Raw genomic sequence first — 129,741 nt, forward strand, 5'->3', positions numbered from 1 at the left:
GAATGAAAGAAGCTTGTATCTCATAACCTCAGCCAGCTAACTTTTAGACAAAAATTCTATATTCACCATAAATGCTCAGTTGTTTAAAAATACTTTAATAGCTTAAGCAGATGAAACTATTTAAAGGAGTCATTCAATCTTTCCAAGTTAAAAGTGTGTGATGCTTACTCAGCCACACTGAATTGTAAGTATCACTCTACAGAAGTACTGTTCCAGTAAAAATAAGATGTAAGACACATAAGTATCTTCAAATTTTTGGTACCCACATTAAGAAAAGAACAGTGAAATCATTTTAATATATAGTTTATTTAATTCAAAACAGCTAAAATATTATAACTTACATATCTATTCAATACAACATTTTTCAATGTTTTACAATTTTTAAACTGTCTTTGAAACTCAGTGCATTTTACAGTTGAGCATGTTGCAACTCAAAATCAAAATTTTGATCAAAACTAATTTTACCTACATTTAGATTTCATAACATTTATAGTTGTTTCATATTTAAGTTGAACCAAAGAAACTAATAAGTTTTCCAATAACTGAATCTAATTTCAGATTTAAAAATCCAAATTAAATTAAATTGAATTCCCCAATCACACTGATCATACTTGAAATGTTCAATAGCCACACATGGCTACTGACGGTTGTACTGGACAGCACTGCAGACACCAGCCCTTTAAGAATCTTTTGTATGCCCCATGACCATTTAAAAATTTATCACATAAATTAGAGCTTATTATCCCTGTTTTTAGATGAGGACATGAAGGCTACATTAGTCAGTGTTCTACTAGAGAAACAGACATAACACAAGATATACAAATGTATAAGAAATTATGAGATTGGATGAAATTACAATTTTGAGCCACAGAGTTGGGTGGGAAACACGCAAAGAACATTTGCACACTGGAGAAGCTTTCAATCCAAGGTCTGGTGCACACCACAGTCTCCGTGTGAGTCTGTATCAGGAAGCCAATGGGTCTGCAATGGAAGGCTGACGAGTCTACACCAGAAGGCTGAAGGATCTGAGAGGGAAGCTGAAGAATCCGCGATGGAAGACAGGAGATGATGTCCAAGTTGAAAGCAAAGAGTGGAGCTCCTCTGAAGAACTGAAGCAGATTTGCCCTTCCTCATTTCCTCTTTATATCCTCCAGGCAATGAGCTGCTCTAGAGTGGGTCTTCTACACCTAGGGTATAGAATTGCTGAGTCGATTTAGTTAAACTTCTAAACTTCACAAATTGGCACAATCAATCAATCAATCATTACAAAGGCACTGAGTTGTCATTCATATAAGATCACGTGGCTAAGAATCAGTTCAGACTCATATCTAAGCATCTGTACCCCAGAAATTGAATCCTTTCCCCACCCAACTTGCTGAGCAAATAACAAAATAGAACATCTGTGTTAGGTGTGCAAATATCTGGAACTTTCCTAGACACTTTGCTTTCATAGCATATGGTTATGGCTACTATGTTGCTCAAACTAAAAACATAGACACATGGCTTTCACAAAAGATTTTTGCACTTCCTTCAGGCGTTAAAAAACAGTGAGAGACATCGTTTAGAAACCAAAATGTTGGAATTTGAGGACATTTCAGTAGTTTATAACAGTAGCTCCCACCTTCTTTTGAGTAGAACTCTTTTGTCCATGAGATCATAGACAAAACCCCAAAATACAAAATCCATAAAGCAAATCTGTTTGTAGGAATTCTCAGATTGTTGCCACTTGGCAACCTCCTCTTCCATACTCTCCTCTCATCATAGCAGTCCCTGAAGTAACACCCCAGACCCCATGACATCATGAAGCATCATTTAAAAAATACCCTTAAGAAAGGGCTTCTGATTTCCAAAAAAATGGGGTTGACATCATTTCCCCTATTTCACTAAGTAAGCTAAAATTCTTGAACATTACATAAAAAACAAATATAAGAAGACCCAGAAAAGTGGAGAGGGGCTGCGGATATAGCTCAGGGATGCAGCACCTGCCTGGCAAGTGCAAGGTCCTAAAAAAGGAAGGAAGGGAGGGAGGAAGGAAAGAAGGAAAGAAGGAAAGAAGGAAAGAAAGAAAGAAAGAAAGAAAGAAAGAAAGAAAGAAAGAAAGAAAGAAAGAAAGAGTGATAGTGAGCCAGGAACCCTGGATCCTCAAGAACAATGCAGTGATGAATTCCTGGTTTTTGTTTTTGTTTGTGTTTTTTTTTTGCAGGGGGGAGCATTGTCTCAAAGATCTTAGGCCATGTTTTGCAGAAATCAGCACACTGGAAACCCTCCTGGATACAGAGAAAGCCCCTCCCCAACCATAAAAACTTACCCTCTTTAACTAAAGGACCAAGAAAGAGCCTCACAATACAGAAAAGTTTTAGACAATAATCACTCTACTCCAGCCTAACATTATAGAGAATTCTGCAGCCACTATCCCTACATCCATTAATAAAAGCTGAGTGGGAAGGTTATACTTCTTTATTCTTCGGGCTGTAGCATGGCAAAACAAGCTCCATCACCCCTTCATGATATTGTCAAAGAGGGCTGTGTAAAGAGCTTAGGACTCTCTCATCTTTGCTCATTTACCTCCTCGTGTCAGTGGAGACCATGTGGGTAACCTGGACTTGCAATCCCACCTGGCCATGACGAGGCATCCTTTCCCCTCAACACTGGGGTGGTATCAAACAAGGCCTACTGGAAAGTAAGGGCTTATACTGCTACTCAGTGGTGACAAGGCTTCCCACCCATGGTATCAGTGACAACTCTGTAGAGAGCAGTGAGGAAGCATGTGATCCTATTAGCTAGAGTGGTAACCGCAGAGGTTTAGAAAAGAAGGAACCTGAACTCCCACCTCAGGCCAGCAGGAATAAGAAACCTCTTCATCCCCAGTTGTCAATGGAGGACAAAGGAGAACTTAGATTCCTACTCCTTCCTAGCAGTAATGGGAAAGAAGCCCTCTTCTCCTTGTAAAAGAGGCCAGCCAAAACACGAAATTTAGGTAAGATCCAGCATAATGTTCTGAATATGTTCAAATTTCAACCAAAAATCACTTGCTGTACCAAGAATAAGGAAAATCTCAACTTGAACAAGGAAGATTATCAACAGACACCACCACTGAGATGGGCCAGATGTAAAAATTATCTGACAATCCTTTTAAAGCTACTGTCGTAAAAATATTTCTACCAGCAATGAAAAACTCACTTAACATAAACAAAACAATAGAGAATCTCAGCAAAGAAAGAAGTCATTAAGAAAACTGAGATTGAAATTTTAAAATTGAAAAACAATAATAAAAATAAAATATTCAGTGTGTGAGACTTGACATCAGAACATAGAAGATAGATGAATCAAAGTATTTGAAGACAGAATAGAAATTATCCAATAAGAACAACATACACTGCACTAGTATAGTTCTCAGTGCATGTAGAGGAAATATTTAAGACAATTATATTATAAAGAGAGAGGAAATAAAATAAAATGAAATTTCTACATTTAAAACTAGTAAATATTGATTCTAGTAGATTGTAGCAACTATTTAAAAAGTTATTCAAAGAAATAGTCAATAGCACAATAAATCAAATAAACACAAATATATCACAGAAACACAAATCAAAATGGAATTCTAAAAATGTTCAGTAACCCTCAGGAAGGTAGGGGAAATAAGGGAAATATTTTTTAAAGGAACAAACAAACAGAAAGCATAAAATAAAATAGTAGACTCAAGCTGTATCATATCAATATTTACACTAAATATAAAGAGTCTAAATATGTCAACTAAGAGACTGGCAGAATGGCCTAAAAAATGGGTCAGGACTGGGAGTGTAACTCAGTGGTAGAGAACTTGCTTAATATGCATGAAGACGGCGGTTCCATTTCTAGCATTTATAAAAATAATCCAACTATAACATATCTATTAAAAAAACTCACTTTAAGTCAAATCTTTCATGTAAATAAGGACCAAAATGTATAACAGATATTGCAAAACAGGAATAAAATATTCAAATGAGGAGGTGAACAAGAGAGTGGGGAGAAGGAAAGGAAAGAAGGGATAAGTTTTTAAAAACTAGAAAAGAAGGAAAACATGGAAACAAGGCTTTGTAAATGGGGAAGAGGGGTTGAATAGAAGGGAGGGGAATGGGAAACAAACAAGTTTTATCATGTACAGGTACCAGGTCTCTATCATGAATGTGATCATTATGTGCATCTAAACTATACCAATAAAATCTGATTGAAAAAAATCAAATCTTTTAAAGTATACATAGAAAATATACCAAGATAGATATGTCCTGGGCCATAAAAGAAACCTCAACAAATTCAGTAAATGCAAAAGTAATACAGATAGATTTTTCTCACTATAACAGTATCAAACTAGAATTCAATAATGGGAAAATCTCCAATGAAATGGAAACCAAGCAACATACTTCCAAATAGTCCAGTGGTCAAAAAGGATGTCTCAAGAGAAATTATAAAAAATAATTCATTAAATGAAATGAAAATAAAACATATTAAAATTTATACAACACAGATAAAATAGTGATGAAAAAGATACCTGTAACACATAATGCATACATTAGAAAAGAGAAAATGTTGGGGTTAGTCAGGGAGTGCTCCCGCAGTGTACTGACTCCCCTGTGCTGTGGTATGGGCCTCGTTAAAGTTCATGTTAATATTCCTGTAAACCTGCTTGTGATTTATTTCTCAGGAAATGTGGGCTCCATAAATCTTGTAAATCTACAGAGAGACAGACAGACAGACAGAAAGACAGACTGAGAGACTGAAAGACAGAGACAGAGAGAGAAAATGTAACAAATGAATGACTGAAATTCTTATCTTAAAAGCCTAGATATAAAAGTCCAAAAATCTAAAGCAAATGGATGAAAGTAAAGATAAAAAGCAGAAGTCAATGAAATTGAAAAGAGAAACACTAATCAGTAGCGAAATTACAATTTCAAAAGGACGCAGAACTTATGATCAATTTATGTCACATTCTCAAAGGGATCAAAGTATAACAATGGAGAACAAATCATGGACCACCAAGGGTTAAGGGAGAGTGGTAGGTATATACTGTACCACAGGTAGCATACAGGGAAACTTTGTGGTGAACAAATAATTAGATTGTGGTTCATTAAAAGTATAAGTGTTTAAAACTGAGAAGGTTTTGCTTGTTTATCTGTTGATGGTTTACTTTGTTTTGCTTTGTTTTGTGGTACTGGAGATTGAACCCTGGGTTAGTACTGAGCTACAGTCTGTTCCTTTTTTTAATACAGGATCTTGCTTAAGTCCCTAAATTGCCTATATAGTGCTCAAATTTATAACTCACCTGCCTCAGCCTCCCAGAGTGCTGGGATTATAGGCAAGCATATGCCTGGCTAGAAGTTTTGTTAAAGGCCAACCATATCAAATGTTCAGAAAGTATGTGGGGTAACTGCAATTTTCATACACTGCTTGTAGGAGTATAAATTGACACAGTATCTTTGGAAAATAATTTGCCTACTTCTACGAAGGGTATTTGTGTGTGTGTGTGTGTGTGTGTGTGTGCATACTTTTGCTTCATAATTCTACTTAATCAAGTGAAATGAAATCATTTGTCCACCAAAGATATGTAGAAGAATATTCATAGTGCTTCTACTTTTCCAAAAACTAAAAACAACTCAAATTTCCATGAATATTAAAATAGATGACTGAATTGAGATACACTTACACAATGGAAATGTGATAGCCAGGTATGGTGACACTATGGGAGGCTGAGGCTTAGAAGGATTCCAAGATGGAGCCTAGCCTAGCACTTTAATAACTTAGAGAGACTTCCCATCTCAAAATTTTAAACAGTTAAATTTTAAAAAGGCTGGAGATGTAACTCAGTGTGAAGACCCTGGATTAAATCTCTAGGGAAGGGAAGGGAAGGGAAGGGGAGGGGAGGGGAGGGGAGGGGAGGGGAGGGGAGGGGAGGGGAGCGAAGGGAAGGGAAGGGAAGGGAAGGGATGGAGTGAGAGTGGGATGGAGGGGGAGTGGGAGGGTCCAAGGGAGGGAGGAAAAACTTAAAAAGAATTGATACTGCTACACACAATCACTCAAAGGAGTTTTACATTTTGTTGAGCAAAACATACTAGAAACATAAGAATACATTTTGTATGATGCTTTTTTCTGTTAAATTCAAGAACTGCAGGGCTGTGGATTCAGCTCAGTGACGCACCTGCCTGGCAAGCATGAGGTCCTGAGTCTGATTCCTGGTACCTGCCCCCAAAATAGGTCAGGGATATAACTCAGCAGCGTAGAGACTGTTTGTCAAGTGTGAGGTCCTGAGTTTGATTCTACGTATCAAATAATAAATAAATAAAAAGAACTGGCCAAACTAGCCAATAGAAACTATAGATGGCAAAGCCTGAAGAAAACAATTTAAAGGAAGAAAGATCTTTTTTGGTTCATGATTTCAGAGACTTCAGTCCATGGTTATTCCACTCCATTTCTTTTAGCCCTGAAGTGATGCAGAAACATCATAGTAGAAGGAGATTTCAGAGGAAAACTGCTTACCTCATGGCATCCAGGAAGGCGGGGGGAGGGAGGAGGGGAGAGAGAGGGAGAGAGAGAGAGAGAGAGAGAGAGAGAGAGAGAGAGAGAGAGAGAATAAAATATATCCTTTAAAGGCATACTCCCAATGACGTACTTCCTCCAACTAGGCCCCACCTCCTCATAGTCCTGACAGTTCAGTTATGAACTCATCAATGGATTAATCCATTTATAAGGTTAGTATCTTTATGATGCAATCACCTCTCTAGGCCCCACCTCTGAACACTGCTGAATTGAAGACCAACCCCTCAACACATAAGTCTTTGGGGTCACTTCACATTTAAACCATAACAATGTGTACTGACAAGGAAGGGACATGAAGGAAATGTCTGGAGCTATGGAAATAATCTATCTTACCCTGGATGGTGTTTGCATGAGTGTATGTCTATGTAAAAAATTAATCAAGCTGCATACTTAAAATTAATGTACTTTATATACATGAAAATGAAAAGTAAAAAACAACAACAAAAAAAACCTAGAAACAAATAACCAGACCACTGGTTTTGGAACCCTCTCCTGCCATGTATGAGCTACTAGGTCACTATGAATATCAACATGGGAAACTGTGTATGACTGACGTAGATATGCCCTCCGACTCTTTGAGGCTTCCTGCATGTAATGCCTTTCCCATCTTTGCCACTTCCCTGGATGGTGGCATTTATGCCTTGAAGGTGATGTTTCTGACTTCTTGACCTGAATAATGGTGACACTGTGTACTTACTTGCTTCTATTAAACATGTTATTGCACCTGGGTGAATATCTGTTTATAGATATTTGCAGGAAAGGATATGGCACAGCAGTTAGGTGTGTAGACTGTGTGGATTCAGAATGACTAGTTTTGATGCCTACTCCGTCACCTGCTAATCCAACTTCAGGCTAAGATTTTAAACTCTGGAACTCTATAATTTCCACCTCACAATGGAATTTTGTCTGCTAAATTAAAGTTGGGTAAGATGGGCAGAATATTATATCAGCCTCTCACATTTAGGAACAAGGACAAATGTGATTTATTCTTGTGCCTTGGCATTTAGTTCCATGGCACACAGAAAGTGACAAGTATTACCTAATGATTAAAAATAAAATTTCTACAGCCCTAAAGTCCTGGGTTCAAAACTCAGTTGTACCATACCTTTCTGATACCAATCTCTTTGCTTATAAAATAAAAGGACAAAATGACAATTTATGAAAAGAGCTGAACATAATGTCTTGTACACAGAAGTTCAAAAATATTAACCAAAAAATAAATAACTATTTAACTGAATTGAACTGCCAAGGTACTGAAGCTGACCTTAAAAATTGCATGATGAGGGGCTGGGGATTTAGCTCAGTGGCATAAGTGCCTGCCTTGCAGGCAGGCGGTCGTGAGTTTGATCCCTGGTACCGACAAAAAAAAAAAAAAAAGGAAGAAAAAGACAAAAAAAATTGCGTGATGTGCTTCTCTGAGTTTTCTGAACCTCAGCTTTGCTTTGGGTTGAGAAGAAAATGAGCCAGGCACTGTGGTGCATGCTTATATTCCCAGCATGGCAGGAAGCTGAGGCTGGAGGATAGTGAGTTCAAGTCTGATCTGTGCAAATTAGCAACTTAGTAAAATAAAAAATCAGAAGGACTGGAAATGCAGCTCAGTGTGAAGGCCCTGTATTCAATTCCCAGTACCACACACACACACACTCCACAGTTGGTCCCCAGAGTGCCCATCACAGTTGAAATGTACTCAGTGCTGTTTGTGGATATGAGTTTCTTCCATCTCAGTCTTGGCCTCAGAGGTGAGAGATGGAACTGTTCTCACCAAGTCAAATGGTGGGGAGTCAGGAGAGGGGAAGGAAAAGCATTCTCCTGGACAAAGGCAAAGTACTTTGCGAAGGCTAGTGTGTGGTGCTAGGCTCATGAACGGGTATTGATTTGTTCTTTCCAGGAAGAAATGCACATTATTCATTTTTAAATAGGCTGTCTCATTCTGGAAGGTATGACTTTGAAATAATAAACTTGTGTGTTTTAGGTATTGGCTGCTTGGAGGGAAGGTGTGTTGTTTTGATTAAGTGAGTACACAAGAGAACTCTGTTCTTAGTGCTATGATTAATGAAAGAAATTTCCTTAGTCCTGCTCTCTGCTTGTTCCTTGCTCTACTCTTGTGCCATGTGATCTCCCGAGTTCATTATGACTAATAACTTGTCTGATGGTGCTCCCATCCGATCAAATGTTTTATTCTACACAGTGATTTTAAAAGTTCCTAGTCCAGGATCACTTCACGCAGCCCTTACCAACTTTCAAACATCTCTGCAGCACTGTATGACTTTTGTTCTCATCACAACAACACAATGAGGTAACACACTGACCTACTTCACAGCTGAGAAAGTGGCAGAAATAAAGGGCTGATGACATGGGAGTTAGACATCCTGGACATGGGGCTGCTGCAGTGGCATGCAGAACCTCATTAATCACTTAATTAATTAGTTAAGTAAATACACAGCAGATGGTGCTTTTGTCTACTAAGAAAAAGACAGGGAAAATAGATTTACTGGAATACTAGGAATTGAAATCAGATCCTTGGGACTACTTCCCGAAATTATACTCGACATACCCCACTTTATGGAACAGAGAATCCAAAAAGTTGTACCAAATACAATTTTTTCTATATTCATGAATGTGATATTATTTCTATAAATATCTATCATATATCTCTTAAATGTAAGACACACCAGAGATGTGGAAAATGAAGAAAAAATCATGTGCTCAAAGAGCTGCACATGAAACGGCATAAGGAAGTGCCCCCTGGATTTGCAAAGGAGGCAGAGGCCTGTGGGAGAAGCAAGCAATCAAGGAAGGGCTTTGGAAAAGGCACCTTTGAACCTTAAGGAGGTTTCATTTTCACAAACGGAGAGGGTGGGCAAACCTGCTGGAGACTGGGACTAGCGTAAACTGGCATATCAGAAGTCAAAAAGTACCAAACGTCTTCACAGAGCTCAAGTGACTGCATTTGGGCCTATTTCTACTGAGACCTCCTTTAGTGTTTGGGGAACAGGAATTCTCTAAACAACATGAATTAAATTCTTTCACCATGTGCACTCTTCCTCATTTTACAAATTTGAAGCAGTGTCTGTGTGCTTTCTGGTTATCAGTGATATGTTTCTTTCTGGCAAGGAGATGGTAGAATATCTCCATCCTAATTATATTCTGATGTTATTTTTAGTATAAATTAATCCCAGTGAAGGCTCAAAGATTGGCTGGATTGTACATTTGCACTTTGGGGCCTGGAGAGAATTGTCTAGAAAGCCACTTTGAAAAAGATCTGGACATTTGTGGAGCCTTTGGTTCAATTCCCAGCAATGCAAAAAACAAAAATACTGCTTTAGTTTAAAAATAAAAAAGACCTAGTATTATGGCAATTCCTCAAAAACTTAAACTATAAGTTCCATTTGACTCAGCTGTTTACCTTCTATGTATTTTCCCAAAAGAGTTACAATGACCATACCACAGCGATACATGCATACCCATGTTTATAGCAGCACAATCGATAATAGCTAAATCTTGGAAACAGCTCATATGCCCTTCAATAAATGACTGGATAAAGCAATGTGATGTTTACATACAATGGAGCACTTAGTACTCTGCTCTAAAGAAGGGTAAATTTGAGTCATTTGTAGGAAAATGGATGTACCTCAAGGCCATAATCTTAAGTGAAATAATTTGGACACACAAATTTAAATGTCACATTGCTTCTCTTATACGAGGAACCCAAAGGATAAATAAGGAACATAATGGAGGATAAATATTGGGAAGTAGGAAGAACATGTTCAAATGGGAAGGGGCACAAGGGAGTGAGGAAGGGGAAGGGAGGAAGGAAAAAAAATAATGAAAGAAAAAAGGGAAACAAAGTTAGTTTTTTAAGTGGGAGAAGAAAATGGTTGAAGGGAGGGGAGGGGGAATAGGAAAAAATGAAGAATTAAGATGTATTATGTACAGATACAAATGTCCTTGTTGAACACAATCAGTATGTAGATAAATACATATTAATTTTTTAAAGGTTAAAAAAATACCTACTATTTCTAGCTAAGCAGGTTTTATACCATCCCAGATTTGAGTGTCTTTGTTTGCTAAGCCCAAAAATATGTAGCTGTACAATCCTGGGCTCAGAACTCACCTATCCTGCATGAGTTGCAGACAGCTGTTCTGCTGGTTGTCATCACTAGATGACCTTTACCATCAATGCCCCTGCTCAAGGGATAAACCTAAAGATGCAGTGTAAACTCCTTTCCCAGCAGGCTGTAGTCAGAGGGATTAAGATGCCACCTGCTTTATACCCTCATGGAATTACTGACCTCAGAGGCCTGGAATGTCCTGTACAGTTATTTTTAAGTCAAGTAGTTGAGAATTAGTCATCACCTAGAATTTAATATGTGTGTTTCTTGGCCTCAAAGCAGAAAACTTTGCTCAGTACACATGCAATATATTTACCTTCAAATCATGTAACAATACAGGGCTGCTCTGTAATATTTGTTCTTATTATAGTCCAGGATGATGGATCATTTTGAGACCTTAGCTGCCCAATTTGGTCTCTAAAAGAGAACTGCATCAGAGATTTTTTCCTACAGACAAGCTCGGAACAGAATCTGACATTATCTTGATACCTTCCCTCACAAACCAAGAGCTATCAGGGGCTTTCTCCCTGGATCAGCAGGATGGATATAGCAGGTTTTCTAGTTTATGGAAACTTCCCTAAAATCAACAGTTTTTGATTGTAAGAGTCTTACTGCTTCTTGGATAGCTGGTTTGGCCCCTCACCCCTAGGTCTTCTCTGACACTCATTTCCTGGTTCCTCACTGCATGGTTGACATTTGACCAGCAAGTTGATCCTCCTGCCACATCCAATAGGCTCTCTAGGGCCTCATCCACTACCTATTGCCTTCCTGGTTGCTTGGTCTATCCGTCTCACCCTCCCTGGAGTATCTGAATTCTTTATACAAGGAGACAGTTCATTATGCTCCTGAACGTTCTATCTTCACCATGTGCCTCAATGAATCACAGCATTTTATAAGAAAACTATGTAGTTCATATTTTCCAGCCCTTTCTTCTCCTTGCACTTGGCTCTGATTCTTTTCTCAACCATTGCTTTAGCTCTTTGAACCTGGTTAAGTATCCCATCTTTGCAAATCCCTACTTCCTGTGTTGATATTACATGTATACCATGTCTGCAAGCAAAGCCATATGACCCAGGAGCTCCACTCCCAGGAATATAACCAAAAGAATTGGAAGTGGGGACTTGAATAGATCTCTGTATACTAATGTCCATAGCAGCACTATTCACAACAGCCAAAAGGTGGAAACAACCCAAATACCTGTCAACTGATAAGTAGATAAGCAAAATGTGGTATATATACACAGTAGAATATTATTTAGTATTTTTCAGTCATAAAAACGAATTAAATTCTGAAACATAGATGAACTATGAAGACATTTTGCTTAGTGAAATAAACCAGACACAAACAGGCAAATATACTATGAATACAAGATTTATACAGGACAAATGCTCATGTAAAATATCTAGAATACATAAATTCACAGAGACAAAAGGCAGAATAAAGGGTACTGGGAGGTGAGGAAGGGGGAGTGAGGAGTCATTTAATGGGAACAGAGTTTATGTTGGGGATGACAGAAACATTTTAGGTATAAATAGTGGTGATGCATGTTCAGCATTGTGAATATAACTAATGCAACTGTCTTGTACATTTATAAATGGTTAAAATGATAAATGTTACATGTTTTTTACTATAATTTAAAAAATGAACAGAAAAATATCTACTTCCAGCACAGTATGAGTCACTGTGAATAGACTTTCTTCTTCCACTGCCCTTCACCCACTTTGCCTCTCAGTACATCTGTGGACAGTAGTTGGCACCTAAAAATGATCAGATATGAAGAACAGATGAGCTCACATATGGAGACAAGTGACTTCGCTACTTTAAGCAGAGTTTATTCAACACTTGCCAGGAAGAGTCAAAGCCTAGGTTTTGTAAAAAGACTGAGAGAAGCATTTGAAAAGGTGGAAGGCACCTTCGTATGCCAAAAAGTGGGAACACTGAGCTCATGCCTCTGCCCTACATCTATTCCTCAAGCTTCTTTCTTGGATCAGCATGATTGTAAGAGAAACCTCAGCTTCAAGCAGCCATTCTGTCCCTGGCATACTTACATCCCCAAGAGGGCAGTGTCTCTGGAATTCGTCCAAGACTAAAATGGATTTTTAGGGATCAAAGACTTAATTCACATGGAAAGCAAGGTTTACAGCTGGGTAGAATTACTGTTTAGTGCTTTTTTCCTCCTTTCTGTAATTTATTTCTAACGTGTTAGAAAACTCTAGAGAAAAAAAAATGAATGTGGCTTTTTTTCAATTAGGACCTACTCTGGTGAAATTTTCATTATATTCCCCAAGCCTCAAAATTAAAAAGACACCATGAGTACTAATTGAAATATCCCTCAATTTTCTAAATAATTCCTTTAAGGTGTACTCTGCAATTTTTATTGTGTCACTAAGCTTAAAATTCATTTTCTAGAGAGGTAAATGGTAGTGTCAGACAAAGATTGACACTCCATCTTGTGCATGAAAAATAAAAGCACAGAAAGAACACTAGCACCCTGCTTTGGTTTGCTTGTGCAAGAGACAGGAATAGCTCCAATATCTCCTGCCTTTTGAAATCCAGGCTTCTTTTCCAAAAACCATTTTGAACACATGCAATGCAAGAATTAAGACCAGGTTTCCTAGTCAGAGTCAAAGTGACAAGTCAGCAGTATGAGTGGTTCTGAGAGGTAAGAGTTAAAGGACTTAGAAATCAGAATTTCCAGGTCTAGGAGAGCCATTTTTATGCCTTAATCTTTCAGGCTATGTATGTATGTCACCCACCAGCCTGAGCTGTGCTGAGATGTTATCTTGGGCAAAGGTCTGCTAGGCAATAAGGAGTCAAAACCTAAGACTAAGTGAGCTGCCTCTTGCCTTGAGTGGTTGGTAGTTCTAATGATGATGTCCAAAATAACACAGAAGCCTTGGATATGTAAGAATATCCACACAGAAGAAGTGCAACTCAGTGAATAGGGTACCATGGCCAGACATCCTGGCCAGATTTTACACTGTAGTGCAGGGAAGTGGTATCCTGGATATCGGCGTATATCTAAGGGTAGTCATCTCCAGTGTGGTGGAGAGAGACAAACACAATAGTTGAGAAAGCTATTCCAATGAGGGCCTAATTTAGGAGAAGAAACAGCAAACCAGATTAGATACACAAACTAGACACCCAGAGTGACAGTTTAGGTATCATTTGGGAACACTTCTGCTTACAAGTAACAGAAAACAAATAACAGTGCCTTAAACTTTAAGAATGTTTATTTGCCAAATAAAGTGTCTAGAGATAATCAGTCTTAGGATTCCTCAAGTAGCTAGACAATGTCATTGCTTTTTTTTTCATTCTTACACCCTGCCATTCTTCAGCATGTTGGCTTTTTATCTTGCACGTTATCTAATGACCCCAAAATGGTTGTCATAGTAGTATCATATCATCACATAACCCACAGGCAGAAAATGCGGAAAGTATTTCTCTGAAGAGTGCTTCTTATATCCCTCCAGCCAGAGCTATGTCACATGACTGCCCATAATAGCAAATAGTATTGACCTTTCCATTTCTCTAATGCACAGGAGGCCATAGTATGGCATGGAGGCTGAGGTTGATACGAAATCCAGGGTCCAGGGTATTCCATCAAGTATCACACACACCAAACTTGGACAACCACACGAATTCTAGTGGGGATGGGATTTGTAATACACTTATTTCCAAGTGGGGATGGGGTTTGTAAGACACTTATTTAGATAGCGCAGGGTTTGTGTGGGGCTAAGCATTTATTGAAGGTATTTAACAAAACAAATGTTTTTGGAAAAATCTTCATATCCTAACAAGTGTGTATGAAATGCTCTCTTCTTTGAGAAATAAACTTATCATTACACTTTTCTAGGAGCCTACCTGCCATTACCAACTGTCTAGCTTTGTATTGACATCAGAAACTTCCAGGGCTGTCTTGGCCCCGTTTATAGTAAAGTACCATAGGTCATGGAGGCATTTAGGGGAGGAGTGACAGTATCTTTCTGGGCTGTCCATTTCCCTCCCAGTGAAAAGAATGTTGAGTAAAATTACCCCTTCAGACTCTGGTCTCCTCAGATACACTATGGGATGTCAAGGCCTCAAACTGCTTCCTGATGGGCTTTCTTGGTCTCTTGGCAACTGAGCGTTCTGATAAAGCCAGAAAAAGCCTCTCCTGACAGATACAATTCCAAATCACAGCAGCTGTAACTGGAGGCAACAGTGATACCTAACATTTGTGTAGCTTTTCTTATGAGCCAGAAACATGTTCAATGCCTTTTCTAGGCCCAACTCATTCATTCCTCAGAAAAACCATGTGAGGAGTTGCTGTTAGCATCACCCCTCTTCCCAGATGAGGAAACCCAAGCACCAACAAGTTAATGAACTTGCTTAAGATCACATAACTAGTAAGTGGCAAAGCAAAGAATTGAAGCTGTGCCGCCTGGCCCCAGAAACTATGATCCTAACCACTAAACTCCCTCCAAGGAAATACTGCAGTGCTTTAACAAACATAAAAGGAAAAATACAGCTCACAAAGGCAGCCAAAAACATGTGGAAGAAGAAGAAAGGGTGGGTATTTCATTCATCCACTGGTACCCAGGTGTGGAGCCTTTACCCAGCACTGCCGGTAAAGTACTATAGGTCATAGAGGCATCTATTGGACTTTGAGAACCACAGAGTCTGGACAGCAGCATGCTACATTGATAAAAAGTACAAACAGAGGGTGTAAAATCTAAATATTTGTGAAAAAAGCAGTCGCCATAACTTTGCTACTCTGGGACAGGCAGTATCAGACATGGCATATTTTAGGATAGAGTTGTCACTTGGGTTACACTTAACTTTCCTACACAATGCAGTCTTTACCAACCTTTTAAAATATATAAACAACTCATTTCTTGCAGTTACTTTACAGAGATTTTATGGCTGCCTGCCTAATGCTGACATGAAATAGCTTTTGTCTTGACTGTTGGAGTCAATAGGCTTCAATATCTGAAACATAAAAGTTGATCCTATTGTTTTGACTGCTTTGTATTTTTTTTTTGTTTGTTTCTGAAGTGCCAAATATAGAAACCATTCTAAGAAGCCTTTTCATACATGCAGATTTCACTCAGAGATCCTTTTAAAGGTCGCTCGCTGCTTTGTAAGATACACTAATTCTGAGTTATGATATGAGAACTGTTCAATGAACCAGTGTTCTCAGGTTATAATGATGGAAGTGAATCTCCCCTTGGTTGTGGTAGATCTGACTCTGTCAAGGGGAATACAAAAACTTCAAAAGCTCAGAAGTAATATTTAGTCTCTGGGCTAGGGGCCAGAGGGTTTGAAAGTTTTGTGAGGCCTTGGGTTTGAAACCTAGCACCAAAAAATTTTAACCTAACTCAAACATTTAGTTTGAATGATGTGTGAATCACAGGGCAGGTATACAATATACTCAGCCAAAGAGTGACTCTCTAATCAATGACATAATCCAATTCTGGGACAACCATTACCTCATCTTCTGCTGACTCACTTTAGTGACATACAATGTGTGACATTAATGACATATGTGATAAAGAATCACTTATTGTCCTAGTTCAAACTCTGATCATTTTTAACACTTGCCTATAAAACTGAGCAATATAGAAGACTGTTTCGCTTTGCTAAAGCGGTAATTGAAATTTAGTATGTAGGATACCATCCAAAACAATTTTGAAGTTCCTTCTAGCACAGAGCAGAAGGATGGCCTGCTGTAAGAAGCTGGGTCACATAGAATGGTGCCAGTTAAGGAAGAACCTTCAAAGGTGCAGGTACAGAGCTAACTCTCAAAATTGATCCTACACAAAAGTACCATATAAAGTGAGAAGATTCTGTCTGTCACCAGTTCCTCACTTCCTTTTCTTGACCTGGATCTCTTCCTCTCACCCTCCCACCTCTTTCTCTTACCTCTTATCTAGTGGAGAAGTCTCCTCTCTGATGAATCAGGCTGATCAGATTCATTCAGATGCTGCTCATGCAAACTCATAGAAACTGAACTGGTAGCAGCATTCCAAATTAAGAGCTCACAGCCAGAATGCAGTTTCCAGGTAGACCAGTGGATAATATGTTCCCTCACCACGAAACAGCACACTTAATGTAGAGCAGAGGACAAGTGCAGCAGTTAGGATAGGGTAACTTAGCCTGTGGGGCAGCTTCAAAACTTCAGTGGCTTATAACCGGAACAGTATTTCTCCTTCACACCTCAAATCTACCCCACCTCTGCTCTTTGCCAAATTCACTTAGGCCATTGAGGGAAAAAAAAATCACGAACCAGGGGAGGGGCATTGGAGGAAAGAAAGAGGGCAGGAAAAATTTGGGGGACAGTGATACAATTTGCCACAAGTGTTGAAATCTCAGAAGAACCCTGGGCTTAGAGTCAAAAACCTGGGTTCCCCTTACAGTTTCGCTGCCTAACCAACTCTCAATCTTAGACAAACACTTCCATTTGCTGAGCTTTACTTTCCCAATCAAGAAAAGAGTGATTGGACTTCATCACTCTCAAGGTAACTTCCAGGTCAAAGAATGTAGAGCAGAGAACCCCACCAGCTACAGTAAGGACCCTCTCACTAGCCAGAATCTGAAATACACTAAAAAGTTTTTCTCTAAAATCTCTTGACACACTGGGAGTGTAGCTCAGTCACAGAACTCTTGCCAGCATGTGTGAAGCCTGCATTCAATCCTCAGCACCAGAAAAACAAACAAACAACCCTTGTAATTCTATCAAAAGGTACTTAAATTGTGCTATAGGAAGCCTAGTGTAAGCTGGGCATACTGGCACATGTCTATAATCCCAACACTCAGGAGGCTGAGGCAGGAGGATTTCTGGGTATCTGAGGCCAATGTGAGCTACAAAATGGGTTCAAGGCTAGTCTGACCTATTTGGCAAGACCCTGTCTCTCAACCTCCTCACCCCCACCAAAAATCAGCTTGGTGCCTCAATTTAGGTTCTACATCTTCTATAGCACAAAACAATTTTAGTGACTCTGTTCTCAATTCTCCCATGGAAAGTTGATAATAAATACCATTCTAGAAATGAAATGGAAGTTGCAGGAAAGAATTTCATTTGTCACATACAATGGGTGCCTGTAGTGCACTGAGGTCTCATTCTGTCGTGGGGCCCACTCGAGAAAGACTGTAATTGCCCCTATGCCTTTTCTTTGGATTTGGAGGAACTCAACTCAAGTCTCCCGAAACCTAATCTAATCTATCACTTCCAGTGCAACCCAGGGTAAGAATAATGAGACAAACACTTATCTGCAGTTGTGGGGAGTCAAAAGGGTCCTAAGTCCAGTCAGAACAATGGCTAATCAGAACAAAGGCCTCGACTCAGGACTGAAGCTGCATTTTACTAATTTGTGAACAGGGGAGTGGCTCAGGGTTGAGTGACTGTGAGAATGGCGAGCAATATGTTGAATATTGTGAGCTGGGGCAGGTAGGAGGCACAATAGCAGCTCTGCAATATGCAGAGAGGTATGCAGAAAGGGCTGGGTTTCACTAACAGGTAGCCTCTAAGTTTGGAGGCATCTGCATAATAACATAGTTTGAGGAAGCATCTTGTGTTTTGGTCAGTTGCCTCAGCTATAATGTCTAGTCCTCATGCCACAAGACATCAGGGCCTCATTCTCGAGGTTCAGTCCTAGTCAACAGCAACAGCACAGAGTCTCTCAACCTAGTTCAAGCTTAGTAAGGAGCTATAGCGGAGCATCACTGGCCTGTCCCATTGCTTCAAAGGCTGTAGCTTAGGCTAGATCCATTTGTATTGCTTAAAGCCGATTGAGGGGGTAGAGTGCTATTTTAGCCAACTCTGTACATATCAATACAGAAGCAGGGCAAGGTTTAGCCAAAATGGAAACAAATGGTCTTCTTTCAAGGACTGCCATTCCAGTGGTCCTCCACAGAACTAATTAAACTGATGTGTTAAGAACTGAGACAAAGCTTTGGTATAGTGGCACATGTCTATAATCTCAGCATTCTGGAAGGCTGAGGCAAGAAGATCACAAGTTTGAGCCTAGTTTGGGCAATCTGGTGACTTATCGAGAATCAGTCTCAAAATAAAAATAAAAATAAAAAGAGGTGGGGAGTGGAACTCTGTGAAAGACCTGGGTTTAATCCTCAGTACTGCAGGAAAAAAAAAGGAAAAAAGGAAGGAAGGAAGAAAGAAGAAAACAAAAGAATGAACTGACATTTGGTTCTGGCTTGTAGTTGCTCTCCTTTCTTCTCACATGATTTTTATTTAATGAGTGTCAAATGTTCTTCTGCAATTTTCTTTAGTCTGAGGGCTTATTTCTGTATCATTCTCAACAGAAGGCACTTCACAAAGGCGTGTAAGTTTATAATAAATACTATGGACAATCTTCTGCTAAAAGTCCCCGGTCCTCCTGCACTGGAAATTTCTCACAGGCCTTTCCTCACAGAAGTCAGTTTCTAGCCATGATGCCCATTCACATTTCTGGCTCTCATTCTCATCCTCGCACACCCAGTCCTTGCCCAGTCACCTGCTCACTCATTCTGTACTCCCCCCACTTCTATTTCCTTCATCTTCCCTCATCCTGGGAATTCCCACTTACTTCTTCATAGGCGAGTGCCATATCTTTGTTGTCTCCTTTCATTCAATGACCAAATGCTTCAGCTTCCACCTCACAAGCGGACCATCAAAGGTTTTTAGACTTTCCTTAAACTCTGATACTAGCATATGTGTTAATATTTTCACCTTGTTGTGCTAATTTAAAAGGAATCATTTCGTAGAGACATAAATAATCTTGCTAGGATGGTTTGACCAACATTAGGAACAATGTTGTCAATATTCCTACGAGTGCCCTTCGCCTTCCAGTATCAGGAAACTGCCTTTCTTTCTGTTTCAGTTCATCTTTGTTGCATACAAATCACTCCAAGCACAATGGCCTGCAACAACAACCATTTCATTCTCTATTATCAGTCCTTTGGTTAGCTAGGCTCAGGGAAGTGGTTCTGTTCTATATATTAACTGAGACTCGAGTCATCCTAGAGCCCACCTCATTTGGAACATACCAGATGGCTCATTTATATGTAGGGCAGTAAATGCTGGCTGTCTACTAGGATTTGAAATAGGGCTGTTGACTAGTGTACAAGGTTCTCTTTCATATGACCTGCCCATGTAACTTAGGCTTCCCATATTGTACTAACTTGGCTACAAGAGGGAGCATCTCAAGCATCTCAAGACGGGAAATTATAAGCTCCCAATTCTTTGTTTTTTTTTGTTTTTTTTTTTTTTGTTTGTTTTTTGTCTTTTTTATCGGTACCAGGGATCGAACTCATGACTGCCTGCTTGCAAGGCAGGAGCTTATGCCGCTGAGCTAAACCCCCAGCCCCTAAGCTCCCAATTCTTGTAATGAATGGGCTCATCAAACCCAGGATGTCAGCATAAAGCCAGTCACAAGGTCAGTTCAGATCCATATGGAAAGTACATTATTCCTGCCCTAGATATAGAATGCCATGTGTGTAAAGGGAGGAAAGGAACTGCTGGGTCTATTTTTTGGAGACCAGAAAGCATCCTACTTATAACTCCCAAATTCTCAGTGCTTGCATTCCTATACATCCCATCATGTCACTGTGATAATTTGGAAAAATCTTCTAAATATTCAAAACAGACTTGCACTAATGACATTTTGGATCTTTAGCTATCCAAAGACAGTGATATTTTAGTCTTCTTTGAAAACCAAACCTTTGGGTTGAAACTTTCAAATTTTTTAAAAGCTCCTAAAATTTTTTTTCAGTATTGAGACTGAACCTAGGGAGCACTGAGCTAAAGACCACATTCTTCTTTGTCTGGGATTTTTTCCTTTCTATCTTTTAATTTGTACAGGGTCTTGTTAAACTTGTGCAGGCTGGCATCAAACAAACTTGCTATCCTCTTGCCTCAGCCACCCTAGTAGCTGAGATTACAAATGTGTACCACCACACCTGGCTTCTGTTCTTATTTTTAAACACTGGTTATATGGCTTGGGATTCAGTCTGGAAAACAGAAACCATGTTAGTTGTCTAACAAAGAAAACTGAATATGAGAATACAGTAAACCAGCTGTTAGAGGGCTGGAAAAGCACAAAGAAAAATATTGTAATAATATGAACCTTGTCAACTGCAAGAAGCAGATATCAACCTTGTGGCTAGAAAAGCAAAGTGAATAAGCTAGAAGAGCCAAGAAGCTCAGAGCTGCAAATAGAAAGCTTCTTGGTTAACACTGGTGCCTCAGTTCATTAAATATGTTATTATGTTGGCTTATGTTTCTCTTTCAATTTAAGAAACCAGCTCCTAGAAAACATTTGCCTGAAATGAATCCAAATAGTTTAGGCCTCAGAAGCAAATCCATTTTAACTAATAAAAGACTAATTTTCTGGATAAAGCAAGATGGGTTTTTCTTAAATGAGAATCTAATTGTGCAATCCTATATCCTTAAATCTAGCAAATTACCAGCGCACACATTTCTGAGACTACGTAACTTGGATCAGATTTCTTATCATCAGAGAAAAAAATAATTTGTCCATCATCAGAATTTGAAATGAGCTGCAAGAACTTGGGCCTCAGCTGGCAATTACCTCTTGAAGTAAACAAATCCATATGCTGACGCCCTGGAAGACTTGGGTCTCTTCCATACTTCTCCCATGTTCCACCCTCCAACATCCCATCCCTACCCTGCACCACCTTTAAGTCTATCACTTTGCAATCCTTAATCAGCCTTCTTTTCTGTCCTTTATTAGGGACTAGGAATGCTTCCTGTCTTTAATGGCATTTTCTTCCAAAGGCAAAACATTATTGTTCACATTTTCATGCAGAGTAGCTAGTCAGGTGTGACTGATTTCTCTCCCAGCCCTCAAGCCAGAATTGCATAAATTGACACAGTCTAAAAAATAAAATTAGCGTAAAATTATCTGGGTCTCTTTTCACTCAAAAATGCCTCCATTAAGAATTAGTCTTCCGGTCATAAACAAATAATGTGGAGCATTGTATGCAACAAGGGCAGATTCCGCCACTCCTGCCTGGAAGTGATGCCCTTGTCCCTTGGCATCCAGTCAGCCATAAGAGCTGATCATTATTCAGGATACATCCTTTGAATTATTACAAATATTAGCAGTACAACTGACTTTTTATTATAGCCACAAGACATAGTCACTCTTCAAGGTACTAAGGTCTCCCCCACAGGCTATCTTACAATACAGTGTGTAGACAACAAAAGCTAACAAAGATTTGTGTAATGGAAATAAACAGCAGAGAACAAAGTAGACTTTGAAAAAAGCAAGAGCTCCACACATATTTCATTGCCATGAGACTTGAGGACATGTCTACACACTAGACTTCTCAAAATAAATCCCCTTGAGCAGATACTGAAATCAAATTGTACTCATGTTACAGTCATTAAATAAAAATAAAATGGGTGCTTCCTATATATAAAGGGCTAAATTAGGTGCTGGGAAGAAAATGATGAAGTAGTCACATTCACAACCTCTAGAAGGTCAGAGTCTAGCATTAGGAAAGTCTATTAAATAAGAAAAAAAAAACAATGCTAGCACGAAGGCTCTGATGAAATCAAGGGCTAGAGTGTTGGCAGTGCAGAGAAGGAGGGTCTCATTCATTCTTGCATTTACCCTGCTGACCAGGAATGGCAGATACTGTACAGTGATGGGGTGGGAAGAGAGGGAGGGAAGATAGGGGAAAGAGCAGCTTGGGACAAAGCATCAGTATAAAGACTTGAAAATGATAGCTAGCAGGCTTTATTATTGAAACTGCAAGATGACTGGGTGAATGGAGTAATGGGAGATGGCAGGGAGTGTGGCAAGCCACTGCAAGTGAAGAAAATGGAAAAAACAAGAGAAAAAGATCATGAGAGGGGTTTGGGCTTGACTCTAAGGTCAAAGAAAAATGGAGCTGTTGAATTACAGTAGTCTCTCACCCTTATCCTCAGTTTAGCTTTTAGAGATTTCAATTACCTACTGTCAACAATACTTTAGGAGACTACATTTATATAACTTTTATAAAGTATATTATTATACTTGATATGTTTTAATGTTAGTTATTGTTGGTAATCTCTTTCTGTGCCCACAAAATTAAATGTTATCATAGATATGTGTACAGGAAAAAATAGTACATATAGGGTTTGGTATTTGGTTTTTCCCTGGGAGTCCTGGAATGTACTCCCAACATTTAAGATGGAACTACTAGAATAGTTTGCAATTCTTCACTCTCTTTATACTGCAGAGTTGTCACTTTCTGTCTTTGCCATGGCTTCAGGTTGAACAGAGTGGACTTCCCTGCCCTTTGATTTTGGCTTAAGCAATATGGCTTTCTCTGGCCAATGGAATTTTAGCAGGGAAGGCCAGCAGAAGTTATGAATGAGTCTGCATGGTTGGCCTGCCCTCCCATTATCTTTACTCCCAGTATCTTCTATGAAAAGGATACATTTCAGTGAGCTGTTGTAACTTCAGCTGGGGCCCTAGAAAGGAGTTTCATGAACTAGACCTACACCCATCTGGAAGCCTGAGGTTGTGTCATACATAGGTAGCTGAGCCCAGCCTTGGTGAATCAAACTGCTATCAAACCACTGCTCTTGGAACATAAAAACAAATACTTGTTTTTGTAAATTCCTAAGACTGGTGGGAGGGGGTACATAGCAGAAACTGACTAAAATACAAAACCATGGTAAAAATTTCGAGAGGCATGTCATGTTCATACCTTTTTCCATAGCACTTCATGACTCCACTATGAAGAACAGATGCAGCAGAAGACCAGTTGGAGGTAGAGATTCATGGAGATTGCTGTTACCCCAGAGAAATAATGGTGATCTTACCTAGGCAACCAGGGGTAAGAGATGAAAGAAACACTTAGTATTCCCTTAGGACAGTATTCACTTGTATGACTTTCTTTTTAATATTAAAGCCTGCCTTCCTTAAGACCAAGATAAGCACAATCTGTCTAAACCATTAGAGCTAAACAGCTCCTTTAGCAGTTTAGTTCAGCTTCATATATTCATTCTACTGCCATTTACTGAATGCCTGCCATGTGTCAGAATAAGATAGGACATCCAGGCTATCCAAAGGCCTACAGTCCGAAAAAGAAAGATTATAAACAAGTAATTGTAACAATATGCTATAAGGACTGAAATGTACCGTAATAAAAGAGAGAATACAACCTACAGGAAGGTAAACATGATCCTTTATTAATTTTCCTGGAGATGTTTATATTCCATCATGTGGACAAAGGTCTTCCTCTGTTTTATTTACTGATACATTCCAGGTGCCTAAAAGAAAATGCCTAGCACCCAGTAGATGCTTGGTAAATATTTGGACTTTGTGCCTAGTTTCCTGAACTTTGGCTCAGTCTCACTCTTTTGTCTCTTTCCAGTCTGCAAAGTCTCAAACAGGATTCCCATGAACTGAAATGATGATAAATAGCTTTACACAAAAAAGAGAGTGTAGAATAAAGACTAAGACAGTGCCAAGCATGGTGGTGCACACCTGTAACCCTAGTACGTGGGAGGCTGAGGCAGGAGGATTGAGGCAAGTTCAAGGCCAGCCTGGGCTACACAGTAAGTTTAAGGCCAGTCTGAACTGCATTGTAAAATAACACAAACTGCATTGGATCATTAAGAATGTTGCTACTGACTTTTGAGGGCAGTTTTGATAGTGTTGGGTTAAGAAATCACACTATAGGCACAAACTTCCTCATCTTGCCTTTTAGGTTTAGATTGTGGATTACAATCTTTCACAAATGCACTGTGGATATGGAAAGGAAAGCATACAGCCACAAAGGCTAAAATGCTACTCCATGGCACTTATTTTGAAGAACTTACCCTGGTCTAAGTCTGGCCCTCGGTTGCTAAAGTTGATGCACTTTATTTATTTCAGAGACCCTGCTTTACACTAATCCACTAGGGAGTAAATGCTACCTACCAACAAGCTTTATTAAGATTAGTTTTTACTAAGGAAGGTAATGATCATGTGTACTTTTTTAATCTGTCTAACTGGTACACTGTTTTTCCTTTAGATACGTGAGAAAATAGCTTGAGATTTATGAAATTAAAGCACAGAAAGAGAACTCCAATGTTAAATGGAACCAGATTTTATTAGCCTGACAAAATTTCAAGATTTGAAGGGTCATACATTTTGGATATTTACCAAGATTCATAGGAGACCCTCTACAGGGTCTCCTAGCACATAGAAAGGCATAACTGATTTTTACATAGCTCCATCGATGGCCAATGCCGCCTTCTGATTGACCCTGGAATTCCAAGTAGGCTCTGCAGGCAATTCCCTGCATCAAGTCCTTGAGGCCATTGCATATCAGTGTATGTTTCACTACAGACAGACTAAACAGGCAAATGCAATTTGGTTTTTGGGGTTTTTTTGGTCTTTTTTCCTTTTCATAGGTACCAGGGATCGAACTCACGACTGCCTGCTTGCAAGGCAGGCGCTTATGCCACTGAGCTAAATTCCCAGCCCCTGGCAGATGCAATTTGTAAAGAATCAGAAAGTGAAATAATGCTAAGCAAATTAAAATATTGTTGACTCTTTTATAAGGCTCAGTGTAGTACTATAATGTTGGTATGCTGATTTTAATATGGGGTTATATCTCCATGAAAAAGGATTGAGGGGAATTTCACAACTGTTTGACCAGTTTTAGTATCCCAGTGAAACACAAAATAATAAATCATTGTGTCAGTGATGAATCTACTTTTATGCCTCCCCCAACTAACCCAGAGCTGACTAAAGTCTCAAGATAAAACTATACCATCCTGGATAAATCGTAAGCCCAAGCATGTCAACAAATCACTCACCATAGATTACCACTCTTGTCAAACCTAACCTGTATGCATCCACCCATGCATTCATTGCTACAGAAGTTACTAAAGCACAGTAGCAGTTTTGGATGGTGGGGGGAGTTCCTTTAGAGTCATCTCCTATAGTGAGGGTGAAAATCCTTTGCAACTTTCCACATCCTAAGCAGAAAGGGAAGTTTTTGCTAGTTACTTAAAATTCTTTGTCAGTAAATTTTGCAAGATTGGTGCATGGTTTCCAGTTTGTTGCTTTTGAGATTTCTGTTCTTTTCAGATACATGTTTATTTGGGTCTATGAACCCACATTCATCTGGGAGTAACAGACTACCTTGCCTCATAATAGCTCCATATAAGGCCTGCAAGCCAGCCCCTAACCTGGTGAACCCTAAAGTTCAAGGTGTACAGTGAAAAAAAAATTCTAGGACTGGAAACTTTAAATGCCAGAGTTAATCACTCTCGTTTGCTTTCATACAGTAAAGCAAATTCTCAGGTCAAGGGCACATCTTTGAACCTTCAGAGAGAGGCAACACTTGGAGACAGTAGCCCCCATATGCAGTACTCCAGCAGCTTGGAGGGTTTTGTGGGAGTGGATGATTGCCCAAGGCCAGGTGATCTACCCTTTATTCAGCCACTCTGCACTCCAGGAATACTTGAGTCCTATGTAACATCTTTGCAATGCCCCTAGTTGTAATACCAGTATGATACCAGTTTGCTCTGGCCTGAGTGTATCCCTCATAAGAAGCCCAAAGGGTTTCCCAGGTCAGCAGCATTGTTATACTAATTTTTTAGTTCAGCATTGCCCAATCACACAACTAATACAAATTCAGACTACAAATCACTTGAGGAAAGATGAAGGTCATTAATTCTCATAGATATACAACTCTACCATTCAAAACTCAGGCAGAGGGTATTCCCATGAGATTATAATGAAGCTGAAAAATTCCTATTGCCTAATGATGTCATAGTGGTCTTTACATCATAGTATAATGCATTACTCATGTGTTTGTGGTGATGCTGGTGTAAACAGATTGTGCTGCACATCCTAAAAAGTATTTTATATATATATACATACACACACACAAACTATGTGCAGTACATAATATTTGATAATGATACTAAACTATTACAATACTGGTATATGTATTTATTATACTATACCTTTTATCATTAGAGTATATTCCATTTATATTTTTTTAAAAAATTTTACTATAGAACAGTATGCTATGTTACTCCAGCAATGCATACTGGCAGCAACCTTAAATATCTCGTTTATCTGGTTCCTTGATTGTTTCATCTTATCTTGTGCTTAATTTAATCTCATGTCATTCTCTGCATTATAGCCCTAGAAGCAACAGGTTGTATCATATCACATAGCCTAGGTGTGTAAGTACTCTATGATGTTTGTAAAATAACAAAATCACCTAGACATATTTCTCAGATTTTGTCATCTATGCTAAGTAACACATCAGTATATTTTCCTTTGTACTACCTATACCTTCAGTTTAACTTTGCTATTGTTGCTTTTTTGGTGCTGAGGATTGAACCTGGGCCCTTACACATGCTAAGCAACTATGCTACCACTGTGCTACACCCCTAGTTAACCATGACTTTAAAAAGATACTTGACTTGGGGCTGGGGATTTAGCTCATCGGCATAAGCGCCTGCCTTGCAAGCAGGCAGTCATGAGTTTGATCCCTGGTACCGATAAAAAGGAAAAAGACAAAAAAAAACCAAAAAGATACTTGACTTATTCTATCTAGTACTTCCTGTGTATTCTAGAATGGAAAAGTTTTCAGATTATCCAAACTGCCATATGGTTCAAAGTACTGTTGAAGCCTAGTGAGTATGTAAACATGAATATTCCCACCCTGTAGCCTCAGAGCCCGAACCCTGCATGAACACTGGGGCCTGACCAGGTGTACTTTGAAGATGTGCCACCCCACATGATTCTGATGTGTGCTTCCACTTGAGAATCACTACAATTGAAAATAACAAGCCTAGGTTGTTACACTGTAAGAAAATTCTGTTTATATTTTGCTGGAAAGTAATCTTTTGAACACTGAGTTTTCAAAAGAAATGAAACCTTTACTTGCCTTTACAAAAATAAAATGCCTTTGCTACAGAGATTGTATTTGATGGGCAGTTCTTTTTATAATTAATTGAATACAGAAGATACTGTCTGAATTGTGTTATTTCATGGGGGACCATTCCATTTTGTCAAAGGGAAAGAAAATATAGAGGTATACATCACCTTTCTTTCATGAAAAATTTCCTTGGCTGCAATTTTGCTGAGCTCTGAAAACACTTTAAAACTCTTGCATCCACTTGATGTGGCCTGTCAATATGCTAAAGCCCAGTATAACCGCATTTGACCTTCGGCAGATTTTTAGCTGAATAGGTAATAATTCAGCAATTTTTAATGGTGTCACTGATAAGATAACTAAACAAGTAGACGAGAAATTGCAAGTGGAAGGTACAGCTATTACCTAGTTTGCAGTTCTTACCCAAACCCATTAAACCCAAATGTTTAGAAGGTCCATACATACAGTGGATTGTGCACAATCATCACTGAAGGAGTGCAGTGGTTTGAATGTTTTCTCCTCCAAAAGTTGTGTTGAAATTTGGTTGCCTTTATGGCAGTTGGGAGGTGGTACATTTTGGAGACGACTGGGCTATGAGGACTCAGTCCTTAGGGGTGGGATTGGGGCCATTTTAAAAAGGTGAGGTCCACCCTTCTTGCTCTCTTGTCCTGCTTTCAACCATGTGCTAATGCAGCAAAAACCTGCCCATCAGATGCTGACACCTTCATCTTGGACTTCCCGGCCACTAGCGCTGTGAGAAAATAAATTCATTCTTTATAAATTGCTCTGACTGAGACATCCTGTTATAGCAGCACAAAACGGACTTGGACAAGTATGAGCTAAATTTTTCAAATGATCTATCAAAACCATTGTTGAGATAATTTATGGTTTGTGAAGAATAAAAATTTAAAATGCTGAAAGTAGCTTTCTGTAAAATAAGTGCAAAAGTTATTTGTTTTGCAGTGCTGGAGGTCAAACCCAAGGCCTCGCACATGCTAAGTGCTTTACCTATGAGTTACATCCAAGCTCTTTAGTTTTTTGGGGTTTTTTTGGTTTTTTGGGGGGGGTTGTCTTTTGAGACAGGGTCTCCCTATGCATTTTAGGCTGGTCTTGAGCTCACTTTGTAACCCAGGCTAGCCTCAAACTTGCAAAAATCTTCCTGCCTCAGCCTCCTGAATGCTAGGATTATGGGCATGCGCTACCATGCTTGGCTTTTTTTTTTTAACAATGCTTATTATCTCATTTAACAGCATGCTCTTGCTCCAAACGGACCCAATTAAAAATCCATGTTCCATAAACCATGAGAAGTACTTTACAGTCAGTGTCTTATTTTTTCCTTGCAAAAACACTTGCTGACATTTTCCACGCTTCACAAATGAAAAATGAATTTGCAAAAATGCACAACTGATAAATAGTAGTAATCTGAACCCAGACTAGATATCTAACTCTACAGAATATATGTTTAGTAACAAAATTGTAGTGGCTTTTAAAAGTAAAAAACTAAAAAACAAGGTAGGTGTGGTGGCACATGCCTGTAATCCCAACACTTAGAAAATGAGGCAGGAGGATTGCTATGAGTTTGAGGCCAGCCTGAAGTACATGCCAAGACTATCTCAAAACAAAACTAAAGCAAAAATAAAAATATACACAGAGAAGAATGTCCAAGGAAAATTCTAGAAGCCTCCCTAGCAAGCAAGCAGAAGGTCCTAAATTCGACTCCTGGTACCAAAAACAAAAAAAGCCCTTATGATATAGTCACTTCCCAAAAAACCCATGAGCTGCCAATATTCTAGAATTTTAGTATTTAAGTTTTATTGACTCTACCCCTCCAAAAGTTATCCCAAATCCAGTTGTTATAGCTTCAATCTAGGTGCTGCCAAAGCCTCATGCAGTCTTGGGGGCGTAGGTTTTCAAACGTGGCTGGATCTAGTGTATGTGGTGCTAGGATTAAGGGTGTGTGATTACTAAATCAGTCCACTGCTTGGTTTCACATAGTTGTGGCTAGGATAGAGGGTATGAAGGCTACACTCACCCGAGGGCAGGTATCATGCATACAATATAAAGGACAGAAAGAGAGTTAACATGTTCTCTCCTGCCTGCTTGCCATGGAATGTTTCACCCCTGTGATGTTCCTCTGCCATGTCACCCTGCCTTGGATCCAGCTAACAATTGACTGAACCTCTACAACTGTGAGCCAAACACACCTTTCCTCCTTTAACCTTGGGTATCATGTATTTTGTCCCAGCAATGAGAAAATTGAGACTACTCACTTCTTTCAACACTGTCTCTTTCTGTGACTACTGAAATACATTCTGTAGCTCTTACACTGTGCTCCTGATATTATTTTGACATCATAAGGGTTGAACATCAGATAGTGTGTCACCACAACCTAGATCAAAATGTAGAACATGTCAGTGTTTCACATCTTCCCGATTCCCTTCTCAGTCCACAGTTCCTCTCTAACCCAAGAAATAACTAATCATTCTTCTGGTTTTTATCACCATATATTAGTTTTTGTCTTTCAGCTCCTTAAAACTGTAATTACAGTGTGGAACTCTTGAGTCTGATTTATTTCACTCAAGATTATAAAATTGAACAATGTTATTTTATATAGCAAAAGAAGTATTTTAAATCACTGTGTAGTATTTCACAAATTATTTATTTATTCTATAGCCAATGATCATTTGGCTATTCCTGTGTTTGGCTATTTTGATATAATGAGAGAGTTCTAGTTGTCATATATCCTTACCTAAGCTGGATATTTTCAATCCTTTCATTTTAATAACCTTTAATATTTTTGAGGGGCACAGGTAAAGATTAGAAATCCTTCTAAGGTAGTGTTTAAATTCTCATGCAGTATAAAGGATTCTATAGATAGAGTAGGCATGTGAAACCTTTGGAATTACTAAGGAAATACATAGGAGCCCTGAGGATTTAGGTACATGCAGACCCAGTTCATTTGTTGAAGCAAGCAGTAAACAGTATTTGAGAACTAAACTTTGATCCCTGTGTTCATTTGATTTTGTTTTACCTTTGAGATGGAGTTTCTGTATGTTGCTTGAGCTGGTCTTGAATTCCTGGATCTAAATGATCTCTCCTGAAATAGCTGAGACTATAGATATATGCCAATGTACTCAGCACAATCCTGTGTCCTTGAAGATGAAACTTTATTCCACAAAGATAGAAGAATAGCTCTTTGTGTTGGCAAAGATAGTTCAACAGAGACTGTCTAAAGTTACCAGTGCTACCAGAAGACTGAATGAATGCATCTTTTCAATAGCTGGTTGTTCAATTTAAGTGTGCATAAAAATCTACTGAAAAGTGTGTTAAACTGCCACCTGCAGGCCTCACCCTTTAGAGTTTCTAATCCAGAAGTTCGCAGGTGCAGGTGGGGCTAGAGAACCTGCATTTCCAAATTTAATGAAATCAACAAAGAACATTAAAGGCCATACAAATTATGATAGACAACAGTCATCCTGAAGTCAGCATTTCGGGATACTGGGGATTGAAACCAAGGTCTTTGTACTGAGCTATATCACCAGCCCTTTAAATGTTTTGTTTTTTTTTTTAAGACAGAGTCTTACTAAATTGTTCAATTTCAATCTCTTTCTCTCTCTCTCTTTCCTGTCTCTCTCTCTCTCTCTCTCTCTCTCTCTCTCACACACACACACACACACACACACATATGTCCATGATCTTATACAACTCAGAGCTACTATTTTAATGGGCTTTCATTAAATGCAGACATTAAAGCCCAGAGTCTTGGAAATTTACCTCTTTGTAGATGGAGAAGAGAAACGTCTCCCACAAAATCTTCTGATTATAAGACGGCCTCCAGTAGGTTTGAAGTCAATAGGCTGAGTAATTTCTACTGGTCTAGTTCAAGCTTCTTTTTTTCATCTTTTTAAAAATATGAAAATCATCATAGATCAATGTTTCAGGTATAATATACTTCATTCATTCATTCATTTGTTCTTCACATGACATATTTCCAAGATCTTGCCCAATAGCCTTCCTTTGTTCATTTTCTATATGATCCACATCCCCAGTCCTTTTTTTATTTTACATTTGAGATAAGCTTTCACTGAGTCACTAAATTGTCCAGGCTGAGATTCAGCTTGCAATCCTCCTGCTTCAGCCTCCTACAGTACTGGGATTACAGATGTGCAAGCGCATACCCAGCTAACACAGGAGTAAATTACACAAGACATGAACACTCTGAGGCAAAGACTGCTTCAAAGCAGTTACAACTGGACTGAAAACTGCCCATGTTCAGTATGCAAAGATGAAGATTGTTGAGATATGTGGTAGCTATGAGTCTTACTTAAATTCCTTCTAAACATGAATTACCAGGAACCTTTATTTGACTTGTATTTTGTTCTAATACTAAAGGCCATATTAAATGTACTACTTTATCTTGGACAGCAGACATTTGGATATATAGAAACAACTGCAAGTCATATTTACACTGGATGGCATGGTGGATTAATAATGAAATAAACTCTGCTTGAACTTGATTGCTGGCAGACCATTGAGCTATTAACGTAACACATTCTTACTGAAAAACTATACACGCAATGGAAAATCAGTAAAGAAGGGTGCCATGCAATTGTTACTGATAATACAAGAAACAGTGAGGTTTACAAGTGATTTAGGAACCACAAGCACACAATGTTTTGTTCATATATCCTTCCAAACTGAAACCAAAAACCAATTACAGTTATGTCTCAGTTCATGAACTTAATTCTTTACACAAATTGGACCAGAATTAACTCTCCATAAGGTCAACATTGAACCTAGCCACTAAATTTGGTTCAGCGCTCATCCAGTTTGATTTGTAACCAGAATCATGGAAAGAATTAAGTTTGTGAACCAAGGTACCACTGTATAACTGTCTATAAGCAAAAAGCTAGAGGGCCGTTTCTTCAAACCTCAGTACAAAATACGTAATGTACAAAGATTTTGGAATTGTTGTGTCATAATTTAACAGGTTATTTAAACAAAATAGAATAGCAGTTACATGATTAAATCTATGTTGAATAGCTACAATATGCTTAATAAGTGAAAATATATTTAAACTTACTAAGATGGCCTTCACAGAAAGTAGTCTACATTCTGGAACCTGTGGAAGAAGTGAAAAAAAAACAAAAACAAAGAAACAAACACCACCTCAATGTTTTCATACTGCAAATATTTCTTACATGATAGCTTGTGGAAATATTCTCTTAGTCTACTCTGATACTGAAATACATGCAATGAAACTGAAATGCAGATGGAGAGACCAACATGATTGGTTTCTTGAAAGCTAATTATACCATTCCATTACCACATTTGCAGAACCAAAGAATATATTTTATTCAAGTGATTGTGTACAGCACCAAGTTTAGGCAAAAAAATTAAAAATTAAAAATGTGATTTCAGCTGGGTGTGGTGGTGCACATCTATAATCCCAGCACTCGGGAGGCTGAGGCAGGAGGATCATTGAGGGTTCAAGACCAGCCTGGGCTACAAAGTGAGCCCAAGGTCAGCCTGAACTGCACAGTGAGCCCTGGCTCATAGAGACTAGACACAATTACTTGACTACTTTTGGCTAATGAAACCTAAGTGGATGTGACATTGCACATATGGGCTATTAGCATTTTATTGCCAGCAGTAGACCCTGTGGCCTACTTTTTTCCTGCCTTGGTGAACCCTAAGCCTCATGCTGAGCTGTAGATATGATAAAATGGTAGGGTCTCCATTGGCCTGCTGCCCTCCCACCACTTGATCATCCTGCAAGCTCGTCATGGACACACTGTGTACAACCCAAACATACATCTTTGTTGTTTAAAGCCGCTGAATTTTAGGCCTTGTTTCCACAGCATACCTTAGCTTATCCTGATTGGTGTTTTTCAGTGTCATAAACGTAGAGTATTAGCCCCAGAAGCAAAATATCAGCTTACAATGATGAGAAACAAATGCTCCTGAAGAAAATATCAAGCTTAAAAAATTTTAAATACTAGTATTTTAAATTGGCAAAGACAAATTACATGTATTTATTGTGCACCTGTTCTGGGTTTTTTTTTTTTTTTTGGTACTGGGGATCAAACTCATGACAGCATGCTTGCAAGGCAGGCACTTATGCCACTGAGCTAAATCCCCAGCCCCCACTTTGTTTTGAAATATAACCACATAATACAGTAGTTGTCTGAATACTAACATTTTTAATTACACAATTGTAATACACAAACTTAATTTAAAATTTTTATATTTTATGTATATTGTTTTAGCTCAGAAAGTTATTATAAGATGATATTCCACTTCAATCAAATACTGATTTTTAACATGCAGCTGCTTTGTATTTAGCCAAAATATACATTTGGTGCCTCTCTAAATATAATATACTAAATAAAAATGGTATGAATAAAAGCTTGGCTACATGTGTTTTAATTTAAAATAGTTATTTGATAGAAACCTGAAATAATGTGGAAATTAAGTCTCAAATTTATTCTTTGGAAAAATACCTTGATCGTTTAGAACGAGGCATTCTTTGTGCATCCTGTGCCAGCTGGCTTCCAGGACCGCTAAATTCCAGCAACCAGCAGGATTCAATTCAGTGCTTTGTTTTGACTGCTGGGTTCCTGATGAGAACACCAACTCAGCTGAGTAACTAAATTTTTAGGCTGGGAACAGAAAAGCACAATCAACTCATTTCCTACATATTTAGGTTATCAAATAGCCACACGGTAGCTGGCACTTGTCTCAGCAAGTGGTCCAAAACTTTAGGCTAACAAAAGAGAAACCATTTCAATACTTAAGTTAATACTATTCTCCTACGGGAAAAAAAAAAACTGCTAAAAACTACAGAATCATTATATAAGATCAAACAAAGGTCCATCCTAACACCACTGTATACCAATAGTCACAGTGCAGTTTGAAGCTTTAATAACTTCAGAAGTATACAGTTTGTGAATTTACACATAATATGTGAATATAAAACTATTTAAATTCTTTCATGCTTATCTGGTTTTGTGAATCTGTGAACAGTAAATGTATTTTAATTTTTTGTTTCAGTTAATATTTGGCACTTTCTGTTGGGGATTAAAAGATTTAGAATTCAAAATTATTTGAAATTCACAAAATTAAGTAAGTACAAAAAAGTCTAAATAAGATTTCAAGTGGTGGTTTTTGCAAGCTTGTCAAATTTATACTTCAGAAATTCTCATTTTAAAACAGTCACATAGTGCTTGAATATAAACTTTTATTACTTATACCTTATGTTCAATGAAAATTGAAAGAATTTGTAACAATACACACAGATATTTGCACAGGGATAGAAAACTGAGCCATAAGATTTTTGAAACTGGGTAAACATGCAACTACGTGATTGAAACTGCAGGAAAACTGATCAAATGAGGCAAACTGCCAGGAACATCGGTGATACAGGTTCCTGGTATTATACTACATTTTCACTTTAAAAAGGTTGGGATATTTGTTCTTAAAATAATACAATTTCGGTATTTGGTATTAATATTATCAAAGCTAATGATGCTTTTCCAGAAAAAGTCAAAACAAATAATTTTCAAAGATGTACATTGTGAGAATACAGCCAGGCGAAGGGGTGAAGCTCAATGGTATGGCACTTGTCTGGCGTGGTAGATGCCCTGGATTGCAGCACCACAAAACAAAACAAAACTCGAGAAACACCAGTGCAATGATTATAGTTTTCCTTTCCATTAGATTATCTAGTTCAGTCTTTCTCAACCTTGGCTGTACTGTGGAATGATCCAGGATTTTAAAAAGTATAGATGCTTAGGTTCCACCGATCTCTGATCTAATTGGTTTATGATAGGTTACAGAATTTTAAAGGACCTTGATGATCCCAATGTAGCCGAGGTTGAAAACCATTGCTGTAGTTCAATATATAATCAAGTATATGTCAACATAAAAATATGTGCGGGTGTTCATAACTTCAACTTTTAATAGTAGGACTAATCTCAAACGCTACAATGAAAGCGACTTTTATAAAGAACCTAACTTGCCAGGCATAGGGCACACACCTGTAATTCCAGGACCTGGGAGGCTGCGGCAGGAGGATCCTGTGAATTCGAGGTCAGCCTGGGCTATGGAGCGAGATCCTGTTTTAAAAAAAAAACCATTAACTTAAAAACATGGCTAACTCTCAAAATTATTAAGAAAATAAACCAGACCTAAGGTTAAGATTGTTTACATCAAGTTAAAAAAAATCAGGATGATTGGGGTGGGATTGATTGGGAAGGGAAATGACAAGGAAATTCCTGAGGTGGAAATGTTCTCCGTTTTGTTTAACACATCTGTCAAAAGTTTTAGTCTGTGTGTACAATTTCCATTAAAACAGGATGGGCCGGAGATACGGCGCCTGCCTGGCAAGCGCTAGGTCCCGAGTTCGATTGTCGACACATTTAAAAAAAAAAAAAGATGAACGTAGTTAAATATCGATACCTATGGCAGAAAAGGAAAAGCAGAGGCGATTAATTGTTTCACAAGACCTAAACTTGCTAGATTCCAAAGAACAGCAATCACGAAATCAAAACTAGTGAGAAGGCAGAGCAGACAGCAGGGAGAGCCAAAGTCTACGAAATCGTCGAAAGAATGGCAACTTAAACCCAACCGCACTTCTGACGGTGGCGCCGGAGTGCCACAAGAATATAAGCCCCTGCACCGCTTTTCCGGTACTCCCAACTCGGGCTATGTGTACGCAACAGAAGGGTCCGGAGCGCAACGTCGCCACCGCAGCAAAAGGACCGGACACAACTTAGTTCCTGCGCAGATGCTGGGGCTATAAGGCACCAGGACGACGGTTGGCCGTTTGCGGCTCGCAGTGAGGAGGACGTCAGTGCTCACCTTCTTTCCGCTGTCGCCATGATTCCGATGTCGCTGGTGGTCTTAGTGGTGGGTGGCTGGACTGCCGTCTACCTGACCGATTTGGTGCTGAAGGTGAGGGCCTAGAGCCTTAAACCCTGGCCGGCGTGTCCGGGGCCGGACCGCAAGGTCCTCTGTGGTCAAAGGCCTTTTCTCTTTCCCTGGCCAGCGCGTCCTGGGCTGGAAGCCACAGCGTCGGTGCTCACGTGCGGCCTTGCGCGTGGCTCAGCGGCCTGCGGAGCAAGCAAAGCGCGGCGGGTCGAGGGAGGGGTGTGGCTGCCCCCGCGGTTGCCGCACTGCTGGCCACAGTTTCCCGCAGCCGTTGGCTCCTGCCCGGAAGGCGCCAAGGGGAGTTTTGAGAGGGCTGGGCCTTGGTAGACCCCACGGCGGCAGTGTATCAGGGAGGAAAAGAAAACGTCCATTTAGGAAAGGCACGGTTTTCCATTATTGTTTCAAGGTTACAACTCTCTAGATACTTTGGTATTGGAACGAATGTAAATCAAGTTGTGATTAAAATCCTCAATCTCGAATTAAAAAGTGCGGCCGATCTTCTGAGATTCCAATTAAAATACAGGTTCTGTTTCAGAAGGTATAGGGCCTGGTGCTTCTAACTAGGTTTTAAGTGAAACTGAAGCTGCTGGCCCACAGACTGTTCTTCAAAGTAGCAGACTCAAGCAAAAAAAGATTTTAATAACCGGTTTCCTACTATTCGAATTCTGATTTGCACCCTTTACCTGCTTCACTAGTCACACACACCCTGGATACACCGTTTATTTTTCAGTTATTTGAGAATGTAGCAATAAATAAGTAACAGCTGTCTGGTTCACATCTTTTTGAACCAGTACTGGGGAGTGGATGTAACTTTATGTGTTGAATAAGATTGTATAAATTCTCAAAGTTTAATAGAAATGACAGGTATGGATAATAAAATTTTCATGTTAGGAATACTGTTTTAAGTAGAATGCTGTAGTATTGTGTGTTTTACATATAGCAAAGTGAAGTGGTATTTGTGCTTCTTAGTCATGTTTAAACTTGCTAAATGCAACAGTTTATACAATGTAAACCCGATGTGGTGGCACACACCTGTAATCTCAGCATGGGAGGCTGAGGCAGGAAGATCACTACCAGTTGGAGGCCAGCCTGGGCTACACAGTGAGTTCAAGGCCAGCATGAACTACAGAGTGAGACCCTGTCTCAATTAAAAAAAAAAAGTTTATGCAGTATAGTTCTTAAGGCTCCAATGGTGGAAAACCTATGATATGCATGCCACAGCGAGCCATTTGTATCATTCAAAGTTCTGAAAGGTTTGCCATTACTGGAACTTCTACCACTTCCCAGACATTGTGACCTTGGGTAAAATACTGCCTGTACCTTGCTTTCTCATCTTTAAATAGAGATAATAGTAGGAAGAATTTCCTGAGATTATAGAGAGGAATGCATTAGTGGCATCCACTAATGTAAAGGCCCGCTACCTGAGGTTCAAAGACCATTAGCATTCCCGTGATCTGGGAGCCTATTAGAAAAATTTGATGCCTTGCTGCCAATCTGTAGAATCAATCTACATTGTAACAAGAAGTGATGCCTCTGCACAGTGGTGTTTAAGAAACACTGATGTAAAGGACTTGCTGGAAGGATTAGCATGTTGTACGCAGTAGGGGCCACAATAATTTTGTTTGTGGTGGTAGAGAATTTTTGGGTTGTTTTTGCAGTGCTGAGAATTGAACCCAGGACTTCCCACATGCTAGGATGCTCTTCTATTAAGCTACACCCCTAGTGTGATTTCGTTTGAGAGGGGAGGAAAGAAGCCACATGATTTCTTCATGTTGCATATATGAAAAAATGAAAATAACCTGTGAAACTTGTATAGTCGCTGATCAAGTCTGTGAGGTGATCAAGATGTTACTTTAATTTCAGTGATGGCCCCTAGCTCCCTATGAGCACAATAATCCCGAAACAAAACATCTAATACTTATTTAGAGTATCTGCTTGGAAAGTGGAGAAACTCTGACTTTTATGAGCCTGCACCTTCAGAGTCTCTGCTTCTAGGTTGATCTGCTGTTCTATTTGGGATTTTCTGGGATTTCTACAATAGACATCTGCTGGAAGAATGTGTCGCACTTTTTTCAAATCTTAGAAAAACGAACAGATTTAAAAAGCTATCAAAGATTGAGAGCAGAAAGCATTACAGATCCAAAACAAAGAGATATTTAGACTCTGGCCATTTTGTAATTACTGATAGGCCTAGTGTAGCCTTCTAGGGAAAATAAGTTACATAGATGAACATTATTTATGACAATATTTACAGTACATATGTAAGCGTCAGGTATTTATCACAGCCTTTTGTGAACCATGATCCTGTATTAGTCAAGAACTTCATACTTCTCTAAAGATAAAACTCTCTGACTGTGTATAAGCAGCTACTCCCACAAGCCCTGGGAAGTTTATGAGATTTTTCCTAAAACCGAAATGGCTTTAGGTAAATTTTGTCCTTTTACTTGATCAAAGTTGATAACTTAAGACTTGCTCAGAAGAAGAAAAAACTGATTTCAACTAACTTGTCTCTTCTCTTGAATTGATTGGGAGTCTTTTAGAATAATAGCACATTACCTCTTTCCTTTCTGTGACAGCAAGGTCACCTATGCTGTCTAATTATGGTAGTTATTAACTACGTGTGTTTACTAAGCATTTGAAATGGAGCTAGTCTAAGTAAAGATGAGCTCTAAGTGTAAAGTTGACTCCAGATTTCAAAGTATACCAAAAAAGATATCTAAATAACTTTTTATGTTGCTTACATGTTGAAATGATATATTGGGTATTTGGGGTCAAAAATATATGAAACTAAGTCTTTAGTTTTGGTTTTTAAAATTTGGCTACAGGACAGTTTAATATATATATAGATAGATAGATAGATAGATACACACCCTGCTTTTGTGGCTCACATTTTTTTTATATTTCATTTGGACAACACTGTTATAGCAGAGGTCAACAAAATTCTTTTGTAAAAGACTAGATAGTATTTTAGACTTTGTGAATCACACAGGATTTCTGTTGCATATTCTTGGTTTTTCATTGTCTTTTGTTATAATCACATAAAAATTTAAAAACTATTTTTAGCTCACAGGTTTTTATCTGTGGACCCTGTTTGCCACATCCTAACCTGAGCAAAACAGCTATTTTGGGGGCTGGGGATTTAGCTCAGCGGCATAAGCGCCTGCCTTGCAAGCAGGCGGTCGTGAGTTCGATCCCCGGTACCGGTACCGATAAAAATGAAAAAGACAAAAAAAAAAAAAATTAAAACAGCTATTTTGAGACTTTTAATACTTTAAACGATAAGTGTAAAGCTTTAAGATTATAAGCATTTGCGTAATCAGCATCTTGATTTCTTATAGAAAATACTTTTTTATTTCCTGTGTACATTATAAATTGTTCTTCAAAATTGAATGATGTGAAATTTTTCTTTCTGTCTTAGTCATCCGTCTATTTTAAGCATTCTTATGAAGACTGGCTGGAAAACAATGGATTGAGCATCTCCCCTTTTCACATTAGATGGCAAACTGCAGTTTTCAACCGTGCCTTTTATACTTGGGGACGACGGAAAACGAGGATGCTTTACCAATGGTACTCTTTACTTCCCTTTTTGGTTTAAATTAGTTAGTTGTGAGAGCTTGTTACATTAACATTTCCATTATTTTTGGTATACTGAGTTTTAAAATAGTCACAGAAAAACTTTTTTTAGAAACATAGGATTCTGTCATTGTGCTTTTGCTAACATTAAAAGATTAGGCATTTATGATATTTTATGGTTTGAGATATATGATGATGTCTGGAACGCTTAAGATCCTGATAGTTTCTGTAGTGAGAAAATGTGGGGTTGGCCTAAATTCCATTTGTTAGAAGTGGATTAGAGCTAAATGTAAATAATCAAATTATCAAAGAGTTACCAGAAAATACAATTACAAATCAGAGGATGCAAAGCAGAAAGAAGAAAATAATACAGAACAGAAATTAGTAAAATAGAAAATATACAGTAAATTGGCAGAACCAAAAGCCAATTTTTTGAAAAGATGAATAAATCCTTACTATAACCAATCAAGAATGAAGGAAAGAGAGTAACTAAAAATCATAATTCTGCCAGGTTTGTGGCACACACTTGTAATGCCAACACCCAGGAGGCTGAGGCAGCAAGATTGCTCGCCTGCACTACATAGTGAGTTAAAGGCCAGCCTGAACAGCATAGCAAGACCCTGTCTCAAAAAACCAAAACAAAAAGAAATCACAATTCTGTTGGCATTAAATTAATAACAAACCAGACATGATTGTGCATCCCTGTGGTACCAGCACTTGGGAGGCTGAGGCAGGAGGATTGTCACAAGTTCAAGGCCAACATGAACTACATTATGAGACCCTGTCTCAATAAATACATCCATGCATGCATTCATATGTACTGTATTCATAATAAACAATTCAACTATAAACTTGACAATTTAAATAAAATTATTTCCTTGAAAAGCAATTTATCAGAAAAATAAGAAAATGTAACAAATTATTCCTAACTATAGAAAGGTATTTTTCTAATTATTAAAAGAGTGAAAGACAGGATCTACTATTAAGTTTTGCTGTATTAATATTTAAACTCATTTATCACATGGTAAAGCTAAAATACAATGCAGACAATAGAATGGGTAGATGATAAAAGATGAATATGTATAATGCCAAAAGTTTCCTAATTATTAGAGCAGGATCTAAACAGTGCTATGTAAATAATCAAATACATAAGAGGACACAATTTTTTTTCTTTTCTTTATTAGTAGTACCAGGAATCAAAGCCAGGGCCTTAAGCATGTTACACTACCACTGAGCTAGACCCCTAGCCCAAAATACACTTTTTAAATTAAGAATGCTATTCAGCCTCTTTAAGTATGAGAGAACTGTAATTTATTAAAACTGCTTAAAGAACCTAGTACCAAATTTCAAGTATTTGATGTTCAAATAGAAAGACAGTTACTAAAATTTTTACCCCTTATTTTAAAACTTTGGAAGTATGGCTGGTCACTGAATTTGTTACTCCATGGTTTGTGAAGAATCAAGCATTTACTTAAATTTTTTTTTCCTCTTGACAGGTTCAATTTTGGAATGGTGTTTGGCGTAATCGCCATGTTTAGCTCTTTTTTTCTCCTTGGAAAAACATTGATACAGACTTTGGCACAGATGATGGCTGACTCCCCTTCTTATTCTTCCTCCTCCTCCTCTTCCTCTTTTTCCTCCTCCTCTTCCTCTTCTTCATCATCTTCCTCTTCCTCCTCTCTTCACAGTGAACAGGTGCTACAAGTTGTGGTAAGTCCCTTCTTTGTGTTTTAAGTAAATTTGTTGATATATAGATGCAAGATTTTTTTCTGACTAATGTAACTACTATTCATAATATAAATATGAAAGTGGAAGTCCCACAGTTCTTCAAATTACCTGCTTCAACAAAAAACTTTAGATAGCCAGAATCATTGCAATAAATATTTGATTGTAGTATTGATAGTTGTAGCAGAGAACAAATGGACCACTGTCAAGACTGTTAGTAGTTATAAACTATTAAGTTTAATTCATGATGTTTTCTTAAGATTTGAAATGATTGCTACTTTGAAAGAATAAACAGGCTGATTTAAGATCTGTATAATGTGTAAATGAGTCGCATTTTAATCCTACACCAAGTATTCTCTCATTTTCATGGCTTTCAGAGGCTAACTAAAACAATAATACCATTTGTTGTTACTGAGTTTTGTTGGTTTATTTTTGAGACAGGGTCTTGCTGTGTAGTTCAGGCTGTCCTTGAACTCACTATGTAGCCCAGGCTGGTTTGAACTTGCAGCAGTCCTCCCGCCTCAGCCTCCCGAGTGCTGGGATTATAGGTGTGTGCCACTATGCCCGGATGATACTCTTTTAATTAAAGATATGAGACTGGGGCTAAAAGTGTAGCCTAGTGGTCCAATGATTGCTTTACATGCATAGATAAAGCCCTGGGTTCAGTCTCCAACACTGGGGGGAAAAGAAAAAAAGGTGTGAAACTTTTCTGAGTGGTCACTGTCATTTCTTGATGTAAAAAATAATGTTCTGAGTTGTGTTCCTTTGACTATAGGCTATTTATAATCATTTTCACATTAAGGTGCATATGTGGACCTGTATCCTGTCATTTCTTGTCTCCAGAATTTGGAAAGGGGTTTCACATTGGCTTACTTTTATTTTATATTTTTATATTCGTATTCCCATTCCATGGGATTGTTTTTAATCCTGTTCTTATTAAACAGAATAGATTATTCAAGAGTTAGTAACAGAAAAGAGCAGAATATAGTTATTGAGAGAAAGCAAGCTTCTGTCTGAGAGTGACAGACAGAAGGGGTCCCAAGGGACTTTTATAGAGTAAAATCACAAAGTGATGTTGGTCTAAAGTGCGGAAAACATAGAAACTCTCGATGTGGGTAGGAGGTGGGACAAAGCTGTGCTCAACCAATTAATTGTAGGTAAAAATGATTAAATCAGGGACAAACAGGGAAGCCAGTCACATAGCAATTGGGCATGAATACCAAACAGTGACTCTTCCTGTAGGCGGTTGGGAGGGTGACTCCTGGTTTCCTCAGGGTGATAGAGACCTATTTAGAATATTCACTCTCATTGCTTATCCTTAGGAAGCATGTAAACTCATTTAATTTGTCTTTTGTCTGAGGCCTGGCCCACAGCAGGAGGTGTGTGTCTTCCCCACAGCTGCAAGGTATCTAGTCTTCTGCACTGGCTCCTTTGAGGGCCCAGTCCTGTCTGACACCTGTAATATTTCTATCTATCTCAGCTGCCTATAACAGTCCCCCCTTAACCCAAACTGCCATGAGGGAGTAATGGTTGTGACCTATCTGGATCTGAAGTCTTCTGGCTGAAGGGAGTCTTAGTTGTTTATCGGCAGTCAGAGATACTCTGCAGAGGATCTCTCTGAAGGCCCTCAGTAGACACCAGGTGTTTTTATCTTGAGTAGGCATAACAATTTTAAGTCTGGAGGAGACAAAGGCAAAGTAACAAATATGCCAAGGCCAAATAATAGAATTATTAGGATAATTATGAGACAGTTAACAAAGATTTCCACCAAGAGAAGCTAATAAGGGCTACCAATAGGGAGGATAAGGATAAAGTCTAGGAAATTTTAGAGTCTAACATGTCATTGACTTTTTTTTGTCTTTTTGAGATGGGGTCTTGCTGTGCAGTTCAGGCTGGCCTTGAGCTCACTTTGTAGCCCAGGCTGGTCTCCAACTCAACAGTCTTCCTGCCTCAGCCTCCCGAGTCCTGGGATTACAGGCATGAGCCACTATTCCTGGCTGTCATTGACTTTTTAAAAAGGTGTCTATGGCCTCTTCTATGATGGGTTATTATGGGGAGATTTGGAAGAACTATAAAGAATCGTCCCAGGTCTTTCTAAGTTTCATCAGGTGAGGCTACAGGAGAGATGATTTATCTCTTAGACAAATGTTTACTGAGTATAGTCTGTTTACTAGCTGTGTGCAGGGTCCTGTTCATGTGGGGAGCAGAATCCAATCCTGGTATTCATGGTGCTTTCAGTTTGTAAGTAGAGCTGCTATGATTGTGCTACAAATGGGCATATACAAGGTGTTATGAGAAGAGAGAAGAGTACAAATTCTGCCTGGTGCTGGAAAAAAAAATTAACCTTTAACAGAAGGATGAGGAGAGTTCATGTAATGTAGAAAAGGAAGATGAAAATTGAGCACCCCAGTAACTGAGGGAATGATATACATTAACGTGGACATGCAGAGGGCACGATCATAGTACTAATAAAAGCTTGTTAACATGCAGTGCTTTGTGTGAGGTTGCCGCGCCTCCTTATTGTAATGTTTGTTTTTGTTAGTTTTATGAGTACATGTGTATAGCACATAATGTTTACATTTCTTATGGGGAATGTTTACATTCCTTATGGGGAGTTGGTACATATACATAACACATTTTAATTCCTTTTGTCATCTCCCTTCTCTTCCATTCCCCTCCACCCAGCTAATGATCCCCTTTTTTGTATGTTTGCATCACGTAATGTTTGTATTGCTTGTGTGGAGTTGGTACATCTCAATTCCTTTTTTTCCCAATCCCAACTCCAGTTCCTTTTTTTCACCCTCTACCCCTCCTATCTCTCCATCTCTTAAGCCCCTGCACCTTTGAGAAAGATCTATCCTCCTATTTCCTATTATCTATCTTTTATTTTACTCTTTATTTTTACTCTGGGTTTCTCATGTAAGAAAAAATGTGATATTTAAGTTTGTAGATCTAAGTTATTTCACTTAACATTATGATCTCGCGGTCATTATTTTATTCTTGTAACAATCTCAAGGTATTTGTATTCTTCTAGACTTACAGATGAGAAAGTCAAAGCACAGACAGATTAAGCCACTTGAGTGCCACAGCTGATTAACTGTGGATCTGTCGTCACTGGCCTTACAACCTACATGTTATTATGTTCTACTCTTCTTAAGAAAGACAAATAAGTTTCAAGGAAGTATAAGTAATTTTGACCTGTGTCCATGAAGTGTAGAATAGAAGGATGGGTCGGAGTATTGGAAAGAGAACAGGGCAGTGCACGAGGTAAGATTGGAGACTTCATGTAGGTAGAGCCTAGATTATGTCGGACCATGCTCAGAAGTTTCAGTTTTACTATAGATTAATAGTTTTTTACAAAATAGACCAAGGATGTCTAGTTTGAACATGGGGAGACCATTCAGGAGGGCCGCTGGAGTAATTTGTGTCAGAAGTGATATAGATTTAAACTAAATTAGTGGTGAGGAGAGTGAAGGGGTTGGATTCGAGTAATCTTATGGAACAGAGTTCTGAGACGTAGTGATTAATTAAATGAGGCTGGAGGGAGAAGGAAAACTTGAGGATGTTTCTCAGATGACAGGCAGGCCTGGTTATTGTTTACCAAGAAAGAAGATAGGAGGGAAGGAAATGTGTGGAAAAATATGATCATTGGTGTGTCTGTTAGAATTAGAGTGGTGACACTAGAATTAGAAATTATTTCTTCTCTTTACTTTTCAGTTTACTCATCATGCTCACAAAAATATTGACTGTACTAAGCCAACTGTGCTTTTGAACAGTTAAGTCAGCAGCCCTCTAGTCCATGTGCATATTTATGTATAATTATTTTTAATTTATTCGTACATGTGTATAGTATGTAATGTTTATATTCCTTGTGGGAAGTTGGTATATATACATGATACGTCTTAGTTCCATTTTTTATCCCCTTTCCCTTCCCTCCCCACTCACCCATCCTTTGAGCCCTTTATCTTCTTTTCTGGAAATGTTTGCAGTACATCATATTTACATTATTTGTGTGGAGTTAGTATACTTTAAGAATATTATATGTCCTGACTTCGTTATAAGCCCTTGTATCTTAAAGAATATACTTTTCTATTTACTCTGTAATTCTCTGCAACCTTGTTCAGTATTAATTCCCAAAATCCTGGCACTCTGTGTTGTTGAAAGTAGTTGTATTCAGTATTCTGGTACATCTAATACCCTGTGTGATCGTGGCAGAGACAGATGGGCGATCTTGTACTGTCGCCAGAAAATAAGACCTACCATCTGTTGGTATAGTCACACTCAAATTCTTTCCTCAGCTCACTGATTATTACATCTAGAAAATAATAAAGAAAAGAAACAAATATCCAAGTAGATAAAACTTACTTATTTGTTTGAAACAAAATACGGTAACCAGGATATTTAGTGAGATAAGCAGAATGCATGCGCATTAATCTCAGGGATATGAATCTAGAGAGGACTCAAAGAAAAGAATAATGAGCCAAACAGATGCCTGAAAACATGGGACTGGAACATGCACACAGAAAAAAAAGACACTGATATTGTGAAAAAGTTATCAGTAGGGTCTGAGTAATGTGAATTCCAGATGAGATATTGTGCATACATTAAGATTGATGTTTATGAAAATGAGTTTCATAGCCAAAGAATAGACCCTTGGAATCAATGGAATTTAGAAAATGATTCAAACAACATTCTGTGAATCTCCTCTTTAGAAGGAGGTTTAAAAAGTAAAATTCCTTTGCTGTGCAACACAAAAATGAATTCCAGTTGAGTTAGAATTAAAGCTTTAAATCATAAAAGACCTTGAAAGAAAAAAATCAAGTTGTTGGTTACATGAACACAATATAATGAGCAAACTTCTGGAATAGGAGGAATGAAGGGTATGTAATTCTTTCACACTGATTAGGTACTTCATTATATACTAGCCTTCATTACCAAATATCATAACTTGAGACTATTTCTCTCTATGTTGGTTGTGTATTTGCTTGAGAGAAACTACCTGGTTTTAAAAAACTAATGTTTTTTGCTTTTTGATTATGATAGAAATGTCTCAAGAAATGAATCATTAATAGTTATATTACTCTCAGTTTACAAAACATTTAGCTTGGCTGTTTAAACTTTAATACAAACTGAATACCATGTCTCTTGATGCCCATTTGGGGCACCCCTACACCCCCACTGATAATTGCTGCATATTGTGTCCATAAACAGGTTCCTGGTATAAATTTACCTGTCAATCAACTGACCTATTTCTTCGCTGCAGTCCTCATTAGTGGTGTTGTACATGAAATTGGACATGGGATAGCAGCTATTAGGTAATGATATTCACCTTTTTCATTTCTACTACATACAAAGATGTTATTAACAGGGTCTAGTATTGATATATCTGATAAGTATTTTTTCTTTCTGGGATATTTCCCAGTGCATATCATGTATTACTTTGAAACTTCTCTTTAATAGAAAAGCCTAATGCATTGATGAATAGGCTCAATTAACCATGTATACTTCTCTAATCTGAGTGTTTCACCAGTATACTTTTACCTTCATGGTGCTTCAACATTTGTCATCCAACCTTGAAAGCTAATTTTCTATTCAACATTGGATTGGAATAATATCCCCCATACTTAACCCCCTCTCCTTTGTAACTTATTACTTTTTTCAGTCTATCAGCTGAAATAATTTCCTCCTTTTGTTCATATTCCATACTGGCTAGAGCAAGAAAACTAAAGCACTAGACTTAACAAATATACTAGTACCAAAGAGAAGAGGATGAGACTTAGGACTTGTATTAAATATCATGTCCTGTTGGTGGTCTTGACAACCCAAATGCATCATTCTATACCTGAGTACTTAAAAGCCTATGAAATTTATAAAATCATAATGTAAAGGGAACATGTCACAACTCTTCCTGTCAATCCATTGACAAGTACTGCAATAATCAGAAGCATGCTCACAGAAATGTGTTTTATCCCACCGCTGTATGGGCCAGAGGAAAGGAGAACCACTGTTTTAGAGGACAGAATTTAATTGCATCATATTATTTTCTAGTTCTTACAAACAGGAGTCTATTGACTGGCAGTAAAACCTCATTTTGACTGAGCATATACTGTTGCATAGGCGTGCACAGTAGTGAATAAAAGGCTGCTTTTTTTCAAATTCCCTTCACCTTTGCATCTATATTTTTAGCTTTTAAGATTTTCCATCTAGCAGTACTGATAGTAACAGTTTAATAATTTATAATATATTCATGAAATAATAGGTAATTTTAATAAAATTCCTATTGCCAACAACAAACATATAGTTATCTTATAGACTTAATATCGATAGAACAGTATATTAAGGTGATGATTTTTTTTAGAGGAGCTGTTTGGTCTTATGATACTATTAAATATAATGTACATTTTTAGAAAATGAAATGATAAAATAGTTGTATTGAGGATAGTCTGAGCATTATACATTTTAAAATATACTTATCTTGACCGGGCGTGGAGCATATGCCTATAATCCCAGCACTTGGGAGGCTGAGGCAGGAGGATAGTTAAGAGTTCGAGACCAGCCTGGGCTACAAAGTGAGCTCAAGGCCACTCTAACTGCATGGTGAGACCCTGTCTCAAAAAAAGGCGAAAATATATGTATACACACACATATACAATGTTAGTTGAATAGGAATACCTTTAGCTAAATGCCCACTATTATTCATAATAGCTAAGACAAATAGAATTTAGATAATTTACTTAAATTATATATTCTCCTGTATCCTTCTCTGAAAATAGATCATTTTAGACCATAAAAATATTTATCATTGGGATTGGAGGTTTAGCTCAGTGGTGGTAAGTGCCTGCTTGGCAAGCTCAAGGTCATAGTTCTAATCCCTGATACCAAAAATAAATATATATATATATATATATATATATATATATATATATATATCATTTAGTTTCATATAGACTTATTAACAATTATTTTATGTATCTGACTAGTTTATTTGTTCAACATATTGACTTCTTAACTTTTGAAGTTATATTTTAGAATGGACTTAATCTTATTTTATAAAATTTAATTTCACAATAATCAAGTCTATACAACACTATTATAAAATTATAAACATATATTAATTATCCAGGGAAACTTATTTCTTAAGCAAGAATTTCAGTGACAATGAATTTTAACATTACCTACATTATTAATTTGACAAATGCAATAGCATGAGTAAATTCCTTTTTCTTGTGTGATTTCTTAGGGAACAAGTTCGATTTAATGGCTTTGGGATTTTTCTCTTCATTATATATCCTGGAGCATTTGTTGATCTGTTCACCACCCATTTACAACTTATATCACCAGTCCAGCAGCTAAGGATATTTTGTGCAGGTAACAGATTTTTTTTTAAAATGTTCATCTGTGGTTTTGGTTTTCTGGAAAGTACTTATATCAAAAAATTAAATTTTGATTAGTAGACTCCCTCATATTTTACTAGTATATATAAATAATTTACATACCAATTTCTTCTTTAAAACAAACTATAAAAACAACATAAAATATAAAAATAACAGAGAAGAAAAATCTTCATTCTTACTGAAGCAAAAAAACTACCAAAACCTGAAACAACAAACTATGGAGAACATCAGTTCAGCTGAAATATAAGGAAATTTGCTCAAATCAAGGAAAAATATTAAAAATCATCGGTAAAACATATCAATTCAGGAATGGAGAAGAGATGTTATGGAGTAAAGCCTCATGCTAGTGAACTAACCTAGTGAACTCCAGCATTGTCAGAGTTCACTCAGAAACAATTACTTGAAGATATATAACTTTGTACAGAAGAAATGCTGGGAAACACAAAACTATCTGACCTAATTGATAGAAGACAAATCCATCACAACCCTGCATCTCTTTCAATGGACTAACTTAGGGCAGTGGTGGCAAACTTAAGGCACACATGCCACAGCAGACTATTTGTATCACTGAAAATTCTCAAGGTTCACTATCACTGACTTGACCAAGGAAGCATGGAATTAGAATTCTTGAACACACTTGAGTATAAGACACTAACCAAAAAACTGGAGGTGGAAAATGTAAAACCAAGAGGTCTAAGTACTAATTTCTTCCACTTAATGAAAAGACTATCTTAAGTTGATAGATCAGAAATAGAGGCTTGAGTATATTATATATAAATACTACAAGATCTAAAAACTTATAAACTTCCCAAGTTATCAGAGTAAAATATGAAACAGACCAAAGAAACAGATTGTAAGGCAAAATAAAACAAGATAACCTAAAAAGCTTAAGAGATTTTATTTTATCAATATGTATACATGAGATAAGCTCTTCTATAAAAAAAAAAAAAATGCTAGGCTGGGGGTGTGGCTCAGTGGTAAAGTATTTGCCTAGCATTCCTGAGGCCCTGGGTCTGGTCCCCAGCACTGTACAACACACACACACACAAAAGAAAGAAAATTCCCCTTAGTTTGGATTTAAAACATCCTAAATTTGTGATGTCTAAAAGAAATTCATCTAAAAAATACTCAAAAAGATGGAAGTAAAATGATGAACCATGAAAAAAGGAACAATATGGGCTGGGGATTTAGCTCAGTGGCAGAGTGCCTTCCTAGCAAGCGTGAGGTCCTGAGTTGTTCGATTTCCAATACCAAAAAAAAAAAAAAAGAAAAGAAAATGGAACAATAATATAAACCTTTAAGTTACACCTGGGGAGTTATTTAATAAGGAATGTGAGCCATCATTAAAATATGATGGCTATGAATATTACTTGTATCAAGTAAAAAAGACATCAAAGCACAAAAGTGGAAAAAGTTCAAGCAGAAACAGTTAACAAAGGTACTTGTCTCTCAAAACATGGAAGATCACAAAAAGTCAGGAATGGAGAAGCTGTACTTAGTAAAGTCAAAATAGTTAAGTCAAACTATACAGTGAATACAGAAAACAGTTTCAAGGGCCCAAGAAACTCACAAAAAATGAACATGTATTAGTTCATAGAGAAAACCTCAATAAATTACCAAGGTAATAGTATGAACCTAAGTAGAAACTACCTAGATTTTAGAAATTTATCTTAATAACCCTTTGAATGAATTTAATACTGCCATTGCAGTATATAATAAAAAGATAAGAAAATCATTTTGCTGGAATAATTTACATAAAAAATTTTGCTAAGAGAAAAATTCACTGTCTTAGGCACTTACTGTGCAATTAGAAATGTAAATGTGAAGCTGGGGATTTAGCTCAGCGGCATAAGCGCCTGCCTTGCAAGCAGGCAGTCGTGAGTTCGATCCCTGGTACTGATAAAAACGAAAAAGACAAAAAAAAAAAAAAAAAAAAAGAAATGTAAATGAATTAGGTAAGCATTCAATTTAATAAATACGAAAAGAACTGTAAGATAGTTAAGTAGCTGGGCATGAAGGCACACCTGTAATCCCAGCACTCAGTAGGCTGAGGCAGGAGAATCACTGCGAATTTGAGGTCAGCCTGGGTTGCAGAGTAAGTTCAAGGCTAGCCTAAACTACATAGCAAAACCCTGTCTCAAAAATAATACAGTCAAGAAATAATGAAGTGATAAAGATGTAAGCAGAAAAACGATAAATTAGGGAAAAGCAAAGTAGATCTGTTAAATCCAAGTGTTCTTTGAAGGAAAAAAGATTAAACAGTGGGAAGAAGCACCTGTAGACAAAATTAGCTGTCAGATTGGGCAATAACAACTGTTAGAGAAAATTAAAACAGCTTTAGGTGTTTCTTAATCATCTCTGCAAAACAAAATTTCAAAAATCTCAGTACTAAAAAAAAAAAAATTAACTGCAGAGGCGATAGGAAAAAATTCTAAGTAGGTCAGTAATTACAATGGGAAAAATAAGAAAGAAGCTAACTAGGCCAATAATTACAATGGGGAAATTTTAAAAAAAAATTAGGCCAGTAATTTCAATGGAAAAATAAAGAAAATTGATGAAGAATTCCCCCACAGAATTCTTTCAAATCTTGAATGAAAATATGTTCTTTTAAATTCCAAATTAAGCCAGATGTGGTGGCACACACCTGTAGTGCCAGCACATGGGAGGCTGAGGCAAACAGATCACCATAAGTTTGAGACTAGCCTGAACTACACAGCAAGACTGTCTCAAAAAATATCCACTTTAGCATAACGTTCCAGATAGCATGGAGAAGGAAATTTAATATTTTTTTCAGTATTAGGAGTTGAATCCAGGGCCATCAAACTGAACTATACCCTGAGGCTTATTTTATTTTAATCAATTTTTTGAGAGAAGATCTTAGTAATTCTCTAGGATACCTAGGCAGAGCTCAAACTTTTGATCCTCCTTCCTTTGCCTCCCAGAGTGCTGAGATTACATAACTGTGGTATCGTGCCTACATAAGATTTTTTTTAAAGTCAGTATGACACTGATATATCCATCTTTCATTTTAAAGCACAAAAAACCTGCACATACATGGTATAGCTCAAAATAAGTATAGCTTAATATTGGGAAATACGTTTGAATGTGGTAAATGTTTGCCGTTAGGCGAACTGTTTTCAGTTATAGAAAAACAATCTCAGAATATGAGGCAGTATTTAACAAACTTAAAAATCCATTGATGGTTTTGAATAAATCATTAGGAGAGGTAGGGATACTCGGGTATTTCATAATGGTGTAACATTTAACAGATTTCTTATAAAGGTTAAGATAAAGAACTCCACTCTCAGCTACTAACGATATTAAATGTTGGTCTGTAAACATGGGTCAGTGCAATTAAATAAGAAAAAATAAAGACATGTAATTATTTAAAAGGTATAGGCCTTTTTTTTCAGATACTCATATAAGCTGGGTTGGAGGGTGAAATACAGAAAATTTGAGTCAAAATACCAGATGTGAAATCAATATTCAGTCGACAACCAGCTAGGTGGCGCATAGAGCGGGTTAGCTCAAGCACGGCAAGCACGAGGGCACGAGGGTATAGGCGTGAGTGAATACCTGTCCCTCACGCACTCCGCTGGGTGGCAGAAAGTGCTTGAGTGGGGTGCCGCAGCGCATGCGTGTGGTGCCCAGGCTCGTGCCTGAAGTATCCAGGCGCATGCGCTCAGTGCTCCCAGAAGCACGGGCTCTTGCGTCCCTTTCGCCCACAGCTTGGTAGAGCTCGAGCACTCGCGAAGCGCCGGCCTTCTGAAGCCGCCGCTTTTGTGTGGAGTTTGAGCTTTTCTTTCCTCAGCCTTTCTTCTCAAATGCCTTCTGACCACCTAAAGCTGCCGGAGGTCGAGACTCCTGCAGAGGTGTCAGTCATGGCCTCAGAGGACATTATTTACCTCACCACAGATCTGGAGTTGCCTGCAGAATTCGTGGAGCTTCAGCAGGTAGAAGTGGAGGCTACTCCTGCGAACGCCCGGGAGGTGCAAAGCATGTCGTTCCCAGATACCGCCAACAGCTGGGTCCATGGCGGTTACGACGACGCGCCTCTAATTGCGCTGCAGCCGGTCGTCACCAATAACACGAGCTGTGGTGACCATGACCAGGAATTCATCATGGTACAAACCCAAGAGGAGGTGGTGGACTATTTGGACTTAAACCACCAGCTAGTCAGCAGTGATTTCAAGCCCGAGGAAATGTTCTCATTCGACGCTGTGGAGGACTTTTTCCAGTCAACTCCCGCCTCTCTGCCATCTTCGGCCACATCATCGTCCTCAGATCGCGGCACAAAAGACAGCAACGGCGACGGCGACGGCGAGGTGAAGTTGGGAGACAAGGATAGCGGCAGCGAGGCCGCAGGGGGCGGCAGCAGCTCCGAGTTGAGCATCGAGAACTGGGAGCAGAGGCTGCTTCAGAGCCAACCCCTGGAGGACATGTTCCCCGGCATCTTGACCTCGAGTGAGGAAAGAGCCCTCGACGCGGAGCTTCTCGCCGAGAACGCGAACGAAAACTCGCCTCCGGATTATTCTGAATACATGACGGGGAAAAAAATTCCCCCTGAAGGAATTCCCGGCATTGACCTCTCCGATCCCAAACAGTTGGCCGAATTCACCAGAGTGAAGCGCAAAAGAGGCAAGGATGATGTTCCCAGGACTGTCGCTTGCCGCCAAGAAGGCTGCAAAAAGATGTTCAAGGACAGCTGCGCCATGAGGAAGCATCTGCACACCCATGGCCCCAGAGTCCACATCTGCTCCGAATGCGGCAAAGCTTTTCTGGAGAACTCAAAACTGAAACGACACCAGTTGGTTCACACCGGAGAGAGGCCCTTCCAGTGCAAGTTTGAAGGCTGCGGGAAATCCTTTTCCCTAGGTTTCAATTTGCGCACTCATATGCGAATTCACACTGGAGACCGACCTTTCGTGTGTCCTTTCACTGGCTGTAATAGAAGGTTTGCACAGTCAACTAACCTGAAGTCCCATATCTTAGCCCATGCTAAGAACAAGAACAGCCAGTAAAAAGGGAAGGCCCTTCTCAAACTCGAGAAGGATATTCCACTAGTGTGCCTGGGAATAATTATGCCTCTTGTTTGTATATTGTTTTGTTTACTAGTTCTTGTTTGTGATACATAATGATTCATAAGCGGTTTTTCATAAGTTTGTACATGTAAATAGTTCTTGTCACCATTCCTTCCCATCTCCATCTCGTTCCTCTTCCCATTTGAAAAAGATCTCTCTATGCAAACTTAATGCTTGCATATTGTTTCTAAGAAAAAATTTTAATGAATCTTATATTTCTAACGGTTGTGTTGTGCTAGAACAGTTAAAAAGAGTTTTAAAATAAGCCTTTGTGTAAGACAATAGTGTTAAGATGCCATTTCTTGTTGTATAATAGTGTTTTATGAATTTAGGTAGATAATGGGACTTTTTACATTCTTATAAATGTGAAGTTCACTTGTTTACCATTTTTAAAGCACTTGTATTTTCCCATTTGATCGCCAGCACTCCAAAAAATAGCCTTTTACAAATGTTCACATTTATAGTTTTAAACTTTTAGGAATATGCTTAGCAATTATATATGTGATCTTTTGGAAGTGGATTTGTTTTAAAAAGAACTGTTATACGCAAACATTTTCCTTCTGAAGAAAAGTTATATAGGCTTTATATAATGTTTAATTTTGGCTGTATTGTTTAATATTAACACATTTTACATAATTATCTGTTAGTTGTATTAAAGCATGCAGTATTGACCATTAGATTATTTAATCATCAGTTTAAACCTATTTTGGTCATTTTCTAAAAAATACTCCTAGAGGTTATTGAGTGTAATTTATTTGCCTATTAAGAGACTAGTTTCAGAATGTATTGCATATATATGACTGTTTCATACATTTTGTGTAGTGGATAAAGCAAAACAAGAGGCTGTTTTAAAGAAGTAGCTCTGAAGCTGGGGATATAATTTAGTGATACTGCAGTTGTGTGCATGTGCAGGTTTCTGGATTTGATCCTCAGCACAACTCCTAAAAGCTTACTTATATACATACACTAGTGATACAGGAAAGGAAGAGAGCATTACTGGCATCTGGTGAGTAAAGAAGAGTGCTAAACATCCCATAGTGCACAGGCCAGTCCTCTACAGTGCAGAATTATCTGGCCAAAATGCTGGTAATGTCAGTGTTAAGAAGGCCTCCTCTCGGGGGCTAGGGATTTAGCTCAGGGGCATAAGTGCCTGCCTTGCAAGCAGGCAGTCGTGAGTTCCATCCCCGGTACCAAGAAAAAAGAAAAAAGTCCTCCTCCTCTAGGCATGGTGATGCATGCCTGTAATCCCAGCACTTGGGAGGCTAAGGCTAGAGGATGGCTTGGAGTTCAAGGCCAGCCTGGACTATATAAGGAGTTCAAGGCCAGCCTGGACTGAGACTTTGTCTCAAAAAGAAAAAAAAGCCGGATGTGGTGGCGCACACCTGTAATCCCAGCACTTGGGAGGCTGAGGCAGGAGGATCACCACAAGTTCAAGGCCAGCTTGGGCTACATAGCTAGTTCAAGGCCAGCCTGAACTACTATATCGTGAAACCCTGTCTCCAAAGGAAAAAAAAAAGAAGAAGAAAAGTAAAAAAGGCCTCCTCTAGGGGAAGTAAAAACATCGCAGAGGTATATTTATAAATACATCGTAATGGACAGTAAGTTATTTAGATGAAGCTAATGTGGGAGCTCCACAATCCACATTACCACTTAACCTTCATGGTCAGGTTCACAGTGTAGGCCAGTGATCTGGTATCAGCTGTCTGCCTGGTGAGAAATAGGATACTGCTTAGAGAGCCAAGGAGCCAACACTCCTGTTTTCCCTCGCCTTTGTTCTCTTTGTTCTTTGTTCTTGCCTTGTTCTGTGATTAGCACCTGGGGGTGGGGGTGGGGGATAGAAATTAGGAAGTAGTCTTCTGAATTAGTTTCATAGAATATATCTTAATGCATGTTAAGTTGAGTGAGTGAAATTTTAGAATTTGAATTGTGTTAAACTGTGAAAACAATTTTGCATATAAATCTTTATCTTAAAATGAGAAAATCTTGCTACAAAAGAGTCATTTGACATGAAAATTTTAAATGCCATATAGGTAAAATAAGCCAAACAAATTTAGGGAAGAAAGTTATAATATTAGTTACAAAGGACCAAATACCTCAATGCATATAAATGAATAATATGTGCCAATTAGTTTTTGGTTTTTTTTTTTAAAGGATAGCCATGCTGGTGATGCATGCCTAATTCCAGCACTTAGGAGGCAGAAGCAGGAGGATGGCCACAAATTAGAGGCTGCATAATGATTTCAAGGCCAGCTGGTACTACGTAGAAAATTTAAAGGCTGCCAGGACTACGTGTGAGACTTTCTCTTGTGAGTTAGGTCAGGTTAGCTATATAGTGAGAAAGACTGTCTCAACATGGATTTGAGGCCATCCTGGAATACTTAATGAACTTAAGGGCAGCCTGAACTACATTGTTAAAAAAAAACAGGCTAGCCAAAAAATTACCAGATATAAAAAGGCAATTTGATAGAAATTAGTGACTTTTGGACGAGAAATACAAATAACCTTATAAAATGTGCAGACTAAGTAAATAACTAGAAGTCAAGACAATGGAATTTCACTTTTCACCCCCACAAACTGTCAAATTCAGTATTTTTTCGGAGAAAGGAAAACATGAATTACAAGAACACAATGTAAATTTATGGGAGATCAACATTAATGCACTTGCTTTTTCGACCCAATAATTCGATTTCTAGGTAAAATTCACTTTCAGATTCATAGTTAAATAGATCTATAACAGTAAAAGGAAATCTGTTTATTCCAAAGTAAACTAATTGATCATTAATAAGGAACCAAATCAACTGATATATTTATGTGATGGATTACGGTGTAGCAAATATATGAAATGGAATTGATATGACTGTACATATATGGAAAAATGTTTAAAATATGGCATAATAAATTAATTCCTTTGGTGTTTAAAAAAGATATATTTGTGTATAATAGAAAAGATTATTTTCCCACTAAGTCCTGAACCATTTTACTTTGGATATTTCTGTTATTTAACAACGTGGCATACTTTAAAAATTTTTTCTTAGAATGTGACATGGAAATTTTTCTTAGAACAGTACATGGAACATGTGTTAGCCAGGTATCTAACTAGTCTAATAACTAAACATAAAAGTGGCCTCAAAACATTTCAAATTTCAATGTTGATAATTCTGTGATTTGGGAGGTTTTGGGCACTCTGTTGTTAGTTTAGCTACTGCTAGCATGCAGCTTCTGTGATACATCTCAAGTCTAGCTCCATCATAATCACTGGGTTCCACACATAGGGCAGGGTGATCCATATTGTTTCCACTCAAATCTCATAGTGCTTCCACATGCAAAATCCTGCTATATAAAAAAGGAAAGACTAGGGATGGGAGGAGGGATTAGCTGGTGGCATCCTAGTGAAGGTTTCAGCACCTGGCTCTAGAAGGCATAGTGAGCAGGTACGTTACTAGCATTTTCTGGATCTAGTTTCTCTAGTATGAATATTCCCATTGTGACCAATTTCAAGCTGTAACCCACAGTTCGAGATATTAGGAGGAGACATACTATTTTGGCACTGGAAAGCTGATAGCAGGTTGCAGCACACCTCTGAATTCATATTACCAACTCTGCCACAGGATAGAATATAATTAAGAGGAAAAAATGTTCACCATCTAAAACAGGGTTTTGTGCATCTCAGTGGTAAAGTGTTTGCCTAACATGCACAAGGCCTTGATTTCCATTCCCACCTCCACACACACACACAAAAATATGTTTACTGGCTAGGGATATACCTCAGTGATCATAGAGCATGTTTGAGGCCCTGGTTGGATCCCTAGCAACACACATATATCAAAAAAAAAGTATGCACTTCTATCTTGAAAAGCCTTTTATTATGTGTTTCTGCATGCATTTCCAGATATGTGCATACATGAAACATACTATGCCTTTTCTTCAGTAACTGAATTTTTTAAAAGAACTAATTTAAGATAATCATGTTAAAAACCCTTTAAATCTGTTTTTAAATATCTTTAAAGATATTAGAAAACTTGCCATCTTGTACTCTAAAATAATGTAGATATACTTATTTTTGCTGCTGTGGGCAGAGAAAGTTTCTGGAGGGATAAACAAAAAATAACAGATTTAATATGAGTTGTGGGGCTGGTAGTTAAAAAGTGGTATTTAGGAAAGATCACTTTTACTTTTTATTACTCCTATATTGTGGATTTTTTTGTCAGTGTGTACTACTTAGTAATTTTTTTCAAGCTACTTAAATTTTTAAGATTTTCTCAAGTTTTGATTAAAAATGTAGTAAGTGGAGCTGGATGTGGTGGAACACATCTGTAATCCTATACTCTGCTGCAGGATAGAATATAATTGTTAAGAGGGAAAAAATGTTCTCCGTCTAAAACAGGGCTTTGTGCATCTCAGTGGACAAATTGCAAGTTAAAGCCCAGCATGGGAAAATTTAGTGAGATCCTGTCTCAAAATAAAAAAGAAAAATTAAAATGCCAGGGATGTAACTTAGTGTGAAGACTTCTGGTTCAATCCCCAGTATGTACGATCATCACCATCAAAATGTAGTGGGAATTTCTTCCTACTTTTATTGTTGGAATTAGCACTTAAGGTCTAAAATTAGTACCAAAGAAAGTTGTATGTCCCTACCAGTGATTGGGTCTACACATACCACCTAAGCACTGTTTAATTGGCATAGAATGAACTGCCCTAGTTCTATTTTCAGATCTCACCTAGCCCATCACCCCCTGCCCTGGTATGATCATCAGCCATACAGAGAAAATTTAGGAGTGTATCATTTCTACTTCTAAAATGTCCTCCCACTTCCACATTTAAAAGACCAGGGTATGGTGGCACATGCCCGAAATCCCAGCACTCAGGAGGCCAAGGCAGAAAGATCACCTTGAGTTTGAGGCCAGCCTGAACTGAGTAATGAGACCCCATCTCAAAAAACTTAAAAATAGCCAAGTGTGGTGGTGCAGGCCTGTAATCCCCTTGAAGGCTGAGACAGCAGGATCCTTGCAAGTTGGAGGTACATAGTGCCTGGGGTACATAGTGAGTTCAAGGCCAAGTCTATGCTACATAGTGAGACTCTGTCTGGGAAAAAAAAAAAGAGAAAAAAACCTGAAAAAAAGTACAGGAATTCATTTTTTAGTCTTTAAGGAATATAAAGAGTTATATATGTAATTGTTTGTTTTTTAAGCAATGAAATACATACTAATTTTGAAAAAGAAAATCCATTAGTCATTTATGTGACATTTGGTGAAGAAAAAAGATGAGTGATACTTCATGGTCATACTGTAAATGAAAGTACTTAAATTTTGAATGAAAGTATAAACAATTTTTAGAGGCTGAAGATATAGTTTAGAAGTATAGCACTTGCCCAGCATGTGTGAGGCCCAAAGATCCATTCCTATCACAGCAAAAAAAAAAAAAAAAAAAAGCATTTTGTTTTGTTTTGTTTTTTTGTCTTTAAAGAGACAGGCTTTTTGCAATGCAATGCAGGCTGCCTTGAACTCACATTGTAGCCCAGTCTGGCCACCACACCCAGCAATAAAATAAAGGATATTTATACACTCTCCCTCCATCCACTTGACTTTTTCATGTAACTGTGTAACTTAAAGATGGTTCTATGTCAGTACACATAGGTTGGGCTCATTACTTTCTATCTACATACTATTCGGCGGGTAGGAGGCATATCTTTCTTTTTCGTTTTCTTTTTTTTTTTTTTTTTTTTTTTTGGTGCAGGAATCGAACTCATGACCTCATATTTGCCAGGCAGGTGCTGTGCCCTAAGCTATATTGTCAGCCCTAAAATAATTTTTAAAAGGGAGATTACACTACCTGGTATGTAGTCCCAAGTGGAGTGTATATTCTCAGGTTGGAAGTCTCCCTCAATGAGAGAGTTCTTGCCTAGCGTGCATGAGGCTTGGATTTGATCCCCAAACAAAAATTTTTCTTTGTTTCTTGAAACAGGGACTCAAAGGCTGGCCTTCAGCATACTATGAAGTAAAGGCTGGCCACAGGCTCACAGTGATCTTCCTGCCTCAGCCTCCTGTATGCTGAAGTTATAGGGGTATGGCACTATGCCCAGCTCAAAAATACTTTTTAGAAGAGGAACTCAATAGTACGTGCTATCCAATCACAAGTAAAGTGTAAATTCTTCATTTAGGGATGTAATTCAGTGGTAGAGCAGTAGCCTTACATGTGTGCAGATGTGAGGCTCTGGGTTCTAGCCCCAGCGCGCTTGCACATGCACACACACACACACACACACACACACCACAAACCCACAAGCTATCCTTTATTGCCAAAAATCTCTAAATGGTGAAGGTAACATTCAACCATTCTGGCTCTATACTTAAGTTTTTGAAATCCTTCTTAAACATTGAAAACTCTTTTCTTACTTATATCACCTAGTTGCAAGTTTACTAAAGGGTAAAAAGCAAAAATATTAGTGACTAGAAATGATGCTAATGATGTAATTATAGTAAGCTATAGCCTTACCAAAATGATTATTTATATTCTTTCAGATATAATTACTGTGAGCCTAAAAATAATGTAATAAATTATTATTATACCTATTAAGTCAGCTGGTGACCAGAGTATTACTTCTGTGTGTTGAATCACACGTACTCACATTTTTCCACTCTTGCCCAAGTCATACTGCTCGAAATGTAAGCCAGAATAAAATTTGGACCTCAATTCCATCTAAGCCCTGCTGTTGTTTGGCTGATCTTTTATTAAAATTGTAAAGCAATAGATGTCATGCCATCACCACTATTAAACATTTGAAATTTCTAGCCACTGTAAGACCAAAAGGAGGAAGGGGAGGAGATATAAATTTTGGAGTTGACAAATGATCATTAGCAAATAATGGAAAATCCAAGGGAATCTAAAGTTTAAGAAATCCTAAATGAAAACTTCATTTGGCTGTTGATTGTGAAGTAAATGTACAAAAAATAAATGTAATATTCCTGTATATCTAAAATACCCAATAGTGTCATGGAAAGAAAAACAAATTACCATTCAGAAATAAGTGTGACATATAAAACATCAGAAGTTAACATTTTTTCAAGAAATATATGGGCCTATGTAGAGAAAACTACCAGTCTTTATTGATAGATGTAGAGATGCCATGATTCTATGTCAGAAATGTAAAATTATGGATTCACCCTTAGTTATTGTAGTGACATTAGAAATTTTACTTTGAATAATATTTGGTGGTTGTCAGAATGATTCACAAATTCCTTAGAAATAATGAAGGGGAAGTAACCAAAGTAAACAAAAGAAAAGTTTTTTCTTAACTAAATACTGAACTATTACTGCCAGTAATTACAGCTGCTTTACTTGTCACTGGAATAATATTACCAGTAAAAAACAAAGCAGAGCAAGCCATTATTAAATGTAGTACTGTTGTTTAAAAGGTAGTGTTGAATTTAGTGGGAAAAGAATGCAATGCTAAACATTTGAATAAAATTAGTTACATTTATAAATCACACCATACAGAAAAATAAATCCCAAACTGGAAATAAATGTAAAACTTTACGACCATCCTTCTCCATAGAAAAAATCATATAATTTTAGGAATAGGAGAGTCTTCCTAAGTATAGCTACAAAGGTTGAATATATGATGAAAAAGATCAGTGGATTTCACGGTGTCAATTTCTATCTTTTTCTAAAAGACCCAGTATCTGTATGGTTTCTTGCTTTATATTCTACAACATGCTACATAACTATTTGTTCTACCAGTACTACTATACGTAATAGTTTTGATTTGTAAAATTAAAGTGACTTCTTTTTTCAAGTGACATTTTGGATTCTATATCCCAGTTCAGCAAGAATTGATTTTTAATTTCATCTTAACTTTTATTTGAATATATTTAGCTCCATTGTATTTAACTACTTTTTTGCTTTCTTTTCAGGTATCTGGCACAATTTTGTCCTTGCCCTCTTGGGTGTTTTAGCTCTTATTCTCCTCCCAGTAATTCTCTTGCCATTTTATTACACCGGAGTGGGAGTACTTATCACTGAAGTTGCTGAGGTAAATAATGTATTACTTAGGGCATTTTTGACCTGATGTTTTGATGTAATACTTAGCATTTAATGTCAGGTACTTCCATTCAAGCTTTTCCCATACACAGAATGCTGTTACTTCTGAAGAAATTACTGTAATCTTTTTAAATCTAAATATAATGTCGCGCCAAACATGGTGGCGTATGCCTCTAATCCGAGCACTCAGAAGGCTGAGGCAAGAGGATCCCTGCAAGTTCAAGGCCAGCCTAAACTACATGGTGAGACCATGTTTTAAAAAAAGAAAAAGAAGATATCTTAGAAGTAAAATGAAACTTCACCTGTCCAGCTAGAACATTTCTTAAAGAGTTTAAGCTACTGTACTCAATTCTATTTCATTCCCTTAGACAATAACTATTATGATGGCATCAAATCTTCTATTCAGACATTCTGAAAAGGAATATTGCCTTTGTGAGAAATTGGCTTACATAGTTATTGCACTGAGGGTATGCCCTGCATATTTGGAACTTTTTTAATATAAGGACTGTCTTCTAATTAATTGTACCCACTGAAAGTTTCCTCCAAACTTTTAATTAAAAGTTTGAGAAAAAATTACCTTTTTTTTTTTTCTTTTTTGCTGCTGGGATTTAAAACCAGAGGCATACATATGCTAAGCATGTGCTACACCCCAGCAACAGTCAACAAGGAGATTGTTTTTGTTTTTGTTTTTTGTTTTTTTTGAGACAGTGTCTCACTATGTAGTGCAGGCTGGCCTTGAACTCACTTATGTAGTTCAGGCTGGCCTCAGACTCATGGTGATCCTCCTGCTTCAGCTTCCCAAGGGCTGTGATTATAGGGATGTGCCACCAGATATTTGTTTTTAATTGTGAAAAATAAAAAAAAAAAATCTTTGGAAAATTGGGGAAAGCAACTAAAATTGCTAAGTTTTAGCTTGCTAATTTTCTGGGACTATGGCTCTTAGATTAAAAGCTGAATTATTTTCCACATTATTCAGTATGTTCTACTCTACTGACTCTGTGTCTTTTACTATTATTTGTTCAGATTAATCTTAGCTTCTCTTCATGCCTTGTCTGATTTGATTTTGCCTTTTTTCTAAGGACTCACCTGCTGTTGGACCCAGAGGCCTTTTTGTGGGAGACCTTGTCACTCATCTACAGGATTGTCCCGTTACTAATGTACAAGATTGGAATGAATGTCTAGATGCCATTGCCTATGAGCCCCAGGTTGGCTACTGTATAAGTGCATCAACTTTACAACAGCTAAGCTTCCCAGTTAGAGGTATGTTATTTCTTCAGTATAATTTAATGCTTTAAGCATTAATACCTTCCATTCACTAATCCTTAGATCATATCTATGGCTTCATTTTGTTCGTCTCCTTTTTTGTGGTTTTTTGAGACAAGATCTTGCTATGCAGTTCTGTCTTGCCTTGAGCTCACTTTGTAGCCCAGGCTGGTCTCAAATTTGCAGTTATCCTCCTGCCTCAGCCTCCTGAGTGCTGCGATTACAGGCATGAGCCACCACGCCCGACTATGTTCCAGTCTTGTTAAAGAAATTCCAGTCCTTTTAAAGCAATTCAGTAAAAGGAATAAGCCCAAACAAATAGATAATCTTTTTGGCAAGTTAGATACTAAATATGTTTGTTTGCTCTATTGTATATAATCGTTGAACTTCTACCAACTTTTATAGTATCATATTTGACTCTCAGGATTCTATTGTGTAATTTTCTGCTTAAAAGAAAACTTTGTGTGGAATCAGCATTCAAACTCAACCTAATTAATTTTAATCAATACCCGCAATATGATATTTATTTTTATGTATGCATGTAATATAGAATAGTATCTTAATTTATATATCTGTGCAGTTTTATAAAATTAATGTGAATAACATTAAGTGCTTCTCCTTTGCATAAGCTTTTTGGTTTTTGATGCTGTGCATGAAACCTAGAGCATTGTGTATACAAGCCACACACTATACTGCTAAGCTAATCCCCCAGCTCCCTGCATAAGCATTTGTCAGCACAGACAAATAACTGATAGTTAAAACTGAATACAGAAAACCGAAGTATAAGCATTCTATATTAATATATTGTTAGCACAGGTATGTAGTAAGGAACAATTAAAAGAAATAAAAGAAAATTGGCAAACAGATAGAAGCTGACATTTAGAAAAGATTTTCTTCTGGCTGAAACATAGTAAATGTCAACAGTTCTGGTCATACCTATGTGTGCTTGATGGCATGTCTAAACCTATTTAGGGTAGAGTTTTCTATGCCTTTTATATGGCAGAAACCAAAGAAAGTTATCTTGGCTTCCAGAAATACCCTATAGAGGTAGATATGTTGCCCTGAGCAAGTGTCTGAAGCAAGTAGCTGAAGCAAGTGTCTTCTTAGAACCTGCTGAACATTTTGGGTTGTTTGAGCTTTGAAACATAAGCCTCTACATTATGGTAACCATTGTTGATAACCTTGTACTCTGTTTTTACATCATGTGCTATGTCTATGCTTGGTTTTGACTGACAGATTTGTTTTGCCATATTTGACTTTATTCTCTTCCAAAAAAAAAAAAAAAGTAATAAGAACTAAGGAGTAATAAAACCCAAAATGTGTAAATTGTGTTGTAAAAAAAGAGAGGGAAAAAAAGTGCTCTAAAGGATACAACTGCAAGTGTGTTTAGGGGTGTGAAATAGATGACCATATTAATGGTTTTGGTTGGATCATTGAACACAACTGTTTGCGGTCTTGCTGTTTTAATGTCCACTTTGCATGCTTTGATACTGTGACTTGAGCAACTATCTCTAAGATGATAATGTGTAATCTATTAACTGGTGATTTCTTACTGTGTTTTTTTTTTTTTTTTTGTAGTTCTGTATTACTTGTACCCTTACACTGTTTTGTTTTGTTTTGTTTTTTCTCTTTTTCCTCTTAAATAAAATTAAAAAAAAAAAAAAAAGAAAAAGAAGCCTCTCTACTGTTTGTACAAATCTGAAGACCCAAATTTTTGAAAGTGTTGGAAATACAAATTATCCTCACAGCCTATTTTGGTTTTTTTTTGTTTTTTTTTGTTTTTTTTGGTATCAGGAATTGAACTCAGGACCTTGCACTTGCCAGGCAAGCGCTTATGTCACTGAGCTATATCGCCAGACAACAGCACATATCTTTAAGTCAAGAAATGCCCTATACCCTTGTCTGCATCTACTGGTATAAGCATATTAATTAATCAGGAATGATTTTACTGCTGTGCACAGTGGTACACATTTGTAATTGCACCTACTTAGGCTGCTGAGGAAGAAGAATCACAAATTTAAGGCCAGCCTGTGCAACTTAGTGAGACTCAACCTCAAAATAAAAAGTAAAAGGGCTGGAGGATATAGCACAGGGGTAGAGTACCGGTAGGTTCAATCCCAAGATTGCAGCACAAAAAATTGTATTAAAGTACTGTGTTTCACAAAGGCAAGGCAGTAAGAACTGATTTTTGAAAACTTTTTCAAATTAGTTTTCTGCATAATCCATTTTAAGAACCTTTATACAAAATTCTCAAACTTTTTTGTTTTGAGACAGGGTCTCGCTGTGCATTTCAGGCTGGCCTTGAGCTCACTTTGTAGCCCAGGCTGGTCTCAAACTCGTAATGATCCTCCTGCCTCAGCCTTCCGAGTGCTGGGATTACAGGCCTGAGCCACCATGCCTGGCTAAAAATTCTCAAACATTTATAAAAGTTGAGAGTACTATAAACATTTCCTCTTATATTTTTCTCCAAGCTTTAGAAATTACGAATATTATGCTAGTTTTTCATTTAAGCAGCCTGCTTTTTGGGAAGTAATTTAAAGCACATCCTAGACATCCTATCATTTCATCCATAAAATTAAGTCTGTCTTAAGTAGATGACTCTTTAAATATGATCACAATACTTTTACCATACCCAACAAATTAGTGTCCAGTTGTCCATTTTTTTTCGGTGGGGGAGTGCTTTGAGACAAAGTCTCAGTCTGTAGTCCAGGCTGGCCTTGAACTACTTTGTAGCCCAGGTTGGTTTTGACCTTAAAGTGATCCTCCTCCCTTGACCTCCCGAGTGCTGGGATTACAGGCATGCACCACCACTCACAGCCTAATTTTTTTAATATTTAGTTTAAATCAGATAGTACAATATGTCTTCTAAAGTCTTTTTTTTCTAAGTCTTGATTTATAACAGTTCCTATGTTTTTTAAAATGTCTTTTTTTTGATAAAACTAGGGAATTTGTTTTATCGAAGTTTACACATTCTGAATTTTTCTGGTTATGTTATCTTGTGATATTACTAACATGTTCAGATGCCCATAGTTTCCTATAATCTAGTAATTAGACCTGCAGCGTTAATTTTATACAGGAGCCCTCTCCCTTTTTTCCTTTTGACAAAAAACTTCATAGGTTGCACTTGGGACTCCCTCTTGTACCATGTCAGAACCATGCCCGGCTAAGTGCTGCTTTTTGACTTCAAATTGGGTGAATCTGTTTTTATAATATAAAATCAAACTGCAGCAAGTAGCCGGCAAGCTGAATAGGGAATTACATGACTGTTTCCAGATTCATATGCAGTTTTAACTTTTTCTCTTAAAAAGGAAAATTTTCATTACAAATATACCTTTAGATAGCAGATTCTAATAAGCACTGTATTTCTCTTTAGCATACAAACGGCTAGATGGTTCCACTGAATGCTGCAGCAATCACAGTCTCACAGATGTGTGCTTTTCCTACAGAAATAATTTTAATAAGCGTTTGGTAAGTTGTCCCAAGGCAATTTTGCTTGTCTGATGTAATTATTACAAAATCAGAAAAGGCTAACATAGAACCTATGAAAACCTCTCTCTTTTGTTCTGTTTACTTTTTTATCATTTTATTAAAACCACTACATTTCAGATGTCACATTTCATCTGAGAATCTTTAAAAATTTATAGTGTAACAATATCTGATACAGCCACAGTGGGGTATTTCAAGTTAGTTTATAGTAGGTGCACATAAATACCATTTCTTTTATATGAACTTAATTCCTAATATTCTAGGTGACACAAAACTATTGAGAGAATTTAAGTTAGATTTTTCTTGTTAATAGATCATTTTTAATATTGAATAATTAATATTTTATTCATAGCATACATGTCTACCTGCCCGGAAAGCAGTTGAAGCCACTCAAGTTTGTAGAACCAATAAAGATTGTAAAAAAAGCTCAAGTTCAAGTTTTTGTATAATACCTTCTTTGGAAACTCACACTCGCTTAATAAAAGTGAAACACCCACCTCAAATTGATATGTTGTATGTAGGTCATCCACTGCATCTTCACTACACAGGTTGGTATTATTGGTAGACCCTCAGGTGGGTATTACTATGGTAGAGCCTTAGAAAATCATTAAGATCGTGCATATTCTCAGTGGTAGAAACTCAGTACAAATCCTTACATTAATTTCATGTATTATAAATTTGATCACTTATCAAAGTCTTACTATCTTTTTCTTAAGCATTGAATGAAGCATAGACTTTAGGAAGATAATTTGAATTTATGAAGCAAGAGGAAAAAACTTGCCCGAGATTTCCTTCCCCATTGTTTATTCCCAAATTAAATAGATAATCTCTCAAGTGTTCTCTTAGAGTTCATCAGATTTATCCAAGCTCCCCAAAGCAATAGCAAGAGTTGCAGACCCTAAGGAATACCAAGATACAAAGAGATATGACTAAAATTTATGCATGACCAATGAATTATATATGAATATAATTTCAAAATTTGACCAGTATCGTCATTTTGCCAGGGGCCACATGATTGGCCTAAATATATGGCTTCTGCATATTGACTGGATATCATATAGTCTAACTCATTTTATTGTACCAAATTCCTTTATGTTACATTTTTAATAAATTTACCATGCAATTTTCCCACTCAACATATTCAATTGAATAGTTTTCTCGTATATCCAGAGGTGAGCAACTGTCACCACAATGTACTTGCAAAACATTTTCATCGCCCCAATAAGAAAGCTACTCATTAAGCAGCCACCTGCTGTCTCCTTACCCCCTAGTCCTTAGCAACCACAAATGCACTTTGTGTTTCTGCAAATGTACTTGTTCTGGACATTTCATATAAATGTAATATTTGGTGACTGGTTTATTTCATGTGACACAATTTTTTTTAAGGTTCATCTGTGTTGCAGCATGAATCAGCACTTCATAACTTATATAGCCAAATAGCATTCCATTTTATGGGCAGACCAAAATTGTCTTTATTCATTTACATATAGGATATATAGGATATTTATATATAGGATATATGGATATATAGGTTTTATGGTACTCTTTAAAAGGCTTTCATATTATATTTTATCCTGAGAGAAAACCTGGGTTATATTTCTTACCTATTGGTTTGACACTAAATGACTCTTCCAAACATTAAATACACTATCAATAATTAAAGAAATATACATACTTCAGGTAATTCATAAATGTCTACTATGAGTTCTCCCTAGTTACAAGATAAGTTTTAATGTTTTGAACAAAAACAAGATTATGAAACTACTTGTTTTAATCCGTTTTTTAGCACTGAAGTAAAGAACTAAGACCAAAAAATGTGAAGTGCTATATAGTTGGAGTAAATGTGAAAAGATAAGAACTCTATTGATACAAATTATAGAATATTTTAAGTCAGCCTCTATATTTGATAGTAATACTTGGTTCATAGTATCTTTATCTTACTCTCACCCTAAAATATAAGTATACACTGGGATGTGAATTTTTTATTACACTATTTTTATCAAATGTTTCAGAATAATTGATTGCTTTCAGTGTGAGATATATAGCCTGCCTGCATATGTTTAGGAAGGACTTTCTCAACCAATTTAATGGCTAGCCCAATATTGACCATATGGTAAAATTCTTAATACTGTTGCTAAGGTGTTATAAATAATACTCATTATTCCTTGGTTTTCTTTTTTAGTGAGCATCACCAGTTTTATCCCACGTTTCAACTTTCTCAGCATCGATCTCCCAGTGATTGTGGAGACATTTGTCAAGTATCCTTTCTAGTATGAAAAATTGTTTTTACAAATATTTTACTTGAAGTTTGATTAGTTTTGCCTTGAATAGAGCATTCTAGATATAGACTGTGCAGATATTGATTGCTAACAACTAAAGCAAGAGACTTTAAAGTTGAAAGAGATCATGTTATATCTAGAAAGGAAACTGGAGAAAGATTAATCATGGAGGGAGAAATATTAAGATGTAGAAAAGAAGGAATCTAAGATGCAAATCGATACTTGAATTTATAGCTGTAAAACCTTTCAGTAAAATTATAAAAAAGGAAGTCTTCAGTAATTAGTGAAGTAATAGACTCTGACCTATCTAACTTTTTTAGTTCTGATTAAATGGAAGATGACTTCTATATGCATAACCAGGAATTACATAGAATAAATGTATTGCACAGCTAAAAGGAGGAATGTCTAAGGAAGATCAAACTTACCTCCATTACTAAAATAGCAACGCAGAGGGCAAAATCTCATGTGGTCTTTAGTGTATAATGTTTAAAAATGAAAGGTGAAAAGTTTCTTTAAATTGATTAATATATAGACTTCAATCAATGTAAAGTTTTGGAGGTGTTCTTTGTTTGAGTCACTTTTGAATCTTTTTTAAATTTCTTCATTAATTTTTGACAAAATGAAATGGAAAACAAATTAGCATTACTAAAAGTATATAATCAAGATTGCTCCTTGAAGTCTTTGCAACTTTGTCTGCAGAGGCTTACGCTGTAATCATTTTTTTTTTTTTTTGAGATATATTTCAGGCTGGCCTTGAACTCACTATGTAGGCCAAGCTGACCTCAAAATCACAGCTTATCCTCCTGCCTCAGCCTCCTGAGTGCAGGGATTATAGGCATATGCTACCACATCCAGTTATACTGTAGTCTTATAGGTAATAATATAATAAATAACAATAAAACAAGGTTCAAGGGTCAAAAATTTTTGTTTTTAATAAAGATTTTCTAAGGATCATAAAGTAGATTAGGGGCTAGGAATGTAGAGCAATTATTTAATGTTTGTGAGGCCCCTGGGTTTGTTCCCCAGGACTGTAGAAACAAAAGAAAATAAAAGTTAAATGTTCTTTTAATGTTTTATCCCATATACATTCCTTTCCCTTGTTATATCACTAAGTAATTATAAGGACTTAGTCTTCATAGCAGTTCATATGGATTGGTTAGTCTCTAAGTGCTTTGTCTTTATTTTTCTTATCAAAGTTTTTGAGCTTCAAAGTAGTATAAACTTATTCATTTTAAATAGTAGAGATCTATGAAGGAATGAAAAAGATTTAAAGAACAATTGGAAGTCTGGTGTAATTTCATCCAGTCCAGTCCAGTATCTTCTGACTCATGGATAGTCTCCACTTGGATATCATAGCTGGATCCTTAACTGATTTTAACCCAGGTATCTAATTTCCCTCTCTGGAGCTCTAGCTATTGTTAATGCAGTGCCCTGCTTTGCTTTGGATGGTCAGTGGATTTTAAACTCATTCCTGGATGCTACCCTTACCTCAGTGATTGGAGATAATGATGTCAAGGATCTGATAGGATTTTTTATCTTGCTTGGTGGCAGCATACTTTTGGCTGCCAATGTTACCCTGGGACTCTGGATGGTCACAGCACGGTAATATCTGTATTCATTTGACAGATGTCTGAGTTATGTGGTAATATCCATTGACAAGAATGTACAGTGTTTCCTTAAAATTACATTTTGGCCAACATCTTTGAGCTTCTTATAGATTCAAAGTACCTAAACTGTGTGGTGATGATAAGCAAAAGAAATGAAAGGTACAGTAACTTAATACATTCTAGTTTTAAATATTTATAGAACAATTTCTAAACAAGTACAAATTCATGTAACACCATTTTGTGTAACTATATGTAGCACTGAAATAGTGTAAAGGAAAACAGAACTGGGTGGAGATAATTAGGAAAAATTTAGTATCACTTGTCAACATTTAAAGGTGACCAGACTTTTTCTAAGCAGAAGAATGAATGTATTAGCCTCTAGCTGTTGTTCTTTGTCTTGTTTGAAAAGCATTTTAAAAGTTAATGGGCTGTTACTTTATACTTTGAAAACTGAGATCTGCTTACAATTAAATTAATAAAATTTTATAAAAGAATCTGCTGACATCAACACGGAAGTCTTTGTCAAATGATACCAAGGAAATAAACAGAGCTGGAGGTGGGGCCTCTGATGTCATGAGCTAATTTTTACCCCACAAGTGCTGCCTAGTTGATAATGTGTCTTTATACCCTATGAAGCAGCGTTAGCCTTTTTACTCAGCTGCAGGAAGTGTCTCACACCAGCAGCCTATGAGCTGAGGCAGTCAAGGTTAAACCTCAGAACTAAGCCAAGTCCTCTGACAGATCACAATATACCCCCCCTGGATCTTCAGCAGACTGGGTACTGTTCTCTAGAGCTTTCAGGCTTACAACACTCCCAGGGTAGATGTTTTCTCTTTTGCTACTGAGGCCATCTAGGCCTGTCTTTAAGAAGCTATGACCTTAAACTTTGAGCCATACTCTGTCCTTACCAGCGGGCTTCCATGCTTCTCTGTGCTGGATTTATTAAACATCTAGACCTTGCCTTCCATCCTACTTTTAAGCTACCTCTGTGGGTCCACAGAAGACCTGGTAGTACAGTAACAGTGGCTACACATGACAAGGTACAAAAATCAATTTGCCAGCACCTAGGGATGGTCTCTTGAACCTGAAAAGGCCACACCTGGTTTCAGTGGTTTCCCACTATTTAGGGAATAGAGCAAAAACCCTGGGAAATTTGGGAAGTCAACAGGCCAGTATGAAGCTGTTACTTTTAGAGGTCTGTAAGCATGCTGGGATGTGTTTGTGTGTTCACGTTTCAATACTAAGGTTTGAACCCAGAGACTTGCTCATGCTAGGCAAGTGCTCTGCCACCAAGCTACATCCCTAGCCCTTTCGATTTTTTGAGAAGATCTCAGTTGCCTAGACAAGCCTTGAACTTGCAATCTTCAGCTTCCCAAATAGCTAGGATTTATGGGTATGCACCACCAATCCCAGAAAGCATGTTGTTTTTTTGATAAAAAATACATATTTATTTCATATACTCAAGAGGTGATAAAAAGCAATAACCCATTAATAACAGCCAATCACACTTCTTCACTAAGTGAAGGACTCCCTCCATAGGGTTATCTTTTTCAGATCATTAGTTCTGTAAGTATTAAAACTTTTAAATCATTTTAAAGAAACTTTTAAGATAATATAAATTTTCCTTCCTTCTTAAATGGGTATTATATATTGAATATAATTTTAACATTTTATTAGTGGTTCAGCTTATCAGCTAATACCAGTACTAAAAACTTACAAATTAGTGGTTTTTGCCAGAATGTGGTATTTATTGTATTCTTAGGCAGTCATTCAGGACCAAAGTATATTAGCATGGTCAGTTCAAGTAGTCTTGGGGAATACCATGAAATACTTATATAATTAATTTAATTACACGAATTTAGCAGTTTATTAAAGTGTATATGTTCAAGTCAGTTTTGGAAAACAGAAAAATGTTTTGCAGTACTGGGGTTTAAACCCAGGGTCTCATGCATGATGGGCAAGTGCTCTATAACTGAGCTACCTCCGTGACCCAAGAAAAATTTTGCAGAGGAAATTCTACCCACTATTTTTTTGTGTGGGTAAAGAAAAGCAGAAGCAAAACCTCATTTTATCTTAACTGTTAAGCACAGTACTCTGCTAATCCATAGGATCAGGAACTACAGGGGCAGGAAATTGAGCAGATCAGTACCGTTTGTATAGGAATGGTCTCATCGTGTAAGAAAGGAAGTGTTAAATGTTGTCTCTTCAGCTTGACTATGGGCTCTTCTAGAGCAAGGTCCATGTCATATTCAGCTTTGCCTTCTAAGTGCAGTGCATGAGACATCATAAGTACTTAATATGGTTGAATGGATGGTGATTAATGTTATTTATGGATTAAAAAAGCATGCTCCTATTTAAGTAAGCTGTACAAAGTATTATTGAATATTTACTGTAAATATGTATTAACATTTAAAAAATTGGAAGGTCTTTATGTCCCTGGTGTATTATCATCTTTATGAGAAGAATCTATTTTAGTTTCTGTAGAGCAGGTAGAAAAATGAGTTTTGAGGATTTGAAGAAAGTATCCTATATTGTCACTTTGTTTAACAGTGAAATTTTATTCTATGTTCCTCCTCTGCATTGTTTACATTTTTGAAAAAAAATTTTAGTCACCTACAATCAGTAAAGAATGTATTCTCTTCTCAACATCTCAATTTAAAAAGACATACAGTTAACCTTTTGAACTTTGGGTAATTGCTCTTCTGAGTCATTGTCCTCACATCAAATTGTAGGCTTGTGTTTCATAGCTGTGTGTCTCTCAGATATCATTTTGTCTCATGGTATTTAATGCATATCCACACACTAAGGATACACAGGGATTTTTTTTAATAAATCCTTTGTGCAGTTAAGTTTATTCTTAAGATTTAATTTGAAGATATCATAATTGCTGGCATTTGATATTTAGCAATAAAAGAACAAATATACCAGCATTTTATGTTTATCATTATCTGTGTGTTCCCTTTTGAAAAAATTGTGGTTTTTATCAAAACTCTTGCCCTTACAAAAGTAAGATCTTAGTCATTTTTAAATCTTGATTCTAAAAGCAGCCTTCAGTTTTCATTCATATAATCAGGATGAAAGTTAATGCAAGCCTCAGACAGAAATCTTTTAAATGAGGCTCCTGTGCTCTCACTGCTCTTGGAAATGGCTGGTATATGAATAAACAAAGAGTATTATGACATTTCCTTTCATTGGAGTCTGATGGAATTCTTCTGTAAGTTCGTCTTTCTTTTTAGGAATTCTTGAAAGTGTTTTAACCATAACATTTGGTTTATTTTTGACCTTTTGCCATAATGCATCCTATCGTGTTGCCGACACCAACCTCCTCACCATTCTTTCCCTCTCCATCTTATTACCGTGGGCCCCAAAAAAACTGGCCGAGAATTTAGCTCACTTCCTGATTGGCTAGCCTGGTTCCACTTCTCACCACGGATCCTATTACACTACAATTAGAAGCTGAATGACTGATCATCTAGACTACTTTTAAAAATTGGCTTTATTGAGATAAGTACCATAGAATTCAGCCATTTAAAGTATGCAATTAAGTGTAAACAATTTTTTTTAATATCTGATCAGAGTTGTTTTAGTAAACATCTAAACATGATAGTAAAACATCTGATCAGATGTACCTATGATAAAAGACAGGGAGGGTAAATACGTTATTTCACAACTATATTAGCTCGAGTAATTTTCACCACTGAAATGGAGTTGAATAACATTTATTTTATCAAACTATGGCAGATGAATTCAGTGAAAAAAAAAGCCTGGAGGAAGTTGTAATTCTAATTGCAAAGCAAGTTAAAATGCATAATTTAATTTCCCACTTAAGAGGAGAAAAAATACCTTCTTAGTTTTGTTTTGCTAAAGATTAATGGATAACCAACAGTTGTCCCTTATTATTAACTAGATGCTTCTCAAACTTTTCTACTAACATGTTACTAATGCTGTAGTGGAAGGAAAATGCAGAAGGATCCAAGGGTACAGTCCTATAATTGGCTCTCTGTGGAAGTCTTTCTCTTAAATTCATGTAAGTAGATCTTGTATTCCATTAATCAGATATTATAAAGCCAGTTCTCCTCTTAAAGATATGAAACTAAACTAAAAGACTTGGACTATAACAATACTAAAATATTTTTTATTTCTAAAACATTGATAGAAACTTTATAGCAGCCAGCCTATAGACTAGTGACAGTCTGAGGTGGTGCTTTTGTCCATCTATTATGAAAGATGAAAAAAAGCTTGTCAACAGTATTGCTATAGGACTCTTAGCTATAAATTAAAGATAATATATGTGTGATGCTAGAAAGCGGCCTGCTGCCCTTTATCTGAGAGCTCCCCCTTCTTTGGATTGTGGAAATTTAATTTCCTTTACATACATGAATGAATTTCCAGATTATCCCTCCTTAAATGGCTTTTTGTAACTGATACTCTGGTAAGACACGAGAGTTCCATGTTTCCCCATCTCCTTACCACCACCAGAAATACCTGATTTCAGTGTTCTGGCAGACCTGTTGAGTATAAACTGGTATTTTATTATAGTTTTCATTTCTCAGATCATTCATAAAATTGTATATCCATATCATTTTTTGCCATTTTGAATTTCATTTTGCCAGTTGCTTATAGATATCCTTTATTCAACTTTCCATCGAGTGTCCTGGTTTGTCTTATGGATCCATCAGAATTTCTTGTATATTCTTGATTAGGAGTCAACAGACTATAGCCTTGTAGATTAAATCCTGCTTGGTACGGATTTTAGTAAAGTTTTACTGAAACACCTACACACATTCAATCATGTATGTATTGTCTTAGGATGTTTTTGTTTTACAATGGCTGAGTTGAGCAATTGCAGCAGAGACCACGTAGCCCACAAAGGCTAAAATATTTGCTGTATTTTTCAAATGTACAGAATAACCCATGTTCCAGATATCTGTTACCCGCTTAAGATGTTGCAAATAGTTTTTGCAACCTGTTACTCATCTGTAAATTTTATTTATGAGGTGTTGAATAAAGATCTTTACTTTGTTGACTTGTTTGTGTGTTTTGTGAATCCCTGAAACAGTCCTATCCTGTCTCGAAATTACAATAATATTCTCCTACCTTTTCTCCTATTTGCTTTAGAGTTGCACTTTCACGATGAGATCTTTAATTTCTGAAACATAGAGTATCCAAGTTTGTTTTTCTGTACAGACTGAACTATCCTTAAGATGGACATATAATATTTTTCTTTTAAATAAAATGGTTTCTGTAAGTCTCTTAATGTGCTACCTAGTATATTCATATTACTATCTTCTTATTTCAGAATTCGGAATTCTGACATGCTTTACCCTGCTCAGTGCTCACTGGTGGTACACCTTGCCTCCTTTTGGTATTCTTGCTAGGTTTCCAGTACCTTGAGGGTAGTTCTGGTTGTCCAAGTGACTATCAGGCCATGACCCTCCTAAGCACTTTTTGTCCTGATCAAATAGGCCAAAAATTGTAATATTTAAATATTGGCTAAGGGACTGGGGATTTAGCTCAATGGCATAAGCGCCTGCCTTGCAAGTGCATGGTCATGAGTTCGATCCCTGGTACAAAAACAAAAAATATTGGCTAAGTATTTTGCTTACTGCAGATAGAGACAATAACTATGTTAATGGCCATGTTCCCTGATGAATTATACATAAACAAGTATAAATTTGACAATGTATTATAAGGATTTTTCCATGTTATTAATACTCAATGGCTGCATAATAATGCTGCGTTAAATTTGCCATGATTTAATCACTCCCAAAGGAAATACTTAGTCTTAAGAAATAGTCCATACCAACCAATGAGTCATAAATTTATTTGCTTTGATAACAAATATAAGTAGTAAAATAACCTCTTGTTTGAAAAAAGTAAAACAATAAATAGTTGCCTTTTTTACTTTAGTAGTAAATGAAGTACATATCTCAAGTTTTAATTGAACAGAATGCTTAAATCAGTTTTTCCTTACAGGTTCTTTTAATAAAATTAGTATTTCTTATTGCTAAACAATACAGATGAGCCATGAATGCAATGTTCCATACTTAATCATTATATAACTAAAATAGATGAAGATAACTTACTTTAAAATCAGGATACCTGTTCCAAAGATATATTTTTTAACAGATGAATTAAAGCTTTAAAATCTCTGAAGCAAAAAGCATGTCAGTTAAAAATTTGATGAAAACAGTATCTTTTAATAATGACATGTTGAGCAAGCAGTTCCCCTTTCTGGTGGGCAGCTGTGGTGTGGCAGGCTGCGGCCCCTACAGGAGGAGAACCACCAGCGGCTCCTGAGATCCATGCCATGTTGGAAATTAGGACACTGGGAAACCAAGCAACTAGCCTCCCTCCCTGCTAAGCAATAGTGAGCCTACTAGTACACGGGCTGAGAGTCGAACATCCCACTTCTCCTATCCCCCTTCTCCTGCCTGCCCCCTGTTATCAAATGGGAACCAGAGATGTGAGCATCTCTCGGGAAGTTGACCATAGCAAATAAGGGAGATTTCCTTCTACCATCTCTTGGAAGGCAAATATTTCTATTACTGTTTTGCTTTTGTTCTGATTAATGGTACTGCTGTATTCAATATTTTGTTTTGATAAGTTCTATAATGTTCTGTATTTCATTTTGTTTTGATATACATGATTGACATTACAACTATTGTGAAAATAACAATATATACTGTGATACCTATTACTGTTTTCCCGGTAACATGCTGTGAAGTTCTGTACCAATTTCTGAAAAAAAAAGAGCAGCTTTCAAAAAAAAAAAAAGACCAAAAAAAATTATAGGGGTTGTAAGGGTCAAAAATAAGCCATTGTGGCATAAAAATATTTTGAGCTGAAGGCATTTGAATTACTGAAATTCCTTATCTGCCTGAAAAGCAGAGCCTTCCAAATAACTTAGTTGTCATAAACCTATAAACCTACCTGGGAGCAACTTACTTATCTTTCAAAAGTAAATCATTGTTTTGTTTTGTTTTTATCATAAATATCTGTCACCAGACAGGATCTGTAGAGGTTCCCAAAAGAGGTGAAGAACCTCGACTTACACTAACCACAAAATTAGTTTGCTGACTCCTATTGCAGAAAAGGAGGAGTCTTCTCCAGAGGTGTTGAAAAGATCTTCCATCTTGATGAAAGCAAGATAAATTTAGAGAGAGCTTTCTTTTCCACCTCTTCCTTCTTGTTTTTCTGTTTGTTTTTGTTTGGTTTTGGCCATACTTGTTTAATAATCTGTAGTTGTTTAACACACACTTAAATGGTCTTACTGGGGGAGAGGAAAAAGGAGGTTCTTGCAAATTCTCAAGGAAATGTCAAAAAGGCAAATTATGGCCAGTATTATCCATTTGTTGTTTTTTTTTTGGGGGGGGGGTTAACTGGATGAATAGCACTTTCCTTACATAGGATTCTGATCTCAGGCTTTTTCATAGTGAGAACATGGAGATTTCAGTTGGAAGACAGCCGGAAATTGTACGAGTAGCATACTTGATCATCCTCTAGTAGCCAGCTTGTCTGTACAGGCAGAATGGTTCATCTCTCACCGGAAATCAGTGTACATGTAGATGGCTAGATGTTTTAAATGATCTCAGAATTGCTTGCCTTATTTATTGGGAAAATTAGGAAGTGGCCTTTAGGGACACTTCGGAATGTTACAACAACACAAGTACAACAAGCCAAGCCTTACACACTTAAACATTTGTTTGTTGAGAGCAATTCGTAAAATAAAATAAAATTAAACATTTTTTTTCCCTAACAAAAACAAAAATTATGAAGAACTTAACAGGAAAGTTTAAAAAGGTGACACAATTTTCTTTTTAGTATTCCTTGAATAGTTACGACAGAATAATTTCCACTTTCTGTTTGTTTCTTTAAATGGGGATTTTGGTCCAAAGTTTTGTTTGTTTCTAGTATCTGCTTCTGCCTCCCCCTCTCTCAGATCGGCTTCCTCCATGGTCACCACCTCTTCATGCTCCGCAGGTTGAACCGCTGCAGGGATTGCGTGAAGGAGGGTGCTTCCTTTCCATAGAAGGGGGAAGCCCTTGTTCCTGTCTGCCAACCCCATTGTGAGTAGCAATGACTTGAGTAGCAATGACTCTGGCTGCTTGAGTAACTGTCTCTACTTCCACCACATCTGTTCCGTGAGCTTCTGTAACCATCACAGCGACTGCTTCCACCCTACAATGGCGAGGCCCTCATGTAGGTGGAGCTTTACGTGCTTTACCATAACTCTCATATGAATCTCTGTAGGAACTTCCACACGGATGATCTGAGTAGTCACAACCCCCACCATATCCACCTCTCACTACAGCCTCATGATGAATAGTCATCACATGAACTGGAAGGACCATAATCATGGTAGATATAATCTCTTGTCTCATGAGAATTTGGGTAATCTCTGCTTGAATAGCTGTCTTTAGTCTGAATATCCATCATCTCTTGGAGACAAACATCTCTAAGAGAGGGCAGGGGGACTTCCGGGAGAACATGGCGGACAGATAACAGCAACTACCGGAGGCTCCCTGAAAGACTCGGCTCAGAAGCCAGGAATGGTGCGGACTAAGGAGACATAAGTCGGTGGAGATATGCTCTGCTGACTCAGGAACGAACTGGGCTGAGAGAAGCCAACTTGGAATGCAGTCCTGCTGCTAAAACAGGAACAGAAAAGACTCGGTGTGGAGGCTGGAACCACGCCATTGTAAGCCGCGATTTGGGTTTCCCGCCGCGCGGCGGCTGGCTGCCTCTACAGGGCGCGGCAAGGAGAGAGACGCGCGGAAGCTCTGAGAACGGCAATCTGCGAACGGCAGGGAGGCGTGCACTGACTTGTGGTGAGGTGAGTGAGAGAAACTGACACACTACCACAGTTTGACTCCAGCAGAGGACTTTCTGGGCCCGAGCAGTCCTGCGGGAGCAGGGTGCGGTGGCGACTCCAGTCACACATCCCCCTCTCGGGCGGGATTGGTGAAAAGTGCCTGGCCTGCGTGACGCTGCCGGCGGACCTGGTAGACTGTCCCAACCCAGATCCCAGAGCCTGACGGTGGCCGGGAGGGGAGACGCGTAGGCTGCCTGGTCCGTAACTCCCTGGTGCGCAGCGGTGAGCGGGAACACCTAACCGGCGCAATTCGATCAGGCTGTGGCTGACGGGGAGAGAAGCTGGGCCTCTTATACAAGCTTGCATATATAAGGAACAGAGAAGAAGAGGCAACATGGGAAGAGGCAGCAACAAGAAAGGCTCCTCGGCCTCCAATTCTGAGAAACAGGCAATAGCAGACACCACACCAATACACATAAGGCACCATATAGAGAGCCTCATAGACCAATTCAGGAATGAAGTTATCAATGACCTGAAGCTAGAAGTATGCAGAATAGTTAGAGAAATGCTAAGTACCACCCAAGAAAAAACAGGTGGTGGAATGGAAGAACAGAAAAAAAGGGGAGAATTGTTTGATGGAGAAAACAGAGAAAGCATAGAATACGTGAAGCAGGTTCAAAGGGACTACCAAGATACTAAGAAGTCTATAGAAGACTGGCATAACAGCTTGAAAGAAACTAAGGACAGACTATCTGAACTGGAGGGCAGACTTGTAATATGGGAGAATGAAATAAAAAACTTCTTAAAAGTAACAAAGAAACAAACAGCAATAATACAAAGACAAGAAGATGATAAGAGGATCCATAACTTAAGGATTAAGAACATAAAAGAAGAAGTAGGGACACAAACAAGTGAACTACAAAAGCTACTCACAGAAATAATCCAGGAGAATTTTCCTAATTTAGCAAAAGGTAAAGATACTCAGATGTATGAGGCATACAGGACCCCAGCTACCTACAACCCAAACAGAGCAACACCCAGGCATATAATAATAAAAATTCCAGAAATTCAATACAAGAACAGAATATTAAAAGCTGTAAGAGACAAGAAACAGACCACTTACAAGGGAACACCCATCAGAATTACAGCAGATTTCTCTGCACAAACCATCAAATCACGAAGAGCGTGGGGGGAAATAATTCAAGCATTGAAAGATAATAATCTCCAGCCAAGATTGAGATATCCTGCACAACTGTCCCTGGAAATTGATGGAAAAACAAGGTGCTTCCAGGATAAAGAGGAACTGGGGGAATTTGCAACCACCAATTCAACTCTACAGAGAGTATTGCAGGATATTCTAAAAAAAGAAAAATACAAAGAATCCAGAAATAATGGCAGAGAGGCCACAACGAATGGAGCAGAGAACAAAATGAAGAAGACAAACTGACAGCTACGGACAGAAAAAGAGCTTAACAGAAATGAGACAGAGAAGATTAGATGATAGGAACAGCTATTTTGGAGAAAATGACATCTTAATAGGTAATACAGATTTAGTATCATCTTGTTTTGAAGTCTCATCTAGCTTTTGTCCTTCTGTCTCCAATGGTCTAAATAGGCTGTATCTTATTGGATTTTATTATGTACGATAGTATAAGCAAAAACTGGATATTATTATGTATGATAGTATAAGCAAAAACCTTTTAAAGACAAGGAGATTATACAGAAACCATTGTTCATTTTGTTAGTCGATTCTAAATACTCTGTAATGCTGTCATTCTCTTGAATGGTTTTACATTGTTTTGATATACTTAATGCTACAGTATACGAAGTTGTACTCAAGGATTTCAAAGAAAGAAACAATATGGTAACTACTTTTAGGTTAGGATTATCTGGTGGTGAAACACTATTCTGCTTAAATGGTTATGTTTTGATCTGCGCTGTTTCGTTGTTATGCCCTCTTTTATCTCAATCTCCACTCCATTATTTACTTTTTTATCTTTATCCTTTTAATTAAAGGAAAAAAAATAGCAGGATATATTATAGTAACCCACTTTGACTTTTCATTACCTTGATTTAAAGCCCTGTATTACTCTCACCATCTGGTTTTTAACTGATGTTCCCCTATTCTGTTTTGCTGGATAGTATCAGGTTCGAAAGTTTAGGCATCAGCTGTGAAGATAATGAGATTCATTATGACGCCCATTCTTGTTGACTTTTATCTACTTTTGAAGACCTACAATGTCTCCAATGTTTTGGTTTTGTCGATTTTATTCTTTACTGTTTTGTTCAATTGTATTATAACTAATGATATAGGCAATTCTATTAGAGATAGCGGGAGGCATTATGGTAACCATTGTTGATCACCTTGTATTATGTTTTTACATTATCTATTATGTCCACCCTTTTGACTTGACCGATTCTGTTCTGTTATGTCACATTTGGTTTTACTCTCTTCCAAAAAAGTAATAAGAACCGTGGGAGCAATGAAACCCAAAATGTGTAATAGTCATGGTACAAAAGAGAGGAAAAGAAAATGCTCCAAACTATATAACTGCATGTATATTTAAGTGTATAAGATAGAAAATGATATCACAGAGTTTTATTGGATCAATGAACAGAACTGTTTGCAGTATCATTGATGGAATGTCCACTTTACAAGCTTTAATTTTGTGACTTGAACAATTATTTCTAAGATGACAATATGTAATCCATTAACTAGTAATTTCCTACTGTTCATTTTTTTTCTGTAAATCTGTATAACTTGTACCCTTTCCCTGCTTTTTTTTTCTTTTCTCTTTAAATAAAATTTAAAAAAATAAAAAAAAAACAAAAAAAAAAAAAGAGAGGGCAGGGGTTCCCTCTGAGGTGGGCCTCTGTAACTATCTCTTCCACGTGATCCAGGGGCTCTTCTTCCCATTCCACTGCTGCTGTGTGCTAGTCCTAATGGGACAGATCTTTTAGGAGGAGGACCCCCCACTTTGCAGTGGTGGCCCTCTTTTCACTGGAAGGGGTCCTCTGGAAGAACTCATGTTAAAATTCATGAAATAGCCACCATCCTCCATGTGCTCTCCATTTTAGACAGGCCCCCTAATTCCTCCACTTCCTCCTCTAAGACCTCTAGGAGTGCCTCTGTTTTTCAGAGGTGGACGTGGTCCTCCTCTACCGCTTTCAAATGATGGTTTGGTGGCTTGAGCCACCTTGATGGATTTCCATCTAAGGACTTTCCGTTCGTGTCCCTAGATGGATCCTTAGCAACCACTGGGCTTTCAAAGGTAACAAAAGCAAACCCTCTTGATTTATTTCTTAGTCTTTCATCAAAAGTACTGCCAATATCTGCCCATATTTTCCAAATACTACTTCAAGCATTTTCTCATTTGTTTCTGTATTAAGCCCACCAATAAAGAGCTTTCCTAGGTGATCTACTTCAGCCATTTTCCTCCCTGGTGAGTCAGAAGGGTGACATGGTCTCAAGCTCCTAGGAGCTTGCTGACAAGGGATGACCATGTAACCTGGCACAAGTGACAGCTACCAGGTACAGAACACACAACTGGGGAACCACTAGCAGTACTGTGCAACCACTTCTGGTAATTTCATAGGCATTTCATTTCATGGGAATTGGAAGTCACATTGTAGCCATCAAGAGGTAAGCAAAAACATGTGTGGTCAGTATGGGAACATACTTGGATGGAAAAATCCTTGGTCACTGATGACACAGTTTGGCCTATGACTATGAACCTGTAAATGTCTGATACATAAGACAATACAACTTCCTGTTCGATGTGCTACTTTAGTTGGACATTGTTATTTGCAGCTGATGACAACTGACTCAATGAAATTTTTTTTTGTCAAGACAGGATTTTATTATGTAGCTAAGGCTGGCCTTGAACTCACTTTGTAACCCAGGCTAGTCTCAAATTCTCAGTGATCCTCCTGCCTCAGCCTCCCAAGTGCTAGGATTACAGGTGTGCATCACTACAACCAGATTCAATGAGGTTTCAAACACAGTGCAGGAGGAAAATATTTTACACCAATTATTTCCTTTTGATGCTGGGAAGAAGTGTTACCAACATGACCTTATAAGAAAATCTTTGTAAAGAAGAGGGTCTGCTAGTTTAGATGCCCAAGAGTTGCCCTGGCAAGTCTCAGGATAACAGGATCAAAAAGCATTGTTTGTAATATACAATAAAAAAAAACACTATGAGTGAAACTGTACAGATTAGGAAAAATTTTGTTTAAATTTATTGACACCAAATTTTGCTTAAATTTATTGACACCATTATGAGAATACAAACTAGAAATAATTGCTTTAAATTTTAGGGGTAAAGACAAGACTTACATCACAACTAGTCAAGGTTTTACTTAAGGATTTCAATTCAAATGTGCCTTTTATTGTGCTTGTAAGGAGAATTTTAAATTGTCCTCTTTGAAATGCCATGTAAATTTTCTGGGTTGAAATTATAATTCATGCACAAAGTAGCTTTGAAGTGTTTTTTTTAATGCCTGAAACAAAAGAGATATGACTTCCATTTTACTTAATACATCACAGAAAGCCATTTGTGAATATTTACTCACAAGTATCACATAATGAACAAATACATTGTGCCTAATATTTATTAAAAAATCATCTTCATCAAAACATTGTAATGCATGTAGGACTCACACATTAAATTTACACGTTTATCATGCTCCAGTTATCAAGCAATGCCTGTTTTACTTTTCCATTTATTCATTGAGATAAGACATCCATTTTATCAAAAAGTATCTAGGCAAGTTTTAAAAAGTAAAATTGTGGGTGAGACTATAGCTCAGTGGCAGAGTTCTTGCCAGCATGAGCAAAAAGTATTACTCTAACTTTTCCTTGCTTTCTTGTATAAGGACTGGCCACAAAGCAATTTTCTGATCTATTTTGTTTGATTTTAAATTATATGACCTTTCAGGGACAGCCCTACTTCATACCTGAAAGGAAAGAATCTTACAAGTGAGGAGCCAGTATTTGTATTGCATCTTTGAATCTTCAGTCTGAAGGCATTTAAAATTACGATCAAGTTAATTCATTAAACTTTTGTCTTGTGAACTTACCTTGTTAAAGAACTGTTAACCACACTTGTGTGAGAACCTAAAATAAACAATATATGTATGGAATTCTGATCAAAATACTAGTAGCATATCTCACAGAATTAGAGAAAACAACCCTAAAATTCATCTAGAACCTGAAGAGACCTAGAACACCAGAGGCAATCCTAGGCAACAAAGAAAAGACAGAAATCATGGGCAAAAGAAAAGACATCACAATCCATGACTTAAAATTATACTATAAAGATACTGTGATAAAAACAGTGTGGTACTGGCAAAAAGACCCAAAGATCAGTGGAACAGATTAGAAGATACAAAAACAACTCCAAACACACTAAGCCACCTTATCTTTGACAAAGGTGCCAAACACATTCACTGGAAGAAAGATAGCCTGTTTAATAAATGGTGCTGGAAAAACTGGCTCTACATATGCTGGTTTTTCATGTCCATTAGTATCTGTTGTACTAAGCTCAAATCAAAGTGGGTCAAAGATATTAATATTAAAATAGAAACATTAATCTGCTGAAAGGTAGAATAGGTAAAACTCTTGAAGGCATTGATTTAGGCAAATACTTCATGAACAAAACCCCAATTGCACAGGAACTATCACAAAGAATCAAATGGGATCTCACCCTACTAAAAAGCTTTTGCACAGCAAGAGAAACAGTGAAGAGACAACACACAAGGGAGGAAATGTTTGCCAGCTGTTCCTCAAACAAAGCATTACTATCAAGAACATGTAAAAAACTCAAAAGAAGTCAGTCCTAAATTTAAAGACTCAATTCAAACATGGGCATCTGGACCAGGGATTTAGCTCAGCAGTGTAAGCACCTGCCTGGCAAGTGTCACTGGTCATTCAAGAGATGCAAATTAAATCAACACTGAGATCCTACCTCACCCCAGAAATAATGACTAGTATTAAGAAATCAAGCAAAAACAAGTGCTGGTATGACTGTGGGGCAAAAGGATCCCTTCTTCCCTGTTGGTGGGAATGAAGATTGTTGCAACTACTGTGGAAATCAGTGTGGACATTCCTCAAAAAACTAGGATTGGAGGTCTCCTTCAACCCAGCCATTCTCCTTCTGGATATCTTCCCAAAACAATGAAAAACATCATACCACAGTGATATATATGCACCCATGTTTATAGCAGCACAGTGTGTAATGGCCAGATCTTGGAAACAGCCTAAATGCCCATCAACTCAGAAATGGATAAAAAAAGATGCGGTATTTTTATACAATGGAGTACAACTCAGCCATAAAGAATGACAAACTGGACACTTTTGCAGGTAAATGGATGCAACTAGAGATCATACTTATTAGTGAAATAAATAAAACACACATATATAAACATATTTCATTAGTGTGAGAAGCTGAAATAAAACATATTTATATGTATATGTATATAAAAACAGTTAAGATAGTTATACTACTGATTTCTCTGAGTTCACAGAGGACAAAGATTTGTGCTGGTATTGTTTATATAATTGAATGCAGATGTGCTCTGGGTGAATGATTTGTAAATGACAATGTGTAATGTACGTACTATTGTTGCTCCAGTTGATGTGTTTTGAAATTTTGTTGTAGTTTTCCTTTTCTTCTTCTTTTTTTCTTTTTCTTTCTTTATTTCTTTTGTTTCTTTTTATCCTTGAAATAAAATGGATTTCAAAAAACAAAATAAAATAAAATAAAATAAAATAAAATAAAATAAAATAGTTTTAAGCCAGGCATGGTGGCACACTTCTGTAATCCCAGAACTTGGGAGGCTGAGGTAGAAAGGTTACTGTGAGTTCAGGATCATCCTTGGCCACAAAGTGAGCCCAAGGCCAGCCCGAACTGCAAAGTAAGATTTTGTCTCAAATAGATAAAATAAAATAAAATAAAATAAAATAAAATAAAATAGATCTGAAAAAAAGAACTGTTAGTCATAATTTTTTAGGACAGACAGGAAAGGGATCACCCTCATTTCTACTCCTACAACTGTCACAAGTTGATAGCAGTGGTCCCACAAGCTTTCATGGTTAGAGACCAGGAATACAGTGAAACATCCTGTAAAGTACAAACTTCACAGCAAAGAATAATCTCCTCAAATTGTCCAGGGCTGGGAAACTGTTCTATCAAGCACCTTCTTGTTTAAAATACTATACAAAGCAAGCCAGGTATGGTGGCATGCTTTACAATCCCAGCTGAAGGAAAAGGATCACAATTTTAAGCCCTGCCTAAATAATTCAGTAAGTCCCTGCTTCAAAATTAAAAAAAAAAAAAAGTGAAAAAGGAGTTGGAGATAACTCAGCAGCACAAATGCTTGTCTGGCAAGCACAAGGTCCTGAGTTAGATTCCCAGGACCAAAACAAAAACAACCCCCAAAAAAGTAAAAAAGGAGACAGTCATGGTGGTCCATGCCTGTTATACTCTGGGAGGCTGAGACAGGAGGACCTAACTTTGATCCCAGCCTGGTCAATTTAGTGACTTAATAATTTTTTAAAAGGACTTGAGGATGTATCTCATTGTGAAGGCCCTAGGTTCAATCACCAGTACTTTTTTAATGATTAAATTTATTGGTATACTATGAGCCTGCTGGAGCACAGACCAGGGAGAACCAGGAAGGTAGGTAAACCTCAGCTGTGAACCAGCTGGAGCAAGGAATGGGGAGAACCAGCAAAGAAGCTAAGCCCTAAGATTGTAAACCAGCTGGTCTGCAGGATGGGGAGAGAAGAAAAGCCCCCCACTGCTACCTCCTGTGAGCAGCTAGCTGATTCAAAGGTACTGTATTGTTTGATTGACTTTGCAGGCCTAAAGCCTGAGCAATTATTTAGAGGATGATATGCAATATAGTAACTGTTGTAGATTTCCTACTGTCTTATCACTGTTTCAATTCATTTTATTTTTCTGTTTTATTCCCTTTAAAATTAAATTTAAAAAATTTATTGGTACATTTGAAATATACATAATGATCACTTTCATCATAAGGACTTTGAAGCTGTACATGACTTACCTGAATTCCTATTTCTTTACTCTTCCTTTAACTGCTCTTCTCCTCATTTAAAAAGATTTGTTTCCATTTTTTCCTTCTTTTTTCTTTTCCCTTTCTTCCTTTCCCCTTCCCCTCTCCCTCAGAAAATATTGAATTAGTTTCCCTTCCTAATTCAGTATTTTCTATTTCATTATATCTAGTATACATTCTGGTCCTCACTTACACTTTTGGTTTCTCACACCAGAGAATCTATGAAGTATTTACACATGTGTGTCCAACTTTCACTGAAGAGTATGATCTTAAGGTGAATCCATTTAGCTAGAAATGTCTCAAGCTTATCCTTCTTTATGGCAAAGTAATACTGCATTGTGTAAAAATATCACAACTTCTTTATCCATTCATCAATTCATGGACATTTGGGCTCTCTAGCTATTACAAACTCTTGTGCTATAAACATGGGTGTGTACACATTGCTGTGGTATGATGCTTTTAATTCTTTCAGGAAGGTAGCAAAAAGGGGAATAACAGGGTCAAGTGGAGCCTCTTGTTTTAGTTTTCTGAGGAATCTCTGCTCTAATTTCTACAGTGGTTGCACCAGATTTACACTCCCATCAACAGTGGTAAAGGGTTTCCCTTTCCCTATAGTTTTTTCCTCATGGTTGATTTCTTGATAAAAATCATTCTTTCTGGAGTGAGATGGAATCTCAGCATTGTTTTAATTTGCATCTCTTGAAGATTTTTTCATATGTTTATGTTGTGAACATTTTTCATATTTTTTGTCATTACTACTTCTTTATCTGAGACATGTCTGTTCATTTTAGATATCCATTTTCACATTTACCAGTACTAAAAAAAATTTTAGAGATCATATGTGGTAGCACAAGGAAATATTTTGATTTAAAAATACAAGATGATATGAAACTTAATTCATTGCATGATTATCATAGCATAAGAAAAGAAATCAGTCATTCATTTATTTTGGTTCTTTGAGGCGGGGTCTCATTGTCTAGTTCAGGCTGGCTTTGGTGATAATCTTTCTGCCTCAGCCTCCTAAATGATGGTTTTAAAGTATTTTTAGGCTTATAATCCCAGCACTCAGGAGCTAAGGCAAGAGGATCACTTGGAGTTGGAGACCAACCTGGATTACATAGTAAGACCCTATCTCAAAAACAAAAAGCAAGCAAAAAAAAAAAAAAAAGAGAAATCAAGCAGAATGCCATGGATTGTATTCTCGAAGCTATTTTCTTAGAAATTCTGCTTATAAGAGTTGATCCTACAAGGAAATGTGGCTATAAAGAGATTTAAAAAGTAGAAGTAACCTTTATTGTTTTTAGTAAAAAAAAGTCAAAACAAGCCAAGTATCGTGGCACATGCCTGCAACCCAGCACTCAGAGAGGCGGAAGCAGGAAGATCACAAGTTCAAGCCCACTGTTATGGCTTGCATCTAGATATTCCCCCAAAGTCTCATGCACTCATAGGTGGGGGTTTTCAGAGTTGGCTGGATCTATGGTTTGTGGATATGGAATAAGGGTGTATGATAACTAAATTAGTTTTCTGATTAGTTTAGCCTAGTTCTGAGTGTGGGTATTAGGAAGGCCCGCTCTGGCTGTGGGTGATGCCCACAAATAGATGTGTAGCCTGGATGGGATAAAAGGAAAAGGAAGGCTTGCTGCTGCTGCTTTGCTGTCTGTTGCCTACCCTGCCATGGACTGTTTTTACTCTGCCATGGCCCTCCTGCCTTGGAGCCACCCAACTCCAGACTGAGACATCTACAAACTGTTAGCCAAAGTTAATCTTTACTCTTTTGCCATTTGGGTGTTGGGTATTTTGTCCCAGCAACAAGTGAAGTAACTAAGATTTTTGAAGCAAGGCCTTTTTAAATAGCGAAGCTTATTTTAATAGCAAAGCTCCTTATTTAAATAGCAAAGCTCCACCCTGGGTAACTTAGTGATTTATCAACACCTTGTCTGAGCATTTTAAAAAGGAGAAGGAAGCCTGGTGATGTAGCTCAGTGTGAAGGCTACAGGTTCAATCCACAGTACTGCAAACAATCAAACAAATGGAAATAACCCAAATGTCCAACTCAAACATAAGTGATTAGCAAAAATCAGTGATGCACTACGGTGGAAAAGTAAACAGCCAAAAAAATGATGTTAAAACATGTTTATTCATATGGCAACATTTGTACAATATATTGAATGAAAAAAATACAAATTAGGGCTGAATACAGATTATGGCTCATTAATAGTGTAGTTGCTTAGCCGAGCTCTGGGTTCTATCTTTTTTTTTTTTTTTTTTATCTGTACTGGGGATCAAACTCACGGCCGCCTGCTTGCAAGGCAGGTACTTATGCCGCTGAGCTAAATCCCTAGCCCTACACTTTTAAAATCCCTTAAAAGAAAAAGTACAAACCTGTATACATTTGGTATGAATCTGTAAACATGATGTTTGAAAGGATATTCTGCCTATATTTGGCTGTTATATTTGAGTGGTAGAGCTATTGGGAGCTTTTTGTTTGTTTGGCAGTTGTTAATCATCATTTTCCATAATTTGTATATTTCTATAGTAAGCATAAATTACCTGTATTTTAAAAGGGATATACAATAGGATGTTAGTAACACCTACCAAATAGAGCTATAGTTCTTGTTTTCTCTTTACATCTTGCTTTCTGTATTTTCCTAATTGTCTTTACTTGTTCACTTGGAAAGCGATGAAGAAGGTATCATCCAGGCAGTGTCTTCTTTAGAAGAAATATCTTGGTTGAGTCACTTCCCTTCTTTAAAATGCCTATCTCACCATAGATAAGATTATGTTGTAGCAAACAAAACCACTCAACAAAGCTGTGTTTCCCACTCATAATACATTGCCCATTACAGGGTTTATGTTACAGTTCTGTCCACCGTAGTGACTCAGAAACTTAGTCTGTGAATCAGCCACCGTGTCAAATTGCCACGTGCCATGCTAGAAGGAAAATGAGCTCCAGGAAGTTGCACAACAGCAACAAAATGATCCTGCCTGAATATTACAATCATGACACAATAGCCAACAATTAGTCACATAGCCCTATGCAATCAGAAGGGTCGGTAAAACAGGTTTCATTTAGTAATTGGCACCAAACAACACAGCTCACACTACAGTAAGCAAATACCGGAAAAACTATAAGGAGCTATCAACAAACCTGTAACTACTGTGGTCTTATTCCTGGCATTAGTAACTCCAATCTGCAGCCAACTCTGTTAGATGGATTCTGAATACAGTGGCATGTGCCTGTAATTCCGGTGACTTGGGAGGCTGAAGCTGGAGAATCACATGTTCAGGGCCAGCCTAGATAACTTAGAGAGACCTTCTCTAAATAAATAAATAAATAAGATAAAATGGCTAGGGAAGGGCTGGAGATTTAGCTCAGCGACATAAGAGCATCTGCCTTGCAAGCCCGTGGTCGTGAGTTCGATCCCCGGTACCGATTAAAAAAATTACAAAATCAAAAATGGCTAGGGATGTAGCTCAGCAGTTTCTGGATTCTACCTCAGCACCACAACAGGAAGAAACAGAAAAAGAAGAGAGAGGAAGGGAGGAGGAGAAAGGAAAGAAGGAAGGAAAGGAAAATTTTATGGATGAATCAGTTGAATACCAGAAACTACAAGCAAGATAGGACATGCTCTTTGTGAAATCAGAAAGTAACAGTGCATTTGTTGATTGTGTGTGTGTAGGGGAAAGCAGACCACGCAATGCATACACAGGTGGCAGTTTCATGTTTTCTCAGGATCTACTGAGCCAGGACAATGAAAATGTAACTTTCTTCTTTCTGTCTGTCCATTCTGATTTACCTTACAAGCCTGTACTGCTTAGATAGAAGAGAAGACCTCATTAAGTTCAATTGATTAGCCTCAATTCCACCCCATAGATAGTATTTACTATAATGTAAAATGTCTTTGTTGGTAAATCATTTCTACTTGAATAACTTAGTTATATGCTCAATCTAATAAGAGTTCCACCCCTCATTCTGTTCCTTTCCAAGATGGCATCAGGTGTGCCAAGGAGTGTAGCTTCGGTAGCCTCCAGGTGGCAAAGAGCAGATGTTTCTCTTCCCAAAGAAAAACTGGGTCCAGACTTGCTTGCTTCCTGACCTCTGCTTTCTCAGCAACCTGGCTACCATTCTGTCTGCCCTAGTCCTTCAACCTGGAAGGAGATCATACTAATTGGGTCTTGTGACCTGCCTTCCAGTCTGAACTGTCCCTTTCTTTTCCCTACAGCCAGAAGGCGGTGAGGGATGCGGGTTTTCCTCTCCTCTTTACAACCCCAGGGAGCCTTCTTTCTATCTTGTACATCAGGCCTGTGTATTGTAAAATAAGCTTTGCTATTTAAAAAAGCCTTGCTCCAAAAACTTGCATTTTATGTACGTTGTCTTACTAGGAAGTTCCCCAGCTGTCATGGTATTGTTCAGACAGTTGAATGCAGATGTCTTGTACTCCGGATGAACGATTTGGGGATGACAGTGTGCGGTGTTCATGTAGCATTGTTACACCCTGATTGATGTGCTTTGAGATGTTGTTTTAATTTTCTAATTCTTTTTTTTTCTCCTTGCAATAAAATGGATTTGCAAAAAAAAAAAAAATCAGCTTTGAGTTTCAAAATTGGTGAGTGGCATCTGTGTTCCAGGCAACACCTGTCTGTCCCTTCTTTCCTGGGACAATAAGCTTGATGACTCTGTCAGAAGGCTATTAGAAAATAGACTCAAAGGGGGAAATCTAAATACATTGTTTATAGATGTTAACCTCAGAGATGTGAGACTGAGCAAACTAATGAATGAATGTCTTATGAGGCCTTGATATATCTTGTGAGAGCTCTTTCTCTGTGAAAGCAAAGTATAATTTTCAAAGGTATAATCCTAATGAAAATACAAAATAATATATGTCACAGGCTTTATGCATTTAATGGGGGAAATGGCAGGGTGGTAAATCTAGTACAAAAGGGAATTCAGAAGACAGGTTTATGTGTTTAAAAAGACAAGCAAGCTGAAGTAAATTTGCTAAATCAGAGGCAAAACAGGGAAATAAAATCATAACCATTGGGGTTATCGCTTCTATTGCACAAGGATCATTCGCATCTCTACTGAACAAAATACTCCATGTTAGCATGTCTGAACCTTAGTTAAGCAACAGTTCATTCCTCTAGAGAGCCAACTAATCCTTGGATGGGCCTTGTAAATAGAGATCTTAAATAAAGCTCCAGTCAGGACTTTGAAAGCACAAGCAGTCATCCTTGTGCTTGTTTCCAAGTACTAGGTAATTTTTCTTAGCACAGTCAAATATTGCATGTATCCCACCCATTTTAACAGACACAAATGCAGTTTGGTGATAGCTGATGGAATGAAGGGTCTAGAATGGATTTACAAAGAATTTACAGAGATAAAAAATGAGAATTTAAAACAAGTGTAGGTTTTTGCCTTAGAGACACAAGCAAATGTTAGGTATTTTTTTAATTTAAAAATATATTTTAAAAAGAGGGGAGATTAAGATGAAAGAGGACATAAAAACAGTCTAAAATTGTGATTTTTGTTCTAAACCTACAGATTCTAACGATATTTAAATTACCCTTTCTTTAGAGTCATTACCTAGATAAACCAACTAGGTCTGAACAATTCCAAAGCAGATTAATCTGGTTAAATGATACCACAAGTTCATGTGATACTAGTTTTTTAGTCATCACAGGTCACATAAATTACCACAGCCCATGAAATGAGAATGTTAGCCTATAAAGTTACTTAAGTGATAAACATTATTGCATTGATAAGACATAGACATAGTCAGAGTTGACTTAACTTTAAGGAATTTAGCACAGTTTACATATAAGTCACTCTCCAACTGATAATAGTTTCCAAAATTCATCTGGCTTTTCCCACTTTTTTATTACTGCACATTTGTTATAAATTTAATGGGTTTCATTTTGGCAGATTTGTATATACACTCCGCATACTTTAAGCTTTTCTCCCATCACTACTCCTTTGCCCTAACTCTCATATGTTTGAGGGGGGTGGGATTCAATGTGTATTATGTATTTTGAAAATATACATAACACTGACTGATTTTTAATTTTTACATGTGCAAGTATTTATCTTAGTTACACTTGTTTGAAGGTCCTTATTTTTGGAGAACAGTAGGCATTTTATCTATTCTTTCCATTCCTTAGAGTCTTCCACAGGTTCCAGGAAAGTCTCATTCTCATGGCTACATTTTGCAGTTACTGTTGCTGTGTTAACAGATTCACCATCAGTCCCCTTTACCAGTCTTTTTACAATATTGTGTCTTTTTACAATATTAAAGCGAATAGCATATCCACTGCCACTTGCATACACAGAGATTTTAAAAAAAGGTTTAAAGGGAATCATTTGGCTTCCTCTAAGTGGTTGGAGTGTTACATGAGGCATGGGAACCATTGGCAGTGTTGTAGTTTAAATATATGTCCAGTTTCATGAGTTAAAGTCTTGTAGGATAATAGTAGTAAAGTGCTAGCAATTTCAGAAACATGAAAGTTATCAAAGCTGGAATAGTTACTAGAAGATTCTTTTGGTGGAGCTTCTTCACTTTACCTTCAAACAGTGAGGCATACAAAACCCTGCCATACCTGGTGAACTTGAATACTCCTACACCATCTGTCAGAGAGACCTGTCCAAAGACAAAATTCCAGAAGTCTCTTGGCAAAAGATCAATCATTCTTATATCCACACCACATATGGTATCTTTAGGTTTTTTTAAAAAATTCAAAATGTGCCCTACATGAATTTGTAGATTTTGTGTATGATCATTGACTCTAAAGGAACACCTGGTTGCATAAACAGAAACTGGCTCTAGAAGTTTTACTGTCAACCCATAGAAAAATGCTTCACAGTAGCACTTGAGCCATTTAACATATTCTTCACTGATAACTCTGATGTTCCAGAGAACTCCAACAGACTATATGTAAATACTGCATGCATCTGCAGAGGGTGTCTTTTCGTAGGGATCCCTGAAAAACTGTTCAAAGTCTTGGAGAACCTCAGGATGGGAAATAATCCAATCTGACTGTAGATGCAAGATAATGGACCCAGCTATCACTGGCTGGCAGGAAGGCTTCATTAATTTAATGCTTTTCCCCATCACTTAATTTGTCATACTACAATACAAGAATACAAGCAATGGGTTCTTTGAGAGCTATTTTTAGTCTGTTCAGAGTGTTCTAATATTTGCATATAACAGGTCTCTTTCATTCTCACAATTTTTCAGAGTACATAGAACTTTTAGTCTCCAAGTGAATGGGTCAAATATACTCCATCACAAGGCTTTATATATACATAAAAAGGTAAACTATTTTTAAAAATTAAATTTATGGGTGTAATTTAGGTATACATAATGATCATAGTCATCACAGGGAACTTATACCTGTGCAGGTTATATCTTAGTTCTTCTCTTTTTTCCCATTTACCTCCCCTCCTTTCAACCACTGTTACTTCTAATTTACAAAGCTTTGTTTCCATTTGATCTTTTTTATTCTTCATTTTTCTCCTCAGCCTCTGAAAATGGAAACATATCCTTTGTCCGTGTGTAGGAATGTAGTGAAAATGGCCATACTTACAAAATTGTTATAGAGATTTAAATGAATCCTAATCAAAATACCAGTAGCATATCTCACAGAATTAGAGAAAACAATCCTAAAATTCATTTGGAGCCAGAAGAGATAGAATAGCAAAAGCAATTCTAGATAACAAAGGCAAGGCAGGAGGTATCACATCCCTGATTTGAAGTTATACTATAAAGTTACTGTGAGAAAAACAGCATGGTGCTGGGGGAAAAATACCTGAGAATCAATAGGATAGATTAGATGATACAGAAACAATTCCAAACACACTCAGCCACTTTATCTGTGACAAAGGAGCCAAATATCTTCACTGAAAGAAAGATAATCTCTTTAATAAATGGTGCAGGAAAATTTGACTTTCCACATACTGACGGTTACAGTTAGAGACATATTTTCCACCATGCACTAAACTAAAATTGAAATGGATCAAGATCCAAGTATTAAAGCCAAACCCTAAATCTGCTGGAAGACAGAATAAGTAGAACTCTTGAAGACATTGGTTTAGGCAAAGACTTAATGAATAAAACCTGAATCATACAGGAACTACTGTAAAGAGTCAACAACTGGAATTGCATCTTATTTTTTTCATTCCACAATAGTTGCTCTGTTGCATATTTTTATCCTCCAATATCCTCAGACTACTATCTTTTGGTCTGCAAAGTCAATCAAACAATATAAGCATTAAGTTCTTTCTTTACTTCAGTCAGTGTCATCTCAGCCTGCCTTCTTCCAAATCAACTGGTTACTTGGGGTGGGGGGAATATTCTCTCCCTACCCAAATGCTGGCTGACTCACTGGGACAGTGCTGCAGGACGTTGATGCTCCTTCCTGATTCCAAATGTATCTTCTTAAAAAAGCTTTTGCACAGCAAAAGTCACTACTAACAGAGTGAAGAGGCAATCTACAACTTGAGAAAAAAAATTTTTGCCAGCTGTTCCTCAGATAAAGAACTACTATCTAGAATATATAAAGAGCACACACACACACACACACACACACACACACACACACACAGACCCCCAATTTTAGAAACCCAATCCAAAAATGGACATCTGAAATAGATAGTTTTCAAATGAAAAAGTAGAAAGGGTAATTAAATATATGAAAAAATGTTCAACATCACTGTCATTCAAGAAATGCAAATTAAAACAATGTTGAGATCCCAGCTCATTGTAGAAAGAATGCCTTTTATCAAGGTATCAACCAACAACAAATGTTGGCGGGACTATGGAGAAAAAGGGATCCTTCTCACTGTTGGTGGGAGTGTAGACTGGTACAATCACTGTGGAGGTTCCTTTAAAAGCAAACTGGATGACATGGTTGCACATGCCTGCAATTCCAGCACTTGGGAGTCTGAAGTAGGAGGGTCACTGTGAGTTTGAGACCAGCCTTGGCTTTATAGTGAGACCCTGTTTCAAAAAACAAAAACCAAATAAACAAACAAAAAAAACTAGAGATTCCATTAGACCCAGCTATTCCCCTTCTTGGTATCTTCCTGAAAGAATTAAAAGCATCATACCACAGGAATGTATGCACACCTATGATTTAGCAGCACAGTTTGTAATAACTAAATTATGGAAACAGCCCAAATGCCCATCGGTAAATGAATGGATGAAGAAGATGTAGTATTTTTACACAATGGAGTACTACTCTACCATAAAGAAAGATAAAGGTGAGACATTTCTAGCTAAATGGGTGCATCTTGAGACCATACCTTTCAGTGAAATAAATCAGTCATATGTGTAAATAGTTCATTGTTTCTGATGTGAGAAATCCCAAGTGTTAAAAGTATCAAAATATAACATAGCTATTAAGAAATAGGAAGAAAATGTTCAAATGAGAAGGGGAAATAGGGAAGAGAGAAGGGTAAAAGAAAGAAGGGACAAGAAAAAAGGAGACTAGAAAGAATATGAAAACAAAATGTTTGTAAATAAGAAAGGGAATAGGGATTGAAGGAAGCAGGAAGGGAATGGAAAAAGAAGAATCAAGACATATCATGTACAGGTACAAATTCCCTATGATGAATGTGATCATTATGTATATCTAAAATGTACCAATAAAATTTTAAAAATCAAAAAAAAATTAATTTTTAAAAAGGAAAGTCTTTTCATTGTCTGCCTACCTGTAAAAAAAAAGGAAAATCTTAATCAAGTTTTTTACCTTAAAGATTTGAAAACTGGGCATGGTGGTGCACACCTGTAATTTAGCACTCAGGAGGCTGAGGTAGGAAAGTCATTGCAAGTTTGAGACCAGCCTTGGTTACAAAGTGAGCTCAAGGCCAGCCTGAACTGCATAGCAAGACCCTGCCTCAAGAAAACAAAAGAGTCGAAATATCTGTACAAGTGTTATAGTGTTGTGGAAGCTGCTATTACCCCTTCAAAGCCCTCAACTCTGCCTACTGGACTCCCGCAGCCTCCCCTACCCCTATTTGATCTTTTAAAATTTTCATAACTGCTTTTTTGTAATACAGTCCTCCTTACACAGACGGTTTTTGCAAAGTGTCTTCTTGGTTAGATAAAAGAAAACGAATATTATAATAGAACAAAGCCTGCTCTGAATAGCAGGTTCCCCATGGAATTTTGTTCTCTGAACAGAAAGCAAGATCATCTGATTAAAAAGCTCAAATTCTCTGAAACTTTCTGTTGAAGTCTCTAGTGTGTAACATGAGCATATTTCCATATTAAGGTTATTCAGCTGTGAAAAACACAACTCACACAAAGCTTTTTCTTTAAAAGTTGCGTAAAATCTAAGACTACATGTTGTTACAGAAATGAAAATTCTAAGGCGTTACTCACTGACTGGCTGCATTTTTTTTTCTGCAAGGAAGCAGATACACATTTGAAAAACCAAATGTTGTAACTCAACATTATGACCAAAGCTTTAAAAAATGTAAGTAACTATGTCACAGAATTGCAGGAACATAGATTTTCTTGGCTAATCCAAACAGATACTTAATCATGTTCCGGACAGTGTGGAATGCAGATTTGTCTGCTATTTGTAGACTTCAGCAGGCAGGATCAGAACTTTCTGGAATGTTGGAATCTGGAATGGCTTGAGGAAATATAAATCAGAAATTCTGAGATCTACAGATTTCTTGGACCCATAAACTTTGAAAACAAAATTGAATATCAGAATGGCACTAACCACTTATTTTGATAAATATTAATATTTGAAAGCACAGTATTTGTAATTATTATGAAATATATGACTACAAATTCTACCTCATAAAAGACATGGATTTACAGATTCTGTTTTGGAGAGCTATTTCATAACTGAATTCATGAGATTTGGGGGTCAAGATAACTTTAGGTAACATCTTTCTCAAACCAAACATTTCATTGAGAGTACCTATCATGGCCTACTAAGATGTGCATTATTCCTGACACAAGTGAATGAGACAGGATCAGACTTTGTAGATAGGGTCTGCATTCCTGAGACTTTTTCTTTGGCATAATCACTCTTATGAAGGTTTTTTTTCAGGTGGCAGGCTGATAGGAGACTTAAACATTAACCATATTCCAGCGAGGGTGTGTTTTTAGCATTCTTTTGCACTATCTGGCCTTTAAACAGAAATCCAACCAAATAAACCAGGCGTGGTGGTGCACTTCTGTAATCCCAGCACTGGAGAGGCAGAGACAGGAGGATCATTGCAAGTTTGAGACCAGCCTGGGCTACAAGGTGAGCCCAAGGCCGGTTTGAACTGCACAGCAAGAACCTTTCTCAAAAAGACAAAAATAAAAAAAAGAATCCAACCAAATGATATACTCTAAATACCTATTGTTAAGATTGTTGGATTGTGACATACTAGATATAGACATGATGGACAGGATGAAATGCTACCTAGAGATACTAGAATTTATTTTTATGTTCAGTAAACAGATTGCACTGGTAGTTACCCGCAGTGGGGAAGGATGAATGTATTCTATATATGGAATTGAGGAAGTTCAGGGATATTTAGATAACTAAGGTTTTAGGAGTACCAGTTTGCTAATTGTTCCGTGTCTATTTTTTCTTTGTATTTTTTAGTAACAAAACCCTCTTCGCTGTCTGCAAGCTCCTCATATGGCCACCTAGCAATATAGTAAATTTTCCAGTCTCTCTTGAAAGTAGTATAGTCATCTGCTTCCCAGAATCCTTGGCTCATTTTCATAGTTATTTCCACCTTGATGTTTGATAATATCAAGTGTATGAGCAAAAGATGGAATACTAAGAACTAAATCCCAAAGAACACATCTAGCAAAAAGGCAGAAAATTTTAAATGTATAGATTTTTTTGAGACAAGGTCTTGCTATTTATTTCAAGTTGGCCTTGGAGTCACCCAGGCTGGCCTCAAACTCACAGCAATGCTACTACCTCAGCCTCTTGAGTTCAGGGATTATAGACATGTGCCACCAACTACATCTGGCTAAAAGTGTAGAACTTTATAACTAGAAAAAGAGCTTATAGATTTTAAAGATCATCTAAATATGTTTAAGATGAGGATTAGACATTTTTTTGAGAAAGGCTCTCACTATACAGTTCTGGCTTTTATTTTGTCTTTTTGAGACCGGGTCTTACTGCGCAGTTCCAGATGGCCTTGAAATCTTTTATAGCCCAGGCTGGTCTCAAACTCGCAAGATCCTCCTTCCTTACCCTCCTGTGTGCCAAGATCACAGGCATGCTCCACCATACCAGGCTAAGTATATTCTTGGCTGTTGGGGGGGATATCAGAAATTGAACTCAAGGCCTTGAACAATGCCAAAAAGATTCTGTACTGCTAAGCTACATCCCCAGCACTTTCAGGCTGGTCTTGAACTCATCATGTAGCCTAGGCTGGCCTCAAACTTGTTGCAATCCTCCTGTTTCAGCCTCCCAAGTGGAATCAGATGCATTAAATGACAATCCTAGAATCAGATAGCAGAACTGAAAGTAAGGTATGGGTTTTCTAGTTTAGTTTCTGGTAGTGTTTTTCCTAATTCTTGCTGTAAATTCATTAGAATATTTTAATTAAATTTTTTGATAGGTTGAATGCAAAAGCTTATATGCTTCAGCTTGGCAATTATACTTCAAATCAGATTTTAAATTATCAAAAGGCCAGCATGATCTTATTACAGAGATAATTTTCTAAATTACAAGCCACTCTTCTCTCAAAGAGACTGATAAAACCTTGTATACAGAGGCTGCAGGTAGCTCAGTTGTATAGCACTTGATCACATGGTCCAGGTCCTATGTTTCACTCCCAGTACAAGAAAGAAAGAGAGATAGAGAAAGACACAGAGAGACAGAGACAGAGACAAAGACACAGAGATCCTGTGTATCTACCAATACTGACATTGAAAACCAAAAATCATACAATCCAAAGATTCAAAATATTATTTTTTCTCTTACCCTAGGAACCCTTTGACAGTCTTGCTTGTCAGAATAATGTTTTTGAATTCAAAGATGTCATACAAAGCAACACAAAGAAAAACAATTATATTAAATATATGGTTATTACAATATTAAAAATTATACATGTATGATAGAGTGCTGTATTTGCGCCTTCATTTAATCTATTAATTAACAAGATCTAGTGAGAGTCGAATTTTGAAGTAGCAGTAAGCATAAATGATGTTTCAAGACATCTGCAACAATTGTCATATGCTATGAAAGTATTTGTGATTTCTATTGGTGATAAGTTAGGGGTCTCACTAACATGGCTATACATTTGCATTAAAGGAAGCATTTGCTTTTTAGGCAGAATTGTATTTCTTTTTAAAAGTTTTCATTTTTATTTGTTCATGTTTGCAGTGCATAATGATCACATTCATTGTAGGGAATTGATGCATTTACATAACACACCTCAATTCTTTGTTTGTTTGTTTGTTTTGAGACAGGATCCCACTATGTAGTTCACGCTAACCATGAACTCATTATGAAGCCCAGGCTGGTCTCAAACTCATGGAGATCTTCCTTCCTCAGCCTCTCAAGTGCTAGTTATAGATGCAAGCCATCATATCTTAATCTTTTGCTTTGTTTTGTGTTTTTTAGGAAACATTTGCTTTTGCTAGTGAAAATAAGGTGGGAATATTTTTATTTTTCAGATTCACTAATCTGTTAACCTCAGGTTAACTTCAGGCGGGGCTTGGTGGCACATGCTATAATCCTAGCACTCAGAACCTGAGGCAGGAGAATGGAGGCAGAGGCAGCAGGATTACTGTAAATTCAAGTTTGAGGCTAGCCTGGGCTACACAGTGAGTTCAAGGCCAGCCTGAAATATACAGTAAAACCCTGTCTCAAAAAGAGTCCTTGGATTCATTCAGTCTCTTCATTTTAAACGTGAGGGACCTTTTAGCTAAGGCATGGTGGTGGATCCTTGTAATCCCAAGACTAGGAAGGCTGAGGCTGGAAGATCACTGTAAATTTGAGGCCAGCCTGAGCTACATAGTGAATTCAAAGCCAGCCTAAACTACAAAACAAGACCCTGTCTCAAAACAACAAAAATGTGAAGTATCTTTTATCTGACATACATAAAATGAGCTAAAGTAAAATTAATTCAAAGAAAACTATTGGCTTGATTCACATCTTGGGGACTTCCAGGAAGATGGTGGAGTAGTAAGCAGCAGAGAGAACAGCCTCTCTGAGACACGCCATCTAGATGTGGGAATATACCATCATGAGAAAGACAAGAAGGAAGGACATGGGTCCCTTGGACCAAGGAAGAGTCTGAAGTCTAAACTGAAGCTCACAGAGACAGTTAAAAAGAAAAACTTCAGTGAAGAACAAGGCAGTAGCTGGTGGCGCTTTCACCTGGAGCTGGACTCACTGAGTGAGGGGAGCTGTTGGAACCTGGGGATGCACAGTCACGTGAAGGTGGCAGCTGGCGACCCCAGAGGCCTCTGTAGAGAGACTGGGCAGTGGAGAGAAGCTTCACATATGGAGGACTGTGCTGGATAGTAGTAAGTGCAGAGAAGTTGGTACTTTCCTGGGAGGGAGCCATTGACCATGAGCCCATTTTGCAGTCGAGCTGCATAAGCCCTGAACCAGAACTGTTATTGGCTTCCTCCAGCAGCTCCTAGCTGGGTGCAGACCCGTGGAAATTTCTTGGACTGTGGCGAGCCCAATGACTCTGGCCTTGGGGCAGGCCTGCTAAGGCTGTCTATTACTCTGGCATAAAGCAATTGCTGCCTTGTGGGTATACAGTGGCACAATTTGGGACACTGTCTCCACAAACTGTCTACTAGTGAATCCAGAGAAAATCCTGGAAGTGGACTATTTTTTTGTTTTATTTGTTTTCTTTTCTTGTTTGTTTGTTTTATTCAGTTTGTGTTTTATTACACTTTCTTTCTTATTGTTTTCTTTTTTATGAGTGTCAATATGGCTCCTAACATTTTGGAGTGTTGGTTTGGTGGTCATAAATTTCCTCAGATATTCTTTATTACAAAAGTATCTTATTTCTCCATCAATTTTGAAAGATAGTTTTGCAGGATACATCAATCTGGGTTGAAAGTTGTTTTCCTTCAGAACTTGGAGTACTTCACTCCAAGCTCTCCTTGACTTAAGGGTTTGGGCTGAGAAGTCTGCTGTAATTCTGATGGTCTTTCCTTTATAGGTGATTTGTTTCTTTTCCCTAACAGCTTTTAGTATTCTATTCTTGTTTTGAATTTCTGGAATCTTGACTATGATATACATGGATGGAGATTTTTTGATCCTTGCAAACTGGAGTTCTATGTGCTTCATTTATTTTTATGCCAAATTCTTTTTCTCTACCAGGAAAGTTTTCTGTCACAATGTCTGTGAACATGTTTTTAATGTTATTTGTGCTATCTCCTGCTTGTTCATTGACTCCAAATAATCTTGTTATTCTTCTTTGTCTCATCTAGTAGCTACTATCAGGGGTTGCTGTTCTATTTGCAGACAACATGAATTTCAAGCCAAGACTGATTAAGAGAGATAAAGAAGGTCACTATATCCTGGTAAAGGGAATAATCCAAGAGGAAAAGATAACAATCAAATATATATTCAACAAATATCAGTGCACCTAGTTATATAAAATAATTATTAATGGGCATGAAAAATTAAATAAGCATTAATACAATTGTATTGGGAGACCTCAGTACTCCACTATCACAAAAAGACACAACTAGACAGAAAAATCAACAACATATTAAAATAAATCAAACTTTTGAGCAAATGGACCTAGTAGATGTCTATAGTGTTTCACCTCACAACATCAGAATACATATTCTTCTCAGCTGCTCATGGGACAGTCTCCAAAATAGACCATATACTGGCTCATAGAACATACTTAAGTAAATATAAAGGAACTGAAATTATCCCATGCATACTATCAGACCACAAAGCAATGAAACTGGAAATCCATGCAAAAGGAATCCACAAGAACTTCATCAACACATGGAAATTAAATAGCACCCTACTGAACAATGAATTGGTCACAGACAAAATTAAAGAAGAAATCAGACAGTTTTTACAGTTGAATGTAATGGTAATACAACATACTGGAACTTGTGGGACATGGTCAAAGCAGTCTTAAGAGGGGAATTACAGCAATAAATGCCCATATCAGGAAAACAGAGCAAGCACATATAAAAAACTTAATATTGAACCTCAAACTTCTAGAAAAAGAAGAGCAGGCTGAACCAAAAGCTCATACGGGGGAGGAAATTATAATGATCAGAGCAGAAATTAACACACGGAAGGCTAAAAAAAATACAAAGAATCCATGAATTGAAGAGTTGGTTTTTTGAAAGATTAAATAAAATTGACAAGATCTTGGTCAACTTCATCAAAAACAGAAAAGACCTAAACCCATGCAATTAGGAATGAAAAGGATAAAATCGCAACAGATCCTGTAGAAATCCAGAAAATCATCTATACCTACTTTGAAAACTTCTATCTAATAAAATGAGAAATACAGAAGAAATGGACAGGTTCCTTGATACATATGAATTACCAAAGCTGAATCAAGAAGCTATAAAAATCATAAATAACTCAATATTAATAATGAAATTAAAGATGTAATTAAAAACCTATCAACAAAGAAAAACCCAGGCCCTGATGGATTCATTGCTGAATTCTACAAGAAATTTAGTGAAGACATAATACCACTACTTTTCAAACTCTTTAATAAAATTGAAAGGGAAGCAGTACTCCCAGATTCATTCCTGGAAACATTACTCTGATCCCAATACCAGAGAGGGACTCAACTAAGGAAAAGAATTACACGCCAATCTCCCTAATGAACACTGATGCAAAATTTCTCAGTAAGATACTGTCAAACAGACTGCAGCAAATCATTAAAAGATTATACATCATGATTAGGTGGGATTCAGCCCAGGGATGCAGGGATGGTCCGTGGACAAAAGCATATGATCATCTCAATAGATGCAGAAAAGCTTTTGACAAAGACCAGAACCCATTCATGATAAAAACCCTAAAGAAAATTGGAGTACATGGTCTTTATCTCAATCTGGTAAAAGCCATCTATGACAAACCACAGACAACATCATACTAAATGAACAAAAACTAAAAGCCTTTATTCTAAAATCAGAAACAAGACCAGGATATCTACTATCACCACTTTTATTCAACATAGTCCTGGAAACTTTAGCAAGAGCAATTAGAAAGACAAAGAAATGAAAGGAATAAAGATAGGAAAGGAAGAAGTTAAACTATCATTATTTGCAGATGACATAATTCTCTACTTAGAAGACCCCAAAATCCACCAAAGACTTCTAGATTTAATAAGCAAATTCAGTAATGCAGCTGGTTACAGAATCAACACTCAAAAATTAATATCCTTAATAACAAACTCAGTGAGAGAGAAATCAGAGAAACAATACCTTTTACAATAGTATCCAAAAAATGAAATACCTAGGAATCAATCTAATGAAGGATGTAAAAAACCTCTACATTGAAAACTTTAGTACTCTGAAAAAGGAGATTGTTGAAGATATAAAATGGAGAGATATCCTTGCTCTTGGGTAGAAAGAACCAATATAGTGAAAATGGCCATATTTCCAAAACTGTTACACAGATTCAGTGCAATCTGAATCAAAATCCCAATAGCATATCTTACATAATTAGAAAAAAATCCTAAAATTCTGGAATCAAAAGAGTCCTAGTAATTTGATCATAGGCAACAAAGACAGGGGGCATCACAATCCCTGACTTGAAATGATACTATAAAGCTACTGTGATAAAAAAAAAAAAAAAACAGTGTGGTACTGGCAGAAAAATACCCAAAGACCAATGAAACAGATTAGAAGATGCACAATTAATTCCAGGCACATTAAGCCACCTTATCTTTGACAAAGGTGCCAAACACATTCACTGGAAGAAAGATAGTCTCTCTAATAAATGGTGCTGGAAAAACTGGCTCTACATATGCTGAAGATTAAAACTGGACCCATATCTTTCACCCACCATGTACTAACCTAAAATCAGAATGGATTAAACATCTTACTCTTAAAACAGAAACATTAAATCTGCTGGATGATAGAGTAGGTAAAACTCTTGAAGACATTGGTGTAGGCAAAAGTTTTATGAATAAAACCCAAATTGCACAGGACTTATTGCAAAAACTCAACCAATGGGATCTCACCCTACTGAAAAGCTTTTTGCACAGCAATAGAAACCACCAACAGAGTGAAGAGACAACCCACAGCATGGGAGAAAATATTTGTCAGCTGTTCCTCAAACAAAAGATTACTCTAAAGAACATATAAAGAACTAAAAAAAGTCTGTCTTCCTAAATTTAAAGACTCAATTCAAAAATGCACATCTGAGATGAATATACACTTCTCAGATGAAGCAATACAAAAGGCAAATAAATACGTGGAAAAATGTTCAATAGAACTAATTATTTGAGAGCTGCAAATTAAAACACTGAGATTATGCTTCACCCAAGCAAGAATGCCCAGTGTTAAGAAATCAAGCAAAACAAATGCTAGAGTGACTGTGGGGGAAAAGGAACCCTTCCCCATTATTGGTGGAATGCACACTGGTGCAACCTCTGTGGAAATCAGTGTGGAGATTCCTCAAAAAACTAGGATTAGAGGTTCCATTCAACCTAGCTACTCCCCTTCTGCGTATCTTCCCAAAAGAATTAAAAACATCATACCACAGTGATATATGTGCACCCATATTTATAGCAGCACAGTGTGTAATGGCCAGATCTTGGAAACAAACTAAATGCCCATCAACTCAGAAATGGATAAAAAAAAGATGTGTTATTTCTATGCAATGGAGTACTACTCAGCCATAAAGAATGATGGACTGGACACTTTACAGGTAAATAGATGTGCCTTGAGAACATACGCATTAGTGAAATAAATAAGATACACATGTATAAACATTGTATTAATTCATTAGTGTGACAAGCTGAATGAAAAAACATGTATATGTGTATGTATATGTATGTAAAAATGGTTAAGATAGTTTAAAAAAGGCATAATGGCCTCCTTTGTCACCCACATGGCCTGTTCAGAAGCAAATTCAATGCCTTCCTTCACTGAACACTTCTGTAGTTTCTGCCTTGCTTTCTGTGTTTAATTTCTTTTGCATCTTTGCCAGAAATCAATTGTCTGTTATGTGGGTATCTATTTTGGGACTTCCTACTGGTACCATGGGGGTTTGTCTATCTCCATATCAATGCTGTTCTGTCATGTTTGTTGTAACTTTGTGATAAGTCATGGGACTGGTAAGGATTGGAGCTGTAATTTTGTTCCTTTATTAAAGCTGTTTAAACTACTCTGAGTCTTTTGCATTTCTATAGAAATGTAAGAATCAAAATGTTTATTTTTATGAAAAATGATGTCGATATTTTGATAAGGGATTGTATTTTCTTATCTTTATTATTTCCTTCTATTTGGTTTTGGTTTTATTCTGCCTTTTATTTCTAATTTCTTATGGAAAGATATGAGGATATTTCATCACTTTCTTCTTTTCAAATAAATGTACTTAGTGTTAAAACAAAAAAAGAAAACTATTGATGAGTTTTTGAAGTTGACATTTTTCAGTTCAGCACAGTTCTGTCAAGGAGTTTGGGCTTTCAAATAAGTTTTAAAAAAGACTTGGAAAGGGAGATCGTTTAAAAACAATTTCTATTTTCTGCTCAGTGTTTCTAGTTTCCATGTCTTGCTTGGTAAAAAAGGCCTTGGGCTCAGGGAGATGCAAGAACAAAACTCAAATTGGTATCACAATAAATTGTCCTGTCACCACTCTAAGAACAACAAGACACAATTTTAAAATAAATGCCAATCATAGGAGATGTCCAAAAGTGCCCCGTTAAAGAACAGAATCCTCAACCTTGATTCGAAGTGGTGTTATACTACAAAGATACAGGAAAGCTCAATCTTTCAAACCTAGTTGGTCACAAGACACAATAACAAATATACTTTTTACTGAGATCCATCACATTCTTACATGTATAGGTGAATCACATATATAGGTGATCACACATATATGTGTATTGAATCACACATATAGGTGATTCAAACCAAAGTTGCCTCACTTCCTCTTCTTGTGGTACTGGAGATCAAACCCAGGTTCACATATGCTGGGGAAACATTCTACGACTGAGCTACATCCCCAGCCCCAGACTTCAGTGGTGCAGATCACTGATTTTTTGTTTTTTGCTTTTATTCTTTTCTGTTTTAAAAATGCTACTCAAGGCCACACTGTTCATGACCAAGGGTTATGTTACAACCTATAGTTTGGTAGCCATTTAACTAGATGAACTTTGAGGACTGTCAAATTCTAAGATTCTCTGATATATGAGTAGGTCATACGGTCTTTCCAGTGTTAGTGGGGGCAAATATTTTCAAAAATTTTTCTTGCTTTTCTTTTCTTTCTTTTTTTCCAGGACTGAGGGCTGAGGGATTAAATCTAGGACTTTTGCACTGAACTATATCGCAAGATGTTTTTTAATTTTTATTTTTAGATAAGGTCTCACTAAGTTGCCCAGGTTAGGCTGAAACTTGTGATCCTCTTGCTTTAAGTACTAGGATCACAGATATATCCCACCAGATCTGGCTAAGTCATGTTTTTCTTATTTTTATTTTCAACTCTTTATTTTTAAAAATCTAAAACTACAGAAAAGATAGAAGACTAGTAGAATATTATGTTTAGATGTAAAATGTCCCCCCAAAGTGTTATGTATTTGGAAGGTGAATGGACCGTGTGGTGCTATACTTACCAGTGGATTAACCCACTGATAGTTCATAGCTGATTGATGTTAGGAGGAGCATGTCTGGTTGGAGGTAGATCACCAGAGACACGACCTGGAAGGCTAAATCTCTTCCCCTGCACCTCTCTTCTCTCTGCTTATTGGCTGCCATTTGTTGAACAGTTTTCTTCCTCTATGTACTTTCATCTTGCTGTTTCTGCCTTGAAGCGTCATGCCCAGGGGCTGAAACCACGAAGCGCCAGAATAAACTTTTCTTTCCTCCTTCAAGTTGTAGATGTTGGGTATTTTACCCGAGCAATGGGAAAAATGACTAAGACAAATAATACCCATTAACATGCACTAAGATTGATAATTATTTTACCATATTTATATTTTATCTCTAAGTACATATATATATATATTTAAGTTTTTTCTTAGCATTTTTTGATAAGCCATTTGAAAATAAGTTGTAGATATTATGATACTGTACTCTGAAATGTACTATTTCAGTTTGTATCGCTTGAGAACTATAGTGTCTTACAAAGCCATAATATCACTAAAATATCCAAGAAATTTAGCCTTAATGCAATAATATTATCTTATGTGGAGATCACATTCAAATTTTTCCAATTGTCCCTAAGTGTCCTTTTATGGATGTTTTTCTATCCAATCGAGGGCCATGCAGTATATTTGTTAGTTATTTCTTCTTAGATTTTTTTAGTGGGGGGGCTGAAGGTCAAACCCAGGGCCTTCTGCATGCTAGCCAAGTGTTCTTCCATCAAGTTATATCCGTAGCTCTCTTTAGTCTTAGTCTTTCATAACATTGAATATTTTGAGTCCAGTCCACTGTCCCTCTTGAATCTGAGCCTCTAGGATGTGACACAAGTGATGCTGTGCTAGTTCTGGGCTTTGCCTTTAGGAGCACCAGCAGGTTTTGCTTGCTGTTCATTGGACTCATGAGTTACCATAAGAGGTTCAAGTTGCCCTGGTGGAAAGAAAATTATGTGGGGTACACCAAGATGCCTGCAATTTACATGATTGTGCTATCTTGAATGCCTGGTCTAATTGGGCCTTCAGCCATCTCTAGCTCCAGCTGCCCTCTGAGTATGCCACATAAGAGATTCTAAGCAAGAACTGCTCAACGAAGCACAGCCAATTCACAAAACAGCAAGAGATACTAACAATTTTTTTAAAAAAAAGTATTGAGTTGGATGTGATAGTACAAACCTATAACCCCAACCACTCAGGAAGCTGAAGCAGGAGAATCCTGAGTTTGGAAACTTTTTGGTACCTCATATCACAATAAAAAATAAAAGGGGCTGGGATGTAGGTCAGTGGTAAAATGCTTGCCTGACATGTGTGAGGCCCTATGTTTGATTCTCAGCACCAAAAATATTTTATTGACATGATTTCAGACTTACAGAAAAGATGCATAAATAGTGCAATTAATCTCAGGTATTCTGAATCCCAAATGTTAATCCTTAACTGTCTTTTCTTGTCCCTCAATCTCTGACCATCTGTCATCTATCTCTATCTGTACCTTTCTCTCTTATCAAAAAGTTAACCCACATTGATACGATGCTGTTGTGTAACCTATATACCTGATTACAATCTCACCACTCATCTCAATAATGTCCCTTACATCAAAGGAAAAGAAAAGAAAAAGTTCCAAGATATGTGTTGCCTTCAGTTACCATGAATCTTGACTCCTTGCATCTGGAGTAAGCCCTGAGGCTTTCCATGTATTTTATGACACTGACATTTTTTGAAGAATGCAGGCCAGGTATTTTGTAGATTGGGTTTCACTTTCACTTTGTCTGATGTTCTTCATAATTAGACTCACGTTATGTGTTTTGGGCAGGAATCTCACTGAAGTGAGGCTGAATCCTCAGTGCTCATATAAGGAAGCATGCTATCCATTTGATTCTTTACTGACAGTGCTAATTTTGATCATTTGGTTAAGCTGGTTTCTGCCATTACTGTACAGAAACTGCCTTTCCCTTTGTAATTAACAACTTTCTTTGGAGAGATATTTTGAGATTCTGTAAATGTCTTACTGGTACTCAACTTGCACTCAATGGCTTCATCATCCATTAATGACTCTTGCTTTGATCAATTAACAGTTATGATAGCCACCAACTTGTGATTTTCATACTTCTATTATTCTTTCTACATGTTTTGGCTTTCTACTCAGAGAATGATCTTTCCCTTTTTATTGACAGTTTGTTCACTTAAAAGAGGATTTGTGGAATTTTATTTCATTTATAACTATTAATATTTTTATAATTTACTTTTACATTCAAATCGTTCCACAGTTAACCAGTAAAGAGTCTTCATACTGCCTTCTGTGACCTGTTAATGTATGTATCATTTTTTGAGCACTCCTTCCTTTTGCACAATAAGATGATCCAGGTTCTTCTTGTGTGTTCTTTGCCCCAGTCCTGAAATCAGTCATTTTTCTAAAGATTCCCGCTTCCTCTTTGTGAAGAATTATTTAGAAACCAATGTCTGAGTGCTGGGTGCATTCATCATTACTAGATCTCATTCCTTCTGGATTCTCTCAGAGATGGAGCTGGGAAATAGATATTTGTGTATATATGTATGTATACATGTGCATATGTATTGACTACATATATGCACATATCATCTATCCACCTATCATGTATCTATTTAAATTCTTGACTTGCTCCTGTTACAGTACAACAAAGTGATCATCCGTGGATTCTTCCTCCTTTCTATAATTGTAACTTCTTTCTCCAAAAAATGAACAACTTGAATTCCCTTAGTCACAATGTATTTATTTATTTGCTTAATCATAGAATACATAGAAAGCAATTTCAAAATTGTGAACTCATACCTATGCAAAAAAAGAAGCTTTCTGATTATAGTTCAGTATTTGTTTCATGTTCTATTTCTCTTTGACCTAAGGGCCAAAGATTAGATTTGTGCCAGTCTCCAATGTGAACAATGTTTCAGTTCATTTATATTACATCTAGTTGTATTCAGTTTTAAGGTCTCCCCAGTCGTTATTTTAAGCCACTAAGTGGTGATTTATTGTGCAACAATAGATATTCAGACACTGTTGAACCACATAGGGAGACATATGCAGTATGATCAAAATATATGGTGAATGTTTAAATTTTAAAATGTGCATTAAGGTGAACCTACCTTCTGGTGCAGTTCTAGAAGTCCTCTTACATGAGTATCTTAAAAAACATTTGGTGAATGCTGTTGCTCAGTGCCATCCAACAAAAAGGCAGGCTAATAACAACGTTACCATGTGTCATCATCTACCTTAGTCACCCAATCTGTCACCATGAGACTTCTGACTCTTCCCCAAAGTCAAAATGACCGTGAAAGGTAAACAAGAATCAATTTCAGGACCTATAGGCAGCCAGTACAGCACAATTAAAAGCACTCACAAATGAAGACTTTTCAGAGCTGCTTCAGGAAGTGGCAAGAAGGGTAAGTGTGTTCAAAGCAAGAAGGAGTATTTTGAGAGGGATTGGTAGCAATGTATCTTTTACTGCAATAAATGTTTAGAAAATTTAAGAATTTATTATATGTTGCTACCATGTCATATGATGTCAGTAAGTGATGAAAGTTGAATCAGATATGGTGTAGTCCCAGCACTTGAGAGGATGAAGTAGGAGGATCGCCATGAGTTCGAGGCCAGCCTGAGCTACACACATGAATTCAAGTCCAGCCTGAACTACATAGCAAGAGCCTGTCTCAAAAAAAGGAAAAGGAGCAGATAAAAAAAGAAAGTTGAACCATTTGGGCAAGGTCTTATCTACCAGAGTTCTCCATTATAATTAATAAGCAATATCTAGATAGTCCTATTTGTTGTTGTTGTTCTTTTTTTTATTGGTACCAGGGATCAAACTCATGACTGTGTGCTTGCAAGGCAGGTGCTTATGCCACTGAGCTAAAACCCCAGCCCCTGTGTTTTATTTTTTAAGGCAGGATCTCACTATGCTGCCCAGGTTGATCTGACATTCTTGGGCTCAAACAATCTTCCTGCATCAGCCTCAAGAGTAGCTGAGAATAGAAATGTGCACCATAGAACTCAGCTAACCTTTGTGTGTGTGTGTGTGGGGGGGTAGCTCTATATCAATTTAAGTCTATCATAACTATCATACTTAAGGGACCTTACTTTAAACTGACATTTTGCTCTATGGAAATGTCTGCTTTGATGGCATAGGAATACAAAAAGACGATTAGCATCTATTAACTTTTAGACAATTGTTATTGAACATTCAGTCTTGGATTCAGGGTACTGATGTTTTGATTGATGTTAACAAATTCACTCCATATTTGTTGAAAACATTTGTTAATACTATCCTCTTTATTTTCTTTGCACAGTTTTTACACAGCAAACAACTTATTTTTTCTTGTTCTGCCACAGGAAATTACATGCAGTTTTCAATATATTTTCTTTCAATCTCTTTGCTTTTTCCATTTTTTGATATAATAGTAGTATCTACATCTTGAATCAATTCTACTTCAGTATTATGTATTCATTCCCCATTTAATCATTATTTCATACATATTTTAATTAAAATTATTTAGTTAAATTATAATTTAACATATCTATTTCAACTTAGTTATTAATTACAATTCACATATATTTTACTGTATATCATGGTTTATGTACAATGTGTTCAAATAAACACATTTCAATAGCATAGTGATGCACAGGAAAATAAATCAATTAGATTAAATCAATTCACTGACATTAGCTAGTCTGCTAAGCTCTATGTCTACGATAGTTCCTGATTAGTATCAAGGGAGTAGACGTGGTAAATCTGAGAAGAAAAAAGAGAGCAGGAATTCCTACCACTCCTACCAGGTTCCAGACTAGGCACTGGGGATACAGCTATGAACATCTAGAAATTTGGAATGTAAGAAGTTCTGGCTCAATTGCTCGAATACCGTTGAATAAGATATTTAAAGTCATGTAATCAAGAAGGCAGCATAGATCTAACTAGTTTTATACAGTAGCATGCTTATCCTAACAAGGAAAGCATTGTGTTACTGTTAAACAAGAAGCAGACTTTGGGGCTGGGGATTTAGCTCAGTGGCATAAGCGCCTGCCTTGCAAGCAGGCAGTCGTGAGTTCCATCCCGATAAAAACGAAAAAGATAAATAAATAAATAAATAAAATAAAAAAAGAAGCAGACCTTACAAAATAGATCCCAGAAGGCACTCAATCCTAACTCCAAGTGAAAAACTTAAAAGGTTATTTTTTTGCTTTTTTTAAGTCTTGTGATTTGGAAAAGCTGCAAGTTGACAAGCCTACATAGACTTGGCAGCATTCTGTTTTAAGCACAGACTGTCAAAATACAAATAGAATCAATTATTTTCATTGCTGCTGGCTTTCACCTTTTCACCAGCTCTGGAACCCAATTAACATCAATCAAAAAATCAATAAAATTCGTACCCTGAATCCAAGACTGAATGTTCAATAAAAATTATCTAAAAAATAATAGGTTTTCAGCTTATAACTTTGATCATTTTATGTGGGCTTAAGTTCTTGCACACACACCAACTAATTTTATTTATTTTGTTTTTGAGACCAAATCTTGCTTTGTAGGTCAGGCTAGTTTTGAATTTACTATGTAGCCCAGGTTAGTCTTGAACCCATAGTGAGCTTACTGCCTCGGCCTCCCAAGTGCTAGGATTCCAGGCGTGTGCTGCCATATCTGGCTATAAAACTACTTTTATTTATTTATTTATTTATTTAGTACCAGGAATTGAAATTGGGACCTTGTGCTTGCCAGGCAGGTGCTGTACCATTGAGCTATATCCTCAGCCCCCAAACTAGTTTTAGATAGCAATAGTAAAATAAACTGTTATTGAAAGTTTCTTTTAAAAATAAAGACTTAAAACGATTTTCATTAAGAAACAAAGATCCTCAATTATACCACAAAACAATTGCCTGTAGGCTCCAAGAACAGTATCCAAGATTAAGTGATACAAAATTTTAAAAATCAAAAATGCTGCTTTTTAAGCTTTAGATGATTCTTTCTAATTAATACTTCTGGTATATTTTAATGCAAAGGACTCCCATTTTTACAAAGAAATGCCAAGTTATAGTTTTAAAAACTTACAGTACAGATATTTTTAGTATTTTACATTATTAAAGAATTTCAGTTATATATGATAGAAAATGTAGCAATGGATTGTACACCAGCTATGTTAGGTCAAAATTTCAAGTGATTTGTTTTGTAGTAACTTCATGTCACTATATGATACATATTGAAAATATTTGGGCTCAGGTCTCTGAAACAGACTGTAAAAAGCATCACAAACACTGTGATTAAAATTATTCAGTCTACATGTATAAAGGCTTTGACTCATCACTGCTTAATGGAACTGTTGAAAGAAATAGACAACAAATTAAATCTTGAGTTCATTGCCAATGCTCCTTTGTTAAACCACAAAGAGTTTAACAAAATTTTATTGTGTTGTTTACTCCAATTCAAGATTTTCTTGAACCAAGAAAAGCCTTCCCAAATATTCATTAATAGAAGAAAAAATGAGTTGGGATGTAGCTCAGTGGCATAGCACCTGCCTGGCAAGCAAAAGGCCCTGAGTTCAGTTCCTGGTACAGAAGAAAAAGATGAAGAAGGAGGAGGAGGAGGAGGAAATGTACATGTAATCTGTGTGTTTGTTCACTGCATATGAAAAAGATAAAATTTCTTTTAATGAGATGAAATTGAAACTTATTTTAAAAAAGGAAAAACTTATTTGTTACTTAGCTACACAGATACTCATATAAGGGTTTCTGTTGAAATTTAAACTTTTTATGATGCAAATCAATACTAATGATCTGCATATTTTTCTAACATGAATCAAATGTGCAGAAGATTTTATTTAATAGACAACATTATGTAAAATGGCTGCAAAACTATTATAAAAAGTTGAATCCTTTACTTATATTAATCAATTTATTTATTTTTTTGCTTTTTTATTTTAAAGAGAATAAAACCCAACAAAACAAAACAGAATAAAGCCAATCAAAACAAAGCAGTGAAAGTGGTACAGAACTTCAAAACAGGATTATAAGAAGTCAACAATGGCTACAATAATATATCTCGCTGTCTTCACAGTGGCTGTCCATACTATCAGATATAGCAAAATCTAACAAAACAAAGCAGAATAAAACCAATCAAAACAGAACATTGAATAAAACAAAATGATAAATTGTAACAAGACAGAACAGTGAGCACAATATTGCACATTGTTATTTTCAAAATAATTGCTCAGGTTATCAGACATAGAGATAAAACAAAACAGTATTCCAGGGGGAGAACCAGCAGTGTCTCCTGAGATCCACGCCATGTTGGAACTTAGGACTCTGGGAAGCCAAGCCAGCACCTCCCCTCCCTGGTAAGCGGCGGTAGTGTGGCCCACTGCAGCCCTTCCAGGGGGAGAACCAGCAGTGTCTCCTGAGATCCACGCCATGTTGGAACTTAGGAGTCTGGGAAGCCAAGCCAGCACCTCCCCTCCCTGGTAAGCGGCGGTAGTGTGGCCCACTGCAGCCCTTCCAGGGGGAGAGCCAGCAGTGTCTCCTGAGATCCACGCCATGCTGGAACTTAGGACCCTGGGAAGCCAAGCCAGCATCTCTCCTCCCTGGTAAGCAGCGGTAGTGTGGCCCACTGCAACCCTTCCAGGGGGAGAACTAGCAGTGTCTCCTGAGAGCCATGCCATGTTGGAACTTAGGACTCTGGGCAGCCAAGCAAGAACCTCCCCTCCCTGGTAAGTGGAGGCAGGGTGGCGGACTGCAGCCCTTCCAGGGGGAGAACCAGCAGTGTCTCCTGAGATCCACACCATATTGGAACTGAGGACGCTGTGAAAGCAAATGACCAACCTGCCTCCTGCTTAGCAATAGTGAACCTACTGCTACATGGCCTAGAGTCAAATATCCCACTTCCCCTATCCTGCTTCTTCTCCCCCTCCCCCAGCCCATTAGCAAGTGGGAACCAGAAATCTGAGCATCTCCTGGGAGGTTGACCATAGCAAATAAGGGGGACTTCCTTTTACCATTTCTTTGAAGGCAAATATTTTTATTGCTGTTTTGCTCTTTTCTGATTAATGGTACTGCTCTATTCAATATTCTGTTTTGATAAGTTATATAGTGTTCTATATTTCATCTCATTTTGATATACGGGATTGAAAGAACAACTATTATAAAGATAACAAAATATACTGTGATACCTATTACTGTTATCCCGGTAACCTGCTGTGAAGTTCTGTACCAATTTCACTGTACGATCTTAGTTGGCTGTATTTTGACTTGTTCTGTTGTATACTTTCAAAATTAAAAAAAATAAAACAGTACAATGGAATGAAACATTGGATTTCAAAAACAAGAGGGGAAGAAAATCCCCTACAGTTTACAAAATGCACACTGCCACCCTCCAAGCAGATGCCTAGACAACCAGTCCCAGGCCTGCAGAGTCAATCAAACAACACAAGTATCAAGCTGTTCCCTTCCCCTCAGTTGCTGTCATCTCACCCTGAGTCCTTAGAATCAGTGTAGGGTGGGGGATGGGGGGTGGATGGTATGCTCTTTTGGCTTTTTGAGAACTTGCTTCCTATTAATTTAGAATTCCTTCTCAAATCATACCATATCCCATTGAATACGGGGTGGATAATACTGAGTTTACACAGATTAGTGAATTTACTTAACTTGGACAAACAAAGTTTGGAACCTGGGAGGACTCAGGGGCAGCTACAGAAGCCAAGCTCTTCTTGTCCGACCTCCTCTTGTCCTCCTGTTTCTCACCCCTGCTTTTCCCCCGAGACAGACCATAAAAACTGTAATTCCTCTTGCTCAAGAAAGGTCAGAGAAGCAAGAACCTCTTTTGCCAAAAGTCAGCAAAAAAGCCTAAAAATATTGCTTTAACATTTCCTCTTCTTTCTGGGTAAGAGCTGACCTTAAAGAAATTATCTGCCTTACGCTGTTTGATAGTAAGTCAGAAGACCTTCATTCCAGACTGGAACCTGCCAAATACCCAGGAGGAAGGAATGTCGCAACTGGAGTCAGGCCTTGCTGGTCTCCCCCTTTAGATCTCACAATTAGCTCCTCAGCAACCTTTCGTTTCTTCTTCTTTTCCCTCCCTTCTCCTCCCCTCCCTGGCCATCTCCTCCCCTGCCCTCTCCTCTCTCTCTTCCTCTCCCTTTTTCTTTCTTTCTTCCTTTCCATCCTACTTTCCTTCCTTTTCTTTCTTTCTTAACTTTCTTTTTTGTTTTTTCTTTCTTTCTGTCTCCTTCTTTCCTTTCCTTCCCATCTCTTTTTTCTTTCTTCGGTACCAGAGGCCTCCACATTGAGCTATATCCTTAGCATGTTTATTTATTTATTTTCTTTTTCTGTTTTTATTTTTGAGACACAGTCTTGCTGCATCATAAGATTTCCTAGGCTGAGTTCCAGCTTGCTATCCTCCTGCCTCAGCCTCCCGGAGTGCTGGAATTATAGGCGTGTAGCACCACACTCAGTTTAGCTCATACCCCTCTCTCCGGTTGTAGTTCTGGGAAGCGAAGCTGTCCCTTCTCTGTGGGATTTAAACACACAAATGGGTACTTCACCTTTTGTCTTTCGGTTTTTAATCTGAAGGCTACCAAGTCATATAAAACTATAATTGTAACCTGCGTCTTCTTACAAGCATGTTGGTCATGATCCTTCCAAATGAGCAGGAAAGGGATTGCCCCTTTTCTACCTTCCAAAACTGACATCTTTTATTTCATAGTCAAATCAATTCCTTCAAAAAGCAACAACAACAATCATAACTAGGTTTTTAAAAACGAGGATGTAAATGTTACAGGAAAATGAATTTTGTTATTTAATTCAGTTACTGGGAAACTTTTAGGTATCGTAAAACAACTTGAGTATGAAACTCTACCTTTTTCCCACAGTAGATTTTATGAACAATAAATATAGAAGAAGCACTGCTCATGATGATACAGCATCCCAACATGTGCTGTAAGTGTAAAATACACACATCCTTACAATGAAATAGATAATCTAAAATAGCTCATTAGCTGGGCATGGTGGTGCATGACAGTAATCCCAGCAATCTGGAGGCTGAGGCAGGAGGATCATTGTAAGTTCAAGACCTGTTTGCACTATACAGGGTGTGCAAAGCCAGTCTGAACTAAAAAGTGAGACCTTGTCTCAAAAAGATAAATAAAATAAAATAATTCATTAACTTTTTATATATTGAAAGAATATTATTTTGAATCTATTAGGTAAAGTTATTTGTATTAACATTAATCTCTCCATCTTCATTTTTCTGTTTTACTCTTGCTTGTAGTCAAAAAAGCCAGGAGGTAATTTATTTCTTTTTTTTTTTAATTTTTAAAGTTGTAAAAAACATCAAATTAAGAATTGCATCTGTGGCTCTGTTGAACAGCACTGCTCTGTGTCAGATGTATGTATTTGACAATACTCAGGTTCAACATTGAGGGAACAGAGAATTCTTGCCTTATGACTTAAAAAGTAATCTTATTTCCAAATTTTGGATAATTTTCCTCAACACTCTTAGCTCAAGAAGGACGGTACTGTGTCTGGGATTTGTAGTGCCTTAGCATGTTTTGAACTCTGTGTCTCCAGAGGAAAAACAGAGTTCAAGTGAGAAAAGAAAAGTTAAAGCTAGATCATGAAGAGTCTTTAAACTACATGTAGTAATTGCTGTTTATTCTACAGGCAACTGGAAGCTATTATAGAATTTTAGCAAGGGGATGATTTCATCATTCGATTTGAATTCTGGAAAGGTAACTACTGAAGAAGGTAAATGAGCCATAAGTTGTAATTCTTGGAGACAGTGTTTTTTTTTAAAGGAGAAAACAAATAACAAAACAGAACAAAGCAGATCAGAAGAAAACAATGTAAGTGACACAGGATTTCAAAGCAAGACAACAGGAGATCTACAGTGGGTACCATAATGTCTCTTGTTTTCTCCTAAATAGTTGTCCATATCTTCACACACAATGAATTTGTACAAAATCAAATGGCATAAAACTGATCAAAACAAAGTAATGAAGGCATTACAGGCCTTCAAAACCAGGATAGAAAGAAAAAAAGCCTGAATATAGATAATAGGGAAGAGCAGGTGAAGGGAATGAGATGGACTTAAGGAAGATTTGGTGACCAGTAGGATATTGGTTGTGAATTCAAGGAGTCATGCACAATTCCAAAGTGTCTGATTTTGTCAGCTCTGTGGGCAGCAGTGCAGTCTCTATTGATTTACTATTTACAAGCATGTAAATGTCTCACATTTGATATGACACAAGAAAGATCTGGGCACAAGGCTCTAGGTTGGATTCCTGGAACAGGGGAGAGGGTAGGGATGTGGCCAGCTACAAAAGGTGAAAAAAGATTACTGAATGGGACAAAACCCCAGTTTTGTTGAGGAAAACACACATGTGTGCACATATTCCTCTGTGTGTGTGTGTGTGTGTGTACATCAATCTGTGCTAGTTTGAGATTTTCTCCCTTATCTTGAGTAAAAACTGAGAAAGGAGGAGGGAAAAGGTTGCTTTGATTGAAGTTTGGAAGTTTACAGGACACACAGCACAAGGGGTTTAAGATGCAGTAAGAAATTGGCTGAGGGGACCAACCACGAAGAAAGAAGTGACATGAAAAGACAAGTGATGAGGGGTGGTCAAGGGACTCAGAACGTGGCTGGCAGAATCTGAGTGGTTCCATGGCCTTGACATGAGATGCCTCCTCCCTCCACTCCCTCTGCCCCCCAAGAATATCTAGAATGACTGAAGCTGAAGAGGTCAAGGGATTGAGATGGAGTGTAGGCTGCATCATCCTCAGAGATGCCAAAACTCTACTCAGGCATTAAGGCAGGCATTAAGATTCCAAGTGGTATCCCAGATGTCAGTTAAAGTAAACAGGCAACCTAGAGGCCTGGTAGACAGTGATAGAGTTGAATGAGGCTTGGACCTCCTGAGGGAGGAATGTGTTGAATTTTTAAATCAAGTCTGTGAACAAAGGGCTCAAAGTATCAAAAAGATTATTCTGTTTTCCTGTACTCTGCACTCTAAAAGGCAGTTTTCCCTAAATCATGCTTATTTATACCAAGAGGTTTCAGCAAGGCTTAGGCTTTGCTGTGTTATGTATATTTTGGGAGAATTGCTTCTTTTTAAAAATATTCTTGTATTTTCTACACATTCATTGTTTTGATAATCTTTAATTTTCATGCACACAGTTTAAACACACTTAGTGAAGATGTACAAAATAGTAGGTCTTGAATACCTTTATTCAGATTTAATTGCTGACATTTTGTGTCATTTGCTTTATTAATCTCTCTCTAGATTATTATTTACACATGCATATTAATTTGCCTTCCGAACATGTGAGAGTAAATTGGCAACATTATATCCCTTTACCCAAAATGCTTTAGCATGTCATTTCTAAGAGCACACATTTTCTTACATAGCCTAACCACAGTGCACTGATCAAAGTCATTAAAAATTTAATATCAGCACAACGGCCTTGTTTCACTTTGGTGAATTATCTCTCTTTCTTTCTGAGTCTAGGCTCTGATTCAGAATCTCACATTATGCTTTAGTTGTCAACTCTCTTTAATCTGTTCATCTGGAACAATTCATTAGCCTTTCTTCATCTTGACCTTGATATTTTTTGAAGAGTACAGGCCATATCTTTGTGAAAGTATCCTTAATATGCATTTGTCTGATGCTTCATCCTAATTAGCTTTAAATCGTATATTTTTGACAAGGTCATGCTTAGTACAGCACATCAGGAGGCACGTGTTGTCAGTCCTCCTGCTTTGTCATAGTAAAGGCAAGTTTTTGGCTTTATTTTTTCCATTTGACAGGCATCTTGGATTACAGTACAATTTTCTATTTAAGAAATTTATTTATTCTTATTGAAGCTTCTATTATTATTATTATTATTATTACTATACTTAGAGTTTTGTTATGTGGTCCAGGCTCGCTCAAATTTCTACACTCAGGTGACCAGAATAACTGAAACTACAGATATGTATCACTGCTATTGGTTCTAAATTCTTTTTGATTATGTACCAATAACTATTGGGCATTAAACTGGATGGTTTTTAAGAAAGCAAGTTTAAAATAATTCACTTTTACTCATGAAGTTTTAATGTCAACAAGTCTACTTAAAAAAACTACTCTTGTCAGACAAAAGTGAGATTACATATGTGTAAATAATTGAAAAAATTCAATTTTAGATTGTTAAGGGACAAAGTTCTGGATATGATGAATGCATTTTTAAGATATAAATGTTATTAACATGTGATATTTTTATGATAAGCATTGTAGTATGCAAGACAACATATGCTATAAGCAGAAGAGAAGTCAATAGAGAGGAGTGAAGAATCTTCTATGGTATAATAAAGGTTTGGGGCAGCTCCTCAGGGCCTCAAAGAGGTGGGTCATAAGACTAGTTGTGGCAAGGAAAAGAAGCTGAAAAGGAGCCAAAGAAGATTTTAAAATTAGGCTTGCATCAACATCCATAAAATCTTTTGCTTTGAAGAAGCTGCAAGTTGATCCAGGCAAAGGAAAAAAGAATATTTATTGTTATGCCTTTGCATGCCAGAATATAATCTCTCTGCATGCATTCAGAATGAGTGTGCTTTAAATGAGCCATTCCATGTCTTTTTCCTCTGCACTTATTTCCAGTACTGAGCAGCAGCAAGGCAACCTAGAAAGAAATTTTCCTTCCTTTTCATCAAGACTGACCCTTAGACAGAGCCTCACAATATTCCAGAATGACATTTGGCCTTGAGAGAGTCACTTGGCCTCAATGTCTGTGTATTTAAAATGGAGAGTATGCACTTTGCTGGGCTGGAAGGATTACACATCATATATAGAGGACACACAGCACTTTACAGATTCAGTGACCTACTCCAGTCATTCAGCGATGGAAGTTAAGACATAAAAACAATGTACCAAAAAGTTTAGTCTAATGGTAAAATCCCTGGCCTGGGAAGTAGGATGCGAAGAAATTGATTCTTGATCCTCTATTTAACTAAGAGCTCTTGATGTTGTGTTTATCCCTCTAAGTTTTGGGACTGTATTCTCATTACAGTAATGTTGGCAAAAAAACAGGTTGAGTCCTTGAGGAATTAGCACACTGCCACTAATCCAGTGTGGGATGTTTCTCACTGGTAGGCTGAATTCTGTGGGTACTGGAGCTGAACCTTGAACATCTGCATTTGGAGTTTGCCCCTGAAAAAGCAGGGGGCTTCGGATGAAAAGGCAGGCTTCTACCATCTTGCAAAATGCTGCCTGCATGGAGTCCCACTGCACCCCACTTCCTGAACTGCCCCCAGCTGTTGTGTTGTAACAATTCCTGTACACGTTACGATAAATGGATTTGTTGTGGGATTTAGAAAGTTTTTAGCCCTTGTGGAGGGAAAAAGTCACTGAAAAGGGGACTATTCTATACACTGTCAGCTACTCACCATTAGGACTGGGCCAAAGAAAACCAATAGTTGAACATTAGTCTTAGTTTAATAATAGTAACTAATTTTTCCATGGGGATTTCTATGTGCTGGGCATTGTTCTAAGTGGTATACTTCAGTGAATGGATGTAATCCTCAGAACAATTGTGTGAAAGAGGTGTCATTTCCTCTCTTTTTCAAATAAAGAGATCTAGGCTTAGAAAGATGAGCCTTGCCAAAGGGCACCAGCAAGCCAGTGGAAGAATCATGATTAGGACCTAGGTGGGCCAAGAAAAGACCCTGGTCCTAACCAATATTGCTGTTTTGCCTCTCGAGAGGATTGAAGCAATGAAGAATCAATCTTGCAGTGGGCGGGGGAGGGGAGGCTGGAAGTAACAACTGAGAATTTACTCATGTTTTTAAGTATAACTATAGTAAATGCTGTGTTCAGATGAAAAGCCAGGGAATTACTTTTTGGACCACAACACACTCTATTATGCTTTGGTAACAATTTTAATTGTTACTTGGGCATAAGCATTTAGGTAACGCATTGTGACACTGGGCATTTCCTCCCCAGGCCTGTCATCCTTTGCTTGATTGGAGAGGAAAGGAGGAAGTGGAGTGGCTTAGACATCATTTCATGTGAAGAAATGAGGATTTAGTAGAGCTACAAGTGGAGGTTCTTGCAGGAAAGGCTGGCTCTGTGAGCGTGCCCTTTCCTTCGAGCTGGGGGACTTATAGGTCTCAACAGAGCTTCAGGCTGCCAGGCTTCATGTGAAGCCAGGCTTCCCCACACTTGGAGGAACCCTCTGGGGTGTGTCGACACATCGCAGGGAAAGCGAGTCCATAGGGCTGAGCAGTGGCCACAGTTTAATGACAGGAACTGATTGCTCACCCATTTGGGTTCTGTCTTCAAATTTTATGTGGGGCAATGTGATATGTGATACGAATCAAGATCGTGACTAGTGGTCAGGGTGCTGACTTGAAGTGCATCAGAGAAAATTAATGTTGTCATTTTCTTTTCTAAAATAATCATCCAGAGTTCCACCAATGAACTCTTGGAGGTTTTCTGAGTGGGCTGTGCCCTGCCCGGCAGCCTTGGGGATCAGGAACATGAGGGAAATATGGATACAAGCCTGCTTCTGTTGGGGGCATGAGTTGGCTGTCACTCTCATATACCTTCCTCAGTGGACCAGCTCCCAGAGAACTCGCTCTCTGCTTGGTCTCATGCTGTTGTATTCCTCAGTTAATTGCAAAAGACACAGATACCGAGGACCCACTGTACCCCAGGCATTGGGCTAAGTAATGGGAACATAGAGGTGAAAAATAAGAAGTCCTGAAGGAACTTGACAACTTACTAATACCCACATCCTCTTTGTTGTAGCTTCCTACCATTTAATAGGGGCTGAAGAGCCATAAGAAAAGTGGGAGTGCTTTGAGACAACTAAGACTGAACAAACAGGTAGCTAGGTAAGGAGGAGAAGTCCTTTGGTGTCACCTGCCTGCTGCCTGGGTTTGGGTTCTGCCTCGACCATTTCCTACCTATTTGACCTCTTAGGGCTATTGTAAGGATTAAATACATTACCTTTTTTTCTAGAGCCAGGAATTAAGCTAAGGGCTGCATATTCTACAAATGAGCCATACCCTCAGCCCTGCAATTTAGCCTTTGAACCTGAAGAAGCTATCAATGTAGGTGTGTGCAAGGGAGAATTGGTCTCATGGTCTTAGGGGCCCAAGAAAGCTTTTTACCCCAGGGCATTCTATAGGCCACCCTTGTGAGAGGTCTTCCCAGTTTTATCTTAAAATATTCTTAAGATTTAAAGTCTTTTGGTGGTTGGGGGTCAACACAAAGGAAACCCTTTCATTTAGCCCCTGTACGTTCTTGGAAAACACAGGGCAATGCTGCCTGTGGGGGGAAAAGGCTATTCCCCCTAAATGACTATAAGATCTCTTGTCACTGAGAAAACCGTAAGTATGAGCTTGGTCTCTGCATGGTCTTCATTTTTGCTTTGTTCCAACTCTTCACTTCAATGTTGTCCCATCCGGCATTTTATCTGCTTGAAATTTGCTTCAGGTGGGCTGGGGATTTAGCTCATTGGCATAAGCACCTGCCTTGCAAGTGTGTGGTCATGAGTTTGATCCCTGGTACCTATAAGAAAAAGTAAAAAAAAAATTTTGCTTCAGGTAATAAAATTCACTTATTGAAATTTTTAGCAAGGAATGATGGCACATGCCTGTAATCCCAGCACTCTGGGAGGCTGAGGAAGGAGGATCCCAAGTTTGAGGCCAGCCTGTGGGCAACCTGGCAATTTAATGAGATCCTGTCTCAAAACAAAAAAGAAAGAAAGAAAGAAAGAAAGAAAGAAAGAAAGAAAGAAAGAAAGGAAGGAAGGAAGAAAGAAAGAAGCAAAGAAACAAAGAAACAAAGAAACAAAGAAAGAAGGAAAGAAAAAAACCCAGAACTGCCAATGTAGCTCATTGCAAAGGCCCTGGATTCAATTCCTAGCACCTCCAAGAGAAAAAAAAAATTCTGCACAGCTTTACCCTGCATACATGGTATGGCTCTGCAGCACTTTGAATGTGGTTTTCCCCCACCAAAACTCGTGCAGGACCTTGAACCCCACTGTACTGCTGCTGACAGGTGATGGGCCTTTAAAATGACCTGACTTAGGCTATGGGGACTCTACCCTCCAGAAGAGGTTACTTTAGTTCCTTGGAGATCGTGACTGCGCTATTATTCTGAGTTCCTTCCTCCATTTATCTCTCACTTCCTCTCTTGCCCTGTGATCTCTGCATGTGCCCTGTTGCTCTTCTGCTTTTCTGCCAGGGATGGAGCAGCACACGGCTCTCACCACCACCCTGCCAGACGCATGCTGCCTGACTGAAACCGAGGAGAATGAAAACGAAAACAAAACAAAACCATGTCGCTTCACTTGGTTTTAGTTATTTACTTTCAGTTGGTTTTAAAACTTACTAATTTTGAAGGTCACAAAGCTCAATAATGTATTTGTTAGTCTCTCACTAGGTTTGTTGTACATAATATATTGGCATGTAGGTCATCATGATTACATTTGCTTTGTTACTTGGTAGGGATTTGAAAGCCACTTTTGTTAAAACTACTAACTTTTCACTTGGGTTTGGGCAAATGTCCAGTGTTGATCTTTGGGTGTCAGAGGGCTGAAAACCGCACCTTCAGATTGAGCTAATGTTGCATTTTCTGAAGATGTGTCTAATAAAGCCTCATGAAGATTGATTACACACGTACACAAACCACTGATAGCTTCACCACCAATGACCTTTAACCCTGTTTCTTTGTCCCACAAGTGTCCTTAAACCTTATTCTGAGGAGGTGGGGTCTTTTGTCTCCTACTTGCATGCTTTGATGCCTGGCACCTAAACTGTTTCTTTTTTGTAAAGCTCATTGTTTTACTGACTGGCACGCAAATGGGCCTGGTTCAGTGGCAGAACAATGAGCCAAAACAAACCTCTTTGCTTTACAAATTATCCAGCCCCCAGATATTTTGTTATTGAAACCCAAAATGGACTAAAATGGGCTGCAAGCTCATTGCTGTTGATGTTTTAATTCAGGTAAAATTCATCTAACAAAGATTTAGCCATTTTAAAGTGGGAAGTTTAGTGGCATTTTGCACATTTACTATGGTGTGCAACCATCACCTCTATTTCCTATCAAGATATCATTCCCGAAAGAAAGTAACTTTTCCATCCCCACTTTGTTTCTTATAGCTTTATCTATTCAGGACATTTCACACAATGGAATCATGCAACAGGTGGTATTTGTGACAGGCTTTTTCACTTATCACAATATTTTTGAGGCTCATTCATGCTGTAGCATGTATTAAGATTTCATTCATTTTTAATGACTGAATAATATACCAGGATATGTATATATATTACATTTTGTTTATCTGTTTATCGATTGATGGATATTTGAGATGTTTCTACCTTCAGCTATTGTGAATAATGCTTCTATAAACATTAGCTTTTTGACATCTGTATTTAATTATTTTGTGTAAATATATCCAAGAATGGAAATCCTGGATCGTAATTTTGTCGTTCCCTTTATTTTTTCTTCTTTTTTGTAGTGGTGGGGATCAAACAGCCCAGGGCATCAGGCATACTAGGCAAGTGCTCTACCACTGAGCCACGTCCTCACCTCAGTTATGGATACTTTGTTTAACTTTCTGGGGAACTACCAAGCTACAGTAATTCCCACAGTAGCTACATCATTTTACAATCTTACCAGCAAAGTACAAGTGTTCAAATTTCTCTGCATTATCATGCATACTCATTATTTCCTAATTTAAAAAAGTTTTCATTTATAGCCATCCTCTGAAATGCAGAACAATATCTATTGTGGTAAAATGGGGCAGTGGCACTCTTGACTTTACATGAGAATTTCCTGGGCTTTTATTCATTTACTTGTTAAAAAAGAATCTCAGTGCCCAGATTGAACCTACGGTCAATCCCATGAGATTCTAGGGATGGGACTCAGGCAGCAGCAAAAGGTTTTAAAGCCATCCACGTAGTTCCAGTGTACAGAGGAAATTATGAGCCACTGTGTCAAAAATCCAAGTCCCACTCCCCTGAGTTACATACTCTTTTCTTGAAATACTGTAGTGTTTACATAGCTGGGTGAGTCCCACAAATTCATCTGGAAAAATGGTGGGGGAGTGTTCCAGATTTTTGTCAGCCATTCTAACCCTAATAGCTAATGCCAAGTTTTTAAAAGAGGAAGTGATTTCACCACAGCTGCACACAGGAGGCAGAGAGGCAGAATGTCTCCAAGGGTCCCAAGTAAAATGGTGAAAAAGCAGAAAACAAAATAGTAAAATAAAAGGTTACAAGCTTTAATGGACAGGGTAGCTGCCAAGGGTTGCCAACTGCCCCTACGCATTTCACAAGGAAGGTCTGGAATGGCAGTATAATAAACAGCCTTTAGGTGGTGTCTGAAGCCTATGGATGAGGCCAGTAAGGAACCCAGTTGCCCTCCACTGCTACCACCATCACCATCTCTATGGGCTGTTGAACAAAGGGGGCCTTTTGGCTTTTTACTTCCTGCTTCCCAGGAGGTAGGTGATGTTGCTAACTGCGCAGGGCAGTGTGGTTTTTCTTTTGCATTTATAAAAACTCTGTTGTTGATGTCTAACTTGCTTACACAACAAATTAAATGATTATTAGTCTTAACATAGGGTTAGGGTTAACTCAAGCAATAAGAACATGTTTCAGAATCCAAATAGGTACTCAAAGCCCAGGCGGAGGTATTCAAAGAGGCACTGGGTCTTTGGTTCCTGCTTACGTCCCATCCTGAACAGTCGTGCCAGGACTGAGTCACTAGTAGACAGAACAATCATTGGGAATATCTCTGCAGTAACTCCTAATAGTACCCTAATAACGCTCATTTTGTATCAAGGCTCATTCTTCTTTGATGTTTTACTTCATGAAAGATTTTTATTTGTTCATTTACTTTTCTTTCTGAGTCAGGATCTTGCTATGTAGTTCGGGTTGGCCTTGAACTCACTATGTAGCCCAGGCTAGCTTCAAATTTACTGAGGTCCTCCTGCCTCAGCCTGCTGAGTGCTGGGATTACAGGGCTGTGCCACCACACCCAGTTTTCTGGCCTGAAGCAGTTTCTTTAAATTGCATTTTAAAAGTGGCTATCTATTTGTTAACAGCAAAGCATCTCAAGGTTTCCCAGCGCCATTTATTTTGCTCCTTGCAGGAAGCAGGGTGAGCTCAAGTGCTGTGGAGATAATGTGTCAACCTCAGCCCAGGCAGCAGCGCCAATCCCAGGGCTGCCTGCACTGCCCACTGTGGGTGTCTGAGCAGCACTAGGTATATAATTTTCAGGTCTATTACAAAATGAAAGTATTGGGCCCCCTGTTCAAAAGTTCTTAAGAATTTTGGATGATAACAGCAAATGATTAAACAAAGTGCCAGGTCCTTCTGAGCAGGAGGTCCTCCCTGGTGCTGAGCAGGGAGAAGCACTCCTGAGGCTTGTGGAAATCTACTGCCCTTGCAACGTACAAGGATAGGGACAACTATATTTCAGTGACCTGACTCCAGAGGAATGGCAAGCACTGGAGGAGATCTTACAAAGAAAGAAGAATTGTAGGCTGGCAAGGATGAAAGGGTAGAATACGGAACAAAACTCGGAGCCTAGACTCCAAGGAAGGAAGAAAATCATACAGGGCAACAAACAGGTGACCGCAGGTAAGGAAAACCTAAGGCAGTGCTGAAAAAGGATCCAGCTTGTGGAAGAGAATGAATGGTCAGTAGGAGACTTGCAAAGACTTTGCTAGGTTCTTGTAGGATGGGGAAGGACTCAGCAAAAACAGCCACTAAGACCCCTTGGGGGAGACATTAGTTTCACATCAAGGTTCTTTGTGCTTTTGTGGAGGCACATGAGTTCAGTGACCTAAATTTCATCTAGCCATCATAGCAATTCCTGAGGTCTCCAGAGGCGCAGAAGCATAGAGAAAGACGGAGGCATTCACCCAGGGATATTGTCAAGCCAATAAGGGATGGGTTGGGGCAGTGTTAGTCCACAGATATTTCTACTTTCTCTGGCCTCATCCTGCTGAATACCAGCTGCAATCTCAATGTTAGAACCGAGCGCAGTGGAAGGCTCTTCGTCTTGCCTGGAAGCACCAAAGCAATAGAGTCCTGCCAGAGGAGGAGCGCCCAAATCTGCAATTTCCCAGCCCAACCTTAACTA

At 37.6% G+C, this 129,741-nt stretch overlaps 1 protein-coding gene, 1 long non-coding RNA gene and 2 pseudogenes across 12 annotated transcripts; 1 reads left to right on the plus strand and 3 right to left on the minus strand.

Annotated features, from left to right (window-relative positions):
- Positions 1-287: 287 nt before the first annotated feature.
- LOC106026912 (uncharacterized) lies at positions 288-36,596 on the minus strand. Of its 10 annotated transcripts, none has more exons than XR_010045424.1 (8): positions 36,024-36,220; positions 35,603-35,680; positions 34,067-34,225; positions 32,647-32,685; positions 31,338-31,463; positions 29,834-29,952; positions 23,382-23,496; positions 288-1,187 (listed from the first exon to the last, which is right to left on the minus strand). It is a non-coding gene; the product is annotated as an uncharacterized LOC106026912 (long non-coding RNA). The 10 variants fall into 10 exon arrangements; XR_010045427.1 differs by lacking the exon at positions 29,834-29,952 and adding an exon at positions 16,587-16,769 and having other exon boundaries at positions 36,024-36,219; XR_010045425.1 differs by lacking the exon at positions 29,834-29,952 and adding an exon at positions 12,344-12,439 and having other exon boundaries at positions 36,024-36,218.
- On the plus strand, positions 36,337-75,965 carry Mbtps2 (membrane bound transcription factor peptidase, site 2). 2 transcript variants are annotated; one of them, XM_005002195.4, is made up of 11 exons: positions 36,337-36,518; positions 39,913-40,061; positions 41,564-41,777; positions 47,004-47,107; positions 49,033-49,160; positions 62,178-62,296; positions 63,384-63,564; positions 66,941-67,035; positions 67,406-67,601; positions 69,236-69,311; positions 70,716-75,965. In XM_005002195.4, exons 1-11 carry the CDS (start codon positions 36,444-36,446, stop codon positions 70,936-70,938), a joined length of 1,560 nt encoding a protein of 519 aa, XP_005002252.2. In that variant the 5' UTR covers positions 36,337-36,443; the 3' UTR covers positions 70,939-75,965. The 2 variants fall into 2 exon arrangements, with proteins under 2 accessions (XP_005002252.2, XP_063099060.1); XM_063242990.1 differs by lacking the exons at positions 62,178-62,296; positions 63,384-63,564; positions 66,941-67,035; ... (1 more) ...; positions 69,236-69,311; positions 70,716-75,965 and adding an exon at positions 53,102-60,569.
- Positions 75,966-78,849: 2,884 nt separating this feature from the next.
- On the minus strand, positions 78,850-83,186 carry LOC100721781 (RNA-binding motif protein, X chromosome-like; annotated as a pseudogene).
- Positions 83,187-94,109: 10,923 nt separating this feature from the next.
- LOC100722061 (archaemetzincin-2-like) lies at positions 94,110-94,915 on the minus strand (annotated as a pseudogene).
- Positions 94,916-129,741: the final 34,826 nt, after the last annotated feature.

The sequence above is a fragment of the Cavia porcellus genome, unplaced genomic scaffold (genome assembly GCF_034190915.1).
Source record: "Cavia porcellus strain 051 isolate PalLab524CR breed Dunkin Hartley unplaced genomic scaffold, mCavPor4.1 scaffold_33, whole genome shotgun sequence".
In the NCBI taxonomy this organism is placed as follows: Eukaryota; Metazoa; Chordata; class Mammalia; order Rodentia; family Caviidae; genus Cavia; species Cavia porcellus.

Coding starts and splice junctions, on each gene's coding strand:
- Mbtps2 (XM_063242990.1), top strand. CDS start 36,444: ATGATTCCGATGTCGCTGGTGGTCTTAGTGGTGGGTGGCTGGACTGCC. Junction 40,062..41,563: donor ACGAGGATGCTTTACCAATG/GTACTCTTTACT, acceptor TCCTCTTGACAG/GTTCAATTTTGGAATGGTGT. Junction 47,108..49,032: donor CATGGGATAGCAGCTATTAG/GTAATGATATTC, acceptor GTGATTTCTTAG/GGAACAAGTTCGATTTAATG.